This window comes from Anabas testudineus, chromosome 11 (genome assembly GCF_900324465.2).
Source record: "Anabas testudineus chromosome 11, fAnaTes1.2, whole genome shotgun sequence".
In the NCBI taxonomy this organism is placed as follows: Eukaryota; Metazoa; Chordata; class Actinopteri; order Anabantiformes; family Anabantidae; genus Anabas; species Anabas testudineus.
In genome coordinates this window covers 19,865,714-19,978,881 of record NC_046620.1, presented here as the reverse complement: position 1 = coordinate 19,978,881, position 113,168 = coordinate 19,865,714, and the positions used below count along the sequence as shown (strand labels likewise).

The 113,168-nt window shown below is 40.0% G+C and overlaps 3 protein-coding genes across 5 annotated transcripts; 1 reads left to right on the top strand and 2 right to left on the bottom strand.

The window, feature by feature from the left end:
• Positions 1–202: 202 nt before the first annotated feature.
• fam135b (family with sequence similarity 135 member B) lies at positions 203–30,085 on the bottom strand. 2 transcript variants are annotated; one of them, XM_026349388.1, is made up of 19 exons: positions 29,997–30,085; positions 27,832–27,911; positions 21,225–21,374; positions 18,177–18,237; positions 17,358–17,531; positions 16,738–16,864; positions 14,247–14,406; positions 13,493–13,542; positions 12,328–12,483; positions 10,489–10,562; positions 10,259–10,413; positions 8,164–10,171; positions 6,533–6,699; positions 6,042–6,133; positions 5,828–5,925; positions 4,767–4,918; positions 4,445–4,555; positions 3,796–3,909; positions 203–3,561 (listed from the first exon to the last, which is right to left on the bottom strand). In XM_026349388.1, exons 1-19 carry the CDS (start codon positions 30,071–30,073, stop codon positions 3,356–3,358), a joined length of 4,212 nt encoding a protein of 1,403 aa, XP_026205173.1. In that variant the 5' UTR covers positions 30,074–30,085; the 3' UTR covers positions 203–3,355. The 2 variants fall into 2 exon arrangements, with proteins under 2 accessions (XP_026205173.1, XP_026205172.1); XM_026349387.1 differs by lacking the exons at positions 27,832–27,911; positions 29,997–30,085 and adding an exon at positions 25,925–26,001 and having other exon boundaries at positions 18,177–18,247; positions 21,234–21,374.
• A 13,625-nt stretch (positions 30,086–43,710) lies between these two features.
• Positions 43,711–62,696, top strand: LOC113154906 (collagen alpha-1(IX) chain-like; the record flags this gene model as incomplete). Its single annotated transcript, XM_026349343.1, has 37 exons — positions 43,711–43,807; positions 45,196–45,267; positions 46,206–46,335; positions 47,857–48,253; positions 48,613–48,693; positions 51,370–51,387; positions 51,696–51,785; positions 51,897–51,932; positions 53,168–53,239; positions 53,559–53,603; positions 53,684–53,719; positions 53,814–53,837; positions 53,949–54,002; positions 54,883–54,954; positions 55,459–55,497; positions 55,698–55,754; positions 56,387–56,440; positions 56,644–56,697; positions 56,782–56,835; positions 56,968–57,021; positions 57,103–57,156; positions 57,236–57,289; positions 57,418–57,471; positions 58,526–58,579; positions 59,008–59,052; positions 59,200–59,253; positions 59,372–59,425; positions 59,557–59,610; positions 59,732–59,803; positions 59,919–59,954; positions 60,034–60,078; positions 60,180–60,212; positions 60,486–60,632; positions 61,249–61,303; positions 61,416–61,601; positions 62,054–62,140; positions 62,494–62,696. Coding segments are annotated over 37 exons (2,823 nt in total), but the record flags the coding sequence as incomplete, so codon positions are not given.
• A 1,650-nt stretch (positions 62,697–64,346) lies between these two features.
• col22a1 (collagen, type XXII, alpha 1) lies at positions 64,347–106,552 on the bottom strand. Of its 2 annotated transcripts, XM_026350179.1 has the most exons (65): positions 106,168–106,552; positions 103,366–103,514; positions 102,716–103,282; positions 99,316–99,396; positions 95,177–95,288; positions 94,553–94,676; positions 93,962–94,237; positions 93,755–93,835; positions 92,949–93,065; positions 92,800–92,844; positions 92,637–92,699; positions 92,389–92,427; positions 90,470–90,523; positions 90,305–90,358; positions 90,151–90,204; positions 89,069–89,122; positions 88,942–88,986; positions 87,778–87,831; positions 87,626–87,670; positions 87,044–87,079; positions 86,633–86,662; positions 86,328–86,381; positions 86,121–86,174; positions 83,972–84,025; positions 83,406–83,459; positions 83,238–83,291; positions 83,078–83,131; positions 82,324–82,377; positions 82,168–82,212; positions 82,014–82,076; positions 81,566–81,619; positions 81,337–81,378; positions 81,175–81,207; positions 80,947–81,000; positions 80,295–80,348; positions 80,139–80,192; positions 79,995–80,048; positions 79,784–79,837; positions 79,091–79,195; positions 78,284–78,328; positions 77,671–77,748; positions 77,544–77,579; positions 77,407–77,460; positions 77,242–77,286; positions 76,176–76,211; positions 75,963–76,076; positions 75,618–75,671; positions 75,252–75,305; positions 75,076–75,129; positions 74,885–74,938; positions 74,655–74,708; positions 74,467–74,520; positions 74,339–74,392; positions 74,215–74,259; positions 72,690–72,743; positions 72,181–72,234; positions 71,975–72,028; positions 70,025–70,096; positions 69,906–69,941; positions 69,773–69,817; positions 68,728–68,907; positions 68,542–68,608; positions 68,251–68,433; positions 67,035–67,112; positions 64,347–66,934 (listed from the first exon to the last, which is right to left on the bottom strand). In XM_026350179.1, exons 2-65 carry the CDS (start codon positions 103,454–103,456, stop codon positions 66,741–66,743), a joined length of 4,860 nt encoding a protein of 1,619 aa, XP_026205964.1. In that variant the 5' UTR covers positions 103,457–103,514; positions 106,168–106,552; the 3' UTR covers positions 64,347–66,740. The 2 variants fall into 2 exon arrangements, with proteins under 2 accessions (XP_026205964.1, XP_026205966.1); XM_026350181.1 differs by lacking the exons at positions 90,470–90,523; positions 92,389–92,427; positions 92,637–92,699; positions 92,800–92,844.
• Between the last annotated feature and the right edge of the window lie 6,616 nt (positions 106,553–113,168).

Below are 113,168 nucleotides of genomic sequence, written 5' to 3'. Positions count from 1 at the left end.
ATTAAAACCTAGTTAAAACATTTCCTGTGAAGCTGACATGAAACTCGAAGCAGGTAGGACAAACACAGTGAGCAAATAATTATGCAAAAGAAATGTTTTTATTGTAACATCATATATGTTATAATAATGCTATACTATATATATATATATATATATATTTATTTATATATATATTTATATTTATACATAAAACACAAGCTACTAAGGAATACATACAGTACAGTAAGCAACATAGAAAAATATTATAGTAGTATTGGCACAGATGAAGTATTATTCACTGTACTTTACATGTTTTACATTCAGCAAAAGAACTGCAGAATGAAATAAACCCATGTTCCTCACAGTGAAGTCAAACCTTTGTTTACATTCAGTTCAAACACACAAAGGATGTTCTAGCGATGAAAAGACAATGATCACACGTCTCCTTTCACATTTAGTTCTCCACTCGCCACACACACACACACACATTGCACGGTAAAGGGCAATCAAATACAAAAAGGTTCAAGTCAGCTAGTTTTGAAGGTTGACAGCACTTGCAGGGATATATTGGATTTATGAATCTGCTCTGAATTCCCTCTCAGATATGACGGCAGCATTCATGTACACTTAACACTCCCACAAACATATTTAGTCATAAAAGGCAAAAATATATCTAATTTTAACATGAATGGAGTTGAGTGTGATGTAAGTAGAAACACACCTCCTTTGCCTTCAAGTGAAACATTTTACAAAACCATTCATCTTGTGAAACAATTTCCAACCTCCAAGTTGCCCTTGAATTGGCCAATATACCAATACAGCAAACAGCTTTTCCCTGCATCGATTCACGTTGACGCCCTTGGATAAACAGACACGATCCTAAACACACATGTAGCGGAAAACAAACAGACTAACACCTCATACATATACAGCATGTGCTTCTGTGTGTGTGTGTGTGTGTGTTGAGAGGGGATTGAGAAATGATGCATGATGCATGGCAGCTAGTAGAGACTGCTTACGCGGCCTTGCTTAGTGGCTTGTTGAGAACGATCTCTGCGTCCTAAAGGAGCCCATTTGATGAGACTCGCTCACGGTGACACTCTGCTTACCGAGCAGTGCCACAGCTTTCGCCCAGGAAGAAAGAAAAAGAGCACTTTGTCATTGGTTGTTCTCCGAGGCGCCGCACTTTGAATCCAGTGCTCGAACGGACGAGGTGGACAGCTGAGGTCAGAGCCTTAACACCTACAGAAGCAGCGCATGTATAAACGGCGAGGGGAAAGGAGCTGGTTTGTAAAGTGGAGGATTCAAGGTTGTCAATAAAGTGCACTTGCTGTCAAACCAGTGCAAAGATGAAATATAACTCTGTGTATGTGCATAACTACATATGCAGCGGATGCACAGCAGTTTATGATAACAGTTCTCCAGCGTCTGGATGGAAACAACGTTTGATGGACTGCACAGTGGAGAGGAACCAGTGCTGGAAAATGACACCATGGCTTAAATCTGAAAGCAAAGGTTGTTGAGAGAACTAAAAGTGAAAGATAAAATGAGAAAAAATGGCACTGAACACCTGACAGCTCCTGCTATGATGCTGCTGTCATCACGCATCATATTTAACTCGGTTCCTACAAAATGACGAGCGTGAGGGAGCATGTTGGCAGTGAGTCCCTATTACGCAAAATCATCCAGTCTGTCCAGAAAATAACAGTGATGACATCCGCAGTTTACGCTCTTTAAAAACGAAGGATTTCAAAGTGTCTCAGGGAAACTAGAAATGTGTAGGATGTGTAGGATGTGCAGGATGTGTAGGATGTGTAGGATGTGAAGGTGAACGTGATGCTCATTAGAAATATCCATCATTTCTCATCTGCATGCGTGCGTATGTAATCGGTTCATTATTTACTGTGAGTAAGCCATTTGTGCCTTCATTTCAATACTGTTAAGAAAGTCTGTCAAAACAATTCACAAAGCCTTTCGCACAAGAGAGGAATTAAACTGTATGTTCATCTGCTCTATCGTAAGCTACAATCGTTAGCATGTCCGGCTAACTAACGTACCACCAACAGCAGAAACCGAGCGTTACATCCAAAGACGAGGACAACAGCATTATGGAACTAACTGACGTCTGTTTGTGAGGTTACAGTTAGCATTTGTTGGAGGATTATAAAAAGCCCTATTCACAACTAGCACATCTTTGGCTAACATTCTGCTAATCCGTCTCATCCTAAGAGGTGTTTTTCTTTTATTTTAACATTACAGAGTATATACACTTGAAAATATGCAGACAGAATGTTACCTAAGAAAATCAGGGTGAGTTTCTAAATGAAATAACAGTCGGAATATTTCTTTTTATATGTGATACACTAAACCACCCAGAGATAGCAGTTTCAACCATCCCATGCTAACAGTAGCTTAATAGCTAGCTAGGTTTGTTTGAGGTTCAGCTGGTGCTCTTAACAATTGAGTCAGCTCAGTGTCCTTCTGTAATTTGATTTAATCCCAGTAGCCTCAGCAGCTTAATGTCTCAGTGATCCAGTCCTCATGAACTCCTAGAGTTGGCTGAGATCTTGTAGATGCCGGATGAATGTGGAGACCGGTTCAGCTCTATGTGGTGCGGTACTATGCTATAGACTAAGGATGAGTTAGGCCGAACTAAAAAGTACATTTATGAAACAGCTGATCTAAATAAAAGAATCCACTGTTATGGGCTACATAGTCCAACACTTCCACCAGCTTTGTACACTTTATAAACACTACGATTTTCATTTGATGGTTTTCATGATAACACACTAAGATCACATTTAGATGAACTACTTACACTGTAGATACATAGGCAGATAAAAATAAATAATTTTAAACAATATATTCATTTTTGTATAAAGAAACATCTATGTTATGTACAACAAAATACTTCATGTACAATCAAGGGAATAAATGCTGCACATATATTGCCTCAGTTCAAGGATAGTGTTTAACTATGATCATTGCGATCCATTAGAATTCAATCATCTAGTGGTACTGAAGGCTCTAAACCAGCACTAAAGGGGAAAGTAGTTAAATGCTTTAGACCACAAATAGCATTAGTTCGTTTTCTGGCTGAGAGGTTATTCATAAGGCCAACAAAACATCTACAATCAATGGCATTAAAGATATAGGATGTTTTGTTTTGCATGGCTACACGTCAAACTCAGACATCCGAGTTAGCAATAAACTGATCTGCTAAGAATCCTAACCAAATGGAAAGTTAGGTCTTACCTCTCAGGTTCTAGGGATTATATATATTACATATACTATACAAGGTAAGGACCCTATCATCCGTTTCACCTCCATCACCCACCAACAGGTTCTCTCTCGTAGGTCTGCAGCACTAGCACCTTTATTTGAAGTAGTTGAGCCCTGCCACTAGAAAGAACTTCTCCAGGAAAAGCTCAGAGTCCAAGACCGCGATGTGGGCGGCACGTCCGATAAGGGTGTTGGCTGTGTTGGGCAAAGCATGGAACACATTCTGACGGATGAGCTGGCACTCTTTAGCCTCCACAAGCGGCTGCAGGAGGTTGTTGATCATCTCAGTGTACACAGGCCCTTCAAAACAAAAGTGAAGAAGGTTACGGTTAGTCCTCGTATGTACATTGTACCCTTTTTGTATTTAGAAGTAGGAATAGGTTAAATCCTTGGAGAATACTTTGTTGTCACGTTAGATCAGACACTGCTGCTGTCACTGCAGTTAGCAACAGAGCAAACAGATGTCTCATAATCACTAAATATTCTAAAATATTGAAACTTCAGATAAGAGAATCCAGTACAGCTATTTCCAACCTGTGGTTCTGTCTTTGAGGGCGGTTTTGCACATCTCTATTCTGGCAGAGTGGAAAGGAACATAACGGTCCTGTGGAGAAGCCACTAACACCACGTTCTTGAAGAACTGAAGGCCTAAAAGGACACAAAACAAACGCGTAAATGATATTGCAGAGTGTGTGTGTGTGTGTGTGTGACACAGAGAGAAAGACAGAGGAAAGGACTGAATTGGTTGTAAAACCCAAAGTACAATCACAAAGTAAAATGACAGGCTTGATACGATAAAACGGTGTTTTTTCTCTAGTCTCCTGTCAGTGTGCTTTTAAGAGAGTGCACTGGTGGGTTTCCAATGACAGGGTTTGGATCATTTTGTCAGTCTGCCACAGCTCTGGAGGGGGAAAAAAAGCATTTTCAGGCTTATCTTCTTCAAGCCTGTGTGACAAACGACTGCTTTGTTCCACTCACACAGTGGGGAGGCCTCTCACAGGCCTCTCACAGCTCGCTGGCAGGGGTTTGAGTGTTAGCGAGCTGACACGTAGAAATTTGATAAAAAAGACAAGACGGCAACATTTTCATGAATATTTCAATAGACTGTCTTTCAAGTAATAGTCTGTAAAGTGAGGCAGTCAATATAGTGTCTCTTTCAGATTTGGCCGCTTTCATATCGTACCTGGTTTCTGACTCAGGAGATAGAGGAATGTTTTCCGTGGATCAACGTGATCTCTGAAGGTGAGCTGCAGCAAGGATCCTGATTTCTTCAACTTCTGCATTAACCAAAGACCTAGGCAACACACACACACACACACACACACAATCAGTCCAACTACTTTTTGAACAGCCAGCACAGAAGCAGAGCAGTACAGATGATATTCTTAGATATGAGGCTAGATGCTGCTGAGGAGCACAAAACATCAAAATGCAGCACCGCACAGCATTGTATATACAGCGCATCTGCGGTGTGCGTTTTTCCCTGAGCTGAGCGGTGGCCCCACCTGTGCTGACCAATGTGCTGTTGTTGTACAGCGTTCCCAAGTGTGGGCCTGACAGCGAGAGGAAAGTGTGCAGCTTGGGCAAATAGCAGCGGAAACGAGGCCTCGTCAGCACAGAGCGGATGATGATATTCCCCAGAGAGTGGCCGATGAAGCTGTTGGCCGAAGACAAACAACTTTCAGAGAGATAAACTTGCAGCTTGAGTGGGTGGCTGGAAAAACAGTGCCTCCAACACTGCTGACCTCTGACACTGTGATATATCTTATTATAGACTCTTCTCTAAGTATGAATTGGTTTCAACAGATGCTATTTGGAGATTCTTATTCAACACTGGTAATTACAGAAAATTAACTTGTTAAATGTTTGAAGATTCTCAAAGGCAATGACAAGTTAATGATGCTAACATGGAGGACATACCATAACATCTTCCCAGCAGTGGGAAATATTAGATTCATGAAGCTATGTCTGTCACTTAGTTTAATTACTGCACTGCTACAGTGCTACACTGAAATCCCTCCTCGGCATGTGTGTTCCTTCTCATCTGTCTCCCACCAAACTAAATATAGAGGTAATGTGGAAACAACCAGATGCTGTTGTGGCAGTCCATTGCTTTTGTCTTTGATACTTACTCTCTAGAGAATGCCACAATAAAGAAAGTTAACAAAGTTGGCTAAGAAACTTAAAAAAAAAAAGGAAATTGGCACATTGAGGGCAATTAAGTGGGAAGATGAATAGCTTAATTTGTTGGGAACTAGGCAACACAGTGCTGCAAAGAAGCACAGTCTATCAAATGGGAAGTCAGAAAGGTATTGGCACTGTATGATAAGAGCTTTTCATCTATTTTGTGTCACTTACCCATTTTGAGTTTGTACAGTCTATATATTATCATGAAACAGTGCGAGGTAACAGTTCATGCTGGGCACAAACATGAATGTACAGACTCTGCTGCCATCTACTGACCACAGAAGATGCTAAAAAGATTGTCCCTGTACTGGATTGCCTCAAATAACCAATCATAATCAATCAAAAAATGAGTTGTCAGTACTGTTTCTATTGTACTGACCTTATTCTCCCTATGGTGAGGTTGTACAGCTGGATATGCTGAATGATCTCATCCAGCAACCTGTCTGTCATGGCGTCGAAATCTGCAAAAGTGTCACTCTGCAGAAGGAAAGCGTATCCATCAGCGCGCTACAAATTGCCTTAAAGCAATTTCACAAAATCTGACTATACGAGTTATCAGTTCGCTTCCATCACTGTCTTTTGCAAATGTATACCTGGTTCCTTTCAGACATAAGGAAGTCGAGCCTGGATCCCGGTAGCCCTAACTCAATAAAAGTCTTCACCAGCCGAAGGTCTGCGCTGTTTCCTGTAAGCGAGGCAGAAATTATTAACTCACTTTCTGTCTCAGTTCTTATACAGAATGTTCATTAATCATTTAAGAGATACCTGAAAGGAATTAGTACATTTACATTTACATTAAGTCGTTTAGCAGACGTTTTTATCCAAAGCGACTTACGAGTGAAGGAACAAGGCAAGAAAACAAAATCTAAGTCAAGAAGAAACAACATCAAAGCAAAGTGCTATCAAAAAAGTGTTTCTGTTTCAAGAGATGTGATTTTTTTTAGTATTTACATACTATACAGTGTGATATTTTAAGTTTGTAGGACATAATCTTAAGAGTATTACATATACAAAGTGCTGTGCATATGTCAGTTTAATAGCTATTACGTTCTTGTGGTGAACGTTCAGCCGTAGCCACACTCACCATCAAGCCCGTGGACACACACCACAAGGTGTATGCCGTCGTCAAACTCCTCATCGTCCTCCTCAGGGGGGAAGTAGGGCAGATCTGACGCCAAGAGAGGAAGGTCACTGTACAAGCTGGCCTGAAAGCTCAACTCTTTGAACAGTTCCTCTTTGGCTTTGAAGAAACTAGAGAAAAGGGAGATGACATTTCAAAAGAGAGATATTAAATTCTGTACATTAGTATAAATAAAAAAAATTACTTTCCAGTGATTGTGCAAAGACAAGCAAATATGGACAACCTTAGTTACACATGCACCGACAAAATGCTGGTTAAAGATGTCACTTTGCAGAAGTTTGAATAACAGTAAGTGCATCTCTTAAAGGTGACTCACTCCTACAGTTTTTTCCATAAGTTCCCAAATGCAATGAACTTGCATTTTTGTATCTGTTTAATTTTAGCTCACACAGCCCTCTTCCAAGCAAACTGAGGCTTATGAACAAACGCATAAACTCACAAGTAGCTCCTCTAAGTTTTACTACCCTGTCATCCCGCCAGGTTACAGATTTTAGCCTTGGAGGAGTCAAAACAAATCCGATTCCAGCTCCTGTGCTTTCAGTTAATCATGATGGATTTGTCTGCACACTCTTTGATGTGATTTAATACACTCAGGAGGCATTTCACCTCGTCTTGACTTCCTCGCTACAAATTTGCCCTCACTTCATTTTGTTAGGCTAGGCTTCCCAAGCATGATTAACTGCCAGCTACTGGTTCCGATGTCAACAGTCGTCTCTGCATACCCATAAAGCTTTGTGTGTTGCCCTTGTTTCCAGTAGTTGGTGTTGATTACAATCTCATGTGAGGTTGTGAGGATTTGATGACTTCCACATCAGAAATGTGCTATTCTTACTTGCTTGAACATACCTTTTTTAGACTTTAGAATTGGTGTAAATATTCTTTTCTTTTCTTTAAATATATTTTACATTTCTCATTTAGCCTCTAAGCCTCTGGAAGGGCAGGCCCAAAAAAATGCTTTTGATTGATAGCTGAGCTGACAAGTGCTCGGAGATATTTATTTGCATTTTAACAAATCCATGCTAGTTTAGCTACAGTAAAAACTTTGAATAGTGTTTAGTAGAACAACTGTATTCCCCGTGCTGAACAACCATACATGCTGTTAAAACCTTATGTGACCCGGGGTCCTCCAGTCTGCCAGTGGTGCAAAGACATTTGCTTAAGAAATGTTTCTAGGCTCACGCTTCGAACCAATCAGAGGATTTCAGTTAGATCTGATTAGTACATTGCAGCATTCTCATTTATTGTAACTTTATCATTTATTTTTATATTTTTGGAATGTTCAAAGTGCAAAATTGACTTGCTAAAATGCAATTCAGCTTGCTAATGTTAACATGTTTGTTAGCGTTTCTTCTGGCAGATGTTTGTTTGTTGGTCAGCAAGCTGCAATACAAAGCAAGAGGCCATGCTTGTTTGACGAATGGCTGACAAATCCTTTTTTCTATGTATTTCATTCCATTTGTAAAAAGACAGTATAAATAAAGAGGTCACAAGATTCACATATGCATGTTAGAGCAGACAGTGGCATGCTTTCAGCTGGGGTTTCAAACACATTTACAGCTAAAACACAAACTTACTTTAGCATTCGTTCATTGGTCTCATCATCCATGTTCAGGGGATTGAGCGAGGATGAGGAGATGATACCAAATGAGCCTAGGGGCTGATGGGTGATAGGAGAGGCAGCCTGGCGAGCGGACATTCCACTGATGGATGGAGAGTCTCTCAGAACTGAGGAAAACGGCAGACAGGTCGGCGCACATGACACTGACATGTTCACCACCTCCACCATCTTCTTATTCATGAAGGCCAGCCCCGAGTTAGGGATCTTAGAGGGCTTAGTCTGACCATCTAAAAGCTCTTTCTCACTAAATGATATCCCATTGAGATCGACAGGCGATGTGAAATCGTCGGCTATCAACCCTGTAAGGTCACTGGGCCTTTGTGAGTTTGTGGCGGCGGTATCACTCGAAAAACCGCTTGAGTGTTGAATCCCTGAAGGCTCTAGAGGTGTTCCAGAGGGTTCTATACCCTCCTGGTCATCAACGCCAAGCAGTTTAGTCTGATGTAAACTCTGGCATTCATCCCCACTAATTCTCTCCTGATCTGCTGCACTTTTATGCACGCACGCTTTGTTTCCACAGCTGCAGGGCACTGCTTCCGATTCAACAAGATGCACATCCTCGACTGAGGCGCTTACTCCACTGATGTTTGTTTGATGGTTCGTATTCTCCCCCTGGCTGCCAGTAACAGTGCTTTCCTTCACATGAGTGCATTCTACAGGCGCTTGTAAAAGCAACACTTCAGATACACCACTTAACACTGGCTTGGCTCTGTATGCCTCTGACAGGTACTGTGCAGGATTTGACGTTTCACAGTTAATACTCTCCTTGAGAATCAGGCCAAGGTTTGTTGCTGAACTTGTGTCTAGTAGAGATGATTCAGATTGCTCTGAATCCATGTGGTTGTTTGGAGAGGAGCAGTTGATTTTACAGGACACATCCTGGTGTTGCACTAAGCTCTTATTATCTGCATTCTGACTGAGCAGCACATGGTCTTCCTCAGTGTCTTCTGGACTACTTATTTGTGGTGCAGAGACTGACTTGGTCAGTTTGCTGAGCTGCCTCAGCTGCTGGTCCTCCTCATAGGGCAGGGAGCTAATAGAGGTGAGAGAGGCCTGTATGCCTCCACTAGGAATGCTTCCGTTACTCTCCATCTGTAGGCCCTCCAAAGAGCTGCGGTGGACCGGGTGGCGACACACTATTTGCTGTGGGATCTCTCGTTCGCTGGAGAAATCTAGAGGGGTGCGGCCTCGAAGTGCAGCCTCCACAGGCCACGCCACCGAGCTGGGCTCGCTCTCAATACCTGAGTCGGAAATAACTGAGGACGACCGTTTCATGATCTTGGTGCCAACCAGGCCTCCGCGGTGAGTAATGTCCTTCCTGAGGTCACCAGGAAATGAAGGTACAACTGGGTGTGCATAGGCAGTCTGCAGACTGTTAAGAGGAACGTCGTCACTCTCTTCATCAATGGAGTGATTTAATGGCATTGCAATGTCAGACTCTTCGTCATTGTTTTCAGTCTCCCTTGAATTAGTGTCATTTGTGGCATCACAATGTTGTGTGGCACATTCTTTTACATAAAGAGCAGACGACTCACCACTGCTGTTATTACAATCAATGAGAGGATTGTGGTTTGAAGAGAGAACCAGGAGTGCATCTCCTCTATATGCATCACAAGGCTTGACTGTGTTGTTCCTCTGGCCTGAACTGCCGGAGGAACAGTTCTCAACTTCAGCATGTTTTTTTGTTAGTTCCTTCGTGTTCTCTGTCTCTGTTTGTGGGTATTCATCAGGAGGAACTGGGCTCTGGATACTTCTGATGTTAGTGTGGGTCTTACTTTGCTCTGCTATTAAGGAGACGTATGTGGGCAGGTCCATGCAGTCATCACTGTCTAAAGGATTCTGGGGCGTTGCTGGTGATTTGGCTCCCGGGCCGCTTTCAAGAATCCTATTGGCAGCAGTGATTGAGGGATTGGAGTCGGTCTGCTGATCAGGGGCTGCAAGCACTGGCACATGTGATACCCACTCTGGAAAGACAGGGATTGCAGTTCTAGAAATGTTTTGTCTTCATAAGGTTTAAATATGACAGTGATTTCATCCAGCTTTTTAATTACCTGTTTGAAAAGAATCCACATATCTGTCTTCAAAGATGATAGGCAGGCTGTTCCAGTCTCCGTCGATGTCCAGGCACTCAACAGGCAAAGGAGGCATCTTAGTCAGGTAGTCTGAGCTCCGTACTTCTGCAGCTATCTGCCCATGTCTGTTAATTCTGAATGAGGCGAGTAATATTGTAAATAAAATTCACAGATTTCATTGTTCTTTTTCAGTGGAAGGTGATACTTACAGTTCCTCTTGAAAAGTCAGACATAACTCTTTGGGGTGTTTGGTGAAGAAGTATGCCTCAGAAAACCTCCGGACCTGGCATTTCCAGAAACAAACAACAATTTTCACCTTGGTGGAACACCAATCTCCCCTTTAATTGCAAAAACACGTAACATGATAAAAGCAGTCAGCCTAATCAGTCAAGCATTCAAAGTCTGCACACAAAGAAAGATTGAAATCACAGGTCCAAGTCTGTGAAACAAGCACAATCCAAAGCCTTCTCTTTCTCCGCCTCCAATTAGAAATGCATCATCCAGCAAAGTCATCCACTGTGACGGGCAAATCACCAGGAACACTCTTTCTGGTGTATTTTCACCCGACGATAATTACAGAATAAGTGTTAATTGAAATCCTCACTCCACTGGTGGGTGGAGGCATGACAACATTCCCTTGAGGTAATCTAATACCAAAGCAAACATGTTCATTATTTTCAGACAACTGAGACGAAACAGCGCCACATAAGAGAGCCTTGAGAGCTACTCCACTGTGAAGTACATATTAATATTAAACAGCCCAGTGATTAGACAGAAACTGCACTGGGAATTATATTAGCCTGCTCAGCTGGGTTTGAACTGAGGGTAGTGTGGCTTTCAAACGGCTAATATTAAAAGACTGCAGAGCAGAGCCCTGTGAGCTCAGGCTCTGAATGCGGGTCTGTGCTGACACTGAAATGATAAGAGAGCTGTGTCTTTTGTGTTAATGCTTCTAAGTTTAATATCATACTGCATACAAACAATTTATCACACTGCAAAAGTAATACTGCTGCATTCTGCTATAATAAATATAGTAGAATACTATATAAAAGCTAATGGTGAGTGCCTTTATGACTGTAGTAAACATGTAATTATTCACAGTCATTCAACAATTTAGAGAAAATTATACAAAAAAAGTCACTATCTGAGATTGTAAAATGTAAAATATATGAATATATTTTATGACATCAGCAAAGAAAATGTCTTCTGTTCTTAATCATGTGTGTAACTACCCCAATCAGAGCAGCTTTGCTCACTACTGCCATTAGTGATCTGGGGAGGCTGATGCCCAATTCAACTGAGCTTCTTGGTCATAGGGGGAGGTAGTGAGCTTTTTAGCACTCCAAAAGAGGAGAAGATGACGTTTCATTTGAAAACACAATTGGACAAACCACACAAAGGTGAGGTGTGAACTTTATGTTATCTAAAAAGAACTTTTTTAATTTAGCTAATTCATGAAAAATTTAAAACTGAAATCTCTCATTTATGACATTATTCAAATACTTCAAATTCAGTACATTTCGTACTAGTGTTTCTTAACTACATCTTGCCACAGTTTCATTGCATGGGTCTAAAAAGGGTCCCTTGAACTTCACTGTTTTTTTGCTGTGTTAAATGTTCAAATGAAGTGTGTAAAAACATCTGAAGCCAGGCAATATGTAGTGTAATTTAACATAGAGATTCCAACAGGTTAAAATGTCATTTTTACTATATGAGTCTGCTCAGAATGGTTTTTCAGCATCATGTCTGAGGATTTGATTCAATTGCTTCTAAAACATTTAAGAGATTTGTTAGCAGCACGCCTTAAGGAGCTGGTCGCAGACCTAACATGTCAGTTCTTATGAAACGTTTTGATTGTTGTGCAGTATTTTTGAATTTCAGCGTGGGTGCTAAGGACAGAAATGGCTCATTTTAAACGTTATTGGTACAAATTGTCATCACTGCACTCTAATGTGAGAGACTGCCTGGCCTGTTGCTTAGAGAACAAGCAGCAGACGATGACGTTTGAGCATTGTATAAGCCTGCCTTTGATGGAGTGTGACTCTCACCCTGAGCGTGTGGTGCTCCTGGGCCAGATAAGAGAGGATGTGGGGGTTGAGCACAGCGGCCTCCAGGAAGCGGCTCCACAGAACAGCTAGCTGGGAGCAGAGCTGGCTCACGTCCCTGCTGATTTGCTCTGCTACCTTCTCATGGCCTTCCTGCAGCTGAGGGCACACATATGAAACAGACAAAAAAATGTGTATGTATATAAATATATCTGAGAATGGCATTCATGCCATACCAGTGTCTGTTAAAGTCCTATACCAGCACATCTAATTCTTAAGTGATCACCTGAATCCTGTTTAACTTTTGCAGGAGTGTTTTCCAGTTACCCAACAGTAATGTAAAAATATTGGTGAATAATTGTTTTAATTGAATTATTCAAATTCTGCAAACATCACGTCATTTACGTTACATTGAGGTGTTGTCATTTCCTTTAAATGTATAATCTAAATAACATGTTTTATTTAGAATTTAGAAGAAATATTGTCAGAAATAAAACCAAACTGAACAAAAGAAAACACCAATACATGTACCCATAAAGAATAAAAATCTTAAACACTGTTTATTTTGCATCGGTCCCTTTTTTTTTTCCAAGAGCTGTCTACATAAATATATTATAATACACAACACAAACCCTTTATTCTATGATACATTTTCCATTTTTTATTTAGGATCTTTGGTATCTGACCCGAGGACTACCAGTCTTCCTTGTCTTTGGATTGTTGTAGGAAACCCGTGTTAAACTCATCATACCCGTCTACATACCTCTGCATTTGAGAGTTTTTTTTGTGGCTCTGTGATTGCCATTCTTAGTCAGTAAACCAAATATTCTAAATTACACACATCGTCCTGAACACAGACAAAGTATGTAATGGATTTAAATAAATCAAGTTTTCATCCATATACTGGTAAATTAAGTCATTGCACTATTTGTCCTAGTGTGTGCTTACACTCTACTGCTTGAAGCCATGTATCTCCCTTTCAAATTTAATGTTAACCTTATATCTAGAAGAAACTGTACGTAAAACAGCTTTATGTTTTTTTAATAACCACAAACGGCTCGAAATGTAATCTGGCTAGAACAAACAAATCACAAATACATTGGAAAACCTAACTGTCCATTACAAGACAACGTGGCTGTGGAATATGTGGATATACAGTAGTTCATACCTGTAACTCTATAGTGAGCTGGTTTAGAGTTTCTTCAACAGGCAGCACCTCTGTGGAAAGAAAACAAATTTGCTTAGGGCAAAGGTTTTCATTACACCAAGTGCACCAAGCTAGAAGACAGCATCATCACAGGAAGTCACATGTTTGATTTTAAAAATCTTTTCACTACTAATTTGGACCAACATAAAGCTCAAAGCTGAAAAATGATCCTCTTTGGGACTAAAGGCTAAAACTGTAAAAGTAAACTATAAGTTGAATAAAATAAATGATATGAAAAGCATTGCTAAAGGTTAGAAAACTTAATTGTGTACTATGTATCAGTGGTGGAAAGTAAATCAGTGTATTTGTAGTAGTAATGTGCTTATTGTGAGGAATTTTATTTGATGCTCTCTGCACTCTGCTGCATTTCAGATGCAGGTAATATACTGCATTTTCACACAGTACTACCACACAGTAAATTTAATTTGTTCGAATTAACTCCACCTCACTTAATCAGTAATAATTATCCAATACTTTATGCATTAATAGTCTGAAGGAGATGAATATGAATATTGTTTACTTCTACTTTTGTTACTCTAGGATATTTTACTGATATGTATTTTGCTGGAGTGAAAAGGGTTGTTCATGTTTCTTGTGTAATTGATTTTTAACTTTTTCATTCTACATAAATTCTCACTTTCAATCCTTTATTTGAAGATAATAATTTATAAATACATAATATAGAATTGGTACACAAAGCTTTGCCTTTGCTCACCTGAGTCCAGTGGCGTCTGCTGCAGCTGTGGGATTTCCTTCATCAATGCGGTGTAGTAGGTGTGCAGGCCTCTGTGTGCCACCAACAGGAGGCGACAGAGCCTTCGGTGCCACGTATGAGCTCTCTGCAGGCAGTTTTCACTGGGCACATAAAAGCTTCCCTGCAGAGAAGGAGGCACAGAGGAAATGTCAGCTGCTGTGTAGTTCAACAGTCACCTCTGATAAAAATGGCCTGCCTTAATGACTAACATGCACACTTACGTGAACTTTATACCTGCAACTGCTACGGTTGTGGAGGCTTTTCAATGACTTTGTGAAATTGAGCTTCTGATTATTCTGCCAACATAGCTTGCAGTTGGTTGTAAACGCAGATCAATACATGACAGTGTAATGACAGATGATGGAGAGAAAACACAAATAACTTGTGCAGTTCACGGAGAGTCTCCACTGCTTTGAGTAACTTAGAGAAATGTGAGCTGTAATATGGACCATGTTTCCAGCAGATGGCTCTCTAACAGTGCAGTAGAGATATTAACTGAGTTTCTCCATTGCAATTTACAGTATGTGTTGAGTGTAACACAAGTCTTTGACCACACAGCTACAAATCTCCACAGCCTTGATGCCCTGATCATGTCTTTCATTTATCTTCTTGCAGCCTTCATAAATGTGACGGGACGCTGTCCTCGTCTCCCACATGAGAAGTGCTTCCCATGGCTGGGATGTTTTGTGAGCGCCAGTGGGGCTCAGAACTTTGAAAGGCATGTAACTCCTGCGTATCTGAGGATGTACTGTAATTTGCCTCTAGCGAGTAAAGTCACCGGCCCTATCATCATAACTAAACACGCTCTGTAATTGCAGCGGTGCCGTTTGCCCCAACCAGGAAGGAACATCTGTATGTTTACTTTTATAATTCTCTTCAGCTTTATAGAGGCTTGCTGGGATCAGTCTGTGAGCGAGAAAAAAAAGCTATGTTTCTTTATGAACTGGTCATTACCTGAAACCATAGTTTCTCTCTGTGCTGACAATGATTTTGCTGCTTTTGTTTGCTGCTGTAGAACCTTTTTACTTCACTGTCGCAGTGTGCGGTGGTATCTAAGCCCCCAATTACTGCTGCTGTCATAAGTTCTATATTGTTGAAAAGGAACATAAAGTTCTGACATGATGTCTTAGTTTGTTTCTTCGCAACTGGGTTTTATTTCCACCTGAAACAGCCCCTACTCTCACATCTAACACCATTATTTTCCTCCCAAAACTTCCCTTCCTTTCGAAATGTAACAGCTGATATCAGTGGAAATCTACACGCGTTAAAGTTTTTCTTGCAGAAATAACAACATTTAGGGAAAATGCTGCGGTGTTAAGGGGGAGAGTGCTGAAAGCAGAGTGCAGCCGCAGGTAAACCTCTTTAAATAAATAAAGTCGAAGGAGAAGGCAGCTTTGTGTGCAGATTTCACCTGCAGCTATGTTGTACGTGGCGCTTGTGAGCAGAACTCATTACTGTGATCAAACGAAACCCCCCTGCCTGAGCTTATTAAAGTGCCCAGTCAGGAGTGGGAGTAAAAACTAAGAGCAGGAGGGGCGGGGGGGCAACTGGTGCGCTCATTAAGATTTACAGTGTTGACTGTGACGTCTGCAGAGACCTGACAGATGCATGTTATAAAACGTTTTGAGGAAATTTGAGGATCTTAGTTAAATCAAGAGGAATGTTTGGTTTTTCCATTTTATGTTGCTGTAAAGGTGACAGAAATGTGTTGTTGTCTGAGATGTCAATGAAAAACTACAGTACACTACAGTAAAGTATACTGTTTGAAATTATTCTTAATTTTAGGTAATGCTAAGAGTGAAATGATACCTGTCTGCATGGTAAATATAAAGCTACAGGCAGGAGAATGTTGTCTTAGCTTAGCAGAAATACTGAAGGCACAGCAAATGTAAGTTGGTATGTGTATGTTTAACTTTGGTATAAATGAGCACAGAGACATGAGAGGGAGGCGACAACACCATCACTTCCAGTGAGATCTGCTATCACATCCAGATGCTAAGTGTGGAGTCTACGTGCCCGGGCAGGTGGGTTAATCAGATATTATGAAAAGCAACTGTGCAGCACAGTAGTAATCTCTGTGCTGGCTTTTGGTCTTCAAGCCTCCAAGACTCCATGGAGCCCAAACAAATCACTGAGTTTGTGAGACAGATGCAGGATCTGTAATTCAGAGCAGAATGACTTTCTGCTCTTGGGCTGAATCCCTGTTGCTTCTTGATGACATGCCAAAACAAATCACATCTGAATCCAACGGATTCTGTCCCCAAACCAAAGTCGTGTTTACGTCACTACTTGGCATTTAGCTGCTTACAAAAACCAGAATAACCAGCTGAAAGAGGGACAGCACACAGATTGTTTTTTTTTTTAGCTGTTTTCAGCTTTGTGAAACAAAATGGGCTTTGACTTCCTGTGCCTTTGTATTTGAATGCCGCTGAGCTGCTAAAGGTTAACATACCTCAGAGATGACAGGCTTGCAGTAGCCAGCTCCAAACACGAGGTTCTCTACAGACATGGCAGATGGGTCACCAGCGCTCTCTGGTGAGCCCTTCCCCAACCATGAGCCCTTTCCTGTACGTGCGAAGCTGTAGAGGGAACAGGGAGGACACATGCAGGGTCAAACCATGAGTGTGTGTGTGTATGTGTGTGAGATGGAAGACGCTTAAGCTGAGAGATGGGAGCTGCTACTGTTCCAAATGAATAAAGTGCTGCAGTAATCTATGTAATGCATGGCTAAAGACAGAGTTTATGATATTGACAGGTGAATTCATCAGATAAGTGTTTAGAAATCTATTTATTCAAGCAGCTAATGGACACACTCTTTACTGTGACTGCCAGAATAAATACCGAGAGGAAAAAGCTTTGGCGGTATTCTCTAGAGTTCTTCTCTGCTCTTGATATTCAAACAATTACAGTTACATACTCCCATAGTTTTTACTCCTTGGTGCCATAGTAAGAATTTTGAATTAAAAGAGAGCAACTGAGAATTCCTTACAAGGCCATGGAGCACATCCCTGATTAATTTTTGAGGTCAAAAAAGACACAACGGAAAAGTAAGATCCCTCCTCCTAACTCTACCTGATCAGCGGCTGATGTAAGGCAACCAGTGAGGCATGTATGGAGACAGAAATGACGGAGAGGTGGAAGTAGTCAAACATGACCGGGACATGGTGGTGGAGGCCTCTCCTCGGGTGGAAGTGTAGGCTGAGGGTCCGACTGCTGATCATTGGGACTGTTGCTATCTCTGCCAACCTGGGAAGTGGAAAGAGAGACTCATGCTTCACTAATAAACAACAACAAACAACAAATACTTTGACATGGGTCTTAAAGATATACTCTGCAGAAAACCTTGTTTCTTTTTATTGAAAAAGCAATGTTTGTATTACTACATCAAACACTGGAGATTCTGCCCCTTGGTAAGAAAAAGGGAGCAGTTCTTTATTCAGAGTGGGATCTGTCACTGATAAAAGTCTTTGCCTTGTGCCAGACTTATTAAAAGATGTCTGAGAATGAGGACAGTTGCTCAGCAATGATCTAATATCCTAATATATCTAACGGTGTCCTTGTAGCTAAGAAACAAAGAGTCTGAGAAAAAGCCATCCAATCATCTTGACTGGAATGACAACAGAGGTCTAATAAAAATTCTGCAGTCATACAGACTCTGGGTAAAAGCAGAGTCCATACTAATTCACTCCATAATTCAGCCAAGCTGCAAGTACTGCAATGACACAGGTATATCAACAACAGAGGTATTGAGCTGCGGGTTGATACAGGTACACAGAACAGGTGTATGCGCACACACACACACGCACGCATGCACACACACACACACACACACACACACACACACACACACACACACACACACACACACACACACACTGCTCAGAAACCTACTGCTGCTCATTGTCGGTGAAATGAAGATCCAGTTTCAACTGAAAGTCCACCTCACTCAAGGCTTCCTCCAGCTGCAACACATACAGAAGTGTTGTAAATGTCAGAATAATACAGGAGAGGAGCTGACATCAAACTGACATCAAACTCCAAAATAATGCAAACATCCTGGTTCTAATGACAGTATACATATCTACGAATGGCATAAAACATCCGCCCGTCTTTCTTCATTAAAAGCTGTATCTTTCAGCTTCTTGTCTTCTCTTGTTTGTTGTTTGTTATTGATTCTCTTCCCTATTTGCTTATAATAAGTTATGATGATGGAGGTGAAGGATGTATAACACACATGGAAACCAAAGTCTGCTACTTGCCTTCCAACCTGATGTGACCAAACTTGTCTGCAATGCTGATTTAGTCGCTTCTAAGTTCTTTTTAATGAAGTATTATGTTCTCTGTGTGGTCTACAAACTGTGCTCCTGCAATTCTTTTCATCTATTGTAGGCTGAAGACAGTTTAATTGCTCTCGTGTTCAGAGTGCCATAGAATGCCATGCTGTATGGTAATACAGAGCACCTATTTCAATTTGAACAAGTGCTTAAACAAAAGGTATGAGCAAATAAAGGAGGTGCCGACGGTGGATGTAATGGAGTCTTTTGAAGACTGAGGAGCAGCGTGGTTGATTAACTAAAGGTTATGCACAGTTCTTCCTCTTTTTCTCTTAACATTGGACTAACATTTACCTTTACTGCAAAGTTTTTGCAGTTCTGCCCAGTATTGATGCTGATGATTGATTAAGCATACATACAGGGGTTCACAGGGAAAATGAGCGGCTATTTTTGTCAGTGCTATCTGTAGCTGTGAGCAGCACATAGCCTCCAGAAGGTTAATGAGCGGGAAGCCTTAGGGAGAGCTTACAGCTGAAACCTGATATGCCTTAAAGCTACTCTGTCTCCTCACCTCCACGTCTACATTTAATGAAATCTTCTAAAATTAATAGTCAGAGAGAGTCATGTGGGACAAAATATTCAAATTTAGTCCGAAGCAGGGATCCTTCCACAGTAATCCAGGCATTTGTGCTGTAGACACATGTCAGAAAGCAGTCGAGTGGTGGTGCAGGCTCCACATGTCCACATGTGAACCATGGCCATCATTTGGATGATTAGCTTTAAGCGCAGGTGATCTGAACTCCCCCACATCCCAGCCTCAGAGCTGTCTCATCGCTGTCGCTGCTGATCAATTTGAGCTCCGGTGGATCCAAACAACAAAAACAGGCAGAATAGATTTTTGGGGTCGCGCCCACGGTGAAATCACAAGGGACAGTACATCAATAACTGTCTGAAAGGTTTACACGCCTGTTCATTTGAGCTGAACACAGGCAGTCTGGGGGCACAGGTAATTTACATTTGCCTATCAATTAAAGCATTTTAATTCTGCAAGGCCAGTCACCAAATCAATGAACCTCATACTGATTCTGTGTCTAAAGTGGATAGGACAGAATTATTATTGTTTCTCCATCGACAATCAGACTTCAGTCCTTTTACTACATATTCCAAATCTGAAACAATGGCTGCAAAAAAGAGTCTTGCAATCATGGAACCTTGATTGCAGGCAACTGATGCTGCAGCCAGTGAGCTCTGGGTGTTCATTTCAAGCCTGGTAACATTTGTGGAGGGTTGTGTCCGGAAGAGTATGTGACGTAAAAACCTGCCACACAAATGAGCGGACGATGGTCTGCTGTGGCGACCACAATGAGACAAAAAATACATTTTCAGGGCCTCCACTTGTTTTAGAATTGTCCTAATCACATTCACACCTTTCTAGTACAGTCTGACCTGTGAGCAGCTCGACAGGAGCAGATGGGGTTAAGGTCTTGCTCAAGGGCACCACAGTGGTGTTATTGAGGAATCAGCAAGTGCTGCTTTTTTCATATGTCCATCCAAAATAAAGGATTCAGTCAGTTGTTCCCAGTCTGGGAAACAGACTCCAAACATTTGCTGGAAGTTTAAATGTTGGTATGAGTCCAACAGGTTGCAACATGACTAATGGGATTTAAAATAGGAAAAGATATATGTCTCTCTCTCTGTACTATAATCCTGCATTTGTCTAACCTCTAAATATTACTGCAAGGGGCACATGGCTGCCTACAGCAAACAGACATAATATAGGCAATGTCTAACAACGTATGGAAGTAGACCCTTCACAGTTACTGTAGTTTCCTTTTAAAATCCTCAACACACAACACTAAGAAGGCAAAGGTGCGCGTTGAATTAAACGCTAGCATCAGCATGCTACCAGGATGCTGATAAGCATTATTACAATAATGTAATGATCATGTTTCCAATTGTAGTTTGCATGCTCACGTTAGCCAATTAGTACTAAAAATCAGTCAATTGAACATTCAAAGCACTGGTATAAAAAGGAAGTGAACTCTTTGATGTAATAACTGGTTGAACCTCCAGCAGCAAAGAAGCACTTTCTGTATCTGTGGAACTTGACCAATGATAGAACCATTTAACTATACTGTCATTTTCTCCAGCAAAGATTGGAGTCTTCATGTATAGTTGTACAGCTGTTACTGAGATATTTCAGTACGACCTGTACTGTTGGACCAACTAACAGACACTCTAGAGCTGTGCTGGTCTAAAAAAAAAGCCTGAAAGATCTTCCACCTACTTCAAGTGAGTTTCAGTAGCTGACACAATAGCATTACTATCCCATCATTAAGCATATTAATATAACTTTTTACGGCATGATGCATGATATGAGATACTTAATATGTTATGAAAAGTCTGTAATGTTTGTATCAGATGAGTGGGAGCTTGTGTATTAGAGAACAGAGACAGATACAATGAAGCAATAAATGATTATTTAACATGTTGTAAAGATAAAAGCTGTAGTTATGAAACAGAATTATTGCACAGCTGTTTTCACTACAATTATCTGTCATATTTTACAGCCAGGCTACTGGTAAAATGCATGCAGCCAAATTCTATCTGTCCTTTTTTATATTTTACCTCAACAGGAAGCCTGTGCATGCAGAAAATGACCAACATGACTCACCCTTTCTCCCGTCCAAGAGCACATGGACTTTAAAGATCATGCAGTCATTCACCACAATCTCCTCATTTCTGTAAAGGATCTGAAATATCCGGCTGAACACGGTGCCATCGTAAACCCCTGCAGAGCTGAAGCTGCATTCTCCTGAGAGGGGACAACAGAACAACAGTATAAGCTCTCTGTTACAGTAGTATCACTGACATTACTTTACAAATATGAATGTTGAAGTGATAAACACAAGAGTGCCTCCAACATACACTGACTTATACCTATGACCAACATAACCAGAATTAAAAACAAGTGCTTAAATCTGACAAAAAATTGCTTATATGTGCAAAACAATAATGTTTTAAAATGCAGAATATGTAATATGTCATGAATCCATGACCTGACATTTGCATATATTCGCTGGGATTTGGGAGCAATCAGATCTGTACACATGTATGAGTGTTACAATAGTGGCTCATGTTTCCAACTCACAGTTCTGTCCTTACACTCTGTCCTTAAGTCAGCTGCTAACTTTGTATTTGTCTATTTTTTGTAATTCAACAGAGACTCTAAGCAGACATCATCTGTGTTTCTGAAGCATTAAAAGCCTAATGGACTATACTGTATGTCCCTGAAATGAGTTATTCCACCGTAAGATGTCTGTGTTTCTGTAGAGTTGAGAGCATTTTATTTGTGTATTTTGTAAGCCTTTGTGTTTATTCATAAAACTTCGGATACCAACTGATAAATGAGGTATTTGGTGTTTTAACTTTCACCATCTCTTATGTTAGTGTTTAGTATTTGCTAGTGGTGCATTCATCCCGGTTGCACTCGCTGGGGGAGAGCTGCTGTTCAGCTGCGAGCCGTTAGAGGTCTTTGAAATCCCCTGCTGAGATTGTGCTCTTTTCTCTTTCATTCTTACTATCCCGTTCTCTGCAGGCCTCCTCCTGATAATGCTGTCACTACTTGCAGCATCAAGCAGCCGCAGCCAAGATGACGGATGTGTGGGAGCATGACTGGATGTGGCGGTGTAATCCCTCTGGGGGTGCACCATATAGGAAAGGAGCTGTGTCTTAGCACTATTGCTTCACAGCCAGACAAATGTGACTCTCATGCCATGTTTCTGAAATGTTTCCTCGTGTTTTCTTTCCTTAAGATTTTGAATTTCCTCCTAAGGAGGGAAAGGAGCAGAAATTAACATTAAACATTTTCTGTGTGTTTGACCTGTAAAGGACTTGTCACCCCCCACAGGTGCTTCCATGCCCTGTTTCCAGCACTGGCTGGCTCTCAAGTGCAGCCAGAGACACTAAATCAATGAAGGGTTGCTGTTGAATTTGCTCTTGTTACTTTCACAGACTCTCTCTCACACACGACACACACATGCACGCAGAAGTGATAAGATTTTAATAAGAAAGCCGCCCTGCTGTTTGCATACAGGGGTGAAAGAGGAAAGAAACTTGTTAACTGTTATTTTTTGTTAATTTCTGGCAAATGTTGTTGGCCAGTGGATACACAGTATAGTCCATCTAATATAGAACCAGTAGAACCAGAAAAAGCACCGATCACAAGTGTCGGTAACTGCTTATGAAGTCAACCTTGTATTAGTGAAAGAAGTGTTTTATTACTTCTTTCAAAACTTACATAGTCATTTTAATGTCTATGCAACAGCATCTATGCCCTTAATAGAGAGATGATCAGTCAGTCTCTGTCACACACCTTTCCAGTGTAGTGCAGACCTGGTGGAGACAACCAAAGAGCAGGCCCATGCTGAACTGGTGAAAGATGCACTATGTAAACCACACTAAATGAAAGACATGACGTCACACAGAAAATAAACATGACACATACATAAACAACACAACGAGTATGATGTTAAGTATGAAACTGCTGACTAGAAACGAGACAGCTAAGAGCCAGCCTGGAGCCGAAGAAAACCAAACACAGGTGTGTTAAATCATATGACAAATCCTGATAGAAGGAGATAGAAAGAAATCACAGACTCCATACCTTGCTGCCTGTCAAAAGACACTGTGCACATATACACTGTTAGCCAAAGAGGGAATTCAGAAAATGATCCCTACCCTGGACAGGAGGAAACAGCTGTTTATAAGTCCAGACTGTGAGTGCATTAGCTGTGCATTCCAAGTAATCATTTTGAACAAATGTGAATTTGACTTATTTTAACATCTGTGATTTAAAAGATTCCACCTACATTTTTCTTCTTGGCAGAAATCTCCTTCCCTAAACATCTGACCAAGGCAGCTAAGACTATTATTATTATGTAACTGGAAGATTTGTTTATTACAAAGTCTTATTGTTAGAAAAGATTGATAATTCATATAATGCATGTCTATGTTCACAGCTAATAAGACCAACAGTAAACGTTTAAAATCCACCCAGTTACCTTTGGTATACTGCAGTTCTCACAGGTGTTGGAACGTTATCACATCCTGCACATTAAAGCCTGCTGAAATGCCCTTAAGCTTTAGCCACAGTGATTCTGTGCTCAAAATAATCTGCTTACAGCCTCTGGTGCTCTACATCTGCTGTGTTCGAGAGTGTGTGTAGTGTATATGCATGTGTATGTGTGTGTACCCGACAAAACTCTCTATGCAGAATTGCTCGGCATGATACTAATATGAGGGAGTCTCTCAGTCCGTGCAGTAGGAGACACCGTAAACAGAAATCCAATTCTCTCCGTTAACATTTTGACTTGAAAATCACTATGTTATTGTGCATGAATCACAGTCATTAAATGCTTCAGTTGAGTGTGTGGCACGATCCTTCACATACAATTCATTTGTCTGAAGGGCACAGACAATTGAAATGTCAAGCATACACTTTAAAAGAGAACACCGTACATCCTGTATATCCCTTATCAGTGTTGATGAATGTATTTCCTGTTGCTAGCTGTTGCTTATGCTCAGGATCTTGTGGAAGAAGCTGAAAAAATAGTGAGGGCACGTTACCAGCCTTCTAATTACAATATAAATATGATCCTCACTGTAATTTATACTGCTGCTCTTCCTTGTTCACCACATCTGCCAATGGTGGCATATAGGAATGCATTCAGTGTTTAGCGGATTGTGACATCTACATGGTGTAGACTAGTTGAATACAGAAATAGATATGGATCAGACGAGTGTTGTACAAGGTAAATCTAATCAAACTGCCATTTATCCAAGCAGATATGAGTAAATCTTTTAAAAAAAAAAGCTTCAGTATTTTTAGAAAGGTTTATTGTTCGTTCCATGTGTGATATTCCAGCATTTTTACAATTTAAATTAGTAAATAAACAGATGATAGAATACTCCCTTAGTGAATTACATACAAGTAATCGTGTGATCCATTGTCTTTCTAACTATATTGATTATAGCAGCTTTAACGCACATGCATGCCACTGATCTCCATCTTCTCAACTCACTCACTGTTACTGTATTTCACTACATGTGTCTGTAGTATTTAGCTGAAGATAAAAATAAGTGACAAAGCACAGTATAAATGAGATCTTTTCACTAGATGTTTGCTTGTGCTGCTGACTCACTCGGGGCCAGTTCCCCTGACACTGCAGGCTAGATCATCTAAAAAAGAATAGCTAACATTATTAATAAATGCAGCGTATTGTTACTGTATGTTAACTAAAGCACAAATGTCTGTATTTATGTATTTACAGTACACATGCTGGACTGGGGAATTGTACAGTGTGTTGCTGCAGCCTTCTCCAGTGAAACTATGCTCTACCTCCTTCCTCACCTGACATCATGTTAAACTGCACCTCCAGGATTTAGCACCCTAAAAATAGACTATTGAGAGCAAGACTATTTTTACCTTTTCCATTGCAATCTATTAATATTGTGACTGCTCAGGATTTCTCTCCAGCATCTTCCTTGCTCGTAATCCTGTCTCTGTGCTTCTGGAAAAAAACACTCAAAATCACATGAATCACTGGATCACAGCTCAGACTGAGACACGTCGTCTTCACAATCAGCCACATCCTTGCCACACGTACTGTACACACAGAGACACTCACTTTGGCTTTGCTATAGCTGTGAGAACATTGAAATTGACATACTGTGGCTTTTACTGTAACCACTGCAGCTGCATGCCTCAAACTGTCTCGGTCATAGCATTACGCACAGCTGAACGTGAAATCACAATCAGATCCTAAATGTCATCACAATCCAAAATGCCCTCACAACAACAGTGGGCCGCACTGTCCTCATACATACAGCGAGATTAGGCCACACACACACACACACACACACACACACACACACACACACACACACACACACACACACACACAGGCACATGGTGCTCCAGCCATGACAAGCTAAAAATAGCTGTTATTACTGCAAATCAGTATTGCCAGTGAAACAGCTCCCTGTGTTGCCAGAGATACAGACTTTAACACTTAGATGGATTCAGAAACAGTGTGACAATCTATGAATACAAAAGACAACAATGATTGTAATATTTGAAGATCAAAACCACCTGCTAATGACTGAAATTAAAGGATGTAAAATGCACAGAGCATGAACTAAAATGCTGCTTCTACTATCTTTTACCTTGTTGATTGCTGGCTATCTGCAGTGTTTTAACAGAGAAACAAACCAATGAATGTGCTCTAATTTGTTGTAAGGCATTTTCCGATCAGCTTTCCCCTTATGTTTTACACTTCACAGCAAAAATATGTTCAGCTTTACCTGTACTGTCATATCCAATCCTTTATCATAAGACATGAAGAATTGTTCCTGCTGGAGCACAGAAATTCCAGTAGAGTTTTATTTATTTCACAAATGCAAATATCTCGAGATAGCACAGAAAAGATTAGCCCACACTTTATCGAGAAAATTACACTGGGGTTTGTAAAAAAAGGGAAACTGAAATTGATTTTCATTTGACTGTTTTGGCTGTCCTTTAACCCAAGGACAGCCAAATGTCCTAATTCACTGAGACAAGGTGGTTCCATAAAGTTCCCAGACGCCATTCATTCTTTCCTGCATAACTATGATAACTGTGCAACAGCAATGAGAACACACACAGACTGTTAAAAATATACTTTGGTTACATTATTGTCTTAACATAAATAAGGGATACTGGTGCAACTACATATCAAATGTCAAAATATGTCAGTTTCATTCTCCTGTGGTGTCTGTCTATACCTCTTTTTCTTTAAAAAACATAAATAGTTTTGTCTCTACAGATGTCAGAAATATAAATCTATGAGATGACTACAGTCAGAGATTGCTGAGCTTGTTCATATTCAACATTCACATGACATTGTAAAACTAGTTTTTTTGTTTTTTTATCAGACAGACCCAGAACAGGAGTGCTTTGTGCACCACTATGCACTTTAACAATAAACCATGACAGATTATTGTTCTCACATAGACTTCAAAGACGACATGCCCAACATGTGTAATTCTGACCCAGAATATGTGTACGCAAAGCTATTTCCTGTGTCACATGGGATTTTCTCACACTCACTCCACTTCAGAAGTGAACTATTGTGGATGGAGGCTATACAAATGTATAACCTGGATCAGATGATTAAGTATGATTCATTTTAAGAGTGAATTTTTCAGAATAATATATTATAGTTACAATTATTTTGATTGTGAGAGTAGATAAACTGATGGTGACACTGACTTTCCAAGACACACTGGCAGGCATCTGCAGGTAAACCGGCATATACTGTAGTCAAAGCGTGTAGTGAGCAGCTTTGCTCACTTCAATTTAAAGTCAATGTTAGCATTTGGATGAACCCTCTACAAAGAAAAAAATGACTGCAAGGACAAAATCAAACAATAAGACACAAAAAAAGAAGTTGAAACAACCACAAAGAAAAAAAAAAGGATCAGGGATACACACAAAACAGAACTACAAAGAGGTGCAAATTAACCACAAAGAGATGCAAAACAACTACAAACATGCACAACATAGCCACAAAATGACACACAACAACCGCAAAGACACAAACTCACTACAAGGACAAAAGCATTGCTGCAAAACATATATGATATGTTAAGATGCAAAACAACTACAAAGAGAGAGAGAGAGACACAAAGCAGACATTTAACAGACAGAGATGCAAAATAAACACAAAGACATTGCAACATAAATACAAATAGATGCAAAATATCCTCAAATTCAACGAAAAGAGTTTCAAAATGACCACATAGAGTCACAAAATGACCACAGAGAAACTCATTTCAATCTGCACTTCCTGCTGTTAAAGTATGTCAGAGGGGTGGGGCCTATTACCAGACATAACTGTCGACAGACTGACTGAAAATGAGTCATTTTGTGTAAAAGCTTATATCATCAGCCTAGAAAAGTGATTTTCACAGCAAAATATTTGGAGTTGGAATACAACACACGATGCAACATGTTGTATGTCCATAAAAGTACAAGAGAACAGGAAACCAATGCAGCAAATTGGGAGCTTATCTACAGATGAGAGTCAGGGTAGTGTTGTCAGACTGGTAAAGTCTATGTGATGCCTAAAAGTAATGTGTTTGTGTGTATGTGTGTGAGAGAGAGCAAGAGAGAGAGAGAGAGAGAGAGAGCAAGAGAGAGAGAGAGGATATGCACATCACTTGCCCTTTACCTGCATTGTCTTGTGTTGACACTATCAACCTATGGGGCACTCGAGGTGAGATCTTCAACCCTGCTCGTACCTGGTAGAACCTGAGTGAGAGAATAGAAACGTATTGTCATTATCAGTGTCACTCTCAAATTTTACTGAGTCACCTGCTGTGTGTGAATATTGATCATTGTTTATCTGACTTGACATCACCGCATGCACCACTGAAACAAGTTCATGGTGTGAAATATTTCCTCCTCTAGGTTAAGCCTTCATAGTCAGGATGACTGGAGATACTATACAACTAGGTGGAATATAGGAATTTCTCCAATGTAGCAGACTTGTACTACATAATAATCTTAGACATAGAAAACCAGTTAACAATATAATGTTAACCAAAATAAGCCACAAACTGTATAAATGTGGCAGAATTATTAAAGCATAATGGGCATTGGACAATAATTAATTTCTGTCAAAGGCTGTAAATAATATCAAATGACCACTAGTGTGAGAGTTCTACAGTACTGGCAAACATTTGATCGACAGTGGGATAAATGTATTTATTTATATTTTAATTTCAGAAAAATTAGACTCTTAGAATCTAAGATTTAAATGATGGAAAAAAGAAAAGACCTGACTTATTATTGACATGACACCCCAGACTATAGGCATGAGCTGCAATGGGAAACGTCCTTGAAAAGGTCACTTTGGCTGTTCATGTCAATTGCGGCTTTGCATAAAAGACACATCGGAAATCCCAAAGCGGGACCAACGCATGGCTGTAAAGACGGTCATCACATCAACGTGTTAGAGACAGTGCTCCTAAAGATGGAGGCTTAGCGGTCACTGGAATGAAATGAAAAGAGATACTGGCATGTAGATCTGTGTGCTCGATGTGAAATGATTACTAGGTGGAAGAGACCATAGGCCTCACTGTTAAACTATTCTCGGTACATGGATGCTGAAAGACAAACTTATCAGTGGATTACATTTTGTTTGCACAATAACTCAAACAACTACAAAAATCAGTTTAGCAATTTGAGCATCTGAAGCTATCGAACGGTGACTTTGTCTCTATGAGTGGAAACTAAACGTGCAGAGCTTATCACCATTGTTTTCTTTGCAAATCAAATTCAGACTTAATCAGTATTTTTGATGCAATCAGTGTACAACTGGTCCCTTAAGTGCACAGCTGCATGCTCGATCCCCGGTCTGGTGCAGGGATTAGTATTGATTTCAGCAATTACATTTCAGTATGGACAGAAACGTAGGTCCTGGTAACTAAACTATTCATATTCCACAGTGCTTCATTTTTACATTATGATCCACTTCTGTTCAGTGTTCACATCAGATCTCTGCTGCTATCTGAAGCAACATAGCAACTGGCAAAAACAAACATATTAGTGCACTCAGCTGAAGGGATTAACACGATAAAGCTTTACGCTGTCCCATTTAGAGTGGGAAAATCATTTTGATAAAGCTGGTGTTTCAGTGAGCCACAGGCCGATCAGACGAGAGCTTTTAATCTTCCTGCAGATGCTTCACAGCAGAATAAACATGGTCCTTTTATATGTCATGAAGTATCAGACAAACATTAGTGGAAATATAAAATATAGGTCGCAGCTAATTATTCTTCTTATTTGTTTATTATATTTTAACTGGGCGTTTCTGTATTATACTGTATGTTTGTATATTGTGTGTTCTGCATTTTGTTTTTGGATATTAATCAATGAAAAAGAGATTTTTAGACATTGCGATTAAATGTATTGTATCTGTTTTGCTTCAGTATACTGTAGTATGCTTTCTATTACTGTTTTTAAAAAAAGTATAGATAAATAAATACAAATAAAACATACACATATGGAAAACTACCTATACCTTTACCGTATTTTAGCCATTTCAGTGGGTGTTTTTATCTGTTGTGGTTGGACTGTAAGTAACTGAATAACTAAAATCACAGTTTATCAAAATGCATAGTTTTAGTTAAACCTATGGAATTATTTAGCTTCAGCTTTAGCTAAATATACATTAGCTGCATCTGTAGTATATCATTTTAATTTAGTCCTGTTTTTCTGTCAGGGTGAAAAAAGACAAAAGAAGAACAACGCGGTACTCTGATTAAAATGTGTCTTTCATGAATTAGTTCAGTGAGCGTGCTGAGTTGGGACGTCTGGTGATAAATATCTTACCCCCTCTGGAAGAGATCCACATTGTGAAACTTGTGTAACTCTACAGAAAACTCCAGTGTTCCCTGTACTTCAGACATGATATAATCCCACTCATCACCTGTGAAATCAGAGAAATCAGTCAGTAAATACGACACATCAGACAAGAAAGCATCAATAACACAGACTCTTCTTTGCAAAATAAGACCAATGATGACATTTCTCCAACTGCCTCACACTGTTTTCCTTCCGTCTGCTGAGGTGACGTGACTCATCCTGTATGAGATCAGGGCAGACGTGTTGATCTGAAAGGTTCTCACTGTAAATGTGAAAAAATGAGCACCAATCTGATTACTTCAAAATAAAAGCACTGTGCTCCTAAACACTCCTCTCATTGCTGTATCTGTCTTGGTAAGAGCTGTCATGTCTTCAGCTTCTCAGCCCACCAATGCTCTTTAGCTGTTTAATTCATGCATGGTTCTGCTGCTTTAATATGCTGCACTTAAACATTTTACAATTACATGTTATCTTCTTTGCTTAGTTAAAGGCCATTTTCAGGCTTTTAATACATTTAAAGTTGGCAGAAAAAGTTTCATTTGCTTTTATTGTTTACCCATAAGGTTAAGAATTTAAGAGTCAATAGTACTCTGAATACAAGCCCAAGTAAACATTGCCTCAGCTCATTAAGACAAATACAGGCAAATACTCAGGGCGCCTGTGAATTCATCAGCGCCTTGAAAATAGATGTCTCTAAAAGAACATGTGATCAGCATCCTAGTCTTGCTGACGCTCAGTTCACATCCATTAACAGCAATTAGTTAAAGCTCATTATTTCCCCAACACTTCAGAACACGAAGCATGTCATTTTACTTTTAAATCCACAGCGTCTGAAACCGGCGAAGACAAAGCCGTGGACTTGTTGCTCTACAACACTCTGCACAGTAAAACTGAGCCGCCACAAATCAAAAGGAGATGAAACACTCACAGTGTTTACAGCAAAGTGGATCAGATAACCCGTCACTGAATGCTTTGAAATCCTTGCATGTGTGCAGAACTCAGAGAGCGGAGGATATCTGCTCCATTAAGTGGAGTAAAGTGGAGTAAAAACTGATATGAGGAGTCATTAAAGGAGGAAACACAAACACACACACACAAGTGCCATTAGAGAAACACATCGCTATGAAACATCTTTCATGAGTGCAAGTGTACCTGTAGCCTACATTACGACCAGTTCTCAGCTTAGCTGGCTTAATGCAGCATGATGCTGTTTGAATCTACTTTCACTGAGCAGTGGAGATTTATCTACAGGCTGGTTTTATTACACCTGAGCTCAGACACTGGGGTATTGTGGGAAGTTAATTTTCTGCTATAAAATACAATACAATTGCTGCTAATTAAAGTCAACACCAGCTTACAGGGCTTTCCATTGCAGTGCTTCCCATACTCGGTCCTCAAGCCTCCCTATCCTGCTTGTTTTGCAACTATCTCTGCCTTTCACCACTGCCGATTACCTGGATCAGGTGTGTCAGTCAGTCAGAAGCAGTAAGACACCAATTCTCCTACTACACCATCTGAGTTGGTATCTTCCAGCTTTGATTGGCTGAAGACACCTGATTCAGGTGATCAGCAGTAGGTGAGAACATGGATAGGACAGGGGGAGCCTGAGGACTGGGTTTGGGAACCACCGGATTCTATTGTGACCTGCTAAAAGTCAAAGCTGTAATCTTTATGCAGTGTTCATGAACACCAAGAGGCATTTAGAACAGCGTTTAGAAAAAGAAGTCAATTGAGCTATGTTCAAATTAATAGCAGACACCACACAGCAAGGACAATTGGATTTATTATGACCTCTTTGGCTCTGGATACCCAGCTGACCTGTTAAAAGCATTTGATGGCTACAAATACTCATACTGCTGGCAGTATATATTTTTATTAGGTACATTCAGTACAAGTACAGCACTGTTTCAAAATGCATGCTGTAAATTCAGCTTATTATAACACGCACTAAATGAGAGAAAATCTTAATCATTACCAGTACAACTCATTAATACTAATGCAGTCTACTGCTGCTAAATCTTCCCTTCACAGAAGGGATAATGTTTAGTTTTTCTTTGAACTGTATTAGAGAGATGTTATATGATGTTTATGGATGATTTTAGTTTGCTGTTTAACTGAAAACATGAACCTGACTCTTCTTCCCCTGCAGTGTTGATAGGTAACCATGTCTTTTAGAGCTAAGGATCATAAAAGCAGGCCGTCCTGAGAAAAGCAATAACCTTCTCCATCGTAGTACACTGGCTAACCACTGCTGTGAAAGGTCTGAAGAGACAAGAAGTGACACAACTGCTTTGCTCTTCTTGCTGACTCTGCATGTCGTGTCACATTGACACACACTTGCCAGACTTACAGTTTCAGGAAAGTGAAGCTTTCGTGCGTGTGTGTGCGTGTGCGTGTGTGTGTGTGTATGTGTGAGGGAGAGGTTGACCACAAAACGGCAGTTATTATAATGTCATGAGTCAGGACTGTGAGATAATGGACTACATCCAGCGTGTGATTTCTTCAGCATTCATTAAGCCTTCCACAGCTGCCTCATTGCTTCCCCCCTCACTTCACTGAGTTGTTAAGCCATCGTCCAGTTATGTTTCCTGCTGTCTCAGAGATTCATGGGAAGGTGCTGCTCACTTCTCCGACAACGTGCTATGTAGGCAGTAAGGAGGAGCATGAACACCATGTGCTTGATTGAATGGCAGCTCCCTGTCCATGGACTCTGGACAGCCCCCCCTCACCCATCCACCACCAAACCAAATCTCTATGTATAGCACATGTTAATGGAGAGAGAGCAAACACACACACTGCAAGCACTGATTATCAGCCTATCCTGAAACTTCAATAACAATTAATCAAATTAGAGAGGCGCAGACCAAAACACCCACGGTGACAGCTTCAAAGGCGTACGGTACACTGTGTTTCCTCTGATGACGTTAACTGTGATGATTGTGATAATGCTGCTGCTGCTGCTGATGAAACTCGTCAAGGCTTGTTAGCAAAATTAGAGCTAGAGTTAAAGTGAAAAGTGGGTTTACTCTTATTAGAAGATCTTTTAAGCCTAACCCTTAAAAACCTTAGTAGTGGTCAAAGTTAGTGGCGGAGTCATTCCCGCTCTGGGTTCAAATTGCCCCCAGAGTTTTCCCCCAGAATTCTCTAGTGTTAATCTTCTTTAACTTTTTTGCCCAGTTCATATCAGTTGTAACTGCAGTAGCTTGTTTCTAATCCACCGCTGACCTGTGTCTCAGTTTCTGGGTTTACAAAAGGCATAAAAGACTGCAGACCATGTTAATCAAAAAACAAACTAAACAGCTGCAGTTAGTGCAATAACCTCCAGTAACCTCCAGTAGTTGATTAGTCTGTTTAGTTTTTAATATGAATATCACCTTCCCCAGTTGCACAAATCCTAGTTAAGCTGCATGCTGTGCTCTAATAGCCGTAACTTAGCTTTAAAACTTGCAGTTTATGCACTTTTACAAACTATCTCTTGCTGATTTTCTACTTGCTGCAAATGATTAAACACTAATCGTTACAAAACAGCCATCTGCTGTCTGATTACTATTTAATGCAGGCCACACAAACACACACACACAGACACACACTGGGTGTTTTGGATGACTAGAATTTGCAGCTGCAGTTATTCCTCCCCCATAAGGAAAAACTAAAACTCCTGTTGGTGTCAGCTCAGCTGGGCATGCTGACTGGCATCTCCAGTATTAAGTGGAAGAGGGTGAAAAGACAGTGACTGAATGTGGGATGAATAGATTTTGCTGGTAGGCATAGGTGTCATTGTAATACCAGAGTGACTGCGTGTGCCACGACTTGGTGTGTGCACAGCTCAAAGGGCCGGAAATGAATCTTAAGCATTATTCTACTCACTAACAAGTGGCTCTGCAGAACACAGAACTATCACCACATATGGTGATAAGCAACAAAAGAACAGTGAGTCCTCCAAACTAGAATATCGACATCTGTCAAGTTAAAGCTACTACAGCTACTTCTACTTGACTATTTATGACTTTTAAGAAAAACTGGATATGTAGTGACTTAGTTCACTTAACAGGAATCCACTGAGTCAGCCCAGCAAACATGTGATGTTATAATCTGCACGATGCTGAATGAGGTTCTTTGTTGTTTGAAGTACAATGCCAAATGCCTGCAAAGACAAAAAGGAGACTGGGTGCTGTGAGTTATTGAGTTCAATGAGTCGAGTCAGAGTACGACTTTGAGAGGATGTGACCAGCATCCTTGCTATCTCTAAATGAGCTTCTCCTCTGATCAAAGGGATTTTCCACAAAAAAAAAACAAGGCCAATGAATTGGACCATCCTGCTTCCCTTACCTCAGAAGTATTGTGTGGTGTTTTGTAGCGGACTATCCGCAGTCACCATCAGAAACAGGCTCTCCATTTGTATTCGGTACACAATGACAGTCCCTACGTGTACGCGTACATTCTTTCTTGAATGAAATGGTTTCAAAGTGTCAGGAATCGACATGGCTGTCATTGGGTCAAGCATGGTCTTGTGGTTTTCCTGCTCTAATGAAATGTTTACATGGTTCACGAGCGCCTGAACAGCCTTATGAACTGTAATCTCTTTACCCTTGCATCACTGGCTTCTATCTTTGTCTTCACGCAGCCCACTGTGACAACTCCGCATTGTTTCATGGTGAAGTGGGAGCTTTGCTTTGTTCGTCCTAGACGCCTGTGTGGGGCTACTTGAGCAGGACTCCGGCATCTGTGGAAAAGCTGATAACAAACAGCACACACTGTGCTGTCGAGCAGCTTTGACAAACATCCCCGCTTGTCACATGCTGCACAGCACACGTTGCCAGCAGAGGTTGTCAATCTCCATTTAACTAACAGTGTACAGAATTCGATTTTGCATCCACATGCACCAGCATGAGCGCATGGACACTTTTTTTTATATATATATATATGAATGCAGTCATTTGAGTGGTTCATTTAATTTACATTTCCCCCTTTGCTTTGCCAACTTATCAATGTGCTCTGTTTACAAAAGTACACATGCCCTGTGTTGACTACAGTAGGTCAGATCCTTATCTCCCATGCAGCAGAGGCACATTTGATGTGTAAATGAGGCTCTGTTAAAGCCAGTCCTCCTCCAGCCTGACAGCGCTCTATCCCAGCAGCAGTCTGCAGGAGCAGCCTCCTCTGCTGTAATGTGTAACAACGAGCTGCACACACATGCAGAAAACCACTGGCACTAAAGCAGGAAGCAGGATGGAGAATGTAGATGGAGAATCAAACGGTCTCACCTTAGCAGTGATGAAGTCTTAATATCCGCAGAGGGTTCGGCTCCAGCCTTCACTGAGTCAATTGCTGCTTGCAGATGAATGCGCGGCTCGCAATGTTTATATCAGCGCTTCTCCTGCTGCTGCTGCTGTTGCCATGGTTATACATCCAGACCCTGTAGGTGCTGCAGTCCCCCTTCTTTTTCCCTCTCTCTCCCTCTCTCTCCCTGTGTGTGTGTGTGTGTGTGTTTCCCTAGCTCTCTCTCTCTCTCTCTCTCTCTCTCTCTCTTTCCTGACGGGGATTTCAATCTAGGGAAGTGCAGCAGCGCCTGTCGCGGAATCTGGCTGTGTGTTATCCTCCGTGTCGGCACACTGTGCATATAGACAGTTTCATAAGGGGAATATTAATAATCAGCACCCAGTGTGTGTGTGTGTGTGTGTGTGTGTGTGTGTGTGTGTGTGTGTGTGTGCGCGCGCGTCCTGCTGCTGCTGCTGCTGCTGCACTATAGTGTGTGCGTCCGGCGGCGAGCTGACGTCAAAGCCTGCCCTCTAAAAGCTGAAGTGAACCGTAAAGTCAGGAAATTACAGTGCTAAGGAACAAATGATGAACGCTGTGCATAAAAAAAAAGAAAAAGAAATGAGTGCAACAATAAACACGCGACAGGTCACAGTGAGTGAGCAGCAAACATCATCACATATCAACTGTATTTAACATTAAACACTTTGACAGGTCAGTTTGACCAATGAAAGTTAAACTAACTTCAGAGTTTAAAATGTCCCCCCTCCCCTCCACATATCCACACACAGGATGTATCTTAAATCATTTTAATAAATTTAAGTGTGCGCCAAAGAACTAATAATAGAAGAATAATTAATGAATTATTTCAGTTGGATTAGTGAGTTTTACAGCATAAGGAAGACTACCTGAAGTGGACAGAAAGTAGCATGCTCTGCTGCACTCTGCTAAGTGTAGCAGAGCAGGGAGGACTCTCATGCTGGCACTAACTTAAGTTGCCTTCTGTTTGGTGCTGAACAGGAAGCAACCAGCGACCTCACTTTATTCTCACCTGGAAACCAGCCATAAACCAAAACAACAAGCTGAAAGAGGCTAAAATGCTCCATAAAGCTGAGGGGGAGAGAGAGCTGGATGATAATTCCCTGTTTGGGCTTAAAGAGGCTCTCTGTGTTAATCCCACTTTTAAGACATTTGCTTCCAACCTGCATGTACAGTATCTGAAAATCCTAGAAATAGTTCTTGTTGAGTAAAATAAGGCTCCTTCTGGTATCCCTGCACTGATAAACCGGACATAATAGTATATATAATAGGCTTCTTGAGGAAATTCTTGGGGACGGTTCAGCTGCGTTTTAGGCACCAAGGGTTCAAGGTTCAGTGTTTTGTCTTTTGACAATGGTGTTGAACCAGTTCAGAGTTCATAGATGACTGTCCTACCAACAGAGCCTCTGCTGCCTTTCAAGTTGGAGGGAATCTGATGTAATGTTGTTAACAGAACATATTTGCATTCAGACTGTTCTTTGCTGAGGTATTTCAAGTCAAATCTGCAGAAGGAAGCTCTAGTGTTACACTTATCACAGTCTGAGGTGTACATACAAGTATTATTTGAAGCTTAGTTGAAAAACTACTTGATGAAACAAGGCTTAAATTTAGAAACGGCATGACTAAGGAATCTGAAGAATATGTTCATATGTTTAATGTAGATTCTCAAGGAACAATAAAGCTCAAAGAATAGACAACCATCTACCAGCACGGTCTCATTTGTTTCTGGCAGACAGGTAGTGCAATTAAAATGCCATCTGTCCTGGTTAAACAACTCCTCACAGACTAATCACTTGTCAGATAAAGGGGAGGATAGTCTTATGTAACAAATGAATAAAAATGTCTTTGGCTCATGAACTGTTGTCTGTGGTAACTGTGTGTTTAACAGTCGTCAACAATAGGAAATGAGTTTCCTCTATCAGGTTGTTTGGTCGTTCGTGTCTCATCCACCAAGGACGATTGTTTTCTGTAGCTCTTCCCAGCTTCACCTTCTTCTTAAAAATCCCAAAGTCAGTTGCTGCATTTCTCTCATGGCGTTCTGCCATAAGCTCAGAGCGCGCTCTTGATTAAGAGTGGAGCGTTATTGATTTTTTGTTGTTGTTCTTCTTCTTTTTCAGATGATTGCCAGAGCCCAGATCACCATAGAGTTTGAAGAAAATCTCTGCAAGTTCACTAAGGACACACATTCTCAAACAATTTTTTATCAGGTTACATGATGATTCCAGCCTATGAAAGTAGACACAACAAGGATTCCTGTGATGACACCCTGTTACTGTAAATGCAGTTTGTGTTTAAACCTGGTTTAGGCATTAGATTTACATAATCTCTGAACTCTCTTCTGCTCAGTAAAAATTCAATCATTGAATTTTTGATATAATATTTGGCGTACCACCCTAAGATTTTCACGGACTCCATCCGGCCACCCCATCACACTTTTCTGGGGGCGCAACTGTCTTTTTTTTTTTTTAACATCAATCGTCGGTATTAAACTAGTGCATATTTTGTTAATAGACTAAATCTTAATCAGTTAAGAGCTATTATGCTTTAAAAATAATGACGCCAAACAAGTTGTGTTTTCAGTTTTATTGAAGGGAGGAAAGTTGGAATTAGTAGCTAATGTCACACACAATGCCTGACTTCTTCATGTAAATGTAATGGCACCTTTTAAACTAAATATTTTGTTGTTGTGTCTATTCCGAATATTTCTTACTTAGTATGGGCAGCATTCTTAGTAGTGCCTTCTAATACTGTATAGCCAGCAGTACAGTTGTCTAACAAACAAGTATATCTTGGGGATTACACAGAGAACACTGGTAAATGCCTTTCTGTATGCAAAATGTACTAGTCCCACTTCCACACAGCCTAAATGGTGGAAGTGGAACACAGCTTGTTATCATAGCAATCTTGTTTTTCAGTGTTCACAACAGTATCAGGCTGTGGTCTAACTGGAGGCCGTTGGTGTTTGGGACTCTGGGTCAGGAGTGTGACAGTCATGGGGCTCAGCCTCACGGATGAATAATCAAAACTTTTTTCTCTCTCCCTTTGCCTGCTCCGCTCTCTTATTGAAAGCATGAGCTCTCAATTACCCAGGCTGGACACACAATCTGTCTGCTGGATCTCTGAGGAGGCCCAGTCACTGTGTTCTGTTTCCCTTACAGCTCTCTCAGATGAACACTGTGGTGTAGCTACCAAAACAATCAATTCATGCAATAAGATAGAGCTTTATATTATTGGTTGTAGTAAACTGCAGCGTGTCAGGTGACCGTGAGGTTATAGATGCCTAATGTTTTATCATATATCAGGGATGACAACTGCTAACATCAATAAACCAGTAATCCAAGACTGACACACAAATACTCCAATGAATAAAAAGATAAAGAAGCAATACTTAGTACGTTCTATGCTGTGGCACGTACCCTCGTAAAATGTTCAAGTGAAAATGATCATTATTGTGCTGCAAAGCAGTGATACCATTATTGGACTTTAAAGAAGGTGTTGCGAACATTTTCATGCTTTACAAAACGACACATCACATCACATTTACTTCAGAGAGCGCTGTACCCACGGGCAAACCGCTACCTCTCGCAGGACAATGGCTGCGTACTGTGGGAGCATCAGAGGATGAGACAGTCGTGCATGTAAGAAGTGTCAACATGTCTGCACAAGCTAAATAAAGTCAACGCTTTGGAAATGTCACTAACTGCTTTCTGATTCGGGTTACTGTGATGTTCCTGCAAGTGGATTCAGCCTACTGCAGCTTGTTTTAGGCTCTCAGGTCTGCAGCTAGGATCACACTTCAAACGCAACACAAACAATTACACACTGTAACATACAGGATATGTAAACAGCCCGAGGCCCTTCAGGTAATGACAAGGTCAAGGTCTTCTTCATGTCAACACCATGGCTAACATGCATTCTTCAGCCACACTGATGAGCACACGTGATTATGAAATCCGCATTTTATCACTCACTGCTTCTCCTCTATGCTGATGATAATTATTGGGAGAATTACATACAGGCAGCACATGTCATTAGGAGGCACCGTAAAGAAAAAAGGCAGAGGGGTGGGTCACACGTAGAGGCCCACGGGGTTTCTTCATCTTTTTAAGTGTTGGTAATAAAATGTAGTTACCACCTCTTGAACAGCTCCTAGCCAATGGGAACCCGTCGAACAAACTTTTATGTGTCCTCAGAAAATGCTTGAGCATCCCCTGCTCCGCTTCTCTGAGTCAGTCCTCAACATGTGCAGGTAGGACCAACATCAGGGAAGGAATTTCATGTCTGCAGCTCCTTCTGCTCCTGCATCTCATCACTGTGTCTCACTGCTGAGCCTGTCTGTCTCCCATCACCGAGGGGGAGTGAAACATGGCCTTCCACAGCTCTGGTTCGACGAGGTAAATATCTCATGTTGACTCCTGTCAGTGTTATTCATCAGAAACCTCTGTCTCTGAGCTTATTGTGCAATTTCCGTAATAATGAAGACTCATCTCAGATTACGTCTACATTTTCCTCTGTCTGACAACTTTTGGCACGTTTATGGTACAATAAGTTAATTTGATTGTTATACATTAACCCTTTCATGCATGAATGATTAAAACATTAGTCAAGATTCTAGACAAGTGTTTGTATTCCTCTCCAGGCATTAAAAAAACAATGCAATTTTTAAAAAGATTTGGAGCTGGAGTTACAAAATTACAGAAATTACAGTTTGACTTTTTAACAAAAAAACAGAAACTAAAAACAAACCAATTCCAGAACATGATATACTGTGTGGAAGCTATTAAATAAAACAAAAAATGTTAATCTGATGTATGATGATATTATAATACGTTTCAAAAACGTTGAAAGTAGCCACTGACCAATAAACTGTTTCTAGGATTTTCTACAAAAAAAGAATTATTGTCCATTGCTCTACTAACCCTAATCCTAACCTCTGCATATACAAGAGAACAGCTTCTGAATATCTGTCCACTGTAGTGACCACTCTGCATAAAGGGTTAAAGAAGCAGGCCCTGTTGCCTTTTCAATCCAGCCCACACACAGCATACAAACCTCTACTGCAACATCTCAGCACAGGTAAAAGGTGTTCAGGGATGAAGAGAAAGTTTCCAGGCTTTAGCCCGTCTGTGTCTGCCTTCTGTGGGATTGTGAAGAAACAGCCTTAATGAATGAATTCACACTTGATTACAGCACTATCGTCTCTAAAGACATTTCCACACAGCTGTTTCCACAAACTTTTGTCCGCACATTTTCTACATTAACTCTCAGCTCTGGCAAAAGCAAATTGTATACGACTCCCTTTTAGCATTCTGCGACATCACAACATGTGTGGGAGCGAAGGGAAAGTCCTGTCAAATGCATTAAAGCAGATGATATGTCATTACCTAATTGACTTGATTGATTGAGTACATGACAGGGTATTTAGTGTAAGGGTTGTTTTTTTTCTGCTGTGATGTTCTGTACTTTTCTCTCTTTTGATCTGTGCCAGTACTAAATACAGTGCAGCTCACTGACACCTTTAATCTTAGAGATTATGCATTAGGTTACACAAAATGAAAGTTACTGTAAATGGAACTTCAGTGCATGTTTGACAGCATTACATGCCGATATAAGAGCAGTAAAGAAATATTGAGGACACACTGCCTGCTGCTCAAAAGCCTCAAGACATCAAGACAGCTGCCAACTTTTCAAATCCATCAGATGTCTTTTATGTCACTACGTACAGTGACAACTCACCCTGTGGATATCTTTGTGTAATACACAAAGGACTTGAAGCAGCAACTCTCTGTGCAAGTTTGTTGCTGCATCAGCCTAAATGTGAGGGCGAAAACCTCCACAAGCATTTTGTGCCAGCTGAAATGAGCCAAACTGGTTTTGATCCCACCTTTCTTATTCGTGTTCAGTTGCTATGTACAGAACTATAAGAGCAGTTTAATGTAGACAGGAAAGAAAACTGCAGCTTCTCTTTTATTTCCATAAACTAAACAAGGAATTGTTAAAAGGTGATTTCCACCATTTTCATAGGTGTGGTCTGACAGATGTCATTACTGGTTTAGAGATGACCAACATCCCAACCTTAATTAAATAATTTAAGAATTTGTTTAAAAAACTGTATTAGTTCCTGTAAATGTTGCAGGAAGCTGCTGCGCTGTTACATCGTGATTCTTAGGTAAGATTTAAGATTCTGTGAGGGGTCTTAGTGCCCCCTGGACGCCCGGTAGAACACCCCTGACTGGCCACTTAACAGAGGTCATAGGTCAGAGTAAGCCTGGGACTAGCACGGCTAACATTTAAAGTATCTTCTTTGTATTTTTGTGAAACTGTTGCGTAACCAGACTAATATCAGAGAAAAATGACTTTAGGTAAGGTTTGTGAACCTCTCTCCATGGGACAGTTAGCTTAGCGTAACATAAAGTCAGGAAGCACAGGAGACGCTAGAGTTTAAAAAACTCCCTACTAGCATCTCTAAAACTCACTGATGAAGACATGATATCCTGTTTGTTTAATCCATCCAGAAGCTGAAGTGAATTAAATGCCCTGAGCGTTGTTACCTCTTAAGGTGACTTTAATGACTGCTGGCTACAGCTTCTTTTTTAATGTATTGATACAAGCGTGGTATCATTTTTTCTGTAACTCTCAGCAAGAAAGTGTTTTTCCTAAAATGTCAAACTAGTCCAAACAAGTGTGGGTTTGTGGGTTTGAAGGTTTAGACAGTGAAAACTTCCCTCATGTCACATTTCATCATCCACTAGTCTAGATTGTAGATGAATTGGCGTGGAAGGCAGACAGAGAGTCCCTCTGGGGTCTCAAGATGCTCCTTTAACGTGAAGGGCGTAATGTTAGGGCCAAACGCCTCCACTGAAGAGACCTTGCTGACTTGGCCATTAGTCATTTGCTTGACAGTACACTCAGAAACGTATGTGCAGTCATTCTCCTCAAGAAAACACACACATTTTCTGGAGAGCTCACGTGCTGGAGACAGGTTTCACCCTTAGAAACACCATCCGTTTCTCAGATTGATGCGCTACAACCACTGCCTTTGGAAAAAAAGGAGTCCTCACTATCGCTATCACTCATGTTGATGTTGGATTTGGGATCGCTGTGGAAAGCTGTCACAACCCAGGACACACATCACGGAAGCAAAATAAGGAGCGTGAGATAATGCAAGTGAAAGTGTGGACACAGTGTACTTCTGCTGAGACACATGTACTGCTGTATAAGGTCACCTTGCCTATTACTGTCATTCATCATCCCCTTTTCCAGGATTTAAAGGTACACAGAGACATTAGTCTACTTGAGTAATGAAATCCATAAGACCATTTAGAATGCAGGCAGTGATAGATAATATATCATTATTTATGTATTCAGTGATTGTCAGTGTCAATCATTCAGAGGGTTAATAGTGAAACAATTACAGCATCTTGTTCTGCTTTGGCTGCTTTAGGGGTAGACATTATCTTTGTGGTTGAGCTACACTTGAATAGGTTTATGGAACCATCGCATTGTGTCAGGCTGAGTATCATGCGATGATGCCCAGTGAAAGGGAACAGGTCACAAAGACAAGTCTTCTGCAGATGCTTCAAACCAGCCTCAGCAATTCAACAGCTAGTTAGCCTAAACTTTCAACATCATAAATGTGAGGCTATAGCTGCACTTTAATGGAAAATATAATGTACAGTGCTACTGTTTTTTTTTAGATCTAAAAAATTAATTAAAATAAAATCATTGTTGCTGATTTGCTGATTTTGTTATCATGGAATTTGGTACTGGGAGAGTGAACCAAAACAGTAAAGTTACAGGCCCTAAAGGCAAAACAGTAGGCAAACAAATGCTAACAGGCTGGCTCAGTGAAGATCAGAGGGATTGTGTTAACTGTGTGCAGGTTCATCACTAAAAGTGATGCCTTTCACAGACATGTTGTCATTTAATCTAATAATATTTTTTTTTTATTGCAGCTTTAATATTTTAACTTAAAGTCTCATCTTACAATTTACTGATTGTAAATGTTAATATGACTTTAGTCAACATACATGTTATTCCTAAAAAGAATCTGGTACATGCCATGACACCAAAATAGTAACATGGTATTAATATGTGGGTTGTTTTTGTCTTGCTCAAATATTATCTAGAAATAAATAATAATAGATATAAATTACATTATTTGTCAAACAGACCTCCATGTTTCTCACTTAGCTTTTCCTCGTATACATCATTCAATGTGACTTTTTTTTCTGTTGGACAAAGCACATTGTGTGCGTACTTGTTTTTCTTCTTTCTCCTCATGGTCACCAGCAAAGTATTTCATATTATCTCTGTGCTGTTTTATTGATTCAGACACAACAAAACTGTCAAGGAGATTTAGATGCATGACTGATTATCGCTATCATTCCTGAACAGAAAGCGACTGTGGCATCTATGGATGTCGGCGTACTCCCCTGTCTGCGTGGCTCTACTGTTCATCCTCCTTGCTCCTGTACTTGGGCGTAAGTCACCTACAGAGTGATGCACACTCACTGACACACCACAAAATCACTTTACCATACAGTATACTGCATGGAAGTCGCCATCACTGTGAACGTGTTTGTCTTGTAAACACAGACAAAGGGGACTCAGGTCAGTGTTACTGCCTGCATGTTGACTGTTGCTAGGTCATTCTCTTTTTATCAGAACTCACAAAGCAAGGGCCAGAAATAGCAGACACACTGTGCTGGTCTGTGTCATAGGATTAAATCAGATTAAATGTCCTCTCCGATAATCACAGTCCATTCGCTGCTGTTGTCTGAGGACACAATACATCAAACAGTACAGTAGATGCATTGCTTTGAGAAACGCACCTCATTGTCACAGCGTACACATGCAACGCCATGTGACATGTTAATTGTGGTTCATCTCCCGCTCATTGCACTAATGACTGGCTTTCTGAGTGTAATGCCGCGGCAGGCAGTAACTTTAACAACTTGATGCCCACATGCGCAGTCAGATAAGTGTTTAGTGGTAGGAAATATGGGATTATAAATACCGTCTCACCATTCTCAGCAGTTATGTGGGATGTGGAAACAGCTTCCAGATGTGTTGTGTTTGACGCCGCTCACTATAAATGAGCTGACTCAGGTTATTGACTGGGGAGCCCCTCTGGCTGTCACGATGGCTTCATGGAGTTTCATAGGCTTTCCCCCCCTTTACAACACCAGTGTGGGGACTCCAGTGTAGCGCCCTCTTGTGACGTATCCCAGGCTCCTCCACTGCATGTGAAATCCCCAGGGCCAGTGAAAGCTTTCTGGAGATGGAAAGGCCTGTCTGTTATTTTGGACATTACAATACAAAATTGAAGATTTTTAAAACTATTGAGAATTACTAATGATGACGAAGTGTGATGTATTGCAGACGGCGGCTTCCACCAACTATCATTTTGATAAAGCATACCCATAAATACACAGGAGAATGACTCACCTGCCATATTGACCTTCTTCTTCTGATGAAACACGACTTTGGCCACACTTATGCAACATTAGCCATTATATATATCAGCATTAAGTTTCCATCTCTGACATATTAGATTCACAAGGAGTGTGTGAGCAGCCTGCATTATGAATCTCACACAGTGTATTGATCGGTCTGCGTTCATGCCTTGGAATGTGTGGATATTTGAAACACTGTGTACATTGTAAAATAGATTTCACATTAGAAATGCACCACGGTGCATTGTGATGCTAATCCACTCTGACATTAAAGACCTTGCTTTTCCTTTGTATTTGTCTCTTGCAATATGCCAACTGGCTTCAAGTGGGAGGTAATATATTTATATATCATTTGTTAAATTCAGCAAACTACAGGAGTAACAAGATTATTACTTTTTATTTTGTCCTGTCAGAACTGGACCTCAACCGGTTGGATGGTGACACCGTGTGCCCTCCAATAAGAAGCGGACAAGATGACCTTCCAGGTAAAAGACTCTTTAGGACACATGGGAACAATCATTTACAGTCAGGTTGTATTTAAACCTGACTATAAATGAAAATCAGAAAGCAGCAGTTCAAAACCACAAGCCTAAGTCTAGAACCCCTAAAACAGAAAACTACCAGAGGAAAGGTGGTAAGTTTAATTAGCTCAACAGGGTGGGCTGCCTGATGCCTCGAGCCACCACTACATTTCAAATGAGGCAAATAAAATGTTCCACTTGAGTTTTACAGATTTTTTTTCTTGGAACAATTCAAACTCAGCAAGATCGCTCACCACAAATAGTTACTTACTTTAAAACAACAAATATTGTCATCATCATAAACAATAAAATGATCTCTGATACATAGCCATGCTAACATTAAAGCTAATGCTCATAATACTAATGCTTACAATACTAATCATCACGCTATTATGATTTCCACTGTTACTACTGCTGCTACTGTGCTACTGCTGTTACTAGCACGCACATTTACTCTACAACTACAATTTTAAGATACTTACTTATCTTATACTTAAGATATTTTGCCTAGTATTTCAGTACTTTTACATTTATTCCAATGTAATGTAAATATAATTATTGTACTTTTTACTTTACTTTGCAACATTTGACAGTTTTAGTTACTTGGCAGATGCAACATATAATTAGATAATAGATTATATATAGATTATTATACATTAACCACCTGGCTGTAGACATACTGCTTAAAATTAGCTCCACATATACCAGCTGCAACATGAGCAACATTCACACATTCATGCGTCAATAATATGCTTTAATAACATCATTTTGCATAAGGGTTATGTTTTGGTACTAAAAGTATTGTGTAAGTCTATACTTGTAATTTTACTTAAGTAATATGATGAATGCATGATGTTTACTAGTAACAGAGTATGTCTTTACTATGCATTTTTATCCTGTAGGTTTTGATCTGATCACCCAGTTCCAGCTGGATGTGATCCCTCTGAAAGGAGTGAGGAAGGTGGACGGCTCCACTCCCCTCCAGGTAGCCTATCGTCTCGACAGAGAGGCCAACTTCCAAATTCCAACGATGTAAGTACAGTAAAGAGGGTTTTTAAAAAAAACATATAAAACACACACATAAATGCTGAGAGGCAGCAGTGGTCTCCTGGTGCAGGTGTTGCATTATTACAGGTCCAGCACAGATGTTACTGCGTGGTGAGCAGCATGTAATTGTTGGAGAAAGACATGTCTGAACCCATTTGGCATCTCTTAGACACAAAGGCAGAGCAGATACACATTTTTTGTATATGTGTTGAGTGAATGAGGGCACAGATTTTACATTTGTTATCTTTAGGAAAAGAGTCGAATTTCACCATGGTTAATGATTTATCAGCTGTTTTATGGAGATGATATAAAGATGTAGAGAAGAGAAACACAGCTGCCATCTAACACCTCTGGCTTCTGGTGAAGATTTCCTCCAGTTTGTAATTTAATGTTAGTTGCAGCAACATGGATCCTGGGACAAAAATAAGCTGTGCCTCCCTAAGTGATGATTATTAATTTAATTGTTAATTAACTATTTAAGCATTTACTTGATTTAAGCAGAGGATCGAGCTGTGATTCAGTACTTTACTAAACTAAAGTTAATGGTTGGAAGTGAAGCAAATAAAATCTTACTTAAGCATAATTTAAAATGAATCTAATGCCGGACAGAGCGTACAGGCTCAAAGTTTTACCACCTTACATAACTAAAGACATTGCCTGGTGTTTCCCAGTGTGCCTGCTCCAGTCTGTTTTGGTTAATCTTTTCCTGCACGCCAGCTTTCCGCAGAAGCTCTTATGTAATTTGCTGGCACCCTCTGTCTGCATTTACCCAGGGTGCCGGGTTGTCATGCTGAATGTAAATACAGCTGTTTATTTCCCCTGTGAGTTCAGTGGTGCACCCTGTGCTTTGAAGTCCAGCTTTATTTCAGACAAACTCCCTATCAATTCTTCTCCAGGGCAAAAGTAGCGCATACTTTGGGCTTGCTCCCCTTAGGCAAAGCTCACCTCAGGTAAAATGAGTGGTCTTCATTTGTTTTATTGGGTTACAGGAAACCCTCTTTTTTATTGCCTCACCTTGATCATTTACAAGAAGGTAAGAGTCGCCCATCTATGAACACACCACCAACTGAGAATCTGGCTTGTTAGGAACCCAGAAAGCGTCCAACTGGGGGGATGCTAACCAGGACCGCATGTTGTAATTAAAGCAGTGACATGCGCAGCCTGTTCGCAGCATCTCATTTGTGATTCAATGGCATGCCTTTAAAACCTACAATATGCTTGTTTCTTTGAAGCTGGTAGCTTTAATTGAATTGTATTTGAATTTCAAAGACAGCGTTGGCAAGGCTGTGAGTTATTTTCACCCGTGTCTTGCTCTTGATTCCATGATGGTTTTGCTGAGTGGCATTTACTTTGTGATCATGAAATTGACTTTGACATAAAATATATTTGGAGCTGTAAGACAAATGAGATGCCTTTGAGGTTTTCTTTTGAGTGTCAGTCAGTAAAAGCACATTAGAATATCTCGAGCCTGATGAATCTGAACATGTTTTCTTTTCCCCCTGCCAGGCTGAACTTTCCTCGTGGCTTTCCTGATGAGTACTCTTTCATGACAACCTTTCGCATGATCAAGAACACAGTAAACAAGGTGTGGAACGTCTGGCAAGTAGTGGACGAAGACGGCAACAAACAAGCTGGACTGAGGCTGAATGGCGACCAACAGTCTCTGGAGTACTTCCTGATGGGTGCTGATGGTAACCTTCAGACTGTCACCTTCCCTGGCCTTTCTGTGCTCTTCAACACCAAGTGGCACAAGGTGATGATCGGTGTGGAGCGCAACCAGGTCACTCTGTATGTGGACTGTCAGCCTGTGGATCAGAAACCCATTAAGGGCAAAGGCCCTATCAACACAGACGGAGACACTCTTATTGGCAGGCTGGACGCTGATCCTGATGCCTCTGTAGTGGTAAGTGGGAATCGAATATTGCTTGCTGCATTTTAATCATGTTCACTGATGCTCCTTACAAGCCCCGTCAGTGAAATGGTGCTCTCTGCGAACAAACACGTTCTGGTTTATATGTGAGCTGAGCTCTGCTATAATTTTAAAGTGCTGCTGTGACAGCAAAGCTGCTCAGCTGGGTTCCAGTGGAAAAAAAGGAATTAAATCACAGCGGAAAATTAAGCCTAACAATGCATGCAGAGGGCGTTGATTCAGAGGAGCTCATGACGAAGCATTTAAAGCTATTTGAGATTCTTTTGAATGTTACGTGGATGCATGGCCTAATACAGTAACACATTTGCAGTAACATTAATGTCTCTTTTCAGTTTGAGCTCCAGTGGATGTTGATTCATTGCGACCCAAAGAGAGCCCAGAGAGAGACCTGCAGTGAGCTGCCAGCTACCGAGGTACAGTAACAAGGCCTCTGATGTGGTTTGTGGTTGGATTCAGTTTTATGGGAAATGCTGAGATGGACAAAACTGCACAAGTGTAACAAATACTATACAATGCATTTTGCCATTAGTACCCAGAGTTTGCAGGTGTACCTTAACAACTTTTTATAGTCAAACAGCAGATTGGTAAATTGAAGTTGTTCAAGTATTTGTTGGATTCAAACCGGTTTTTATCTAGCCAGACGTGATCTCACTGGCTGGAGCCAAAAACACATCAAACTGGCCAACTTAGGAAGTGTGATCAAATTAAAAGTGTGAGATCAGAAACCCCACATGCATAACATGCTTAGAGTAGTGCCAGATTTTAGTGGACACCCTTTCATTTAAATTTAGCACAGCATGTACTATACCATGTGTGTTGATGTCAGTTGGCAGCTTCTGTAACATGACACCAACAAGATCCAGCTACATCAAAACAGAAACTGGGATTTTTTATACATAGGTGTTATATGACAGCATTCATTCATAACAATGAAATTAAACATAGATTTTAAAATTACAAATCCATTAAGTATTCAGACCCTTTGGTATAGCACTGCAAATTGTGGTCAGGTGCACATTGTTGCTTCTACTCTTTGAGATGATGCTAGGATTTTACTGGTCAACATCTGTGGCCAACTGAATGGATTGAAAATAGATTAGAAAAGCACAGACCTGTATGTACAATTTACATTGCATATCAGGACAGACCTAACAACCTAAGCTATGAAGTCCAATCAACTCTCTCTAGATTCTCTGAACCCTATAAAATGTCCTCTGAAGCCTGGTGGTGGCAACATCATCTATAGAGCTGCTTCTCAGTGCCAGGGGGCAGGGACATCGATCAGAACTGATCTCTATTGAAATAAAAGTATTTAAAATAGAAGACAACACTGGTGTAGCTTCATGAAAAGGTTCTGGCTGTCCTGGAGTGGCCCAACAAAGCCCAGACTTAAACTTTATTAAAGATCTGTGGAGGTACCTGAAGAAGACAGTTAACAGACAATTCCCATTCAGTCTGATGGAGCTTAAGAAGATTTGTCAGGTAGAACTAGACACAATCGTCTCCAGGTGTGAGACGATTGTGAACTATAATTACAGCCAAAGGGGTTTTCTATTGATTTCTAGTATCGAAGTAAAGTATTGAATTAGGAGTTACTTTAATTATTTTATTTTATTTTAGTTTTTGATTTTTAAATAATTCTCAAATTAATAAAAATGAACCCTTTTTTCTTTGTCATTGAGTTAATATAGATTGATGAGAAAAAATTGCATTTTTAAAATTAAAAATGTGCAAACAGCCTGAATACTTTCCAATGTGACTGTACAGTATAATGTGGCGTAACAGATATCATTTATCAGGTCACATATGTTGCCCTAGCTGAAACAACACTCCCTCATACACACACACTACCTGCTGCTACTTGACTGATCAGCTGGCAGGAATGCAATGCATCAACTGCCACCTGCTGTTTGTGAGCATAAAAAGTGACTTTCTCCATTCTTGTTGCTAAGAAACACACAGCAAACCAAACAGAATGGAGTCTAAGTCTGTTTCTAATTATTTATGCTTCCTGTACAGAATTTGCTATAGTGTATGATGGAGGTACTTTAGCATGCTATATAGGATTCATAAAGTAGCCCAACAGCCAACCCTGGTTGGCTACCCCTGCACTCACAGTGACTGACGGGCTGAACCCACCTGATCCAGGTAATAACCATCAAGTAGGGCGGTGGATCTCGAAGATCAGGACCAGCCAACTCTTGTTTAATCTTTTCTATCCAGCTTAGCTGTCTTTAGCTGCAGAGAAATGACGCATCAACAAGTTAAAAGTTGGAACTGGCACTGAAAACGTGTGTTCAGACAGAAAGTGATGCTAAATTCTGTCTTGCTACATATGATTGCCAACAGGCTGCACTATACAGGTGCTGACTATAGGCTTGCAGAAATGTTGAAGTTGGGACTCACCAGGAATCTCCAGTCTTCCTCATGTTTCCTGCTGCCTTCGTCTGTTTATGAAGCAGATACACTAAATCCCAGAATAAGCACAAGAGGTTATTGTTCAAACTGAAACAAATTGAACTTGAGTCGATGCATCCTTGTATCAATTCACACAGTCACAGGCAAATTTGCATCTAATCTCTTTTGAGATTGTAGCAGGGAATCTTTCAGCACTGGGGCTTTGAGAAAGATCATTTCATAGATGTATTTAGATTTGCATCAATTAACAACTAATTAACTAAGGTAACCTTTAGATGAGGTATAGTTTCAATGTTTAGTTTCAAGTAAATTTCAGCACAATTGAAGAGATTTCTGCCTCCGGCAAACACTTGTAGCCCATAATGAACAGGGCACTCTGCTATTTCACATGTCATTCTGTAGAGTAGGGTCTGTAGTGTAATGAATGAGGCTCAACTGGAGAGGCTTTTTATTTAATCATGAAGATGCAAATGTTTCTGCAGACATATTTCCTGGCCTGGTGTGCTCTTTAGATTCAGGCTAACATGGTGGCGGTACTATGGGCTGTGTATTGAAATGACAGCATGATATACTGGCTACTGAACTGGTGTGCTTCTGCTGATACTTTGGGTGAGGGTGGAGCGACTCCTCACACTAACTCTGCTTTTCTCTGATCTCTCTTGCTTCTTCAGATGTATGCCAATGCTGAGGTATTTATTTTTCTTCTCTACCTTCTTTTGTGCTTTGTGATTTTAAGCTAATTATCTACTTCAGTGCTTCAATTGCCTGATTATCTCATTGCTTTGTTCTAGATCTGATTGATGGTTGTGGTTTTTCTGTAAATGAAAGTATGGAATATAAGTGAAATAGCTCTAATTAGAAGCACGTGAACTTCAAGCGCTTGATTTACTACTGTTAGAACCTATTTCTTTAATCTATTCTCTCAGGCTTCATTTATATTTTTTAACAGTTAAGTCAGTATCCATCCCATTTGCTCATTGGTTGTCTCCTTTCTCAGCCTGACAAATCAGTCCAAGGCCCACCAGGAGCCCCAGGCCCAGAGGGCCCCCGAGGGCCTCCAGGAGAAAATGGCAGAGATGGAAGGGATGTAAGTATTTTCTCATTGTTAACAGCCATTCTTCCATTTCAAAACAAAACCTGCTTCCTACATCGTTGCTTTTTATTTTTTATTGACTTTTTTCATCATTTGTCTCTTCAGGGTCTTCCAGGGTCTCCTGGCAGTCCAGGTGCACCTGTAAGTAAAAATACTAGAAGAGTCACAGAAAACACACTTGCACATTATTGATGCAAATTCCATCTCTTGAGTCAGATTAATGTTGTTTACTGTTTGTTTGCTGATTCCTCAGTGGAAGGATTTGCTTCACTGCTGACTCATAATGTCTATTGTCCCAGACAATATGACTCATATGATGACACTGGATGTGCAGACCAGCCAGTGTTTAACTGCGTTCAGTTTGAAATGCGCTCATGAGCTCTGCTATGATTTTGCTGAAAACTGGATTCTACTGCTACTTCTCTGGTCCATCGTGATGTTGTGTTGGAGGTGGTCAGTGTACTGGAGAATGGACTTTTTCTGTGTGTGTGTTTCTCCACCACAGTCTCCAGTGAGTTCAACCTCATTCCGGTCACTGAAAAACCTTTTGCATCAATTTGTCCAGCCTCCTTGTATCTTTCTCTCTCCCCAGCAAACTGCAGCACACTTGCTTCAACTCTGCCCTTTTTTATATTGCACAAGTGTGTGAAGTGACCAGTCCGACTTACTGTCCAGGTGCACACCTAGGTATTTGTAGGCTGGCACCACTTCAATGTCCGCAACACAAATGACTCAAGCTGCCCGAGAGGGCACGGCTGCAGGAGTGGAGATGCACACAGGTGTAGGAAAAAGCGTTAGAGAGGATGGAGTAGGAGACACTGAGGAAGACTAAGAGGTTGTGGTGCTGCATTTGTAGCAGACCTGTTGAAGAACTCGTGAAATTCACAGGTTTATTTAAATGTATGCGCAGATCATTACTGTTGTTTCTAGAGCTCTTTTTTCTACCTTCCTCTCTCCATAATGAGCGAGCTGTTCGATAACTGGCACGGTGTTTACCTGAAGCATCTGTTCCGCTGTCTGGCCTCACCACAAATGTGTCTCTTGGACAATTAATAGACTGCATTTGCATTGTGTGTTTAGATTTCTCAGACTTTATTCTCAGCCAACACAAACACTTCTACATACATGCTGACTCCTGTTCACCACGACATTAAAACCAGCAGGTGGTGTTCATGCTGTGGCTCATGTGTCCAGCCCATTTCTTATCCGCATCACCTTACACAAGCTTGGCTTGTTGTTGATCTAAGAACGTTGCCTGTGTACCACCTTTCATCGATTAATGTTGACAGTTGCTGCTCCTGTGTAACTTAGCAACAGTGTGGGGAGATGCAGGAAGAAGATAAAGCTGTTTTATTCTTGTTGTGTCTGTTTCCTAGGGCAGCAAAGGGGAGCAGGGGGAGATCGGTCTTCCTGGACAGAGAGGCCTTCCTGGTCTTCCAGGACCTGCTGTAGGAAACATCACCTCATTCACTTACATACATTCTTTATAATATCTAACAGTACTTTATCTGTGTGTGTGTGACTGTGTGTGTGACTGTGTGTGACTGTGTGTGTCTGTATGTTCTAATGGGCCATATTTCTAAAAATATGGAAATATGAGCAGAACCGTAAACACTGAGCATCCTTTTGTTAGTACATAGATTACTTTTATGCAGTCAGTGTCCTTCAAAGCTGTATGTGCAATGAATAGTGCTGAGTGTGAATATTCATTGATGAGCTGCGTGTTCAAAGAAGGATTCCATGTTGATTTAACCATGTGGTCTGCAGGCTTCTCCCGGCCCTATGGGTCCCAGAGGCCCTGTAGGAGAGAGAGTGAGTAAACGTTTCATTTCAAAATCATCCAGTTGTTAAAAACTCGAAACCTTGTTACTGATTCATTTCTCTCCTTACAGGGACTTCCTGGCTTTCCTGGACCTCCAGGTCCTCCTGTAAGTAATCTAAGTCTGATAAAAGTAAATATGTTTGTATGTGATTATGAAGAACATACAAAAACTCGATGTCACTCTGTGTCTTGCTCCACAGGGCCCAGCGAGTGAAGGACCTGCGGTAAGTGTTTGCTACATTTGGACTTATTCTAAAACGCACACACAGCGTACCAGTAAATGTTCTCCTGCACTGTATTACCATGTGTGTGTCTAATGTGTGTGTGTCTAATAGGGACCGCCAGGGAAACCAGGAATTCCAGGAGACGAGGGAAACATTGGACCTGAGGTCAGACTCTAAATTAAGACATAAGTGTGATGGGACAAAGCTCAGATCCACTAATATAAAGGCACCTAAGGACAATTTTGGCATCCTTCTACTTAACTTCATTTACTCAATTTCAAACAGAAAGGTTGTTCTCTCCACTTTTTTTTCGGCTATAATTTCTCCTTACTTTTCTGATAATCACATATTAAAGTATAGTACATCATGAAAGATTAAACAGGTGGCTCCCAACCTTTCTGACTTGTTCACTTCTCACTACTTCACTACAAACGCCAACATCTGTATGGATCTCTTTCTGTCTGTTGTGTACAAATTGTTAGCACTTTCAATAATGTGCACATTCACAATATCTCAATGGCATAGAGGCTGGGACGTTTAAGCTTTAGAGTGGAAGATATGCATATAAGTGGATTAACTGCTTTAAATACACATATAATTACGATTTTACAAAGAACAAGGACTGTAGAGTCTGCTGGTTGAAGGGAGTGATAAATTCAAAGTCAGTATATCTAGGAGGAATAATCCCAGCAAGTAAGACCTGTTAGAGTGTTCATACACATTCATAACCCAAAACCAAAAGTTGTTGTCCTGGAATTGAAATGTGTTTTTTAATATTTTGTGGTTGGTAAAACATGAGAAACACCTCACAAAAATCCAGGTATTAGTCCAGACCAACATCACTGCAGACCTGAACAATTACCACAGATAACACATCTGTGACATCAGCGATGAGAACAGAGAACATTATTATAGATTAGATTTTTAACAAAGCTTCTCAACAAGAGCTAAAGAGGATTCTTACAGCTCTTTGACATTTTAAGATTTGTATCTGTGTCTGATACTTTGCGTTTGGTCATTCTAATTATATTTCTTCCACTGACAGGGTCAACCTGGACCCAGGGGGGCACCCGGCACCCCAGGGCCTGCTGGCCCTCCCGGTCCACCTGGGCCTGTGGTAAGAACCTGGTGTTTTCTGCATAAGCTATGTTTTGTTACCATTTTACTCTTTTCTCTCTGTTTTCACTCATGGGCGTTGAAGAGTCCTCGGCTCTGATGCTGATATCTGGAATAACTGCAGCTACAGATTGTTAATATGTCTGAATGTGTCTTTCGTTTCATGACTAAAACAAGTCAAATAATGACAAAACCCATTTCAACAAACTCTACACATTAGAACTTTACTCTGTACATACAAAGGTTTTTTTATAGACACTAGTCATATCTAGAAAAAAACAACTATACAATTAATTGTAACATGCCAAACTTGTAATGATCTATGTCTGCATGCTTTGGGAACTTGCGTTTCTTTTTGGGCTCAGATTTCCATGTGGAATCATTTGATTACAATGATGTTGCCTGCAGCCGTGTCTTTGCACCTTTCTGCTCTGTTGTGGTGGATTTATGTGGACATCTAAACCTCCATGGCTGTTTTAGATGTCATTCTGCTGCTGTGTTTTAGGGACCGCCTGGTGCCAGCAATGAGGGCAGTGGGGAAGCTGTGAGTGTTTTTTTTTTTTTTTTTGGTCTTACACTGCCAACTGTTTCTTGGCTGCATGGCAAATGTATGGTGACAGTGAATTTCTAATCAGAATGAGTCACTGGAGTTAAGGAGGCTCTGCAGCAGCAATGTGTGTGTGAAGGATTTGGCTGTCTGTTTCGTCCCATGTCTCATTTTAATCTTTCTGTGTATGTTTGTAGTGTCCTGCTGCCTGCCCGGCTGGGCCTCGGGGAGTGGCCGGGCTGCCAGGGATAAAGGTGAGGAATATAAAATGATGGTACGATGAAAGGATGTTAAACCAGCATGAAAACTGAGCTTGAGTAGACCTTTTATATCAAAAGATATAAATACTGTCTAGACAGAAGGCAGTAAAAACTGTTGTTATGTGCAAATGACTTCCACCGCCGTGAGAATTGATGATGATCTGCTCTGATAGTTGCTCAGTTGTCACTCAGTGTTGTTTCTTTACTTTCTTTACTGCCCCCACAATGAACAATGTTGAGTTGTTCTCAGCAACTATTCAGTGGATTGTCATGGAAGTTGCTACATGTGTTTGTGTTCACATTTAGATCAACTGGTCCAACTTTAGCAAAGCCTTAACTTTTGATATTATACCATCATCAAAATGTGAAGTTTGCCAACACTTTCCAGTCTCTCTCTGATAGGACTGAAAACTAAAAACCTCTTGGAAGCTAAATAATTCCACCAAAGTTTCCTTGGAAGATGTTTTAGTGATGTGAAAATAAGCTTTAAGGGAAACCTCTGGGAAACAGTTAGGCTTCTAAATGTACATTTAATTCACCACAAAGTTGTTGATAAACCTAAAACCCTAATATATATATATATATTATATATACACATAATATATATAATTCATTGTTGCCTTCAGGGACACAAAGGTTTGCCTGGTGAACCTGGAAAGGATGGAGCACCTGGAGAGAAGGTATGTGAGAACATACACAGTATCCTATCAACAACATGAGTTTTTTTTACTATTAACAATTTATGTAACTCGATATTTGAAAAATTTGGCACAAAATGTCAGCCTATAAACTGTTTCATATATTATATTATATTATATTATATTATATTATATTATATTATATTATATTATATTATATTATATTATATTTACTTTTTTACCAGGGAGAATCTGGATCACAAGGACCTCAGGGTCCACCGGGTCGCATGGGAGATGATGTAAGGAAATGTTTACATATTTATAGAAGTGTACTATATGTTTGTTTATGAGAAAGAGTGAAAAACTCTGCTTTGTCATTTCAGGGGCAAAGAGGACCCATTGGCTTAGCTGGGACCCCGGGAGAGAAGGGAGACCGAGTAAGTTAAACCGAGGCTTCATCAACAACAGTTCAAAGCTACAAGAAGCTGCTCATAAAATATGTATACCAGTGATGTCAGAGACATTTGAAGCATTGTGTTTGATGCAAACTGAATCCTCTCTGTTTGCAGGGTCCTCCTGGGTTTAATGGCGTCCCTGGACCTACTGGCCCACCTGGGGCTCCTGTAAGCAGTCCTTGTTTGATCAGTCCTCTCCTGTAGGAGCAAACAGCCCGTTCATGATTCTAACTGAATTTCATTTCTCAGGGCGTGGAGGGAATTCGTGGACGTCAGGGTTTGCAGGGGCCTAAGGGTGACGATGTGAGTTTCACACTTTACACTTGCAATAAAACAGGAAGACAAAATATCATATCAAATTATATTGTTTGATGTCGATTAGGGAGTTATGGGACCTAAAGGAGAGCAGGGTCCTCCAGGGGAGAAAGGAGATGTTGTAAGTACACCGATCACTTGTTTTCATACACAGTCATTTACAACATTTCTATTGCTTCTACAGTAAAACGCCCAGTGCTGCCTGTTAGGAGCGTTGTTGAGTTGTAACTTTGTGCTGTGATATTGTAGGGAGAGCCTGGCAAAAACGGATTGGACGGACTTCCTGGAGTTGATGGTGCCAAGGTGATTTCTAATGTTTAACAGACAATATTGTGTTAGAATATTCAGTATCACATATAACAATTTTCAAAATGATGTCTTTGTACAGTGTAAAGCCCGTGATACAACATTAAGATCAACATGATACATTTATTTACTGTATGTAAAGCTACAGTATGTTTATATATGTATGTGTATATATAAATATATAAATATATATATATATATATATTTTAGAAAAGTAGAAATAAATAGAAATATTATTATTAACCTTATCCTTATCTTATCTTTCTGTCGAGAGCTGCTGTCACAGACTCACAGAACAACATTGGCAGCAGTGCAGAGATGTTCACTTGTTAATAATACTTCCTTCTAACCAATTGGACAATTTCAACAGTTTCAGTTTGTTTGTTTTTGAATTTTTAATATTAATGGAAATATAAGAGATACCTGATGAGCTGTGCAGAGTGGACCAGAGCCTAGCGAAGGAGAAAGAGCGAGGGCTGCAGTTACTTTCAATCTCATGTTAGCTCTGGCTGAAGTTGCACATTGTAGTTTTTAACATCGCCGCCGAGCTGGTTGTTTATCCTGATAAAAGATATACTAGAAGTTCAGAATCAAAAGCTTTAAATCAAAAAATGTAATCAACCAATAGTGTCCTAGTTTTAGTTTAAAGTATTTCTATGTATCTTAGAGTATAATTCGTTTTCCAGAGTTTCACTCTTGTATACTTGTGCTTCTTTTTTGTGCTTACACCAGAGGAGAGGAGTAGTGAACACAAAACATATTGAGCTTCAACCTGACCTTTACCTTCTCTGATTGGTTAAAAGGGTGAGCCTCGCTCACCTTCAGACATGTATTTCTCTGCACTGCTGCTGAACTGTTCACTAGGCCTGGGTCACAGGGAACTTTGACAGCACCTCTTCAAACTGATAAATGCTCTAGAGAATATTGGACAGATTAAATCTTGTTACATACAGAAACTTTAACCCTAACATTTGTCATTATTCTGTGAAAAGTACTTAAAATCCTGCTGATCTAAACTTGTTTACTGTTAAACTGTGAATTTAATCAACAGGGAGAGTCTGGGACTCCTGGAGCTGTTGGTATCAGGGGGATTGTGGGTATTCCAGTAAGTCCAACATCATTTATATTGACTGTGTCATAACAAGAACAATCAGTTATCATCACTATGATATTGTTATTATGATTCGACACCTGTGACTTCTCTGAAGGACTTTCAAAGTTTTTAGGTGGAAACATTAGAGAGTGTCTAGAATAATGATCAAAAGTTTCATCAAACCAGAACCAGTTGACTTCAGAGTGTCTCACATACTTTCTGGTAATCTGCAGCCAAGAGTAATTTCGTTTTTCTCTTTGAAGAATCCAGCCAATGCTCAGTGTGTGTACTGAGGAGTCACAGGTGTTTTGGTGGCTTCCCACACTAGTTCTTTAAGTGTGCGAACTGATTGAAATATTAGTTCCACCTACGATAATAGTCTGCGGCAGCAATGACACGTTCATTTTCTTTCTTTGCATTTAATGTGTTGTTGTTCCTAGGGGCTGCCAGGGAAACAGGGAGTAGTCGGACCCCCCGGTGCAAAGGTAATTGGAAATGTCTCCTATCTAATGACGCATGTCCACTCAATATATACTAAATGTAATTGCTGAAGTTAGTAGAATTTTTTGAGTGTGTGAGCAGATGTAGAATAGAAAATAATTATTTGATCACTAATTCTGTTGTGGATTTAGGGAGACACGGGTACTGAGGGACCCATCGGTCCAGTTGGACTTCCAGGAAAAACAGTGAGATTCCTCCCATCAAGCTCTCTATAACACAATAATAATAATAATAATCTGTGCTATGTAATTATTCACCGCAAATGTTCAGACCTATCCAGACTCAGAATCTGTTTTCATGTAGGGTGAGCCTGGAATCGATGGAAAAGATGGAAAATCTGGAGATAAAGGAGCAAATGTGAGTCCACATTTAAAAGGTTTCAGTTCATGCTTTTCTCAGGGACTATTTCTGGGTTCAGTGGATGATATATTCAGGTATATAAGTATTACTAACTAGAAAAAAGTGATCTCTTTAAATTTAATTTCTAGGGTGAAACAGGAAAACAAGGACCAGTGGGACCTGCAGGTCCTCCAGGTATCCAGGTAAGACTTTATTATCCATAATGCTAAATAAGAAACATATAAAATAACAAGCATAGTTCAATTTGGAAAATGTTAAATGTTAAATAAACTAAACTATAGAATATATCAAATGTATTTCCAGGGTGTCAAAGGAGATAAAGGTAACATTGGTGCTACAGGACTGAAAGGTCATACTGGACTAAAAGGTGATCAGGTTAGACACATCTATTTTTCTTTTCTTTTTTTTTACCAGTGTTAATTGTTAATGCATTGTGATGCAAATCTTAAGGTGCAGTGAAGTGCATGATGTTTCTTTATGTGTTATCAAGGGACCTATGGGACCAGTAGGACCAAAAGGAAGTCAGGTAAGAGCCAGCGCAACCTCTGCATTGGTTTTAACTGTACAGTATCTCATATCATTCACCACATCGTCTTCGTGAACAGGGGGATGCAGGCCCAGTAGGAGATCATGGAGTTAAAGGAGACCAGGTCTGTGAAGCAAAGTTTTGCTTTGAGAATTCATGTTTGTTTAAAAAATATATTTCTGTCAAAGGATTTGAAAGAACTAAAGTAATCTCTGTGTTCTACAGGGTCCTCCTGGTGTTCCTGGAATCAAAGGAGAGGTATTAAAAACTACTCAATTGTGGCCTAAGGATATTTCACTCTGTTCAACTGTGTGCTGTTGAACAGTTGTGGTGACTTGCATTGTATATGAACATTTAATTCGATTCAATTGGCACAGGGTGGGCGGCCATCTGCCTTGACCAACATAATAATATAAATGAGAGGATCTTGTGCTTGATGAAACGCCTCACACATGTATAAGAAACAAGGAATCTGGCCATCGTGTCGCTGTAGTCCTCAGCGAGTGGGGTTGTAATCATGAATTTCTTTAGCGTGGAGAAAAAGGTCAAAGAGGAGCTACAGGGATTGATGGCAGACCAGGCCAGCCGGGCCACGGGGGTGTTGCCGGTCCAATGGGAGCTCGAGGGCTGGAGGGAGAACCAGGTCTTTCTGGAGCACCAGGTCCCAGAGGTCTACCTGTAAGTATTAGCATTACCAATACAGATGTTCTAGAAGTAGCAACCAAGTGACAGTTCAACTTCAATACATTAAAAACACCAATAGATACTGTTGTTTGTAGGTTAGCATCCTTATGTACTGACATGGCTTTAAGAATGGCAGTGTCAATAGCAGTTTCTCAGCTGGTTAGTCCACTTTCATCAAGGCAAAATCAAATCCTATTGGCTGGATAGCGATGAAAATTCTGTGGGGACATTCATGGTCTCCTGATGATACATAATGATTTTGGTATGTTGACATACAGTATGTGGTTGTTATTTAATAACTAGCACCACCATTTTGATTAGCACAGTACTTTGATTTGTACTTATCTACAAAAATTAAATAAAAATAAAGGAATTTCGATCATCCTCTGCTTTACTTAGCATGCTGCCGAGCTGGGACAAGGTGGGGGGAGGGTTCTAGCTGATTAGGTTTCAAGCTTGTGTTTGAGGTAGATAACTGTGTCTCTCTATGTGCATTTATTTGTATATTACACTAATGCAAAGTCAGAACCTGGTAAAAGATCCCACACTGTCTGAAACTGGAACAACCAACAGGCACGTTGCAGTACTATGTTTATTCATGAATTCACAGGGTCCTAAAGTGAGTGATGAGAAACTTCGGGAAATGTGCTCGGCTGTTGTTGAAGGTGAAGTTTGTTCATTTAAATTTGATCTGATCTCGTCTCTATCCTTATAATTACCCAACAATAAGCCTAAGAAAATATTTTCCTGTCTGAAGTTTGTTCTCTGTCAATTTAGAACAATTAGCAGAGTTTAAGAAAGAACTTCTGAAAAAGCCAGCAGCCCTCGGTGCCCCTGGTATCCCTGGACCTGCAGGACCTCCCGGCCCCCCTGGACCTGCTGGAGCAGCAGGAGCAGCAGGAGCTCCAGGTCCCAAAGGCCCTCCAGGCTACTTTGGACTCCCAGGCGCACCAGGCAAGAAAGGTCAGTAAAGCTTTTCAGATCCATTCTCTGCTACTTTGCAAAACTCCAGCATAGTTATATAAGCGAAGATAATCACAGCTGCTGCCTTCAGCAGCTTTCTCTAACACTGTGATAGATAAACTGGGCTGTTGTGACAGCTCGTTGTTTTCCTTTATTTTCCGGAGAGCATCCAGAGCCACAGTAGATGTGGTGGCAACAAATTAAATGAAACTTTAAGAAAAACCAAGTCTGTGAGTCCTGGCAGGACTCGTTTGTCTTCACACTGCCGCCGCTCCCTGAATGATGCAGAAGGAAGAACTTCACACATGCATAACATGAACCAATCAATGATTCACTAAACACGGCCGGATCAGGGAGCAGCCATTACATTTCCTGATTAAATCCCCATAACTAGGAACACAGCATGTCTCTCCATTTCATCTCAGCATTAATTTGTTGCTTCTGCTGTGCAGGGGATGATGGAGAAAAGGGAGAGAAAGGCGACAAGGGAGAGGACGGTGTAGGAATCAAAGGAAGCTCAGGGGCGCCCGGTGCTCCAGGTAAGGCTTGATCCTCGTCATCAGTGGAGCGCATCAGTGCTTCGAGGAAACCACGCGTCTTCAAAATGTTTTTTTGTTCAGATGTTTGTGTGATACTGGTTGTAGCACTGTTAAATGTTGATATATTTTCAATAAAAGAGCAACATTAACACATGTTACTTAGCTTGCTAATATTAGCTTTGATATGCAGCATTAATTACAATACACATAATAATCAGAAACACAATGAAAAAAAAAAACAAGATTAAAAGTCTCCTTCACAAGACTCGTACGTATGTACAGATTTCTGAAAGAAACAATATTTCAATTTCAGTTTAAATTACCAGTAAATCATATTTCCTCCACTTCTTCAGGTGCTCCAGGTGTACCTGGAATTGGCAAAGATGGCAGAAAAGGAGAACGTGGTGAGACAGGAGGTCCTGGTATCCAAGGCCCAACTGGTTCAAGGGGACCCTCAGGACCACCGGGTCTTTGTGACCCATCAACTTGCATAGGTAGACTTCCACCTCTCTACATGGTCAGTGGAAAGAAGTCTGCTGGCTACAAAAACCCGTAAGATGTCACAGCTCACTGACACCCTCCAGATCTCATCCTGCAGTGACCACATGAAAGGAATTCTCACAAGTCCTGATCTTTGAGAATCCACAAAGATCTGGAACCACAAATTGAAGACACACAACAGTCAACAGGGACAAGACACAACTGTAAAACACTGTACAGACATTTGAACTTGTTTGTGATTATAGTGACAGAAAAAAAAGAAAAGCTGCTACTGAAGCCAAAGCAGCGTCTTCCAGCTGACGACAGGCCAGCAGGCCCACGAATTGTCCCGATCCTTCCTTCTGTATTTTCATCAGAACAAATATGAGCAGGTTGTAAAATAACATCACTCGCGTTTCCACGTATGCATGTACTTTTTAATCCTTTGATTATGCTCAGTGAAAACATTTCTACCCTGGAAACCCCTGTCCAATGAGTGAGCCTTACCTTTCTGACCTGCTTTTTCTCTTTATAATCATGAGCAAGTGAGGTACAGAGTCTGGTAACAAAACAAAATAATAAACCTTTTAAGACCTAACGTCACATCTGCAGACCTGAGTTGACATCTCCAACGATTAGCTTTTTAATTCAGGACGGTGATGATGATGATGATGATGATGATGTCAATTATGTCTTGTTTTTTTTTAAAACCTTGTAATAAAGCGACTTGTTTTGGAGATGTTGCACATGGTTCATCTCACAGCTGCAGCTATGTCCTGCTACAGAGAATTCAAATGCAAACATGCAGAGTCCCATCATTGCTTCATACAATAATGAGAATGAAGATTAGATTGGTGTTCACGTGGCGAGGTGGTTGATCGATGAAATTCCACAGGCGCTCCACAGTGAAATGTCTTTGTATTGAAAACAAGGTCCCAGGGTTGTTATGGATATAACGTGGAATCAGCAAGGTATGTTTCTGTTGCCTGGTTACAAAGGAGAGTCAACATCATGCCTATCTCTGTCTGCAGAGCACAAATACATTCACAGATCAAATATGACCTTTACTAAGATGCAGTGAAGACTTCGCACAGCAGCCTTCCCAAGGACATCCCATAGGTTGTCGCGGTGCAGTGGATTTAAAGCTGTGCGTGTAAGTAGAAGGTTTATAGAATTTGATTCAGAAAATGAACGATGATAAATTTTAAGATTGATGTCAAGGGGCCACTTCAAATTAACTCTACTTTACATTTAAATGTGATGGAACTGATCCAGACCTCTTGGAGTCGAAAATAAACATTGTCATTAAAGAGATATGCATTTTATGTTTCATTTATCTCTCTGGGTACTCCGGCTTCCTCCCACCTAACATTCATGTTAGGTTAATTGGTGACTCTAAATTGCACATAGGTGTAAATGTGAGTGTGAATGGTTGTCTGTCTACTTGTATGTCAGCCCAGTGATGGACTGGCAACCTGTTCACCCAATGACGGCTGGGATAGGCTCCAGCATTCCCGCAACCCTTCAGAGGACAAGCAGTTAAGATAATGGATGGATGGAGGTTTCTTTTATGATGCATTTATGTTGGTTTAAACCCAAGTTACAAAATCCTTTGCCCATAGTCATAAAAGATGATCATTACATTTCAAAAACATTTGCAATTCAGCACTGCTACAAAAAAAAAAAAGAAAGTAAAGCTTGTTTTATAAAATGAAACCATTCCAGTCTTTATTATACAGTACAGTACACGTGTCTTATCAATAATTACAATATGCTACTTCTTTGAAATATCTTAGCACCAACTTCTTAGGAACACATGGGGAAAAGACGTTTAATAATGAATCTCTGTTAATGCAATAACACACCAACAAACTGATAATAATTTAGCAATATAACTTAAAGAATTGAATCAGCTAACCTGAATAATGAAAACTGAATGGCCTGTATGAATTACAAAATGCTAAGCTGTGTGAACTAACTTACCATAGATGCAAAAAGCATTTACAAAGCTACTACATTACAATGATGATGCAATTTAATTGATCAATACCAAATTGACGCTAAAGAAGAAGATAACTATGTGGCAGCACATCATTTATTCTAATCTTTCAGGAGCTATTTTAATTTAGAATAACATAATGTACATTTTGACTTCATAGTATTTATATTTGCTCACTACCACTCATGAAAGGATGAAACATTTGCCTGTGTAGTTTCTAATGCAAATGTACATAAAGAGTTGACTTAAAGCTCGGAGGCCACATGGAGAGTTTTGTGACTTCATGAGTGAGCTGAAAAGTCAGAGTAAAAGCCGACTCTCTAGTCAATATGCAATGCACCATATAAGGTGTTCGGCATTTGGTAGTGCTCCGAATGTGGACAAAGTGCTGTGGCAACAAAATCAAATAGTACTGAGTTTAGTGAGGGTGAAGGTTATTGCTGATGAATTCAACTCTTCATTGGTGAAATGACAAATTGAATAGTTCCTTAAAAAAATCACACTGCTCTGCTTTAACTCAACTAATTATTCCTGGCTCGAATTAAACTAATTTGGTGTTAAGCCACAACTTGACATTGTTCCAACCTGAGCAAGAGATGAGAAGTTTGACCCACAGAGTGATAACCTTTGACCTGCAGGTCAGAATTAAGATCTCTGCAAACCGACATAATATCTCAACATTTTTCTCACTACCCATTTCCCTTGTTGCTATTAGTGCATTTGTCCATGTTTTTGAAAGGAAGACAAATGTGATATCTTTTGTGGGGGCTATTTAATAGGTTCTAGATGACCAATATGTCTGAGGCTGGGGAGACGTGTAATTGGACCACAGGACGTAAGGCAACACATCTTTCAAAAGGTTACCACAATGGCCTGGTCATCAGGATGCAGGGAAGCAACTCTCCAATTTTGGGCTCCAGGGGACAAATAAGAAAAGCAGTGTCTTTGAAAAGTAGGGCTGAGCAGCCCGGGCCATGCCACAGCGTAGGCACTTAATGAGCCTCACCGAACAGAAAGGAAGTGACACATTTAGAGAAAGCAGTTTGAAACAAGCAGCTTTTCAAGAAAGGTGAAAGAAGGCTGCAATTATACCACCTCCACAAAGCAGTTTACTGATCAAGTCTGTGCATACCTCAGAGAGAGAGACTGACCAGAGCCACTTAATGAAACATAAAAGAACAAATCTAACACTGACATTTCTTCCTGTTTGATTTGTGTTTTTTTAGATTCAGATTTAATAGGCTTCCTGTGGGTGTGCTTTATAACCACACTTTACATGGCACGTATGTGTTCTAGATACATGTTGTTGATTACAAATACATTTTAGAAATTCTCCCAAAGCTTGACACCACATTGGCAACGGGTTGGGGGGACTTCTAAAAGTTATTTTACTGTCTGTTTTGAGGTATCAATACTGTCCAGAAGAAGTCTACATAATAACACTGTTACCAGTTTGGAGGCAAGAAGTGCACAAATGTGGTCATCCATCACTGTCCACAGCAACTCATTAACACTCCTCCCACACAAAATCACTACTGGTATTTGCACTTGACACTGTCTGTCCTCCCCCTTCCCATCAGTCACAATAAAACGGATAATTCCCTTGAGTGAGTAATTACCAATAGACTGGTAGAGGATCCCCAGCATGAGATCTGTTTAGTGAGTGGAAACTGGCAGCTATTGCTTGCTGACGTGGTACAGTGTGGGCTGGGAAACTGATGCAAAATTGTGTGGTGGTAGAGGAAAAATATATTCCTGCATGAAAAGATGCCTGGCTGAGCTTTTGAGATAATTACTGATGAAATGATAGAATATCAGACTCACACAATCTTGATCCTTGTTATCTCCCTATATATTTTCCAGGAAGCATGCGAGTGAGTGAAAACCTGTGTAGCTGCCCTCTTTACCCTTATTAAATCTTAAAGTCCCCCGATGCTCAGTCCCCATCCGTCCCAAGCTTCATACCAAATACAAACAAAACAAAGAATCTGACCGGCAGCACTTATTGCTTCAGCCCTCCATACAGAGGTTATCTTGAAAAAGGAAAAGTTCTTGATTCAGACTTACAGGACCAAGTTCATAAATACAGCTGGACTTCAAGCTCTTTGTGTCTCTTCCTTTTTAAGTCCCCTTGACATTTTTGGTGTGGGGTCTTTGTGCCAGGCTGGCGTAGTAGGCACACTGAGTGGGGTCACATTGACCAGGAGGACCCGGAGGTCCAGGCTGACCGTGGGGGCCGGGGTTTCCTGGCTCTCCCTGGACTCCAGCTTGTCCTGGGCTTCCATCTTTACCGTAACCAGGGAGACCTGGCGAACCTAAAACAAGGAAGAGGAGCAGTTAGGGACTAAAAATAAAAAACCCTCTTAAACCAGCGTCAAAATAAAGAAGAGAGCAGTTGTTAGAGTTGGTTGTTACCTATGGGTCCTGCAGGGCCTGGCTCGCCTCTGTCACCAACACCAGGTTCTCCCTGATCTCCTTTAGTTCCTTTTTCACCTAAAAGAGGAACAGTCACTGTGACCTCTGCACCACGACAAACCCATAATTAATGATCATGGGTAATAATGATATAGTTACTACTATCTGATTATGAGGGAGAATGAGATGGGAGATGAGGGGACACACAGACAGACTCTCTTTACTAGGAGCGATGCAGCCATTAAGTTGTGTGGACAGGAAGCATTTTTGGGTAACTCAACAGGAGAACATCAGGCTTACACACAGCCAGGGTGTCTGGGCTCACCATTACTGGCAGGGTGAGGGAGCCTGGACATCCAAAAGGAGCATCAAGATGCTCAAGCACATTAAAATGAGTCAGCCTTGGCATCTGTTTATGATGCTGGATGCCTCTCTGAATGCTTCCCAGACATGTCCAGCTGGAGAGAAAGTGCAGGGCATGTCCACAACATGCCGGATGATATATCCTATCTGGACTGGGAGCATCTCAGGATTCCAAATCAGTGACTAGAATCAGGATATCTCAGCGCCTGCTGCCCAATTTTTGACCATTAAAAAACCGAACGTGTCTGACGAGCGGGGCCAGCCCTGGTCTTTGTAGTATTATATTGTGATTAAAGTAAAATCGAGAAACACCAACATTTCCATTTGTATTCGAAGCTAAACGGGCACGTGGAGCTTCAACAGCTGCATCGCTCCTAGTACTGTCAAGTCCTTAAAGACCATAATAATCTGTGTGCTTTAATAGTTATCATTGCACTACAGCAACAATAAGTCCACTAACTTAGAGACAGAGTATCAGAAATAATCTTTTCATTATTACTCTACCCTCTGCCGTCGCATCCTTTCTTTCTAGAGATTAGATGAGTTCTGTGCTTGCAAAAATGACCTCACTGAACATATAGTTGCATTAAACCGAATAAAAAAATCCCTTGACAACGAAATAGATTCTCTCAAGGGAGCAATACTGGGCTTTTGCTGAAAATAGGCCTCATCTTTAAATTGTGCACAACCGCTCAATTTGAATTAAAAATGTAAAGAAATATTACCACATGGAGATCTGTTATTGAGCTACTGTATGTGGCCAAAGGAGACCACCTAGTTCCCCTATACCACAGCTGGCTCTGCTTACATGGCTTTCACACGGAGCCAGTAACACTCGTATAAGCTGTCCTACCTTTAGGTCCCATGGGTCCCCTGGGTCCTTCTCCTCCATTTTGTCCAGGCATACCAGGTTCTCCAGGTGGCCCAGCCCGTCCAGGACTGCCATCCTTACCTGGAGGACCCGGAGGCCCTGGACGACCCGCTGTACTCTTCACATGAGCTGGCTGCATCTGAGCCATGAGGTACGCCAGTTTGGCTAAACACAAGGAAACCAGTTAAATCTCACAGAGCTCTATTAACGGCATCCCAAACGAGTCTTAATCAGCCGAATATCTCGAGGGCCAAAACAAAACGACCTGCTCACCATCTAGCTGTTTCGACAGCTCTTCCTGGATGAGGCGCCTCATCTGCTCCAGTGACACTGACTCTCCCTGAAATAACAGAGCCGTTCATGATGAACTGAATTATTAAACCTTAATCTCAATCATCTTTGCATTTGGCTGAAACACTGATTCAAAATCTAATGAATGTATTCATGAACATGACTCACCCGGGGGCCTGGAAGACCAGGGTTTCCCGAAGGTCCTTGTGGTCCTGGAGATCCTATTTCTCCTGGTGGTCCCGACATGCCCATCATCCCTGTGTGGCCCTTTCTGCCTGGTGGTCCAGGGTTTCCGGGCATACCTGGCTCTCCTGCATGTCCTTTGTCTCCCTTCACACCTGGGTCACCCTTGGATTAGATGACAGCATTTGTAAATGTTTAAGCCTGAAGCATCTTTAGAGTAACTGCTGCTTACTGGACACTGAGGAAAACCATTTTAAGAACTGAATATAACAATACAACAGTAGCTGTAAGGCTCCGTATGTATGACATGTATGTTTATTTAGATATATGCCATATATATACAGTATGCCATGTTATAAGTCTAGATTGCTTCATTTTCTATGTTAAATTGTTCTCTGCTGATATTCTTAGAAACCAAAGTCAAATTCATTGTATGTGCAAATACACTGGGTTCTGAGTTTGATCCAGATAAATCTTCATTATAAGGGATCAGATGCACAAGTGGATGTTTCTCCTCAGTCACCTACAGAGGAGTGTTCCAGCCTGTTGGACCAGTGTGTGTATGCTATCTGTTCCTATTTCTGAGTTATGACTCAAATCTCACACCACGGATTGCTGCAAAAACTAGAATTCAGTTCAATATCTTCCTAAATCTTCATCTTCAAATCTGAGCTGGTTGTACATACTGTACTAAATGTGTACTCTTCATCTGCATATACTGAACTTAACCACCCACGGTGTCTATATAGTCTATATATATTTCTCACAGTGTATATTTCAGCTACCTGCACTATGTGTTCATGTTTACAGTTTACAGAAGCTCAGCTGTATGTCGTTGTGCATTTCTTCACCTACAAAGTACAGTAAATATCTATGGAGTCTGGGTACATCTATGTTCGCTTATCTTTATTCAGCTTGGATGTCCTCGACTAGCTGGACATTGTTCTTGCAGAACTACAGACCGGAGTTGAACTCCTCAGACGTATACACAAGCTTGGCCAGTGAAGCTGATTGTGGTTCTGATATTCACCTTATCTCCTTTGAGGCCGCGATCACCAGCTCTGCCTGGCATCCCCTACGAAACACAGCAGATACTGGATATGAGCAAGAATCCACTTATAGGTTACACTAATTATATTTTATGTTAGTCATCAGTGGCTTACTTGTTTTCCTTCTGGGCCTATTGGACCAGGTGGACCCTGCATATCAAGATAGAAGTCATGAATGTTACCAACAGATGGTCATATACGTGAGTTGCAATTAATGCTCTGATAGGACTCACCGCAGGGCCTTTAGGCCCACTAAATCCTGGTAATCCTGGGGTGCCGGCCTCTCCCTTGTCTCCTCTAAGACCCTGTATGACGGCAGAGACATGACTGTTCATCACATGGCACACACGTGGCAAACTGTCCTTGTATTCTAAAAGCCTCATTACTGCGGATTCAGCAAGATTAACATGTAGCTGCATTTCTTATGTACATGCAGCAGTGCCCTCAATAAAAACAAATCTGATAAACCAGTCTTTTGGTGGGACATTGGGCTTGAAGAGATTAAAATATTAACAGAGGACATGTGGGGCTAAAAACAAGCTGGTTATGGTGTCCGCAGAGCTTCAGTATTGTTTGTATTGTCGTATTGTAACCGATAAACCTCGTCACCCTCCTTTCACTGTGTGGTGAATTTGATCATCTGTTAATATTTTTGGAGATCTCTGATCCTACATCTAAATACTTTCACCCTTCACTGTCTATCTCCTCTTCTGATTTCTGCCCTGCTCCATCCTCTAGGTTCTTTCTGACGATCTGTCCCCTCTGATGATCGATACCGTGGACTCCTCTGATAGCTGTCTGCTTATCGTCTGCCCCCCAGTTACCGACTGTTACTCCTTATTCCAAGAAACCATCCTTCAGCGCACAGACCACTGTTCATAACCATACTTCTATAAATGTTTATAGAAATTACCAACATGTCAAATTTAAACTTCTCCTCTCAAACAGGTTTTATAGGATCTCACTATCTTCATGTGTTGTGTTGTATCAAACTACAAACCCAGTAAACCCTCACACTATTTAATAAGTAAGAAGTCTCTTTTTTTTTTGGTTTATATCCCAATTTCTTTTTGAAGAGCTTTCAATGCCTCACAAGATAGATGACCTACACTCTGACTTGTTCTGTCCCTGAAAGCCTCACTTGAGCTGAAGCCGACAGACAGCTCACGCTATATAGACACGTCTTACTGTCTTAATTTAAAGCCAGCAAACAAAAGGTGATAGGTCCTCTTACTGGAGGAGAATCCATGCATCAGCAGCTTGCCATGAGGGACTGGATCCCACATTCAAATTTAAATTAAGAACAGTATCATTAGTTCATGTTAGACATTATTCTTCTCCACAGATTCAAAGGGGGTGGACTCAAACATGAGAATTCAAATCTGATGACAGCTGCCGGATCTTTAATAGCTAGCCATCAAATGTGATCAAACTACACCCACATGGTCCTAATAAGGCAGACTTTGGTGACATCAGTAATACTGAGATTCCTTAAACTTATTATCTGATCAGTCATACGTGTTCACAGTTTAGCAGACATGCAGTGATTAAAGAGTAACTTAACAGCTAAAAAGCAGCATTTTGCTGCCCCCTGTGGCTGAACATTTTCAGCCTGTTCCTGTTTCTGTGATCACACTGAGCATCACTGTTGCTTTATTGCAGCTTCTGATCACCAGCAGCAGTGATGTCACACTGTCCTTTACACAGAGCATCTTTTGACAATATTATGTGCTGTAGAATTACCTCTCTAATAAAGTTTGGCACAAAATGATGAGCTGCAACTCACAATCGTGTCTGATTGAAAGGATTGAGCCTTCGTCGGTTTCTGATTTGATGGTACCTTCACCTGGTACTACTAGGTTTTGGTGTCCCAGAGTTGAACTACTTACCATGGGCTTCATAGATAGATTTACAAGGTACAATAAATTTGATCAGTGCAAACACTGAACATCTTTTCTTTGTACTTTGTACTAAAGTTTAGGTGAACTCACAAATCACAGACTTTTTCTTTTCTTGAAATTAGGTTTTTAGTTTCTACCACTGAAATAAAACACAATAATTACATTTTCAATTCTTTTCACAAGAAAAATAATATTACTATTAAAGATTACAAGCACACAGTGAAAACTGGCACAGGGAAAAATTAACCATTGTGCACCATAAAAAAATAAAAGATAACTCACTGGGGTTCCAGGAAGACCGGATTTTCCTGATGGTCCTGGTTCACCTTGCTTGCCCTAGGATGAAAAAATATACAGAATGACTAAACTGATGGCGAAGGATGGCAGGAGAAACGACCCAAGTGCCACTTTACATCTATTTCGATCTGTCTGCTTGACACTGTGCAGTGTCTGTCTTCTGTTTGCGTCCGTGATTGAAAGTGACTCACCGGCTCTCCTCTTGGTCCAATGACTCCCTCTGGGCCTGGAGGTCCTGAAGAACCCTGCAGAAAGACACTATTATCACATATTTGTCTTATCTTAAATACACAATGAGATCATTCTATCCTATTATTATTTTTTCAAGCGTGCAGAGAAACTGATCAATGTCTGGGGGGGGGGATTTCTCTGTTAGCAACTTTAATTCTTTCTGTGGGCAACCATAAATGAAGACTGGTAAGTCATTCATGTTGTCAAATACTGTACGTTTCAAAATATGTATTGGACAAGACACAGGAAAATAAAGTGCATTAAAAATATGATTAATATATACTGTGAGCAATCAGGAAGGAAACTAGAAATGAATTTACGTAGGGTTACTACAAAGGTTTACATAACTGAATATATATAAATATATATCCATACTAATCTTAGAGAAAGTTCATTAATCAGTGTTAATAGTTAAATAACTATTAACCTACACTACTGGAAAACTCTATAATGGCTACATTATACATACGTCCTTCCCAGGTTTGCCATCCCGACCAGATAATCCAGGCTTTCCATCTTCTCCCTGTTTGACATGAACAAAAAATGTTTAGCTGCTTGTTTTAGTCTATTAGACACTTTATAGTGAAGCTAAATGCAACACAGCCTTCAGTGGTACACCAACAGTTGACTTTAAGTTTTATTACAGTATGTTTATGATGTTTAGCTTAGTGTTTTTACATAAGCTAAGTAGACACATGGGCCTGTATGTTTCCTGGAAATACATCTCGTTATCATATAAGCATGAAAACTCATATAAGCAGAAAAGGGACTTAAGCTTCATTTTGATGAATAAAATTTTTTTTGTATCTTTTTATATTTTTGACTTAACCTTTACTGCTTGTGAAAGTGGTAGCACTGTCTCATCCACACAACAGATGAAGGCAGGCTAGAGATCCTCAGAGCTAACTGTAAGGATCTTCATGCCTTTAAACACTGTACTGAGGCACATTTTCTGAATAACAGTGAATATACTTTACATATGACTGGCATTCACTGACAGTAATTATAAGCAGTGGAGGGTAATTCACAGTGTGTTTATGGAAACTCTTCACACTTTGGCTTATAAGTTGTCTATTATCTGTGTGGCAGCATGAGCTGCGGGGCTGACAGACTGCCTGCCTCACTGAGGCTCAGTCAGAGCTGTCTGTAATGAGCCATGCTATTGGTCATGGAGCTGTGACACAAACTTTTCCTGTGGGTGTGTGCTGTGTGAGAGACAAAGCAGTGGGTGCAGTGATTCTCTTGGAGAAGATGTGTGTAGGTGTGAGCAGCATGCCAAAAACTGACTGTGGGTTTGTGATATTCCTTGAACGCCACTGAATAACTCTACGCATGACTGTAACAGATCTTTTCTAAATGCATGGTCTAATGTTTCATACCTCTGTGTTATATAAGTTATAAAACTAATTCCAAGAATGATGAAAGGTAGAGTAGATCCCTCCAAATCTGTCATCATAGCCACAAGAAAAAATGTATGTATTTTCACAGTTTGAGATGACCGCAATACTTCAAGTGATCAAAGAAGGTACAGGCTTCTCTTGTGGATTGGGGCATTGGTTGATAGAAACATTTCTTTGACACAAGATGTCTGTGTTATTTTTAGTAAGTGCTCCAACTCTATCTATATCTGCAAAAGTGCACACCTCATCAGAAGACAGTGAAATCACCGTCACTTACCATGTAAAACTGCACTGATATAGATCATCTGCTTTTTCACACAGAGGGAGATTCACTAAACATTGGTTTTAAAGTAAACGTAAAGTTTAAATTGAACACAATTATCAACTGTACAGCTGTAGAGGTTTCGACAGCATGTCAAAGATTAAAGGTCAAACGTTGATGTTTCATGTGCTTGAAAACCCCTTTTTTATGGAAACCTTGTATACCTATACTACTTGTTGCCTACTTCTCACAGTAAATGTTGCTATCATCAGCAGTTCTTAAAGCAAACAAATGTCTACAAATTCGCATAAATTAATATAGAGCACACTGACCTTAGGCCCGGGGGCTCCAGGTTCTCCCCTGTGACCTTTAAAGCCCTGGTTACAAAGAGACAATGCAGTGAATCAGCCACAGCATTATGCACTGCAAGCATCCTCCATCAGATCTGTTACTTACCGGGAGTCCCCTGAGTCCAGGGTTTCCTGGTGGTCCAGGTTCACCTTGCTTACCCTGAAATCACACCAGAAATAGTTAATACATTCTCATGTAAAGCCATGATATAGTAAATATTTCCATCTACTTACAGATTCTCCTGGTTCTCCTGGTCTGCCATCTTTTCCAGTTTTTCCAGGCTGACCCTGCAAATCAATGAAATTGATTATTATAGCGTCTAAAACTGGAAGAAGCTGCAACTGCAATAACGATCCAAAGACTCCAGAACACTTCACTGCATATTCATAGATGACGCTGTACATCAAATCATTTTTCTTACTATCAAGCCAGGGAGACCTGGTGGTCCCTGGATTCCTTGGAGACCATCCTTGCCCTAGTGAAAGCAAACAAACACAAACAGGTCACCGTCACCACAGAAAAAGAAATGATTAATGGCTGCTATTACTCCACAAGCTGGATAACCTACATGGTGGAGGGAGGAGGGCTGTACAATAATGACACATGGGTAATAAGTATTCTGAGGGGAAAATACATAGAGTGTAGCCCAACCTTTTCTCCAGGGGGTCCTGGGGTGCCGATAGGGCCAGGCTGTCCATCGTTACCCTGAAGAGGAAAAAGTCAGTGTCAGTGGAGGTCAACTAAAATAGAAAGTCTCACTGTAAAACCAAACCCACACAAATAAATCCTTGTATTTATATTATTTTGAATGCATATAGTTAGTAAATAAAATAGTAACTTACAGGTGTACCCATTAAGCCAGGGGGACCTGGATGACCAGGAGGTCCTGGATGACCCTGTTAATACAGAAAAATATGTGATTATGATTACGTGCTTCATGCCAGAAGACAGTATAATGAACATGTACTTAAGGCAAGGGTTAAGTCAGAGCCTTGTGAATCATAAATGACACGTATACCTTGTCTCCTTTGTCTCCGGGGCCTCCAGAAGGTCCTCGATCACCTTTTATACCCTGTTGTGTGAAAGAGTAAAACATTATATGAGATATCACACACAAAAAAAAAAAACTCCCACAAAAAAATTTAAACCTTTGAAAACTTTTTGTGATTTTAGTAATCAAAGTCAAGGTTTTTTATTTTTTGAGTGCACACAGGGGGTGGATGTAGAAATAACTGATTCAATTCTGAGTAGCAGTCTCCATATTCATTTATTCACCCTAAACATCAACTGAACCTTGTGAGATTAACAAAAATGTTGACAAAAGCCACTAATTAGCGCTTGGCCATTTGGGAGCGATAAGGGTGCGGTTAGTGTGCAAACTTGCCTTTCCTCCATCTGCTCCAGGGGGCCCTTGAGGTCCTGGTGGTCCTGGTGGACCCTGTAATGACACAGCAGAGCATCAGTCTCTGTCCAGGCAGACAGCGCAGAGCACAGTTACTGGCTCCTAATCGTTCACTACTGCCCCCAGAGGAGGCTGAGCTAATGATGCGGACAGAGCCTCTTCATCCGTCACACCAACTGTGATTGATGATGACGAAAGTGCAGCTAGGACCCCCTGTCTCACATAGGACTAATACAGTGGGGGCACACTTTATTATAACAGACTTTACAATCTAGGAGATGTGAGGTCATGGACAGTAATGATGAAATATTAATGACTTTGTCCTACTTGGTAACCATCTTGACCATCTTTCCCTGGAGGTCCCTGGTGTCCTTTTTCTCCTGAGATTCCAGGGAGACCAGGTGGGCCAGGTGGACCTGCAGGGCAGTCTGAGCAAACATCCTAAAAGATACAAGAGACATGTTTATGATATAGTGATCGGCCCCTGGATCCAGACAGAAAATCTTTTCTTAAATAAAGCGGACTGGAAACACCTCTTACCTTCAGGTTTAGGTCAGAGAGGTCTGCTGCTTTTCCCTGAGAGACAGTAAATCAAAGAGTCACTCAGAGAATGCAATATTAGTCTCTCTTCAAGAGGCAAATTAGGATTGAAGTTCAGAAATCTCCACTGCACTTTAAATGTGACCAAAAGTAAGCGAACATCCATGTGTGACTGCTGACTGTCTCATTCGGAAATCATGGCAAAGCATTACTGTGGTGCTAAGCTTTCAGGAGTCCTCTGCCTTGAGAGGAGGGTGATGACAACTTGCTCACAAATGCGTTCTCTAATTCATCCCAGAGTTGGGTTTAGTTGAGGTCAGGGTTCTGTGCAGACCACATAAGTTCCTAAACCCCAACAATAGGAAAACCAGGACACCTGGCCTTGGCTTTGTGCACAGGGCACCTCATGTTGATGGTAGAACTGCTGTCTGAAAGAATAGGGATTAAGTACCATTAACTAAAATAAAGTCTGTAAAGAAAAAAGAATATGAAAAATCACATTTTACTGATTGGGGTAATGAGGGAAAAAAAGGAATTTGTTTGATCACAAATTCAATAGGTTTTGATAAATTACACAATATGTTCAACATGATTCTAAAGTTTTCTCAGTGACCCTATTACCACCTGTAGCCTATTTACATACCCTACATACACATAGCTTATTTAAAGCTGCAGTATGTAAGTGGAAATCTGCTTTTAACGTTATCTTAATATGGAGAGGTGCTGTTGAAGCCCCCTGTGATCCAGACTCAGTGAAAAGGTTGACTCACTCTTCTACCTAATCAGATCATTTTAATGATGTTTAATTGGTATGTTTTGGAATAGTCTCATTTATTATAATGTCATAACTAGTGTCTGTCTGATGTGTAGCACTGGACAAGTAGTATAGATAGTGTGTTTAAAGCTTTTTTGCTGCTTAGGGTTCAGTGAGAATGGTATTTTCCGTAGCTGTGATGAGACGAGTCAACATCTCAGGAGGAAAATAAACACTTTTTCTAACACAGTACAGTACAAGCACAGTCAGCACAAACCATGCCACAGATCGTATTAGTAGTTGGATACTTACAGGCTCTCCTGGTGAGCCCTTCTCTCCTGGCCTTCCTGGCAGACCCTGTATTTACAGCAAACACTTAGTTTTACCAAACTGGCAAACTGGTTATTATATACGTTCATAAACATTTAACCTATTAATGCATTTATTATTTTATTCATCATTCAATCTCGAACTTACATTATGTCCCGCTGGTCCCTGAGGCCCAGGAAGTCCTGGTGGGCCCCTCAAGCCCTGGAGTCCAGGCAAGCATAAGTTAGAGAAACACATTTGATGGGTGTAAACCTTTTCAATATTAATCTTTAGGAAATATTTACCGCAGGTCCAGGCTGCCCATTATTTCCTGGGGGTCCCTGCAAAGAACAAACACATTTAAATATAGAAATAAATACACCAGAAGAAGACGTGTAACAGTGCAACACTGACTGCTACTGCTCCTCATACCAGTGGTCCCACTTTGCCTTCTCCTGCAGGGCCTCGGTCCCCTCGTAAACCTGGTTCTCCTGGTGAGCCCGGTGGACCCTGGGAAAAAAGAAAGCATTGTTTGCTTCACCATCCTGCTCATCAGATAATGTCAGATTGCTCGTAATGTTTGGCTAAGAGTTTCGCTTGGCACAGAAACTGTCTCATTCAGCGATGCCAGAAATACCACTCTGTTTTTTAATCTGTGATGAAAAGCAAATACAATCTGCAGTTGACATTTTGGTGCTCAGAAGAGAAAACGCATCGGTGATGAGGGTGAGTGATTTGACACCATAAATCTAGCAAATGCTCCCGCCCAGCCTCTCCCATTCTGTGCGCTGGACATCAAGTTTTTTACACCTAAGAGTCATAATCAGTGTAACAGTCACACTGCAGTGGACATAGAAATTGCTTTTGCTGCTTTCAACTAAAATGAATTGTTTTTCTCATCTGCGTCCCCCCGAAAAAAAAAAAAAAAAAAAAACTTTTACACATCAACAAAAGAGCACCTGTGTATGAAAAAACACTTGGCAACCTCCAAAGCGTAGAGCCACACACAAACACACACTTTCTTCCACTTCTAAACAGACAGTACCTTTGGCCCTGGGGCCCCCTGAATTCCCGGTGGTCCTGGTTCTCCCTGTAATATCAAAAGAGAACATCAATCAAGTAACTTGCTGCTCAAACACTGAAATTAGGCTTCTTTTAAATAAATCATTTAGAGTTGAAAGTGTAAATGCGTTTTCTATTCTTTATGCACAAAAGAGTAGCGGGAGCTCAGTGCTGCACCTGGCAGCAGTAAAAAAAAAACACTGTGAGCCAAATCTGTTGTGCTCTCATGTTGCTTTTAATGCGTTATGTTTTAACAGTGTTCTTCCTGTTTGTTCCTGCCTCGTCAGCAGGGCTGCCACATGTGTGAGGTGAAAAATTATGAAGAAACATGTTGAGCTGCAAACCCCAGAGTGCCTACTCAGGCTTGTTTTCTCCATATACTGGGCTGTGGTTCAACATGTATTTAAAATGTTTACACACGGAACATGTGTGGATTTAAAAAGCCTGTTAATGAGCTTTCTATTTCTACAAAAAATGCACAGTGATAGCCAGACACATATCACTACACTGTTGTCTCCTGTGACTGACAATAGAAAATACAACCTGTGAGAAGCTGATGTCTTATCTCTAAACCCCAGTAAACCACTTGACTTTATATTACACTGAAACATGCATAAGAATGGTAAGAATCAGAGTTTCAAAAGGGTTTCTGCAACAGTTGCTGTAGGCAGCAGTACTTAAATAAAGTGGAAAACTGTGTTTAGCATCTGCAGTAGAAAATTTATTGTAAATAAATCTAATCTACCAATATATATTGTGTTTGAAATAAAAAGGTAAAAAAGCATCTTACGTTTTGCCCATCTTTCCCCTTGCCTGGCAGTCCGGGGGGTCCAGACAAACCAGGCTCTCCAGGTGGGCCTATGGGACCCATTTGTCCTGGTTTACCTTGTTCACCCTAAAATTGACGTTACAATAAAAATATCAAGTTATTGTCTCTCTAGGCTACAACTGAAACAACAAAAGCAGATCATAGAGAAACTCCACTTCACAGTTCTGCAGAGTGTGTGATTTCTACTTTTAATGGCAAATTTAAGGCTAATTAAAATACTATTATATGAACTATCCTGGCATTGAGATTTTTTAATATCATATTCAGCAAAACCAAAAACATATCATGTCCTGTTAATTGGAAGAGTTACGACACATGATCCAAACTAACAGTAATAGTGGGTGATTTTTGAAATGTCACTGCTGCAACTTGGAGAAAAAGTCGAAGAAAAAACAAAGACAGAACAAAGCCAGGAGAAAAAGAGGAAAGTGCTTGATTGGTATTGTCAAACTCCAACATGTGGCTGCTGCTGCAGCATTGAAATGAATTCAAAGACTTCTCTGCTGAAACAAATGGAGGACATACAAGGTCACACATTCATCTCTGCAGTTTTCACTTTTTATTGCCAAAACCCTTCAGAACATAATCTGAACAGTTTTAAAATTACATCCAAACAAGCTATACCCATGGTTTTGTAAGAAACAGTTGACTTACCTTGTCTCCTCTCTGTCCAGCTGGACCAGGAGGCCCAATGATCCCTGGTATTCCCTAAAAGACAATATAGTTCCATACTGAAGTGAATCATTATGTTAATGTTTCAACATAGTACATGTGTTTTAACACAAAGAAGTAATATGACCTACACACAGGCATCAGGGATTTACTTATGCATTATTTGATTTTTAAAAGGTCTTAAAAGACGTACCACATTCCCTGGTAATCCACGGGGACCTTGAGGTCCGGCTATGCCAGGTGGACCCTGGAGAAACAAACATTAGCAATTAAAAGAGAACATATTGTATCCTTTCCTAGTGCGAACACGTGGATCACGCAAACTGTAACAACTCACCGGGTCTCCAACACGCCCCGTCTCTCCTGTAAGTCCAGAGTCACCTTTTGGACCCTGGAATAAAAACATATGACACGTATGAAAAATGACTGCACAGCAACTAAACCTGCTGTTGACTAAATGGTAAAGGAGTACCAGCATTCACTCAGAGCTTACCACAGGTCCAGGTGGTCCCTTGAAACCTTGTTCACCAGGCAGCCCCCTTGGGCCCTTTAGGGAGGGCACATGAATTAAAATGAATGAATTAAATGAACTAAAAAGAACAGTGTGGGGCTAAAACGAGGTCACATGTTTTTGCCTGAATTGAAGTGTGATGTTTCTTTTCAAACTCTAACCATGCAAGGTCCATGTCCATGAATGAAAAAATACTATGATATTCATACAGTGACCTGAGAAAGTCAAAGATAATTGAAGTACATACTGGCATTGTCCAGTACAGAGGTCAGAATTAACTTACTTACTTTATTAACGTAAAAATAAAGAATCTGATGCTGTTTTCATGCCTACTTCATCACCAGCATATAAAAAAAGTTTTCTATTCTCAAGCACAAAACAAAACTGTGTATCTATAAGCATAATAAAAGTGGATAAGTCAGTGTGTTGCTGTCTCTTACACTTTCATCTACTTAGCTAACTAAAGACATTCCCCTCAGCTCTCTGTTGTACAAACAGTCTGCATCACACTTCCACACACTGAACCTCTACTGGCATCTAGTGGACTGTTATGGATATTGCCAGAGATACTTTGATAATAATGTGAATTAAAGACGAACAACAGTAACAAAAAAAAATGAAAATGGTAAATGACCATCTCTCCTGGTTTTCCTTGATCCCCCTTCTCTCCCTTTTCTCCAGGTTTTCCCTAAAAAATGAAGTAGAAGAACGATGTTAATAGAGACAGAAAATTCAACTTATAAACTTAGAAATCCAGTAATAGGGCCCCACACAATACAAAACCATGCATGTGCACCATGCATGGTCTCACTGTGGGTAACTACACACTGTGAACACACTTTAAGAAAAGAAGACGACTTACAGGTTCACCGGGCTCTGGAATGACATTTGCTACCTGTTAAAAATAATAAATTTATAAATAAATCAACCAAATCCACTTTAAAGCTCAATCAAACTCGGTCTATGTAGTACATCATTAATATGTTACATGCATATTAACACGCACACTAGAAATTGTACTCACATTTCCTGGAGCGCCAGGCGGCCCCCTTGCTCCCACTTCACCCTGAGGCAAGAAGAAATATGTAGTGCATAGTGCATGTATCCTAATTACGTTATAACAGTTACTGTAATACTGCGGGAGGACGATTACTGGGACTTTTCTAAATACTATAATAAGAATTCACTTTCATTGGAAATTGGTTTTATATGATAACTTTTTACAGCATGTAAAACTAGTTTTATGTCATTACCTTGTCGCCCTTTTCCCCTTTCGGCCCAGCTGGTCCATCCAGTCCTCTTTCGCCCTATGAAAGTGAAACCATAGCCTACACATCACACTCAACATATTAATACAGGGAAAGAGTTGAACTTTTAAAGTGGAAGAGCAAAGTTACTAAGTGCAATTTGGGGACACCCAGAAGTACTTGAAGGCATCCCAGAAGGTTACCCAGTCAAATGAAGAAACGTAAATTTCACTACAGTCTATTGTACAGGAAATAATTTCTACATTTCTATTGCATGATGATATACTTTAAGAGAGGTCTTTAGTGGATGTCTCCCCACACGCTATGTAGGCATTACACAGTTCAACACTAAAGGAAAAAGATGGGACAATCTGGTTAAAATAGGTCTACAGCTGTGATGTTGGTGTGTTCATAATGCTTGGCTAAAGGCTTTGAGAAGCATAGGAAGACCTACCGGAATACCCCTGTCTCCTCTTCCTCCATCAGCTCCTGGTTGTCCAGGGGCCCCAGCCTCTCCCTGTAGACAATATACACATGTCACATGATAAATTATTCTAGTGCATGTTAAAAAAAAAGAACTAAAGCAAATTGAACAGCTGTGAACTCACTCTCTCTCCTGGAGGTCCTCTTGGCCCGGGAGGCCCATCGTCACCCTAGAGAGAACATATTAAAGTACCGTGGAAAATACACTGTCTCCTGAGTGACATAGTGCTTGTCCTCAGTCATTACAAGTGTGTTTCTGGGTAAGATTAAGTCACCAGTACCTTTGGTCCAGGCTTGCCAGGAAAACCATCTGCTCCACGCTCTCCTCTGGGCCCCTGCAGAGTCACAAGATTACAATTTAGATGCCAGGCTTCGAAAAACTTGCATTTGCCAAAAACATTTGCCCTCTAGTGTATGCAGAGAAAACACAACTCAGTTTATCCCCTGCATTAAATTTAAGCATGTTAACTGAAAATGATTTTTCAAAAACAACATTTGGTTTATAGTGGAAGTTACTGTGTAGCATGAGAATTCTCACTTGATTAGTTTATAAATCAAAGATGTAGGAGGTGATTCGGTGGTTGGCGTCACGTTACTTCCCCTACACATTTAGTTTATTTACCATTAGCCGTCCTTCTATCCCTCCTATCTCTCAGATCTGCAAGTCTTTAACCTCACAGTTAATGATCTTACAATGTTCGCAGTAAATCAATATTCACAGCGACTAGTTTCTAACTTGCTACAATAACTAGCATATACAGATTCTGAAAACTGTTTTCTGCAGGGGCAGATCTAAAAGTGGGTGGGAGATCGCAGATGTCCCACCAGTCTTACCCAAATTGTTCAGATCCAAAAGCTTCTTAAAAACTCTTAAACCACCCCAAACCCACCAACCCCTAACCCAGGCCACCCTACCAAGCCCAGAACAGTAGAGCTGCACCCTGTACAACCAAAACTATGTTAGTACATATTTAGTCATTCTTCACACAGAAACTTTGACTGACACAGACTTGAAGCAAAAGAGGTCATACTGACCACAGCACCATCGTTTCCAGGAAGACCATCCAGGCCATCTTTACCAGGAAGACCCTTTGAAGATCAGTGGCAGAAGGGTTGACATTTACTATCATGTGCAGAGAAACTACAACAGACTGAAGAAATTATGTTTTTATTTGAGAATAAAAGGTCAACTCACAGGTTTTCCAGATTCTCCAGGTTTACCAGAAAATCCAATTTCACCGGGAAGACCCTTAGTGAAGTAAGAAGACTTATGTCAATTGTGTTCATCATTCATTCAATATACAATAAGTCTCTGTAAAAGCAAATGACATATGCAGATTTATTTTGGTTTCTTTTCACTTACAGGCGGTCCAGTGTGTCCTTGAATTCCTGGTGGCCCAGGTGGACCCTGAGGACCCTGCAAAATAAATAGTATTTGTGTTTTTATTATTAAAATGAGAGAAACATGGTTGCACTTCCAAATATAGTACGTAAGAAAACTGCCTACTTCCGAAAGATGCCACAAGTAGAGTACCAGTAAGTGACCACTAGAGGGGGGTGTTTTCACACTGTTAACAGCTCATTCAATCTTGGCTGCCTTTTGAAGACAGCTGTCTGTCTATTTTGCTCCAGGGAACAGTTTGGAAAATTAATTGACATAACCTGTTGGTTTTAATCTACCATGTTTATTTTCCCTCCATTAAAACGTGCAGTGAGGACCCCTCTGAGAGAGTAGTCATTATGTGCTTTACAGGTCACATCAAATAATGAGCAGCCCACACAATTAAAATACCACAATAATTCTCCTCAGTTCTCCTTGAGAGGTTGTAAAGGTCCAGGAGAAAGCACTGATATGAGCTGTATGTAAACAAGTAGCCACTTTAATCGAGTGTTCTACCAACATGTGTGTGCACCGAAATGGTTTCTTACAGCAGGTCCAGGAAGGCCGTCCACTCCTGGCAACCCACTTTCACCCTTCTTTCCCTGGAAGACAAAAGTTAAATGAAAAATTCCAATTGCTAATTCAATTCAAATCAGCTATTTAATCAGGTAAATACTATAGAAAGACAGTGCAGTTATAACCTATAGTAGTCAAAACACACTGTACTGGATTTTACTCACACTCACTTAAGTGTCTGATGATTTTGGATGTTTTCTTTTTTTTAGACTAATTTTCCAGGAAAATATGTTGTCAGCTCTAGAATCTGCCATGCAACTTCCTCAATAGCGCCACAAGGGGGTGGAGGTATTTTATATTTGTGTGCATTCCAGTTTTACAGTACTGTAATTAAATTTTTATTTCCTAAGAGGTACCATCAAAAGCTGTTTGTGCTCTTTTCTGGTAACAAAAGAAAAAAAAACTGTCATCATGAAAGAAATATATTAAGTGAAAATTTGATGAAAAGTTTAACTTCTAAATTTTAGATTCTCGTGTATTTTACCATGCCCCAACCCATAAAAGTCATTGGTCCCCCTATTCAAAATGATCTGCCCCTTCATCCTGTTTTCCTTCTGTATTTCTTTTTATATGTGTCTCCTATGCTTTCCTTAAAGACTGTCCACATTTCAGCTCTGGCCGCCATCAGCTGTCAAATCAGGAAAGTGAATAGACGGCCTCAGCAGCAGTGACACAAACCAATGATGAGAGCTTTGCTGCAGTGGAGGTAAGAGGCTAAATCTATACCAACTCAACTGTCCAGTCAACTCTATCAGCAACAGAGACCACCCTATTATTATTATTATTATACTTGACTCTGCAGCACAAATGACGAGCTGCAAATGTTGATTCCATCACATGTGTGATGAGAAGTTAATTGCTCTAAGGAGAGCAGGGGTGGAGAGGTTACAGTCTTTGTTAATGTCTAGGAAGAACAGATTATGTAGAACCACTGTGTCTGCTTTAATTACATTACTGCTCTGTGATGGGGTCACTGTGGAGAGACAAAGAGGGAAAAGAATATGAGAGACAAGAGACAAGCTTTCATAGACTTTTGTGCATGCACTGATAGCAGCTAACCTATCAGCTCCTATTAGCATAAAATATCAGTTTCTTTCATTCTAGATAATGTTATGGGACTCCTGCACAAACTTCTAATTATAGCAAAGTAGGGGTTTTTTTCTGCTCTAAAGGCAAACTAAAAATAATAATAATATTACTGAAAACTCTGTAGCTGGTTTCTACACCCTGTATGTTATTTGGGAAATATATTTCCCTGAATTGAAGCTGACAGGCAGAATATTGTCTAAGGTGTTCTGCAGATTGTGCACTAGAATAGGACTGAGGTTGTGGTACAGTATGTTTAGGATGGAAAAATAGAGTATATTGGATGTGTCCAGTAAGAACTATGAGATTCATTTTACCTCTAGGATGAAACTGTGACATGTTTACATAAAGATTCTCTTGGATGGTGTCCCACAGGGCTGTAAAAATGTTCTGACAAATTATTATTTCCTTTAGGGGTCATATTATGCTTTTCATGTTATGATGTTACATATATAGTTTTGTGAAGTTCGGAGTTTTGGAGTGTGACATAATCAGAGGCCCAAATCTCGAGGTGACAGTGTGTTAGCCTGCTGGCTGGTAGTGAATTGACTTTGTTCTCAAGAGCTTTCTCAAAAAGCTGCACAAGTTAACATCCACTGTCGTGGAAGTCCAGAACTAGCCATGCATTTTGAGCTCCTACACCCATTAGGAACGCCATCCCGCCCACCCTGTCAGGAGAGCTGCCACAGCTCTGCTCACAGCTAATGCTTGCTTGAGTGTTTGTGCAGAGGTCCATACATCTTAGCTGTAAAGGAAAATTTCCTTTGTTTACATTTACCATCCATGGCTACAGTTAAAGGCCGGGAACATACACTGAGCAATGTTTTTATCTGTCAGCCTGTATGCAGCAGGATTTTAAGCTAGGTCCTATTTTAACTGGGCACAGGAAAACACACATACAGTGTATGACCACAGCACACAGCACACAGCACACAGGACCCATAACAACAGTACCTACAGTATAACAGTCAAATGAATGATGAACAAATACTCAGAAGTAGCGTTCACAGCCCTAGTTCAAAATAAGATTCTTACCCTCTGGCCAAATTCTCCAGGCTCCCCAGGTAAACCTTGTGCACCTGGAGGACCCTAAGGAATGACATGTTTAGAGTCAGCAAGAGTTCATTCAGTTCAGTAAGCTGCACAGCACAACATCTGAACAGGTGGCTTTCACACAACAAAATATCCAAAGACAGGAAAGAAGCAACATGTAGGAAGGAAGTCATAAATCGTGACTCTTACAGGAGGCCCTGGAGGGCCATCAGCCCCTGGAGGCCCAGGAGGTCCAGCATCTCCCTAAAACAAGATCAATACACGCATATGTCTTACCCAAGAACTGGGAATTTAAGAGTTTCATTTACTTTTTCAATCAGATATTTTTCTTTGCTAGTAAAAGTAAAAACGCTAAAACAGTGTGTAATGTTAATAGAGCTTTAATAATCTGCTGTTTGGCCTACATTCTGCTTGGATGAAGAATAATTAATTAAATCTCTAATCTGCTTATCTGTTGGTGAGGCAAACACCATCAACTAGAATAAATAACTCACCTTTTCACCCCTCAAACCTTCTGCTTGAACCTGAGAATTCAAACAGCGGATAAAGAGTTAGATTTTCATGTACTTAGAGGTCAAATTATACTTTTTGTACCTTAGTGTCTATACAGTATTTATTTCCTATGGCTTCATGTAGACATGACAGATTGTTTCTTCATCTAATCATTTTGGGAAAATGTAATAATTAATCAACATCACAAAAAGATTCAAACAGTGCCCCCTTCCTGTTATGTATTTCCAGTTAGGATAGTCAGGTCATACAAAATAGTGTGCTTTTGTAGTTCCATTTGAAAAAAAAATCTTTCTCTAACTGCATCACAGTACCGTGTACTTTATCTTTAAAGAAAGCCTGTAATTCCAAAGAACATTTTTTTTAATAACATTTGGTCTATTTTCAGCACTTACCACATCCCCAGGTAATCCTGGAAGGCCTCTCTCCCCCTGCGACACAGTTTGTGGAACAAGGATGAAAACCCCGTCATTAAAATCAAGAGACTTTCAGAGTAAAGCCCCTCAAGCAATATGGTAATCATATGGCAATGACCATAATTTATGAGTTGACGCGTGTTAAACTGTGTAATTATTGTAGGCTCAAAGGAAAAGTGAAACTTGTGGGTAAGGTACTACTGCAGTTCTTTGTGCCTACTGCAGATGTGTATGTTTGTGTCCTTGTGCATGCATATGGGTGTGGTATAAGAATGTGCACACCACTGGAAGACTCATCAAAGTCAGTAATTACAGACAGACAAATTAAGTCTGCATTTTATTTTCGCAGACAAACGAGTGGGCTGACTTTGATGGTACACAGAGGAGACTGAAGAATGTCTGGAGAGTGCAGACAGCAGCCCGGGAAACTGATGATACCTCTTTAAAATGATTCATATCAGCACAGCTTTATAACATTATGCTCGGGGCAATATCCTCTTTGAGTGGTGTCTAATCAAGTGAGCAGGGTGTTTTGCATACAGGACATGACGGGGAACATACCTTAATTCCGCTGGGCCCGGGTGCTCCAACCAGTCCTCTCAAACCCTAATCAATTTTAGACAATTGCTTCATTAATGCAAAGGTGGTTCATCAAATCTGCCACACACTGTTATTATCTGTTGTCTTTTTAGTAACACAGGAGCACAACTTACGTCTTTCCCAGGAACGCCAGGTTTTCCAGGTAGTCCTTCTAAACCTGATTCACCCTGCAAACAAGTGTATGAGAACATTTCAGCAATATTTCAAAGTTTTTTCTCCTATTTTTTATGCACTATCCCTAATCCCTGCATTGAATAGATGTCACCTCCCCACATTGTTTATTACTATGCTTTTGCATTGATTTGCATTATAAACTATATTTGGTGATTGTTATATCTGAAAAGGTTGCACAATTGTCATCTCTTTAAATTTCACTGACAGACTCATGATTAAAGTTAGTCAGTAAGGTCATGATGTGTGTCTTCAATCTAATGTGTGTATGCTTGTGTGTGTGCAGTCACATGTACAGTAATAAAGACTGAAATTCGTGTCATCATCAGAACGATCCAAGGAAAAAACCTAAAAGTAGCTAGTTTCTGTGACTGCTTGTACCAAAGTGTCCAAAGCAGTGGTCAGTGCTGTTTGACCTAAAACACATCCCTGACTTTTCCATCAGCGAGCATGACACATTCAACCCCAAGTGCCTCCTCTAAAACCTTCATCACTTTACCGAGCCAAGTGCTTTTCCAGTTTTCACCTAGAGGAAATGGCTTACAGAGTTTCTGACAGGCAGTTTGAAACCTGGCATCAGCATGTTTGAATGGGGCTAGAGTTCGCCTGGAGCCTGCTACACATCCTCATGTCATATGACAAAGTAATCAGTGTACTGATTCTCAGCGTGATACAAAGTGTTTCTCACACTGTGGCTAGCTTCTAGAATCATTGAAGCCATGATCCCAAAACTATAAATATGAACTTAATTTCAGTTAGAAGCCATTGTTGTTGTTGTGATACCCTTCCACTGATTTAGCAGCAGTCTGAACTGGCTGCAATGGGGAGGAGATGTTAGCAGCTCCTGGGAACAGAGGTTTTGTGGGGCAGAGGGAGCCACGTTACAGCCAAACACCCCCACAGACTCCCAGACAGGAAGTATGGAGAGTGAATCAAGGAAGCCACATCTGTTCGGACCATTACGTCCCTCACTTCTTGGTCCTCGAGAAGGACTGCCGCTCTCCTTTACAGGAGTTAACCCTGTTTTCATTTCATCAAATCTCATGCCATGCTGGAGAAACATGGAACATCAGGAAATGTTAAATGTTAACTATTACATTACTCACCTTGTTACCTGGAGTTCCCTTTTCACCTTTTATACCTGCTTCACCCTGTGACAAAACACATCATAATATATTTCAAAAATCCATCTTATTATTAGCTAATCTAGAAGTATGCTCGAGTTGTACTCACAGTGACACCTCTTGGTCCAGGAGCGCCAGGAATCCCTGCTTCCCCTTGAATTCCCTGTTTAATAGAAAGCACAGGTGAAATGTATCAGGTGAAGTTATGGACCTGACTGATGACTGAATCTGCAACTTGCTGTAGACCAAGTGGGAGCTGCTGATAAGAAACAGCAGCTGCCAGCTGCAAGAGCCTGCTGAGGAGAACTTCAACTTTGACCTTTGACACCACTTTCATCTTTCTCTCATGCAAACATAAATCTGGTTCAGGGAAAAACATTTAAATGGCACTTTGTCTGCCGTGTGTGCTTGCAGGGTAGTTAGCATATCTGATTTTATTATAAACAGCTTGCTTCTGTCTTCGGAACATTGACAAACTTATGTCAGAAAATATGCTTAAATTATTAGGTGGTAATTTTATATGAATTAGTATCAGTTAGCTAATATTTATTGGACATTACATATAGCTAAATAGCTAGTAATTTGCGTCATTGTAACACCTTAATCACGTGTAAAGCGACAGTAACGCTAACATGACACTAACACATAACAGCATCGACACTGTAAGAAGAATGGAAAGGTTGTCGTTACCATCAGTGAGCTACTTTATGGTTTTTGGTCACTTAAATAGTACTGTATATGTTTGGAAGTGAGCTCCATGTGTTGCAGTCTTTCACATGGATCCATTAGATTAGCATGTCCCTGAATTAGTATTGCCTGCGTTTAATCAAAGGGGACAGTCATTCCTTCCATTCCTGGGTTGAGCAGTCTGTCACAGTCCACTGGCCAAACTCAAGCCAGCCAACACCAGCAGCTGCAGCTTCATCCAAAGAAAAGTCAACCAAAGTGAGCCCTTCTTTTTCAGGAAATCCAGAACAGCCTAAGAGGTAATTGCCCAGAAAAACGTATGTACACCCACTTTACACAAGTGCTTTCTCTGAAATCAGTGCCAAAGCCAGAATGACTAAAATGATCTTTATTTTTAGTCATTTTTGCATGATACAAAATAATTTTAAAACTATTTAAAATGAGCCAAATGCATGTGCACTGGCTCATGAATAGATTAAAAATTGAAAGAGCACTTTTACCCACCTTTAGGCCAGCTGGACCCTGCAGCCCTGGATCACCAGCCAGCCCTGCTTCACCCTAATTATACAAATACCAGTGAAAGCATAAACATTTGCACAAATTTTAGGTGCCACCATCTTGTGGCTCATAGTGTCTAATTGAAAAATGTATTTCTTACTTTGTCTCCTTTTTCTCCAGATAAGCCATCAATACCGGGTATCCCACCAAGTCCCTGTGACATGATTGAAAATGTATTATTAATATTGGTACATAAACTTTTAAGATTAAACTAAAAAAAAGAAGAAAGAAATCTTCCACGTATCCAGGTTCACAAGTGCCACACCTTCTCTCCTTTTTGTCCAGGAGCACCTGTTAACCCAATGCTGCCTGTATCACCCTGTAAACAGAAGGCAAGTATTTACTTTGACTGTTCTGCAGTACACACACATGCGTGATGGTCGGTAAAGCAGGCAACAGTGGCGTGCTGTCACAAAATCAACCTAGGAGCAGAACATTGTTTAGTACATGGTGGTTGGAGGATTAATGCAGGACAAAGTACAAATGTTAGAGATGAATAATGTGTTTGATTAATCACATAGTGAAAGATAACATCTACAGAATACAGTGGCCAGAAAAAGTGTGCGGTTTTTACGGTTGTTCTCAATGTGAAGGTGAAGGATCAGAATGTTTATTTTTCTATTTGTTATTATTTTAGGCACATTATATTATTATTCTTGACTTAGATGAAGATCAGATCACCTTTTATGACAGATTAATGCAGTATACTATGAAATTCCAAAGGGTTTACATACTTTTTCTTGCCACTGTATGGGGACAAAAGACAGAAGTTAAAACTATACACATATCAGAAAGAATCGGAACACACAAACAAACACATACAAACATTTGAGTAAAGGTTTGGGAGCCAGAATATGCTAACAGCTGTTAACCAGTCCAACCATTGTTCCTTGAGTCTTTGGTTGGACTCAAGGAACAATGGTTGGGCTGGTTTTTCATTGTCTTCACAGTGTTGCACTTTGGTATTTCTATGTACACTGATGTCATCTCATTTGCCAAGGAATCCCTTGGAATTCAAAAGCTGGACTGAGTGAAAAGTAATGGCCGTTTAATGACACAGTACTATAAGGTCTTGCCCACCACAAGACTTCCCACTACTTCATAAACCACTTTACAAGTCAAATAAGGTTGCCCTTTAATTATTTTCAGAGCTTAAATCATTTTAAAGTGTTACATTTCTGTCATAGAAATTAGTAGAAGCCCCCAATAATGATAAAGACTATTCATAACAACTCAGTTACACAGGGAATTGTATTTTCAGCTCTGTTAAAGATGCACTTAGAAGCAATCACAGGGGATGAATTCACTTGATGACCACAATTTTTAACCACAGCCTGAGGTCACCTTACGTCATCCTCAGGCTAACAGGTTTAAAAATGTTTACAACAACAAATTGTAGTCTTCTGTGTGAGAATGTGAAGACAGATGCTCATGCAAAAAGTAAGAAATAGAAAAGCAACAGGGATGCTGCAATATAGTTTAATTTAATGCAGTTCTATAAACCAAGATTTCCTGCAGCAAGAACTACAAACTTAAAGAATGTCATGAAAAGAGCTCTACTGTCTGACTGCATTATTCACATTGAAATAAGAAGGCTCCTGACTGATTTTTTAAAGAATTACAGGTGCACTATTTTATTATACATCTGTATTGTCCAGGATAATTAAAAAGTATATTCTCAAAATATCACAACCAACACAACATATCTTGTCTTCCAAGCCTCCTGTGACAATTTTAAGTGTCTCTCTCAGCACAGCTTGAAGGATGCATGCTGGGGATTTTGTCTCAAGGAATAAATTATACTGTGAGACTCTGAGCTGGCACTGCCAGGCGGTGCAGAGTCTATGATTGGAACAATCTGGGTGGGCGTCTGCGTAGGCCTGGCCTCTCTGTTACACATCCTCTGTGGTAACCTGTCCTGTAATTCTGACAATAATAGTATGAGTATTTTTCTAGCAACTCCCTGAAAGAAAAGAGGTAAAATGTGTAAGATAAGATAAAAATAAGAAATAAGATAATAGAAAAGATATAGAGATGGAGATATATATGTATATATATATATGTATATATATAGGTATGAGATTGTAGATTGTTTTGCACAAGATTTACATGCATAGAAAAGACAAACATGTAAATGTGTTAACATGATGCTCATGCATCATCAGAAAGAGCAAGTTTACTTACCTTCTCACCTCTGTCACCTTTGACAGAGATTACTCTGCCCTGCAAATAATTAATCGATAAGGATTAATTATTATCGAGGCAGGAAAAAAAGCAGAATAGCTGGAAAGCACTTTGAAATAACTGAGTTGTGTTGCAATATAATGTGACTGCTCTATTTGTGATAATCTGATCACAGTTAATTAGCTTTCATCTCTCCATCAAAACAACTACTATACACGTGTAAATATGCACACTGTAAGTTTGCATACAGTTTCTCCTTTTTCTCCTTTGATACCAGGCGGTCCGATGGCACCCTTTGACCCAGCAACACCCTGAAAAGGTAGGCAGTTTACACAATCAAAAAAGTAGAACAGTTCTGGAGCTAATCTGTTATCACACACAAACTAGTGCTTAAAGGTGATGGTAGATGACCTTTTCACCCTTTGGACCTGCCACACCAGGTGCACCAATGTCTCCCTGTGAGAAATGAAAATACAGACGTGTCGAAAGCCATTAGGGATAGGAAACCCAGTCATCTATACAATAATAGTTAAAGTCTAGTTAAAGTCAAAGCACTTTACCTTGTCTCCAGCAGGACAGGAGCAGTTGACTTGAGGGCCTATTTGTTGCTCCACAACAGTGGGTGTTGGAGTAGGGATCTCCACAGGAGGAGCCTCTGTCACTACTTTTTTAGGGCACTGTAAAGGTAATATTGAATATGGATTACATGGTTATAAGGATCTACTGAGTGTGACATCCGGGCATGGGGGTGAGCTTAGCATAAAGACTGAAGATAGGAGGGGAAAGCCATCCAGGTTCCTGAATTTAAAATAGACGCAGTACCAATTTAAATCTGGCCAAATAACACAACTTTGACCATTCTTTTTAAAAAGGCAAAAAAACAAACTGGATAACAATGGCTGGCTATTTTTGTAGACTTAGGGCTTATATAACATTAAAGATCAGACTTATTTGCAGGTAACCACTACTGCACTGTGAGGGTAGCCTGCTATTAGTAGCCTGTGTATTCAGTTGCATTACAAAAATTAGCCTGGTGACATCTTAGCTACAGAGGTAGTACAGAGGAAACAACTGTTTGTTAACGTGAAACCGTTTTCAAGCTAAAAATGAGAGTGTTTTAAATTAGAGACTTTCTTGAATAAGGACAAGATAGTTTTCAGTGTTAAGTTAACCTGCAATTAGAAACAAACTTACTTATCTGACCATAACTTTTACTTTAAACTGATCTGGCCTTCTCTTTTGTAATCAGTATAATTACTATGAATTAGCATATTTGTCTGCAACTACATTTTTATTTTTTGTGAATCTCCATGGTGAAGCCAGATGTGGTTTGACTGCATTGACTGAAAAGGCACAAAATACTCACTGGCCCATTGGGTAGATCACAGCAAGTTTCCAGCTCTGCATGCTTGGAATCACAGTATATCATCATCCTCTGTAGGTCAAACTGCACAAATAAGTACAGACAATGATGAAAACATCAACCTCAAGAAAATAATTATGCTTATGTGCAAATTTTAATATACTATAACACTGTCGAGATAATTAAAGAGTGATGCAGATAAAGACTCACGTCAATTGGCATACTGTCATACAGCCTCTTTCCAATTACTGTCTTGCCCTGGATATCAATGTCCTCCCTGTCTTCAATGGGCAGGGTCTGGATGTGTTTGCAGTCCAGGTACAGAGACACAGACTTGGCCTCCACACTGAGGGCAATTTTGTGCCAGTTGCGGTCAAATAGGTTGTCAACTTCAGGGTTCTTGAACACAGCCCTGACAGCATCTTTTGTCAGCCCAACAGCGTTGTACTCCACTGCCTTGTTCTCCCCATCTAGACGGATGGACACCTGTCAAGTCAGATGCAGGATAATGTTAATCATAGGAGCAGAAATCTACAGAGAGCCAACACAGGCTATAGAGAGGTAAACCAAATTTAGTCTTCATTATTATAAAAAATGACCTTTAAAATGAATTTAAAACACAAATGAAATGGAATTTAGGGAAATTTAGCAACATTTGAGTTAAATAGTAGATATCCATGATTTAATCTCAGAATAAGGATCTGAATAGTCAGTGAGCTGAGCCTCTTCACTGAACTTGCACTGTAATTGTCTAAATCTGGAAACATACCATTTTTTACTGTTTACATTTGTCTGACCCACCTGTGGGATTCCATATTTATCAAAAATTTGCCAGAGGTACCAGTCTTCACGCCTCGAGGTTTTCCTGAATTTGAATGTTGTCACAAAGGCATATTCATCTGGCAACCCCTGAGGAAACACATCTCTGTGGAATTAAAGCACATTGTTAACATAAACTGTGTTTTATTTTAATCTATGAATGTGGCAAGCCTATAGTTGCAATGAACCCATAACCGTTTAAATACATATATAGGAAAAACTCAAATTAAACAGTAACTTCTTCGTCTATATTCAATACTCCTGCTGTGCTGAGCAGATCAATGTCATTCTTTCATACTATTATTACTTTTATTTTGAACAGAACATTTACAGAATGAAATTTTTACCATACATAGTAGTGATTAAAACAAACAGGTCTCTGATTTTTTTGTAGATTAAATAAACAAGTTATAATTTAATTATAATTAGGAATAAGGAATAATATTATACTTAAAATGTGCTTAAAGGGGGCTTGTATGTGGCATTGTGGCACAAAACATGACCTAACAGCTTTCTCCAGTCATGCCTTTAAACCAAATCTTCTCAGATATAATAAAGCTATGCACTGTACTGTATTGTTTGCACTAGAAGTGCATGGCAACTTACTCTGTTTGTTGTACAATAGGCATTGTGCCAAGACGAACATAGGAACTTTGGCCTTCATCAGCTCTGGTTCCCAGAATATCTCTCACACTGAAGTACTCCATCAGATCGAAACCTGCAGCAACACAGTAAAGTAACCTGGTTGGACTCAAGCAAGTCTCACACATAAATAAGCACCAGGGCTCTTGAGTTGTGAGGTTGATTTATGCTTTTGTCACATCTCTCAGGCTATACTAGGGTTTAATTGGGTCATTCCTACCACACCATGTAGCCACTGTGTTTTGTGGCTTATTTGAGAAAGAGTAAAATCACAGTATTACTGAATAACTGGAAAATGGAGCGATTTGTTGGCCATTCAACTTGTTAGATTTGTTGCCAGAAAGAAAAAGAAAAAATTGCCATTGCTGGCAAAGTCCTTGTGTCAGTCTGAATGTTTGTGTGTGCGCGTGTGTATACGTTTCCTTGCAGTGTGTGATTTGAAGTGGTCTAGCCACAGACCATATTTAGGTGGTTTAGAAAGACACTCCCAACAAAAACAAGTGCTGTAGCTATGGCGATGCCAGCAGGATGAGCTCTTGTACAGCACTAATGGTGCCAGTTACTTTATGGGCCAGTTTATCCAGGAGATCTCACTCAAAGCTGGTGGTCATACTGTGTCGATTGAGCTCTTCTGAAAGCTGGATGTGTCATTAGTGCGTGAAAAGGATGAGGACAGCCTCAGCAAATTCCTGCAAGGCCTTGAAAATACAGAATAATCTATTCAATGTGAGGTTTTCAAGGGGAACATCAAAACCAGTGCACTAATCTTTAAAAGGGAAAACCAAGCAGGAAACATTATACTGTGAATGTAAGAGTTGGCAGAAACTAAGTGGGTGTAATTAGAAATAGCCCAGAAACAGGTGGTAAGACACGTAGGCTGCCACTGTGCTATTAGCAACAGAGTAACATAAAAATCAAGAGTCACCTTGACAGAGCAAATAACTGTGGAGATCAACCAACCACATTGTCTGAAGTGGTCACCAAATGGCCTAAATGTGCTCACATTACTTTTTTTACACTCACCACAGGGTGGAGACTCAAATCACACATTGGTCTAAATAGGACCTTTACAAATAATATTCCATTCATGTCGATGCCATTTATTCACTTTCAGATGATTGGTCAGTAGATGGTATTGTCTCTACTTTGGCATACAATACAGAACAATCACTTTGTCTTGAGTGTTATTACTGTTTATTATGTTGTGCTGTCATCACTTAACAATCTATTTTTATAACACACACTATAGTTTACTTTATTTTAATACCTTAAGCTTTGCTTAGCTTAGCTATCCTCAAGCCTAAAATTTGGATTAAATTATTTGTGTTTGTCTAAGACAAACAAAGGTTGAGTTTTTGTGTTATGTTTCCAACACAGTTTCATAGCGTTGCCACATGTTTACCATGCGATAAGACATTACATATATTAAGCTATAGAGCCTAATCTTAATCAGAATAACTGACCTGTTTCTTTTTTGCAGCTTTTATGTAAAAGGAATTTAATGACCACTGGAAAAAAGTGACTAAAGTATGAATACTGGTGATGTGAAGTAAGCAACCAAATGAAGATTTGCCATTTATCAGTTTGGTTGAAGGGTTACTCGAGGAAGCCACGCAGCTGTGAGTTTCACTGGCCTTGATTCTCCCTGTCACTATGCTTGCATCGTGCACATTTGCTCACCGCTCCGTTTCTGTGGCTGTTTGGGGACCATCTGAACGCAGAGCTGTAATTTGGACTGGCAGCAGATAGTGTATAATCAACCCAAAAAGTTATTTTGGACAGCCAAAAACGACCAATGGGGTGATCTGTGGGAAAAGCCAGATGAGTTCACTGACTGGGAAAGGAGAACGCATACACACAGCATTCTTTTGATCAGAGCAGATGGCAACATTTGTGCAGTAGATAGTGAGCACAGGGCCGGAAAGACTCTTTGCAGCCCCTTGTTTGTGCTCAGTACCCTGAGGGGTCTGGCTAGACAACCCATGATAAATACGTCTCTCTCAAACCACAGGTCTTTTGGCTGTCAAATCGTGATCAGTAGGAAATGGTCTTGACATTTCCTACAAAGAAATGCAACTCTCTCTGCAGCAGCATAAAGAGAATATATTGTGAAATTATAGGTTGACGCCTATGGATCTGCTGGTTAAGTGATGAAAAAATCTCTGCAGTACAGGCTAGTTCACAAACAGAAAAAAGGTTTGATAATGTACAGTATGTCATAAAACTCGAACGCAGTTAAAGACTTAGTGCAGTTTGTAAAACCCTGAACATCTTCGTCATGTCAGGGAGGTTCAGACCTCAGACCACTGTGTGATAACATTTTGTCTCCAGTGGGCCCAATGCAGATTTGGGCTTTCTACAGTAGATCTCATTATGACATAACTGTCTGTGCTGCACTGTAGGAAGAGAAAATCAACCGATCCTTTGTCTAAGTAAAAAAAAAAAGAAGTAAATTTTTCCTATGTACATCTGGTGGTCCATGGACCACACTCTGCTAACTGATTTGACATAGAAATCCTTTTCTAGATTTGTAATAGTACATCATGACAATATCTGAGGATTCAGAATTAGGGTGGTAGCTCTTTGTCAGCACCATTTCATGTGTGGTGCTGGGACCTGAATGTAAAATCTAAATGTAAAAGAAATATAACTTGATGCAGTCTATGATATATTTCTGGTATATTCCACAATAACCTAGCTTGGTTACAAAAAGAAAATCTCATATAATTTTCCAATGGATCAAGAATTGGATTTTGGATCTGACTCAGAAAGACAAGTAAAACATAGCCCAAGTATTTATTCCAATTAGAGTGCTTACAGCACAACTGACAAAGTGGTACATCTGCTTAAGAAAACATCAGTGGGTTTCTGTGATTTATCTGAAGTTTTTTCTAATTCTCTTGTGGTTTAGAGGAAAGGCAAAACCACGTAATTAGCACTTGCCCAGTGGTGAGGATGTGATACTGTGTCTCTACAGTGGGAAGTGACTCTGCCGTTACTGATTGGAATCACTCACTCCCCTACTCTATACTGTTGAAGCTTTGCTTAGCTTAGCTTTGACCCATGAAGGCTAAAATACTGTTTTATAGATAACTCTATAGCCCAATATGATTACGTTTATGAAGAAACACAGACTAGATCAACAGCTATGAAAAGAATAACTGGATATTGACATAGCAGTCAATTTGCAGCAACACAGAATGTCATTAATTCGTTATTAAGAACTCATATCATACATACACAGGAGTTAATGCCTTGTTTTGAAAAGCTTCCACTACAAACAGCTCTCATACAGAGACAGTCCAAACAGCGTGTGCATCTGTTATTTCTCTTAGTGTGATGGATGTGGGTGGGAGACCCAGGACCCAGACCTAGTCAGGAACTCAGGTCCCCCAAAGACCCTTTGTAACAACATCCAACCTTTCTGGAGAAACGCTATTCAAGACTTCTGAGAAACGTTCAACACAGCAGCTTGGAATATATGAAATACTGTAAAAAATATATATATATATATACAAAATAGCTTATTTACTTTGTAAAACACTAGTTTTACAGCTGAACTTGAAAAGACAAAATGCATTTAAAAAGCAATGTCAGGGCTTTTGTAAGTTTTAAAGGAATAGTCCCCTGCTTATTGTGTTTATGTTTTTGTGCTGAGAGTTAGATAACAAAATAATTACCATTTTCATGTCTGAACAGCAAATACATTGCAGAGTGTCAAGAGTATACTAATTGAGTTTTATATGTTTTGGAACTAATAATAATGACAGTGTGGACCTGGAGACAAAATACATGTTCTAAAACTCGTACATTGATTGCTGTAATATAAAGTGAGCAAATGTGGGCAAATGCATGTCTGACAGAATTTTGCAATTAATTGAGTTTTTATTATTGTAGCATAAAACAATGTAGTTGTGTCAAGTCCATGTGACAAAAAGAGGAAAACTGTAAGTAAGAACTATGTGAATCTTACATGCATATAAAACTTGTCTGTATAAAAGAGCTACAGGAAATGCCTTACAGAAATAAAGATCTAGCTTTGTGGGTGACAAGTATTGCAGGCTCTGCATGTTGTCGTTAAGAAAGCAGCAGTTTGCACATACCTGGAACCTCTTCAAGACCATAACTGGTGCTGTTGGGCTTAAAGCGATCAGGTTGAACCTTCATGTTTGGACACAGGACATCTGAAAGAAAGGACAATAGTTCAGTTCGACACACTATAAATCAGGGTATGATGACCTTATTATATCAATCCTGCTATTGGGAATCTTGTCATGTGATTTTATAACAGGAAACAGACATTCTGAAACTTCATAAGGGGCCAGACAAAGAAGGCACAAAGTGTTTTATGGCTTTAGGAAGTAGTGATCTAATGAAAGTGGAATGATATGTGATCTATAGAACACCTGCCCAGACAGACTGCCCTCTTTCTCTTCTGTCTGATGGCTACAGATTCAAGTGTGTGGGTGAGTGAGGGCTGGAGTGGCTGTGCTAGAGCCTGGGTCAGACATGCAGTCCCAAGAAGCAGTTTTGTATTTCCACACACACATATTTCAGTGTAGGCGATGATATTGAGAAAGGCAACACCATTAGGTTAAGCTTCTATTGGCACGAGAGGTGTTTTCTAATTGTGTCAAGGTGCCTGTTTCACTAGAGGAGATGTAGCTATGAATCCTGTTTAATAGATGCAAACATTGACTTAGGGATTGGCGTCTTTCCCAGGTAGGTTCACTCAAACTACAAAAGAAGTTTAGACATTTTTGGTATTTTTTTGTGTAGTACTAGTACTTGATGTATTTATGCAAATATTAGTGTTGTAACAAGCTGAACTGGGATGGTGAATATTATAATATAAATATACCTACTAAAAATGAGTATGCTAACCTTGTTAGCATATTGACATTAAGCTCTAAGCAGCACTCACTGAGCTGCTAACACAGGTGTGGGCCCAGGGTCTTAGTATTATATAGCATATGCTGTACATATTTTGAGTGTAAGGGATCACCACTAATATAAGACATAACAAATCAATATCTGAGACATAATTTAATTAAGTAGCAGGGCCATCTGCATTAACTAATGCTGTGAATTGGTGTATCTGCACAAATTGCATTTTTATCATGACAAATATGGACTCATTAGTGTTTGGAAATCGATGTGCTGCTTCCATGCATAAACTTTATGACTGATGAGGTGAAGATGAATAAAATGTCCTCACCCATCCCATATGGTAAGATTCATTTTCATTCTGTGGATCATGCAATAACAGCAAATCAGGATCCTGTCATCAGTTTGTAATCAATCTGTTCAAAGGAACTTGTTATTAAGCCTAATATTAGCCCAACAGTATGTCTGTGTCCAGTCTGTCAGTCCTTAAATATTATCAGAGGCTGAAAATATCACAACAAGAGACTTCAACTTCCCTAATAGATCAAGTATCTGGCAAACAGCTGCTTTTGAACTCAGCAATTTTCTTAAATCACCATCATAAAATGTCACTATGTCAGATATCTTTTAACCTTTGTTGTGTTCATTATGGGAATAACTCTGTTGACATGGAAAATCAAGCAGCCAACTTACTATCAGCATTTGTACCTTTTTATTTATTATTCATATTAATTTCTTATATAGATTTTTTTTTTTTTCAACTGGATATTTTGTCCTTCGCTTTGTTAAGTAGTGACATGGAGGGAAACAAGTCTCTTTTTCCTTTATGTGTTAAAGTGATTAAGGAAGCTTGCAAAAAGAATAGTGGTTGTTAATATTTTATATTATACATCTTATATTGTTTTATATTTTAAGATGAGGGGTGCCAAAAATTACCATTGTGCAAATGTACTGAAGTGCGTCACTCTTTTTTTTCTTTTTTTTTAATGATGTTGTTGCGCAGCTCTGTGAGTTAGTATGCTGCGTAGATAGCTGAGCTACTCCCTGCACTCGTGGCCCTAAAGCTATAATTTAGGCATCTGGTTGTTAGTTAAAATGGAAGCAATGTAAAACTTGCCCTTGGAAATGAATGTCTCAGACAGTTTCATTGTATCAGCAGAAGTTGGAGCATTGCAAACATTAACAACGACCAACGACAGTTTTTGAAGCTACAGATTGGTACTTTTTAAATTCTTACCATGTTTCCTTTTATCATTATGGCTATCCAATCTTTTAAATACCCATCAGATATTAGGCAAGAGCTTTCATGTGACATTTTTCTTGCACTGTAGTCATATAAGGTCAAGAGTGTGATATGTGTGGGCTGCTATTTTAAGTGAGGCCACACATGGTTTAATGAATAAGTAAAGCATATAACTGTGTCCTTTTTAGACCTATAGATTAAAATGTGAAAACATTTAACGTGGACATTAGAGTAGCTCTTCTGAACTCATTTGAAACATTAGAGCTATAATTTTTTGAATGAAAATAACTTGCATGGCTCAGTGAGCCAGTTGTACTGACCACTGATATACTTAGACAGTCACTAACAGTGATTTTAGAGATTACAGAAAGAAAACACTAAAACATTATTTTTATCCCTTGGTTAGTTCTACAAAACTTTACAGCAGGTGTCATAGTACTGTATATACCTTACATTATTGTTTGGCAGATTTAATATCTTTGGAGCCAAGGAGCAAGGTCAAAGGTTTATGGCTTTTCTACCTCACAGTTCATGTTAAATGTCCTCTCACAAACAAATTCTGCTACATAATATAAAGCTTTTTAGAGTCAGAATCAATATTTTTTCTAGTTTTGCCATGTAAAACTTCAAAATTTAAAGCTAGATTAAAGTGAAAGTTGAGCTTGTCATTGCTCATCTGTGCAACGCACCATGTAATCATGTGATTTCCGTTTTTGTATTTACTGTTTGTGGCTAAGACTTATGGCATCCTTTTCTTTGCCTGTCTGGCTAACTTTAGGCAGGAATTTCAATGCTGAACTGCAAAGCATAAAAATACTCACATACAAATACCTCTTCCTTTTTACAGCAGCCGTTGGACAACATAAACTTATTACTTTATTTTTAAGCCTCTTTTTGCTAATTCATTTGGCTATTTAGACTACTTTCTACTTTCTAAGTCTGCTTGTCTGTGTTAAGATTTTCACACTAACAAAAAAAAAAAAAACATTGAGGTTAGCACACAACAAACCTTCCAGTGCAAAACACCTCTGCATCAAGCAGCAGTGCAGAAGTCAGCTACACCACAGAAGTGTCTTGGTTAGCAAAACTTGTCATTTACAAGCCAATTTATGCAACAGCCCCATTGCACGCTTTATATTCAGTCAAATAGAAGCCATTATAGCACAGTATACTGTACATGCAGCAGCTTTTTGTGGTTGGGTGGGGTTTTACATTTAAGGCCTTACTGCAGTATAGTGGTTAAAGGTTAAAATAAGTAATTTGATAAAGCACATTTAGGGTGAAGTAGGTACTTCAAAGTGAATCTTTAAACAGAAGCCATGTGGTATGCATCATGAATGATGTGTTGGCCCTGAGCCTGATGGCTGACTTACTCTCACACAGCCTTCTCCTCAGCCTGCCTCTGATCTTGTCAATGGCATTAAAGTCCGTCACATGGAAGACATGGGCATTCTTTGGTTCTGCTGCAATCTCCTCCAGTTCCTCCCTCAGTGCTTCCCCGATACCCACAGCAAACATCCTGATGCCAGCTTTGGCAGCTGCCTTTGAGGGCTCCAGAACATAATCCTGACTTCGGCCATCTGTGAGAAGGATGGCCACCCTCTGAATACCTCTGGCCACAGGCCTTGCTCCATTTCTTTCAGTGAAGATGTTGGTGGTGGTGTAGCTGATAGCATCTCCGGTCATTGTATTTCCCCCTAGATAGCGTATGTTACGGGCAGCTTGTTTGACATCCTCCAGGGTCCTGTGTCGCGCCAAGTTGAACTCAGTGGTGGGTCTGTCACTGTATCGAACCACAGCTACTCTTGTTTTGTCTGGTGCCACATCAAATGACTCTACAAGGTTGGCCACCCATTGTCTGATCTTCTCAAAGTTCTCTTTTCCAACACTGGATGATGTGTCCAGAATAAATGCCAAGTCATAGTGGACATTTTTACACCCTGGAATAGATAAATGCAGTAGGATTTAGGCACATGCACACATATAAGCTCTAGAACTGGCTTTTCATGCTTAATGGTCTTACCTGCCCTTTGTGCCTCGACTCTCTCACTGGAAAATGTCAAGGCCAAGACAACCAAGACCACAGTGATCCTAAATCCCAGTTGTAATTCCATCTCAGCCTTGGTTTAGTTCTGGTTTGTTTAGCTTACTACCACCATCAAGCTGTCCAGTCTGTGGAGAGGTCAGTGGAAACATCAACAATTGACTGTAGCAAAAACTAAAATCAGTTGGCCTAGTTTGTAAATGTACTGGAATACCTTATGTAAAAGGTATTTCAGAATCTAAGTCCTGTTTGCCAAAGTGTCCCATTCACCTTTTCTTCACAGTCTGCTGTCATTTCTCTCTAACAGGGAAACCTAAGTGAATGAAACTGCTGTAAAAAGCAGGCTCCTAACAGTGGCTGTTGCCTTTCTTATTTTGATAAGTTTCTGTTGTAAAGATGGATAGCAGGATACACTTTAGACACATATGTATAAAAACTTGGTCTCCCAAAAAAAAATTGTTTAGTTTTTCTCTTTTGACTTGTTTAATTTTCCTTCTGACATGGATACTGGCAGGACATGTTTTCCCTTCTCAAGATGTGATGTAATTGAAACCCAAGACTGAAATACACATTTGTACTGCAGTAAGTAAAAAGCAGATTAAGATATTTGGAGATGGTTGGAATTTGCTGCCTATTTTTCCCCTCAATCCCACAGTAAAAGAACGATGTCACAAGTATGCAGTTTGCAGCATTGTTATTGTTGCACTGCACAATTTCTCAATGGTGATTTGATAAAGTTTCAAATTCACACAGGTATGTCTAGTTGTACTTTGCAATTTCAAATATCTTTGTTTCATTTATGAGGTTATATTTCCTTGGTGGCACTAACCTCATATATACACAAAACTATTCTTGTACCTATTATATACCAGCGGTTGTGATGCTGGCCATTAGGGCTGATGTGTGACTGACTGTAGCCATAACATTGGTTCATCTTAACTGCAAGAGTGCTTTGTTGTATGGGATCATTGGGAGAGGTTGTGGAAAATCTGAGTTATGCACATGTCCTGAAAAGTTACTTACCATCCTTCACCAGCTTTCTAATCTGTCTGACATTAATTCATATTTTACATTAACACTGTTAATGTGTGAAGATCAACGCCAATCTTGTAACTCTTCAAAAACTATGAAACAGGACCTAGGACATTGGAGACGACTAGTGTAGCTTAGTATACATGCTGAAAACGAGACAAACAACTAATATGGCTCTGTCAAAACTCTGTCTAATCTTGTTTGTTTAAAAAAATGGAAAAATGACAAGCAATCTTGTGGGAGCTATGTTTTGGACAACATCTTGGCCGAGAGCAGTGACTCTAGGTCCAACAACAGAACTGGGCTATAATGCACTTTTGGCTTATAATTATATTGCAAGATATTGCATATAGATATTAAAGCTTCTGTGTTCATCATGTGAAGTGTATTAGCACTTAAAATATTTCAATACTATTGGAAAAGGAGCGCCTAAAAATTGATTTACAAAAATTATGTTTTTTTTTTTTTTTTACTATCAGAGATCGATTCTTTCTAGTAACATTAGGAGAGTTAAACATTGTGCAGTATAATCAAAGTGTGTTATCTTGTATATTTTTTTGAGAAGTCAACACAAAGTTATCCAGCACAGCTAGTGTTTCACCCATTCACCCATTGAGAAACTGTCCTTAGGACAGTACCAGACTAGCCCTCTGCTTCTTGTCTGTATGCAAAGCCAGCTGTCTCCTAGCTGTAGCAAACAGTAATGCTCTAATTTTCCAAAATATTAAACTTATTATTTAATGGAGCACATATTTTGTCAACTAGGGGTAAGAATTATTAATATTGTCATTAGCAGATATAGCAGGATTAATGTTCCCTGGACACTTGCAGGATTTGTTTCTGTTTGGCATCTTTGTAACATAATATAGTTTTTTTTTATGACTAAATTACAGGCCTAAAATAAAGTTGAATTAAGGTGTAATTTTATCAAGTGCGTGGGTGTATGATTTTTGAAAAAAAAAGTTGTTTAAACCAAAAGTGATTCCAGGAAATACTGTGGAACGACACCATTTTAAAAACAACAGCCTGTTGACTGTGGTGTGGCCTATATAGCTTGTGAAATAGAGAGCGCTTTATTTACTGTGTGTAAAGTGGTTTGACCTCCAGATACCAGTTTGCTTATCAGATTCTCCATTGAGCTATTTCTGCTACTTGGTTTGACTTGTGTTATTAAAGAGTGAAATACCTACACTAGCTCAATAACTGTAATTGTCTAAGTTAGAGTGCAAATTCAGTCCAATAAGACTTCTGTTTTAAAAAGAAATACTCATGGCAACATATTTGGATTAATGCTCCTATTGCTCTTTACCCAGCTTTGTACAAATCTAACATATTTGAATTTCTCTCCCTTTTTGTGTCTGTGTTTAAGTACAGTGTATGGTACTCCCAGTGCTGTGTTAAATTCAGTGGCATACACCATACATACAACAAAGGTAAACCAGATTCCTTACAAACTGTGGGCCTGTTTCCACTTCCTCTCTCAATGGCAGACCTGGGACTGCAGTATAGATGTCTCTAACAGAAGCACCACGTTTATCATTCACAAGATATAAAAAACAGAAGAACTGAAAAAAAGGGAAAGGTTGTTCTCTAGCACTGTATCTGAAGTGCAAGCAGATACAAAGCATGAGATACTTCTTCCCAACAATCCAAAACAGCTGAAGAATAAATACATATTTTAAAAAAAAAGTCATTTTTAGAGAATAACAGCAGTGATAAATGATCTTATAATGCTTATATTTGTCTTACCTGACCTGTCACCCAGTCAGCGTCACTGGAGGTATCTGTCTCTGCCTCCAGCACTCACACCCTGAATCAGCACCCGGTCATTATCATTATCAGATGATAATTATCCTAAACATGTCCCGCACAGGTGCCAAAAATCAGGATGAGTTGATTATTAAATCCAGATTGACAGTCCAATGTATGGTGTTGTTAAAATCTGAGTTGAGGTGCACTTCAGCAACTTTGTGGATGGGTGGACACAGTGGGTGGGAACTGCAAGAGGGGAAAGTGTAGAGTTTCACTTGGGGACGAAGTGGCTTCTTCTCTTCTTAGCTGGTCTGTGCTCAAGCATTAAAAAAAAGGCTGAGAGGCGCAGCCAATTATAGACCTAACTTTCTGGATATTTTTGTTCTTTTCTCCCTTCTTCATAGCTGCACCCAACTGAAGTGTTCCCCTCAAAGAAACAGCACAGCTTCTTGGCAACCACCTCAACTGTCCGGCCTTTGCCACTGTGACAGCCACAGTGGAGCCGCCCTGGGGCTGGTGGTGGGCCGGGCCCTGTTGGCTTCAACCAGCCACACACTTATGGACAAGGGCTGTATTTAAGTTGGGAAAATGATTACAGAACACTTGTGCTTGCAGCTTTGTGTTAAAGTCTGTCCTCGCACACAGTCACAGTAAAGCTCTGTGATCTATATTACTCATGTTGAGTTGTTTTGACAAGTTGATGATCATGTCAAACCACATTCATTTTTTACATAAATATCATAGAAGTCATATAAAAATAGGCTAAATCTTATCTGTTTGCCCCGGTAGTTTCTGCTGCTCTTTTTTAATCCAAATATTGTTCTTTGCCTTCTTGTAACATTTTTCCTTTTTATAATATGTCAGTTTTCACAGATCTAATGCCATCTAATATGTATTTCATAGAAATGTGTTCTACGAAATACATTGACAAGAAAAGTCAAAATAATAAGCAATTTTCCTTAATTCACCTACTCATTTTTTATGCCTGTCTCTTCAAATGTGACAGAAAGCATAGTATTGTTTGCAAAGCTGTGGATCTGTTTTCATGTGATGCACACATTCATGATGACTGTAATTCCCATTCAGTGTACACTGATGTCCTTATCATGTGTGGTCATGTTCCGTTGCAGGAGAGGAAGCTGCAGTGAAACACAGCAGCTCTGTCTCTGTCTGCATCAGACATCCTCCCTCACAGACATGTTTCTCCTCTAAAGTTATCTGCACCACAAGTCTCATGCTGGCAGCTCTTGGTTTCTCTTTAAATGGCTCCTACAGCTGTCACCACATGCTTTAGTTACATTTGCAAATACATCCAAATCTGCTGTTAGGTTACTGGCACTAAAATGCTGTAAAACACAGTCTCAATATTTAAATGTCGTGGACAACAAACAAGTTAGCCATTACATCCACAGACTATTTACAGTGCCATTGTAGCCAAGGAAAGTGAGCATAGACTATGCTATATATAGGCTCCGTGTGAAGTAGATGAGAAGTGACTTGATGAGTCATGGCAGATGCACGTTATGAGTGATGGTGTCAGTCTGAGGAACCGTCTGTCGCCTTATGCGAGAGGGCTAAAGAGGTGACCAACATAGGCTGCGATCACCATGTAGTGTTGGACAAAGCCATCTGTCAGTTGACAGACAGCCAGCTTTCAAACTCCCACATTACAAAGAGGCTTGTCTCCTTTTGAAATACAGTATGTTCAAAACATGAATGTGTGAATAAGAAGCAGACCTGCCACATTTTTTAAGGGATCTTAGATTCAACCTTTAAGCAATTTTACTATACCAATCCTACTTCCTTCCCCCAGGGCCTGGAGTCCTTAATAACAGCTGTGGATTTATGCTAAGGGAAGTTATGGATTAGCTCAAACTAAAAACTTTTTGAGTCACTCATTATGAGTATTCTTTTATCTAAGAGAATTAACTGAAAACTCAATTTGAGAACTGTGGGAAAAAATGCTCAGTGGACTTTGGTTCTGTAGCACCTCACATGGCCTGGGGTCTCATCTGATACCTGTGAGTGAACAATGGAGGGAAAAAACACAAACATATCTAAATGAAATTTGGCTTGGGGTATAATGACAAGGGCAGTGAGGTCATGCCATCCAGTATATGAGTTATATCACCAATGCTGCATTTGACCTTTGATCATTATTCAATCAGACAGGTAGGTCTGATTGAATAATGATCACAGGTCAAATGCAGCATCATTCACCGAGCCAAGTCTAGACAAAACAACAAAAACTGAGCTACTGCTGCATTTTGAAAACAAGGTCATGGACATTCAGTTACTCCTTCTGAGAGCTGATCTGTGTTACACTGTATTTTAAGTAGAAAACAGAAATACTGCAAATAGGTTTACTAAATAGCCAGTCATTTGGTTACTAGTTTTATTGTTCAGGTTATTCAGAGACATTCCACTGACAGTTGAGTCATTAGTTTAATATTTCTGTTTCATCTGTAACAGTATTTATAACTATGTGCAGGATTCAAATGATGTAGCTTCTTATTGTATTTACTCATTATACTGTACAATGATGTTTATTGATTGCTTTTCAATCAATAGACGGATTGCTTATGTCTATTGATTATTAGACACTACTTTTAGTGGTTAAAACTCAAAGAAAAACATTAATTAATTAACCTCTAAAGTACTAATGTGCTGAGATCTTAGACTAAATATGATAGTTTTGTTTTCTGTCGTGTGCCAGAAGCCTTACTTTGTGTTCCTCCCACTAAATAAATCAATGCATACTCTGCTGAGGGAGCAGCTTCTTGAAACAGGACAATCATCATTGAGAGCAGGCTAGCATACACTTTTATGAAATATTGCTGACTGATTTATTTGTTTTGTAGTTTGGGAACACAGCAGTGTCCACTGGACCTTTAATGAACTTTAGATTGTTCTGGGTTTGTGCCAACAGTATGTTAGTGAAATACACCTCTGCTGCTCTACGCTATGGGGGACATTTCATTTAACGTGGAAAACACTTTAAGTCCCCAGTTATAATGTATAATGAAGTAATTTTAAATATTAACTTATATCATTTAAACTGTTAACATGAGCAGCTGAGTTTGAAGGTTGAAAGGGTTGAAAAAAAGTTTCCACTTAAAAGGTATATGATTAGCATTTATAGCTATTTTCACTTGTTGGTTGTGTAACGAAGAGAGCTGTTCCCACCCTTCTCATTCTGTGACATGATGTGAACGCAGTATAAAGTTGCCTAATCACAAATTTATTAATATTATTAAGGTACAACTCAAAAAACTATATCACATGATGAAGAGTATACTTTGTAGATTTTATCCCAGCAAAATGTAACAAAAATAAAATGGTTCTAATGAAATGCAGTACTCAAAAAAGTACCTTGATGCACCTGCTGCGGCAGTGTAGCAGCATTAGTGAAACTCTTTTTAGAGAATTACAGAAATGGTGACTATCAGGATGCCCTTTTGTACAATGTTGCGGGGTTGATAAGACTTCTGTTGCTTGCAGAAATTAATATACCCATAGTGATTAGTTGTTTGATTGCTTTGGGGAAAGCTGGTCAGGAAAAGTTGAAAGACTTTTAAAATTTGCTTTATTTACTGATGCTGTGCGTAGTTAGAAAGAACAAATACATATATATATATGTATATATATGTGTGTGTGTGTGTGTGTATATATATATATATACATTTACTTGTTGAAGAAAATTGCATTATTTGGTTGATGTCAGTGTAAATTATACTGGACCAACGGACCATCTTAAAACAAGCCTAGTTTAAGATTAAAACAGGAAGCTTCTGATGGCTGTCCTCATTTTATAAGTGCATCTTTAAGCCTGACATTTTGAAGTCCCAGACTTCAAAAATGAAAGGTCCAATTTAATTACAGTTGGAGACGTTCCAGAGGGACTGCATTGTTATGCTTTGTGATCAAGGGTTTTTTCTCTTTAATCTCCAGTTAGAAGCACTTATTTTAACACTGTCAAGTGCATGTTTATTGCCTCCACCTTCAGCTGACTGCTGGTCCAGAGTGCATCTTGCAATTTGTTTACTTTAGTCCTCCTGATGACTCTTCCTGACAATTCCATGCTCCAAAGAGGCTACAGGAATCTCTTTGATGACTTTTCCAGGATGTGGCTGTCCTCTTGGAGCCCTCTTGGCTCGCTGTCCTTGGACACCTTGGGTAACATTGCCTTCTTCTACAGACAATATTGACATGTTTGATTTGCACTGATCCTCTTCTAGGCATTGTGCTCTCCTCAGCCTTAGCCGCCTCCTTCCTGTCTCCTGCTGGAGTGTGCTGAGGTTCTGGCACACTTTATCTCTGCCATGAGCTATAACATGTGGAGAAAATACAGGAGGGCCAGGCTTGCTGCACAGAGGAGCTGGGGTACCTCGACACACCACGTCCTTCAGGTCCCTGTCAGCGTTGGAGCGTGACAGCTGGGGCCTTGAGAATCTCTTTTGCTGCTGGTCTTTGGGTGGCTCGGTGGAAGCAGAAGTGCACACTGCAGATTTTACCAGTCCCTCTCTCACACAGGATTTCACCTTACATGTTCGGGGCTCATTCAATATCACATCCTGCTTACAGGAAGCAGATTCGACTTCTTGCTGAACAAACTTGAGTTTTTGCCTTTGAGCTTCCCTCACCTCCTCTGGCAGCTCCAGCGGGGCAAGCTTCAGAGGGCGCCTAACAGGCTGATTCTCAGCCTCCCTGTCTAAGTCAGGCCGAGGCGATTTGAGCAGCCATAAGTCCAACTGTGTTGTGCCCTCCTGGGTCAGTGGGGATGCCATAATCTGACCCGCTGCCTCCTTTCCATGTGTCACTGACAGATGGAGGCCAGGTGTTTTTGAATTGTGGCCATTTTTAGCTGCCAGTCTGACGTTTTGACCATTCAGATGCAAAGTGGTATTTTTAACTTGGATGGTCAACATCTCTTCTCGCTGGGAAGCCCCCTGAACAAAAGAGACATTGATGACTCATATTACTCTATAATAATGTTGTAGTAAATGTCGTTTACCACAGTACTGCAAAGCATAACAGCACTTATTTAATTCGAAAAGTGTTAAAAATGTTTTTGTACAGCTTTCAAACAATACATGGTCTATAATACAATTTAGTTTTAGGGTAGCCCTTGACCCTATTACTAACTAATGCCTGTAATGGTGTTAATGAAAAGAATGGCATTAAGATATTAATGCCAGGCAACCTCTACACAGGGTCATGAGAATCTAATGAGCGCTACGGTAATGTGAGACACAGTAAAACTTTGATTTCTGCTCACAAATAAAGATTATGTTTTTATGTTTGAGCAATCTGCAACATATCAGTTAACTGTGTAATGTTAAAAAACACAGCAAATGTCATCAATTTGCTTGTTAATACTACTAACAATCCAGTGGTTTATGATAGTCAAGTGACTATCACATATGACAATGAAACACAGCAGTCTGACAGATTTCAGAAACTGAACTAGAAAATGCTTGATGGAACATGACCAAAACTATTAACCGAATATCAAAATAGTTTCTGATTAGATTAACTAATAAACGGATTAACTATTCGGCAGACTAATGGTACAGGATACTTACAGGTTTGGCAGACATCTCTTGCTTGATTTTTTGTTGAATCATATTGTGCAGTGCAGCAGAACAAACTTGTTGTCCCCGTGTTTGTTTGGTCCGTGCCACCTGGCCACAGGCAATGACACTGTAGTTTAGCAGCTTTGATATAATTAAGCAGATTAGGGTCACAGAGCAGTACGGTGATCTCTAATGATCTCCAGCTTAGTTGTAGTCAGTATGCATTCTCATGATAAGTCCTTGTTGACAAGTCTGTTTTCATTATCCCCAGTGAGATTGTTTTTTTTTTTTTATTAACATTCAATAAGTGGCACGTTTCTGCTCAGATGATGTTGAAAAGGTCACTTTTTTTTTGCAGTTCACTGGCCACTAGATGGTGCCAGAGACCTCTTATGCTTATGAGCATCAGTGAAGTTTTGTGGCCTGGTTATCTTTACATGTACAGTAGAACACAGCCAAATAGAGGCTGTACTTTTCTTTTTGTTACTTCACACCATTTAAACATTCCAAATATTACGTTATGACAGTATAATTATGGCAGTGATTCTCAATATGGGACTTGGAACCCCTCAGAGAGTCACCTGATCCAAGGGAAATTTAGTGTCTTAACAATGTGTCAGTGAAAAAAACAGAGGTGTTAAGTACATGTATGAACAAGTGTTGAAGGGAACTGATTGTACTGAATCATCATTATCAGAGAACAAATCAGAAGTATGTAGCAGTGGCAGTTTAGTTTTAATCTAAAATTGACTTGTTCTTCCCAACACTTGGGAACCAGCTTGGGAAAGCTAAGAAGTCAGTTAAAGGTGGATGGAATGCACAGCGTGTATGGATCATGAAACACAACTGAATGACATAATTAAAAGGAGATAAGTGATTTGCGACTCTTGGTGTTATTAATAACAATAAAGAATTGGTACACACTTGTGGAAGCTAAAGGAACTCACCAGCTGTGGGCAGAATGAAAATCGGCTCACAATCTATAAACAGTAGTGCATTGAAAATTAATTAATTAATTAATTAATTAAAAATATGAAAATATGCTAAACGACAAAGAAAATATAATATGAATATTTGCGATAGCAATATGTGTTTACAGAGTTTTAAAACTTTAAAACTGTAACCAAACATTTCTAAAAGTTGTGGATGCTTATTTAATATGAAGTGCACTGATGTGAGCAATCCAGATAAAAGCCTCACTTCTCATTACTTACATTACTCATATTCAATCAAAATTTAAATATTAAGAGAAGCACAAATGTTACAGAAGGATTTGTAACCTCGGAATAGAGGGTAACTTTATAAGTTTAATTTTATATATTGTCTACATTCACTGAACTTTGATCAAATTGTTGTCTAAGCATTGGTACTGGAGTTTTTTAGCATAAATATTCCAGACAGACTAGATAAGAAAATGATGTG

Coding starts and splice junctions, on each gene's coding strand:
- fam135b (XM_026349388.1), bottom strand. CDS start 30,073: ATGTCTGAAGTACAGGGAACACTGGAGTTTTCTGTAGAGTTACACAAG. Junction 13,543..14,246: donor GCAGACGCCACTGGACTCAG/GTGAGCAAAGGC, acceptor TTCTTTCCACAG/AGGTGCTGCCTGTTGAAGAA. Junction 4,919..5,827: donor CTCACCATAGGGAGAATAAG/GTCAGTACAATA, acceptor TTCGGCCAACAG/CTTCATCGGCCACTCTCTGG.
- col22a1 (XM_026350179.1), bottom strand. CDS start 103,456: ATGGAATTACAACTGGGATTTAGGATCACTGTGGTCTTGGTTGTCTTG. Junction 93,066..93,754: donor GTGATCTACCCAATGGGCCA/GTGAGTATTTTG, acceptor TTACCTTTACAG/TGCCCTAAAAAAGTAGTGAC. Junction 84,026..86,120: donor CTGGAGAATTTGGCCAGAGG/GTAAGAATCTTA, acceptor TTTGTCTTCCAG/GGAAAGAAGGGTGAAAGTGG.